The sequence below is a fragment of the Chaetodon auriga genome, chromosome 13 (genome assembly GCF_051107435.1).
Source record: "Chaetodon auriga isolate fChaAug3 chromosome 13, fChaAug3.hap1, whole genome shotgun sequence".
Lineage (NCBI taxonomy): Eukaryota > Metazoa > Chordata > Actinopteri > Chaetodontiformes > Chaetodontidae > Chaetodon > Chaetodon auriga.
This window is the reverse complement of record NC_135086.1, coordinates 19,612,786-19,756,964: the sequence shown is the minus strand read 5'-3', so window position 1 is coordinate 19,756,964 and position 144,179 is coordinate 19,612,786. Positions and strand designations below refer to the sequence as shown.

At 41.9% G+C, this 144,179-nt stretch overlaps 1 protein-coding gene across 1 annotated transcript; it reads left to right on the top strand.

Annotated features, from left to right (window-relative positions):
- Positions 1–53,229: 53,229 nt before the first annotated feature.
- Positions 53,230–117,896, top strand: klf7b (Kruppel like factor 7b). The gene is made up of 4 exons (XM_076747581.1): positions 53,230–53,706; positions 92,279–92,930; positions 102,809–102,932; positions 108,414–117,896. Exons 1-4 carry the CDS (start codon positions 53,605–53,607, stop codon positions 108,463–108,465), a joined length of 930 nt encoding a protein of 309 aa, XP_076603696.1. The 5' UTR covers positions 53,230–53,604; the 3' UTR covers positions 108,466–117,896.
- Positions 117,897–144,179: the final 26,283 nt, after the last annotated feature.

Below are 144,179 nucleotides of genomic sequence, written 5' to 3'. Positions count from 1 at the left end.
CGCAAACTTCTGCATTGAGCACCTTAACTGGTTGATCCAACTCCTTTGTGTTGGTGTTCACACAAGTTTAAAAACTGAGCACAAACATCTCTTGCATTTTTGTTCAGACTGAACATGAGGTAAATGTTCATGGTGGTGCAATTGCATGCTACACAGAGAGAATTGGAAATTTGGACATGAACACATGCAGACTCAGTCCAGGTTGCACAAATGAATGTAAAGACACGTCCATACAAATGAAAGCTTGAGTGACAAATCTGTGATTATACCAAAGCTATTTGGAGGAATAAAACGCACAGAATCAATCCCCAGCATCTTTCAAGTCACTTACCAAAAACTTTGCATGGACTCTGAGAACCTGTGATGGACATTACATACACTAAATGATTAATCCATTAACAAAGAAAACAAATACAGACAATGGATGAGTGATGATAGTAATCATTAGTTAACAGTAAATGGTAACCATTAGTTCCATATATGCACATTTCCATATATTCACCGTCAAAATTCATTTCACATTCTGTCTGCGCACAGTTTCAATAGCAAAACTGTCCTTTTATGTTTGGGCTGTGCTACACTTTCAAACTGTGGGATGTGATGAACATTAAAGCCTCTGAAAGGTTCTGGCAGGACTTTTAGTCTTGTTTAATTTATAAAACATGAACTGATCACAGTGCTGTCCTCCAGCATCACCATAGTTTACAGCGGTAAACTCGTCCACATTCACAATGGAAGCTTCTTAGCAAAACCACAACCTTTCACTGTCGGTGCAGCTTCCCTGTCAACCACAGTGCTGTAATGTGGTCTGTGTGAGCCGCCGTGGAGCCAAAGCAGTTTGGATCAAGTGCCTTGCTCAAACTGACTTACTCATTCACATTAGACACACACACATTCTCCCAAATGTTCGGGGGATTTAGACTCAAGCTGTGTAATTTCACCTCACCCTCCACTCCCCACCCTCTTCTTTCTTTCTTTATCCAGCCCCCCGCCCACTCTCCTTGGCCTTGATATCAAATAAAGATGAAGGTGTCGCTCTAATCGACATTGTTGCCAATGAATCATTTAGCAGTGTTAGTCTAACATCCCAGATTCCAGGTCAGTGCGTCTCACTACACATCCCGCTGCCAGCAGGGTTTAGCCTGGTTCGGCCTGCCTACTGCAGACTGGCATCGCTGTGTCTCTGCTGCTGCTGTTGCCAACCAGCAAACACTTGTTCTGCCCCAGCCATCCCTCAGGCCCTGAGCCCCGATGTGTGGAGACACATCCCCGCTGGACCGGAGGAGGGCTGAGGGGGATGGGGGTGCACACATTTACCCATTAGCTTGTTTAATGCTTTTGTACAAATGTGATCTCCAGTTATTTGACTTCACACACTGGATGACTTACATTAGAATCTGTTCCTGTGAGTCCGGTTTTTATTTTCATGGAATGTGTTGAACTTAATGTCTGTGTTTTTTTGGAGTAATTGTCATTTTCTGTGTCTGTTTTTTTTTGTTTCTCCATCCAAAGTTGTTGTAGTTGCAATTATTTATTCAATTACAATTTTATGATCTGATGAATTTGCTTTGAAGGTAGGAAGACAACACCTGTTTAGGGCTTTAGGTGTGTATACTGCTATACATTGTACCTGTGTTATTACAACAAACGACCATAATGGCTGAAAAGACAGGAGTCTAATCTCTGGATAGACATATTACATGCTCATATTCATGTAACTTTGCATACAACATAAGAGGTCTGCATAGTCCTAGTTTCCTAAACTAAACTATTCCCTGCATACTCATAAATGTATTTTGTCCATATCCGCATAAGGTTCATTTGCATGCATAATTTAAAGTATACAAGCATTGCTTGTTGTTAACAGACATATAAGGGACATTCACAAGACTGCGAGTTTGAATGAAAACACAATTTGTGTACAACCACCAACCTGAAGCAACCAGCTCATGAAATTAGGTTTTTATTAGAGCTTCATAAACTGGTCTCTTATTGCATCAGTGTGTGTGAAAGTTTCTGTTTGTGTGTCTGTGTGAGAGGGAAAAAATGTGAGTCTTCATGTGGATACATTTACAAGTTTCAGAGCATGGCTGGTGTGAGATTGTGGAATCTTTTTTTACTGTTATGGATATAATTACTTTGTACATTTGAGTCTGTGTGTTTGTGTTCATGGTTCTGTGCGAGTCTATCTGCATGTGTGTGTGTGTGTGTGTGTGTGTGTGTGTGTGTGTGTGTGTGTGTGTTTGTAAGTGTGCTGCAGTGTAGCAGCCAGTAAAAGTAGGTCAGGAGAGAAGGGCTCCCTAGAAGACGATGTGAACTCGTCACCTTGAATCGCGTTACAGGCTGCTGAGGGAAGAGAGAGGGAGAGACAGATGAGAGGGAGAGGGGGAGGAGGAAGAAGAGAAAAGGGAAAAAGAGAGAGAGAGGGAGAGACACTGAGGAGGAGGTGCAGAATGCAGAGGAATGAAGAGGACAAATGACAAAAAAAAAATGAATGGGAGGTGAAAAAGAAGTAATAATAAGTCCTCCTGACTGTCACGTGTCCCCAGTGCTACTCTGGACACGCCATCATGTTCAATGATTCCTGCACTGCTACTTAAAAACCTTTAAAGTACAACTGCAAACTATTATTCTTGAACATCTGAAAAAATGTCTTTAATGAAGCAACATTTTTTGGGATTTTTCATGAGTTATTGTTGGAAGGTCTGCTGCACATAAGAGTTAAGACCGGATGAACATTCTTGAAAAGCATCCCGTGAAGTGTTAAGTTTACACTAAACACATGGTGCGTTTTCTTGACTCCTAATTAATGTGTTAACTGCATCTCCTTGCATATAAAATATTTGCAAACCTGTGTTTTTCATTTAATCATGTGCTGTTTACAGCCATGTTTTCTGGCTAGCAGTGGTCATAAGTGCTAAATTCACTGAGGATTATCACCATTTCTGCAGTTTTTAACCTCTTCTAGCTCATTGTTTGGTTCTCCAGCATTTAGGCTGCATGGCTGAATCTGCATGGCTCTCAATAAAGTACACAGATTTTAAGTCAGACAGCTGAATTTGAGCTAGTTTTAGTCTTTGGCACAACATGTTAAATTATTTGTATGTCATTTTTACTTGATTTGGTGATTTTTGCAATTTTCCTTCGGCTTGTTTTAGTTGAAAATACTACTGTACGCACTGTTTCGTGTAATGATTGACATTACATTCATTCAACTGCCTAAACATGACTGGGAGGGAAAAACAGTTCCTGAAAATTTAGTATTACAGCTGAGAGAAACAGAAACTATCCATCTCTTTTCATCTTCTTTCCGTGACACCATTGACTTCCTTTCACCCTCTCCTTCAGTCTTTTGCGCTCTTGAAACATTCCTGGTGAAGGAGTCAGAGCACAACAAATGATGTAAGATTGGACAGTAATAGCATGATCATAACTGACATCTTTAAAACCACTGATACACCATGACAGTGCTGAGGACACATGTACGAGGAGAACGAGGGTACAGATGGAGGGATGAAGGGAGGATGAGTGAGAAGATGAGGAGCTCATCTGATCTTAAACAAAACCTCACTGAGGGATATGTCTGAACTTTTCAAATGTTCCATGTAAATAGAATTTAACAGGAGTCACTCAGTCTCTGTGCACAGATGTCTTGTGTTTTTTTTTTGTTTTTTTTTGGTTATGAACATGGTAAATCAATTAGCATGAAGGTCACTGAGCAACGGACATGACGTACGGGAGAGCTCAGACACTGTGGCTGTCCTTGGTGGACAGAGTTAGGGGAAAAAAAACACTTTCAAGATCCTTTGTTTTTCAGCTGGAGACCAACAGAGCCATGCCACCTCATATATATAGCTAAAGAATAAAAATCCACAACATCAACGTTTATCCCAAAAGTAAATGAACATGACTCAAAATGTTGCGTCAGTAGTACATTAGTAACAGCAGCTAGTATAATGGCAAGCTTGATTAGCAATAAACTTTGCAATAAAGCAAAATTGAGAAACAACAAATCAACAATCACAGCTGTGATATAAAAGTACAGACAGATATGAGAATTTGAGGAACAGATAAAAGATGCTGGTCTGCGATTGCTTTTGACAGATTGCAAACAAAACGATGAAGGTAATGTTTGTCAAACTGCTGTTTGTGTCAGTCGCAAAATAGGCTGCAATGATCCCTTCAGGTGTTTGCGCACCGCCAATGTATGTCCACGAAAGGTGTTTGTTTTTGACATTGAGAGGCTCAGATTTTTATTCTGCGTCTGAAGACGTTCTGGAAAGGATCCCAACAGAGTAAGATCCTTTTTGTTGTACCACAAACGACTGCTATGTCATTCTCACCAAAGCCACCAGACTCCATTTACAGAAACACTAATTTCATTATTGTGAAACACACTTCATTCAAACTTGACAGTAACAAAATCTCCTTGGTGATTGTGTGTGTGTGTGTGTGTGTGTGTGGACGAACGGCACCAACATTAACTTGACTGTGACGACCTGTGTGTGCGCAGGTGTTGGTCGGTGTTGCGAGTGTCAGTTGTACACCAGGGGATGCCGTCATCAAAGTGTGGCGGGGTGAATGCTGCACGTTTATTTAAAGCAGCAGTAGGAGCTTCATGGATTTCTTTGACACTTAGACTGACTTTATGTCAACTAAAACTTAAAAATAAAAACTACCAAGGACATTACACAGGACTAAGATTAAACAAAAAAAGAAGAAAAAAGAAAGCTGGTTCAGTCAGAGGAAACAAGTGCACCAGCACAGGACACATCTACTGTCTCCTGTTAACATGGAGATCAGTTTGTGTTTAGACTGTGCGGCTCAGACGTAGAAGTCATCACAGTTGTAAGGCTTCGCTGAATGAAGCAACTCTGAACATGGAGGGCGAGCAGGAGGGCTTCTCCCCTCTGGGGTTTAGAAATCCTGGATTAGAGAGGCTGATGAGGAGAGAGCTAAACCCATTCAACCTGCTCAGTCTTGAAACATGATCAAGTCAAATTTAGCGAAGTTAGAGCAAAAGAAAGCTGGGAATGAGGAGAGAAAGAGGACAGAGGAGGGACGGTTTAGATAGAGGGGAAGAGTGAATGCTTCCTGTGTAGTCGTTGAGTACACACTCCTGTCACAACACATCACAACTCCAAACACACAAGAGGTACAAACCTGAGCGTAAAGGCTTGGACGGAGGGAAATATTAGAGCATCACTTGTTTTCCACATTATGGACAATACATTTCTGAAATAGCTAATTAACTAAATAATATCATAATGAGACATGAAGTTAACTTGTAAACAGTTGGCGTGTTGCGTCCAATACATAAACATGAACAATAGGCTTTGTGAATGCCAAAAATACATCCAGCAAGTCGATGGAAACAAATCCAATTTCCATTTGTGGCATTTCAAAATTGGCTTGACATTTAGAAGAACTGTGTTAATTAAAACATTTTATCCTTAATAAATAAACTGAACTCAATAGGGGCTAATGTCTTGTCTGTGGACAGGCTGGGCAACAAAATCCATCCAACCACCAAATTTACCTCTTTAGTACATTGGGGCTGATGTGTTGCCCCTGTGGCAATTACGTACATGATTTACACCCAGTTTTTGGTCACATAGAGGTAAATAGAGAGAACTATAATGCACATATTAAGACCTTACAGCATGTTTTCGGTGGCTGCCATGGTAAAGGTGGAAAAACGTGGGTACACAATATATGTAGTAAGCAAAAGTAACATTTCACACGTCACCAGAGATCACAAACAAGATGAAAACAAAAGATAAAACACAAACCATGGTAAATAAGACTTGTATGCATGCATGTATCCATCAGTGGAAACACAGAGACGAGCTCTTATGCTGCTTTGTCTCTCAGCCCTACATGCAATCATTATGTTGTGGCAAGCTGGAACAGAAAATGACAGTAATTCTGGTAATGAGAGTGAAATAGCAAGGATGGGAGACAGAGGCTTAGCTGTTTGAAAACTCAGCCTGCACAAACCTAATAATCAGGGTGAAAGAGGAAGGCAGGAAGTCAAGAAAGACAGGAAGACAAGATATGTCCAGCGCTGTTGAGAAGTTGTCAAACAAGATCTGAAATGATTTCTCTTTTCCTGAGCAGGACGTTTCAGGTCTGGCTGCTCTGAGCAGACATGAAAGATGGTCAAACTGCTGTCAGGACGCTTTTATCAAGTCATGTGACAAGAATGAACAGATGAAGCAACCGAGAAGATCAAGCAGGGGAAGCTGTTGGAGACAAATTCCACCTTAAATCTTACATTTTAATGTGAGTGTATACAGTGCAACCTGGAACCCATCCCATGCTGTGACAAAATCATTTTAATAGTGACAGTCGTGAGAACACTGACCATCATTTCCAAGCAGCAACAATAGATGTAGATTCATGTTGTTACACAGCCAGAGAACCTCTTTGTCACCAGGAACCTTGGTTTGCCTCTCGTTCACTACAACATTCAGCGTTAGTTGTTTCTTCTTAATGAGGCTGATCGGGGCCTAATCATTATAGACTAGTTTCAGGTGGCTGAAGTTAACAAGACAGTCATGCAACAAGTCTTACAAATTAAATGGCAAAATGTTGTTGTAACTGCTCTTCAGAACGACACACTGCTCTGTGACGCGATGCCTCTGTCAGTGTATCGGCATTGTCCTTTATCTGCGCCTTCATAAACTGTCACAACTGAAAAATAAACTGAAAAACAGCTCAGTGGTTAAGGTTTGTTTGGCTTCGGCACAAACACGACTTGGTTTGGTTGATGACAAACTCATGGTTTTGGTTTAAATAAGAGCTTAGTGAAGGTTCGAAAAACATTGTGGTTTGCTCAATATCAGATTAAGTCAGGGTTAATGTGAGTGAAATTAATGTCAACCTCCTTCCTCTGCAGACTTTATTGCTCTATAATGACATCACCTTGCGTCCTGCTTTGCTCCTGTTACAATGACTACAGAAACTAGAGGATTTTGTCACTTGACTGTAAACAGATGTTGATTTGGGCTCATGGCTGAAACAGCTGAGGCCGTCGTTCTTGAGAGGACAGTCTCCATTAACCACAGCGGTGGCAGGTCAAAGTTGGAAGGAGCCATTTTTGGAAACAACCAACCTGTTTTTAAGCTTTGAGGACTTGTTGATGAAACAGGATTGTTACAAGTTTCTGGTGACTAAAACCTGGAAATCCCTACAATTTGGAACGTGGGGTGAAGCAAGAACATACAATAAACACCATAAATATACATTCCAGGTTTTACACAGTGCAGCTATCTAGTTAATTTGTTAGACCTGTTCTGTGATGTAGGCTGCTGCTCTGAAGCCCTCATTGAAGTCAAAGACTAAAAGTGCTGCTGATGTTTGTTTAAACATTGATAACATTCAGGTAAAACTCCTTCATGCTTCACACAATGGCTTGAAAAAGCAAAAAGGCCTCGAAGGAACATGTTAATGTGCTGTTTACTTGCAGAAAACATCCACACATCCGGGTTCCATGTGTCTGAGCACACCTTGGCGGACACAGTTCAGGAATTCGGAGTTCATTTTTTACCTCCGGTCCAGGAAGCACTGAAGAGGCATCCGAATGAAGAGGACAGATTCTGTTACTCCCCATTAACGATACTGTGTATGTGTGAGCACTAATTAGCCTCCATTACTTTGGATAAGAGCAGCAGAGAGAGGAGAGCATCAAATTTTAATGAGCCTCTTGTAGCCGCTCTGCATATTTGCTGTGTTTTAAGTGCTGTATCAAACCCTCTCTCTCTCTCTCTCTCTCTCTCTCTCTCTCTCTCTCTCTCTCTCTCTCACACACACACACACACACACACACATACTACTAGTGCATTCAGATAAATAGGCAAGTTGGTCGATACGAGTGATCTTAGGTCAAGGGAAAACATCATGTCCACTTAAGAAGGCCTGCTTGTTTCTGGCTGAGAGCCACTTGTAAGATACATTTACTTATAGAAACACTCTCATTGAGTTTGGGGGTGGTGTACATGCTGTCTGGGTGTTGTTAGGTTCAGTGGTGGAGGAAGGGTTCAGGTCCTTTACTTATTGTACAAGTACTAATACAACACTGTGAGAATAAAGAAAAAGTCCTGGAGTCAAAGCTTTACTTCAGGTATCTTACTTACTTACTTCAAGTATAGAATGTGTCAAAAGTAAAAGTACTTATTGTGCAGTAAAATGAGCATTTTGCTAATATATATCATGTTTTTAGATTGATATTAATGCTGCATTAATGTGTATGTTGCATTTTGCTGTTATAGATGTTTAATGTTCCGCTAATCTTAACTATTTTCTGTACTGGGGGGAGTTTTATCTACAGCAATGCATCATATTCTATAAGATCATCGTATGTTTGTAGGTTCGCTGTCCTGTGAGAACCACGTATCTCTTAAAAAGTCATCTTTTCATGAGCTCAGAATAAGAGTCAGCTTTGTGATGATGCATTTTCCGGCTAATCTTGAAAAATGTTCAGCTAGGGTTTTTTTTTTTTTTTTTTTTTTTTAAACAGATTCTTTATTTTAAGAGGTAGGAGGATTTTCTCAACCCATAAAGGAACACTTCATCCTCATGTTTATCACAAACCTTCAAAAACAACACATTTGGAGATACATGCTTTTCACTGGACAGGAAAAGGTATGAAAAATTCATATATAATTGAGTAAAAAGTAGAATATTTTCCTCTGAGATGTAGTGGAGAAGAAGTATAAAGATGCATAAAATGGATAGAATCAAGTAAAGCACAATTACCTTGATTTCATACTAAGGTGCAGTACTTGAGTAATGTACTGTTTTGGAAATCTCCGGGGAAAAATAACTACTTATGTTTGTGGTAGTGACAGCACACTCTATGAAAGTGTATCATTCAGGATCTTTTATCAACATTGGCAAGAGCAGCGGATTCCACTCACTGCTTCATCAGACTCACAGGCCTGAGCGGTTCTCAGCACCTCTTGCTCTACAATGCACACTGAGCAGAAAGCTCTTTCTTTTTCAAAGAAATAATAATCTTTCATGTTGTCAGGTTAGAGATTTTAGCAACAGTGGAAGTCAGACTAAACTGAATTCTCGTCCCTGTAACTTTAGCTGGCTACGATGGACTGAAACAGTCTTACTTTGTTGTTCATACCTGCTGTGCAATGGATTAATAAAAGCATCAATACACTTCTGTTTCAAGTTAAGTGCTGCTAATAAGATCTCATGCTCGTGCAATATCACCAGAAATCAATATCATGCTCATGTTCATTCACATGTGTGTATTGTGTACACTATGGTGGACCCTCATAAAGCTTAGCATAATTGTAACATTTTCCATATGAGGCGTCTGCTGTGTTGGACTCTGCAGTGTGTGATGAGTATCTGATAAACCTTCATACAGACCCACACACACTTCAGACAGACAGAGCGTCTGCCTCCTGGGCCACTAATGGACACAGAGAGCAGCAGAGATCAATACAAGCAGGCACACACACAGAGACACACAGAGACACACACACACACACACACACACACACACACTGCATGAGAGAGAGAGAGAGAGAGAGAGAGAGAGAGAGACAGAGAGAGAGAGAGAGAGAGAGAGAGAGAGGAAGTGGTCTAACTGGAACCGATTAATGGACCTTGCTGGTGGCTTTAGTTTGTATTGCAAGTTGAGTCTTAAGTGACGGAGGGAAATCAGGCGCAGGTGTGTGTGTGTGTGTGTGTGTGTGTGTGTGTGTGTGTGCATGCTGTAAAAACAGCCTACATATTTTCAGTCTTCTTATTCATGCAGGGTGTGTAGTCAAGATAAAAATGTGTCAAGATTAAAAAAAAAAAAAAAACCCAAAAAGTAATTAAAGTTGGGATGTAAGCTCATTCCTTGGCGGCTCTGTGTTTTTAAGGTACAGCACCTTTCATGATGAACATGGAAGGCATCAAGAGAGAGTTTAACAAGGCTGATGGTGTTTAAACTAATCTGTCATAGCATGGAGCGATGGATTTCAGTGACAGACAGGGACTGTATCTTACATCCAGTCTAAAACTCTGAGAGAGAGGCTGCTGAACTGTCACTCCTAACGTAAAGTCTTCTGGCCGGGTGTTTGCAGCTCATGTTGGTGGGAGATGGCAGCAGGGGAGGGTGCATAGTTGCTCTTGCTTTTCAGATAAAACCTGTATTGCCTGGTCGCAAACACTGAATGGACTGTAAATGGGTGGAGGCCCTGTTGTTGTGAGTCACTTTTCAAAGGTAGCGTGTGCATGAAACATCATCAGGAGAGCTGTAGCGATAAATATCCCTCCATCAAAAGACAAGTCAGAAAGATCGTGAAAATACCACGAGAGACCGAGAGACGATAGAACCCGCAGTTTGGATTTTCCCAAAAGGTTTGTTAAGCAATGCCAGCAAATCATGGATTAATGAGTGCTGTCAGGTCATAAATGGGCCTACGTTTAGCCTAGCTTAGCACCAAGAGAAATACTATACTATACTAACTGCTAGCCTATCTCTGGTTAAAGATCTGAAACTTTTAATTTGGAACTGTGTAACTTTATTTACAAACTGTCATTGCTGCACAGTGTGGCTGATTTGATTTTAGGAGCCTGTCTTAAAAAAAGACATTGAGATGATCTATACTGACATACATTTACAGTATATTTGCATTCTGTTGAGGGGTTTTTGACTGGACTTTTAAAAATATGTTGTCTGTATGTTGTAACTATGGCACCTACTGTTATACTAAGAATAACAGTGATAACACACTGCTGCCTTACTTTAAGACTCCCTCCTCAGTACACTTTGTAAGGACATAAAGTTTTTCCTGACTGTTATTCAAAATCAACATATGACAGGAACTCAGTGAAACAGGCATGCTGCACATGTGGTGTTTTTCAGTCACTTGGCATTACTGCTGAACTTTCAGACACCTAAAACTTATTTTGGACATGCAATCCATCTGTGAAGAGAGAAACTCCCAGATTACATTTTTAATGGCTTGCTAACTCCCTAATTTAATTTGTTTGGCGAGGAGACAGAAGCTTGTAGGAGGCAATGACACGTACAGTTCAGCAGGAGTTTTTGACCACTCCACTATTTTCTGAGGGGACATTAATTATCTTCATATGCCAGTGTCCCCTCCTGTTTGTCTTATCTATTACTATCAGTGAAATGGATGAAAGTCATTACACTGAATGATGAGTTTGTGTTCGCCTGGTTTACACAGGAGTTCAATTACACCGTATAGATCTACTTTCAGCTAATGTTTTCTGAAGACAAACAAACCTCCAACTTAATGAGCAGCTCGCTAGAACAAATTTGGACAAAATTGAATTAGACCTCGTGCTGATGCTGCCCATGCTGAGCGTTCCGCAGACTCGGTCATTTGTCAGTGCCACAGAAGTGATGATGTTAACGTGACTTAAAAACAAATCTTGCTGTGTAACGAGCTCAGGACCTGGTTATGAAATGCACGATGTAATTACAAGTCATTTTAAGTCTCGTAGCAGTTATTGTTAGCTATTATCAGCCGCACAAAGCAGCAGCCACTTCACTGATGGACTGGAGACTGCTTCCATTTGTCACTGTCTCTCTCTCCCTCTCTCTCTCTCTCTCTCACACACACACACACAAACACAAAAAAGGAAAATGCATACTAATACAAACACATAGGAGCATACTGTAGATACACACAACTGAGTCACAAACACACAGCAATTTTTATTTTACAATGCACAAGAACAACAGCTCATGCTTTTGTGATGTTACATTTTGGGTAAAAGCTAACATGCTAAACTAAGATGGCAAACATTACATCTGCTACATATCAGTATGTTAACATTGTCATTGTGAGGATGTTATCATGTTGCACTGTTGTGCCTTCAGTCCTCATAGAGCTTCTAGAGCTGTAAACTCTTGCTTTGTTCCTCTTGTTTCAGCAGCATTTAGATATGTCAGTGTGTCAGTATGACCCACCCACAAGTCTCGGACTCTGTTTTTTTGTTGGTGCAGGGGGCATTGGGGGCAAACTGGTATTTTCCTGGAGCACAGAGTGGTTATGCTTATGCAGCTGTGTATTGCAATCCTCATGCCAGGATCTGCTGCATGTGCTCAGAGCAGGGCGACAGCTCAGTGCACTTAATCCATAACATTTTGGTCACTATTTGGTGGAGGCACACCCATATGAAAGCATCTGAAATCACACAAAGATTATTGAGTGATTCTTACTAGCTCCAGAATCCACGACTGCTCGCAGCCTATACTGAAGCACATATCTGCTCCATCTACTGCTTCTAATTAATAATTAGGTTGTACACATGGCGGATCTTCAGTATGTCAGAAAAGTGAATTCAACCCTGTATCCATGTGCACCAGGTGAGCCTGGCCTCGAAAATACCAAAAAACCATTTGGAATGTGGAACACGCTGGACAGGATGCGCTTAAAAGCCACAGGGTCCAAGAAAATAGACCTCTTTAGCATCTGGTCTCTATCTGATAACACTACATCAATCAAAGTATTGTTGCTATGGTTACCAGCAGTTTAATACATGTCCACCTTTGTTCAGCTATTCTCATAGGTCTGCTCATTGGTGATTGTCAATGGCATTCAACCAATCAGAGATGTTTAGGCAGGATCCAGAATGATGACATGATCATCCTACACAGGTGACTGGTTACCTTCCTTTTAAAATAGCCTGAATAATGAAGTGAAACAAAATGGTAATTCAGTCTGGTTATCAGTCCAGCACTCACAGTCCTGCTTCCTGTTGTCTTTCCCACGTCCATGTCATAACATGTGTTACTCTATATAATTTATGCTTTCCGTCACACTCCATGGGCAACTGCAGTGAGGCTACGTCCGCACGAAGCTGACTAAATCTGAAAATGCCATTCACTCGTGAATCCAACAAAAGGAAAGCAGGTGAACCTCTTCATCTTATTTCAGTCAGCAAATTTGGGAGTGGGGCGAGACCTTCTCTCAGTATTAACCTGTGCTGTGTTTTAAGTACAACCAAGCTCACAATTAGTTTGTTTCTACTGTCGGACCACCAGGTGAGCAGAAAACAGTGAAACCTGCCAACTCCTGCATTGGATGTCACATCACTGCCTCCGGTCCACTGTGTCCTCTGTGTCCTCTGTGTCCTCCGTGTCCTCTGTGTCCTCTCAGCCATGATCTCCATCTTCATGAACAAAACGGTGCATTCAGTACAGAACACAGGTAAACATCATTTGTTTCCTGCAGATCTAAAGATGGGCTCGCCTCTTCTTCTTTTTGAGATCACAAAGCACACACACAAAGAGAGAGCCACACAAACATTTGTAACTGCATCCATGGATACTGTTGGCTAGGTAACAGGGAAAATGCTTTATTACATTACTGTATTGTACATTACAGATGAGAGACACACAAACACTGAAAATGAACTGAGGTAATAGCTTTTAAGATGAGCTACACAACAAAAAGCATCTGTCTAAGGTTGTTTAGCCTTACATTCATTATCCAAGACTCATTTTTGTCTAAACAAGAAATAAATTCTGCCAGTTTATGGGGTCATGTCATTTCAGTGTCTTGGAACAAGAAAAAAAAAATTATGCTGAAGATGTTTTTTTAACCAAAAAAACAAAGAGACCATTTTCAGGGTGATCTCTCCATCACTCTGTGGACTTCCTCCTTTGTGTGTGTGCGTGTGTGTGTGTGTGTGTGTGTGTATTTGGTGGGGGGTACGGTCACCTTCACCCATTTCCTTGACCCAGTTTCAATGTTGTGTCTCGCTGCACCTTTTTAAAGCTGAAGGAAAAGAAATCCCATTTAAATCCCCCCAACATGTCTGACCTTCTCGGCTGCCCCTCTCCACACACACACACACACACACACACACACACACACACACACATACACACACATGCACACACAAACACATACACTGCATGTTGTCCTCTTTCCGCCTGGCTTCACCACAGAATTTGGGCAGAACAGTTGAATTATTCAGTATCACCCCACCCGCCAAAACGCACACACACACACACACACAGAGGCACGCACGCACACCCAAGCAAACACACACCCAGACACCCACACACACACATTGACTTCAGTCACTTTGTAGGACATTACATAGACTTACATTCATTTCCAGGAGACTTATCCTGACCATAACCATAACCACCACTTACCTAACCCGAACCTAAACCTAAGATTAAGCACTCAACCAAAAACCTGCTGTTTTCCAATTTGGGACAAGCCATCCACAATTAACCGGTCCTTAGTCTGAAATTTGTCCTCCAAAGTAGCCAGTCAGAAACACACACACGCACGCACGCACGCACGCACGCACGCACGCACGCACGCACGCACGCACAAACACACACACACACACAGAGTTTTAGTCTGTTCACGTCTTCACTAAATTTGACTGTTGTTTTTCTTTCTCTCTTTTGTGACCATGTGTTCATTTTTCAAGCATCACAGCAGCAGGCCTCAGGTTCAGCACCATCCCAGTGTGTCTGCACAGAAATACCATTCATGTGCACTACAGGTAAAAGCAGCCTCTTTCATATTGTGTTCATTCATTACAGATTTTCTTGTGTTTGCTGCTGTGTCAGTGTTAAACAACGCTGAATGACAGTATGTAATGTGAAAGTTGTCAGTCACAGTGAGGAAGCTCATGATTTTGGTTTTACAGCACATTTAATGTTTCAGTGCAGGTCTATAATCCTGTGGTTAAAGTACAACCTTGGAATATCTGCCAAAGTAAAAGATTCATATATTTAAACCGTACCTGCAAATTTAAAGTGTGAGTCTTTCATTAAGTGATACAAAATGATACACGTGGAGACAGCCTGCGTCTCCAGTGAATAGAGCTTAGTTCTGTTTTGTTGCTCGACAGATCTCCATAACCACAACGGTTTCCTTAGAAGAGGATGTTTGGATTTAAGCCAACAGGGTGCAGGGTGTGTGTGCTGCAGTTAGGTAGACTCTTGAAACTGGGCATGTTCCTAATTGAGCACAGTTTAATCTAGAAGATGCTGACATAGTATACTGAGTATAAGACCCATTTTAAACTGTTAATCACATTCTTCAGTCACACATTGTATCTTAAATGCCACTGAAAAGTGTGTCAGTTTTCAACCATGTTTCAGTTTCCCAAGAAATTGGTGCCAGTCCACGTGTCCTGGAAGATTTCAATGTTCTGGACAAATGGAAGAATTTCTGGTAAAATATTATCTGTGTTTATGGACCCTATTTTCCAATGCGTTTGTGTCCAAGTGACTAATGGAGACAACTGTTTTGGGAATTGGTTCAGTATTGAGCGAGAGCAGTGCAGCCGACAACCTCGAAGTGGGCTGCAATGTAATCTCTCCAGGCGTTTTCACACTGTCAGAGTCTGTCCACTGAAAGTGTTTTTGCCACTGACTCAGGCTCAGATTGTTATTGTTAGTGTGTGATCACATTATGGGAAGGATCCCTGAAAAGAACGATCTTTTTGTTGCAGAAACGGTAGTTTTATCATCGTTAAACACGCTTCACACGAACTCAACAGACATAAAATAAACCTCACAAAAACCTTCCTGGTTTGTCTTTCACCGTTCCAACAGTCTCCGTATATGTGACAGTTTACAAAGACAACAGTGAGCCCGTAAAATGCTATTTTTAGCTTGCACTTTTATTCTTGAATGACAAAAGGAAGAAATGATCTGAGCACTTCTGGACTTAACCATACTTGCACTGATGTTGTGTCTTGTCATCTTTGTCCCTCGACATGCTTTTTCTTCCTTGACAGTAAAACTCTCTCCATCTCGGGGTTGTTATTTTGGTTTGGTTTCTCCCCTCAGGCCAAGCTTATCAGACAGACCCTGAAGTATTGACGCCAAAATCCCAGTTTCTATGCGCTGCTCAGCAGGTGGCTGCACACACGCACACACACACACACACACACACACACACACACACAAACATATTTCAATGGTGAAATCCTAAGGGACGACAGTGAAGAAAAAATGAAAAAAATAAAAAAGATAATAATAATACCACTCCTGCCTTGGCTCATATGGAATTAAAGAGCTTTCTGTCTTCTGTTTCAGATTCTTCTTTAACCTCCAGCCATCCTTCCAACAAGACAGATTTTGTAGCCTGTGGTTCATCACAGCAGGCACACACACACATAGACACACACACACACACACACACACACACACACACACATACACACCTAATAAATGAATCCTTGGCTACCAAACACTGCAGATGTCACCGCTGGGCTGATGAATGTTTGGTCTGCCAGTTTATAGCTCAAATATAATTACATTCACTTTAGACATTGGACCAAATACACTGTTAATTCTTCATTTACAACAGTGTTAACAGTGTCAACAGCTTCAAAGTAGCAAGCAAGACTGTAGGCGTGTTGCAGTTCAGGCTCTGACTCCCTCAGATGTCGCCATTGACTGTGTTTGCATGCACGCTAAAATTCCACTATTATTAGGAATATGGCAAAACTCCAAATTTCATACTGTTCATGTAAAAAGCATATTCTGGTCAGATTAGCCAAACCTTATTCTGAATGTAGCATTTTCATATAAAGACATGTGGGATATGTTGGTATTCTTTGGGTTTTAGGAGCATTCAGAATATGGGGTGTTTTACAGCATTTTGTGTTGCCGAGACAACAGTAATGGCAAGGCTTGGGCAGAGATGCATGCATAAAAGAAAAGTCTACCTTTGAGATTGGAAGGAGAAACACACCTACTTTAAAATATTATGAAAGAATTAAATATCGACAGGTTTTTGGATATGTGGAAAAATCAACCAACCTTTTCAAGAAGGTGGTTGAACCAATGAAAAATGGAGGGTTTTTTTTGTTTGTTTGTTTTTTTTTCATTAATTGAATTTTGCTGGACTGCATGTAAACAGGAATTCATTTTCATTGGTCATGTAAACAGTTTAGTAGTAATATTTTTTTATTCTTTTGTGCATGTAAATGTAGTCTTATATAAAGGCAGTGAGGACTTGGATGATGGAAGGATGAACTCCCCTCTGCACCCAGAGTCAGACATCTTAATGACTGTAGGTGCGATAAGGCCCTTTGATCGGTGATCATCGCCAACTTGGACAGTCAGAATTTTCACATTTCCCACTTAACATGAGTGCCAAACAAAGAGATCAAGTCAGGTGCTAAACTTTGGCAATTAGACACATGATTGAGAGGCAGTACAGGTGTTGCAGGTTAATGGTGAATGTAGTTATCTATCTGATTTTCCTCACCCAAAAACAAAACTCCCTGTGAATAAAATTCTCTCAGTCATCCAAAGGCAGTTATGACAGATGTGATACTAACTGGTTAAATCCTGTTATTAGCAATTGCGTCATTGCAAGACAGTAAACCAATGCTGACACCACTGTACATGGGATGTACTGTGTGATGTATGCGTGTTCCTGTGCGTCTGATCGAGAGCAGCAGATGGCCCTTTTATTTTCTGATACGGTCTACCTCAGAATGATCAGACATGAAAGTAAAATCCAAAAGATCCGTGGCCGATTTTCAGGCAGAGAAATAAGAAAATACAAGCTAACTACCTGTGGCATTTATTCAAATGAACAACAGATGGTGCAGAGCAGATAGAGGAGCAGCTGAGAGGAGAGATAAGGAAACTCCATGCAGAGTCTGTTCGGTGTCCTGATCTAAACACCTCAGTGTGCTGCTGGACGGCTCAGAGGACATGAACAACTGTCAGTTTTGTAGAGGACATCCACTACAAATTAATAGTAAATTACATATGCCATGCTTTTTGGCATTGTAACATTTTCATCCTTGATTTGTGGTGAATAATGCAGCTCATACAGCTGAGTGTTAAGCAGATAATTATCTTCCAAGAAAAGACTTCAATTCTGAAGCGAAACTTTACTGATTTTCAATAATGTTGGCTCTGATATTATCATCAGTTTTCAGTCTGTTACTCCACCTTTTCCCATCTCCACCGCTCAGTGCCAACAACCAATTAAGCTGCCAGTAACATTTGGAACTGTTTTGGAGCTCAAAGCCTCAGTATTTTCATCTCACTTTTAAAGTTGAGGGGCTGTGAGCAAATGTGTTTTGGAAGCAGCTGGATCTAAACAAGCATGTAATGAACCGAATAGTTTATTGATCTGACACTGTACAAGGTGATATGCAAAAAGAGGTTTTTGTGATATTTTTGCAGTGGGTAAATGGAGAAGCTAGCAGAGCTCCAGAACAATCAATCTCCAGTATGTGAAGGGACCAAAATGCACCTTTCAATCTGATACAGCTACAGTTTTGATATACATGCTACAGCATCCTCGGCTCATTGGGTATATTGGTTCTCTCAGCTTTTGAACGATTCATGATGGTCCTAAATAAACTGCATTACAAGTGGGAACTACATGACACTCACCTGTTTCCGTCCTCCTTGCCTGCTTTTCTCCAGCTGTGCTTCAGTGGCTTCTTTTGTGTGAGTCACTATAAGTAGAGAGAAGAGACAGTGTACAGGCATTTTGCCTCGAATCCAATGAACTAAGGGCATCCCCTCCTGACGACTCCATCACCTGTCACGCTAAAGCCAGTGTACATTCAGTTTTGTACACTAGTTAATTAATAAATAATAATTCAGTTGGTAATTGAAATTCAGAATGCAATACTTGCAATACATGCAAACCAAACCTTTCATTTTGCATTTACGTTCAACACCCTCAAACACGAGTCTTTCACTTTCAATTTTCCCCTCTCTCCTCTTCTTTCTCCCTCACTCCTTCCATCTCTCCTCCTTCCACATTTACAAAACACAGACACACTAAAAGGCCACAAGTGAGCTTTCCACAAGTTCTATTCCCAGGAGAAGCTCTCGTGCCAGCACCTCCCAAAGTGGAGAAGAGACTATGGCGAAAGAGGAGGACAGATGAGGGATGGGTGGATTGAAAGATGGGAAGATGGAAGGATACATGGAGATGGAGTACAGACAGGAGGTGAGGAGGCGGGGAGCAGTTTGAGAACTTTCAGACTGCACAGCCGAGAGTTTCAGAGGGGTTAACTGGGCATGTGTGTTCACTGCATCGTGTTTATCCATGTGGAAAGCTTATAACTGGTGTTAGTTAGTGTGTGTGTGTGTGTGTGTGTGTGTGTGTGTGTGTGCATGTGTGGGTGGACACAGTGTGTGAGATAAGGTTTGTGGTTCACAGAAGTTTGGAGAAAATCACCAGCAACACAAACTAGAAAACTGCAGTTTAGGGCATTTGAAAATAAAATGTAGCTGCTTTTCACAACCACACACTCTCTGCGCCCAGCCTGGTTTCTGCTTCACATGACCTTCACTGAAGAGGGAAGCACAGTCTTCCAGTAACATGATGTCATCTCTGAATAAAACATGTTGGAGTAGAGCAAGAGTTCTCTGTTGGAGGAATGAGCTCATCGTTTTACAGGAAAAATCTTCTCCTGAGCACAAAAAGATTTAAATGCCAGTGTCATCGCACCATATCACATCAGATCTAAAAATATACCGTGGCTTCATTTAAATGGATGGGTATATGCACACACACACGCACACGCACACACATATAGAATGACTCATAACACATCATCAAATCTTTCCCTGGATGTGTCAGATTGTGTCAGAGTGCTCAATAGCTGCACTGAGTCCTACCACTGCTTCAAAACTGTCTGGGTTATATCCCTGTTTGCTGTCTTTATGCTAAGCTAAGCTAGCCCCCTGGCTCCAGCTTCATATTGAACAGACAGACATGAGAGTGTTATCGATCTTCTCATCTCAGTCTTGGAAAGAAAGTGGATGGGCATATTTCCAAAACTGTTGAATTATTCCTATAAAGCACATTTTCAGCTTGGCTTCCTCTGTTGTCTCCTCCTAAAGCCGCATGAATTGTCTCTCATGGTTTGACTATAGCAACAATGAGCTGGGGAGAAATCTGGAGACTTTTGTAATTGATTGTAATTACATGAAATCTAGTTTATTCCAGATGGACTGTGAATTTAAATACAAAATCTGTGACAGGTTAACTGGTGCTGATAGTGGAATTTGACTCCAATAGTGACCTGTGGCTGTGTAGCTTCCACCAGTCTCACAGGGACATTTGTCATTGTTTTGCACGTAAGTCACTAATATCAGAGCGTAACAGAGATAATTTAGATTGAAACGAAACTTTTTATATCTGGCTTTATTAACACATTAGACTGAAGGTAACTGCTGCTCCGCTGAGAGCATGCTGTCTCTGTTTTGCTCGTGGAACGCTGATCACTCTTTGCGTTAACTATAAACCTGACTACCTACAGTGACACCATTTAAAACTGGAAGAGGCACAACTCTTCAAAGCTCAGAATGGACGTAAGCATTTTAACAGTCTTAGCTTTGGTGAGCTGGGCAAGTCTACTTTGAGGTCATAGCTATGAAAGAAATCTTCCTTGATTGAAGAAGGTTCAGGAGACCTGTGAGAGTATTTTTTGAAGCTTGATTGAGGAGAATGGAGACAGGAGAATCACTCTGTGTATTGCCACCCCAACTCTGAAGGTTATTTAACGCTTTACCAGACCTACTCTTTACCCATTCCCTTATGCATAGACAATCTGTTGGGTATAATATTCTAAACATAAGGAAACAACCACTCAGTTCACCCTTTAAGAGGAGACAGTCTGTCTGTCTCTGAACCAGCCCAGCTCTATCAGAACAGTTGCACTGCGTCAGCCATCCCAAGGAGACTGGGAGCATGAGCTATTGCTCTGAAGGGGATACATTCTGCTCTTTGGTTTGCCAGCGACGAAAAATGTGACCAAGGGAAAGAGTGAGTAATATATGAGGAAAAATTCCCTCACAGGTCCCCTGTTTTTGACTGTCAGATGAACACTGACTACAACAGAAATACCTCCAGAGCTGAAGTTGCACACACTTACAATTATCAAACATAAACACTCAAAAGATCGAGTACCATCTGATCCAAAATCATACAATGATCAATAAAAGCAATAATCAAAATGTTGTCTATTGAAATCAAAAGTTTATGTTCTGAAATCAATCAGGGGCCAAGTTAAATTAAATATGGAAAACATAAATAATAAAATAAATGATAATAAATAATGCATCAATATAAATTATTCCTACTGTGATCAAAACCCATCTTACAAATAGAATCATTATTTCTAATCATTAATGAATGTATCACCCAGTAAAAACACTAATCATTAACGACTCTTTCCTTTTGGCATCGAGGACTAACATGGGTATGAATTTCATAATGCCGTGCACACGAGTCAAAGATACTTTGAAACTTTAATGTAACCCAACACAACACAAATGTAACATAAAATCTATGACAGATCACGCTGTCCAATAAAATGTAATCAGATAAGGCCTAATAGGATTTCTATACTTGTGATACATCAAGCAGCATTCAAAGCGGTTACTGCATTTGTAAAATCACATTAACCATATTCTGTAACTAAGTGGACGAATCAAAGAGGTAGCTTAGGCAGCAGCATGTCGGCAGATAGAAACTGACATATATCTCTTACATGCAGAGTCAAGACATTTCCAGCTCTTTGGTCTGTCAACTAGAACATGATTGACAATCATTTTCATCTCTATTTCAAATATATTCATTTTCAGAGATTTTATCAACCATCTTTCAAACCCTTGGTAGTCATAACACCTCATCTCCACTTCATTACCACAATTATCATTTGAGGTGCTTAAAGAGGGGCTTTTGTGGTCTTAAATAATCAGTTTTAACCACTGTTACCAAACGGGAACCACAAGGAACACTGATACAATAAGAATAGTCAAGAATGTATTCATGTACTGAGTCTACAGACCGAGTACCAAACCATGGCTGAACATGAACCACAGCGCAGTGAGGATGTGAGGTTACGGTACACATACTTTGTCTTGAGGATGATTTTAACAACTGATTTGGACTAGCGTCACTCAGATCCTGTACTCAAATCCTAGTTTTACATACATTTGTGCTGATGTAATTTAGTCCAGTTGACAGATTCTGTTTATTGATTGTGTTTGCAACAAAATCAGCAATGTCTCCATATCATGAGTACTTACCTGAATTCACTGGGTGGACTGGAGAGTAACAATCATCCCTCTTCCATCTTAGAGGGGAGATCATTTCAGCTGCAGTCTACAATCAGCATTGGTGAATGGGTCTGCAGTAAACACTGAAGGGTGCATTGATTTCAACATATTTCAACATAACCAGCAATTACTTGAAATTATGCTGAAATCGTTTTTACCAGTTTACGTTGTGGAGTTGTGTTGTTTCGTTCTGGATTCATGCTTTGGTTTTAGGTGCTATCACTTTTTTAGATAAAAAGGACACAAGATGGAGGAAGTCGTGATTTTCGTGATGCTTTCGCCGCTTGAAAACTTCCCCTGAACCCTTTGATAATTTACAACCCACAGAACACAATCAAGGTAACTTTTCAATTGTTGCTCAGTGAAACATCATAGTTCTGGAGTTCCAGTCAATGGAGTGTGAGGAGTGTACTTCACTGTTAATACACAGTGGATATGCACCAAGGCAGTCATTCATCTGACATCTACCAATAGTATATTAAAAATCAACGGGATCCATCTCCCTTCTTGTCTGAACGAGATCTGGAAGAATATTTGTTTAATGTTCTTTTCATACCTTCTTGGGGCCCCCAAAATATCATTATTATTTTGGCCTTTAAAAATCCACTATCAGTCGACCTCTAGTTTTTACATGGTTTTGGCTGTAGGTTCTTAATATGGATTTTTTTTGGTTTGTTTATATTTGTTATATTTGTTTGTTTGCCCATTCCAAACACACACAGACACAGCAATGCAATAATGACCATGGAAGCATGATGTGCAGCCAGCTCACTAATTTTAGTTTGGCGTAACAATGGCGCCATAAAATTATCCATGTGAAATCATGCTCAAGGCCAAACTGTGCAGGTGCAAAAGGAGCGAAATGCTAACACTGCCTCATCAAAACAAACACAAAGAGTGAAGAAATACTGAAAACAAATAGGAAAAAAAAGCCAAGAAAACCAAGAAAACTGACATCCAAACCCCTTTAATCAATTTCACCGCTGATCATTTTAGTCAAGCAATCAAACTAATGAGAGCAAAGATGTAAAACTGAACAAGCACTAATTACAGGAGAACACCACGACCTCCTGCTTGCACACCCCGGGCACAGGAAGTGACACGTGAGAGCAGGCAGTGGTTAATTACTATTGACACTCCACTGCCGTCCCACCTCAGTCGCTCCCCATCCTAAAATAATTAATGCTGTCGCCGTCATCCCCGGTCCCTGTAGCCATGGCGATGAGAAGATTTTCCCCCGGGTCCCCCCTGGTTGTCAAGCAGCAGTTAGCCAATGAGGAGAGTCAGTGTGTGAGCGTGTGTGTGTGTGTGTGTGTGTGTGTGTGAACATAGTGATTGTTCTGAATGATTAAAGGTATGGCTTTAAGCTGCAGGTACAAGGCTTCACTAAGGTTAGTTATCTATCTTTCAAATGGTGCATTTCAATGTAATCATCAACATCTTGTCAACTAGAAATGAACCCAGTTAAATTAAGTTACATGAAATGAAATCCTGCAGCGTGAAAATCATCTGCAGGCTTGACTTTGAAAAGAGTACAAATGTTATTTATTCCATCTTACCCCCATGTGTTAAGTCAGAGTTAACTCTTCTAGTATTTCAGACTACAGTTTCTCATGATACTCAGCCATTGATTGCTACAGTATGAAAAGAAATGAAATTGTCAGCAAAGGTTATGCAGATCAGCGTGAACATCGATGTTGATAAAAACAAAATCCGGGAGTCAATAAGCTTCTTTCAAGCTGTGTTTGCTGTTGCAGATTAGTAGAACATACATGTAATTTTTTTGGGAGGCAGGGTCGATGGCGAAGTGTGAAAGTTGATGGTAAACTCAGGTGAGGTCCAGAAAACTAGACCCACCTTAAACAGTAGTCTGGGTTTCAGAGTCTGCACCATTGGTTGAATGTGTCACAATCCTGTCATCAGGAGGAGCGAGAGACAGCCACAATCTAACAGTGCTCATAGAGAAAAAGTCTCTCCAAGGTACTGAATAAGGAGATGCATGTATTTGATATCTTTCCTTTCTTCAGCAGGAATAATGGTGCTCTAAACACAACAAAACATGGAAAAACTGAAGGTGCCCCAACTCTGTTTTTGCTCAATAATTGAATTTCTATAACATCCACAAATGTGTTTGTGTACCTTGAACACCTTAAGTGCCTCTAAGCACAATTGGGTTTAAATCCGCTGTATGTGTGTGTGTGTGTGTGTGTGTGTGTGTGTGTGTGTGTGTGTGTGTGTCTTTTCTAAGTGGCTGCTGTCACTGTGAAGGTCCTGAAGCAGCTTTTGTGTCTGGCAGTGCAGAGATGGCAAATCCAAACTGATCTCGCCGTCTCTAAAACCCAGTGAGCAGGTTAGAAATCTCTTCAGAACTCCACTGCACAAACCACATTACAAGCATGAGTAGACAACATTTTGTCACCTAAAATATATTTCCAAAGTTAAATCCATCTTGTCTCGGTCAGACACTGGAAAAGCAGTTCATGCATTCTTCTCCTCTGTGGGACATCCAGTTCATTCAAACTGCTGCAGCTAGAGTCCTCACTGGGACAAGACACAGTGAACGTATTACTCCTGTGCTTACATCACTTCACTGACCTCCTGGAATACAGAATTGATTAAAAAAAAAAAAAAAATGCAAAGGTCTAGCTCTGAAACACAACCCTGCCCTGCTCACTGCTTGCAAACCCTGCAGAACCCTCAGATCTTCAGACACTGGTCTCCTAACTACACCCATGACCAGAGGTAAATGTGGTGAATGTCCATTCAGTTAAGTTCAGTGTGGGTCCACTCTTCAAAGCAAACTGCCTGATGTAAGATGTACCACAACTGTGCAAGCTTAAGACCTACCTGCTCTCTAAGGCCTACAGCCAGCCACCTCCTCCATCTGTCTGTCTGTCTGTCTGTCTGTCTCTCTTTCTGTCTGTCTGTCTGTCTGTCTCTCTGTCTGTCTCTTTCTCTCTCTCTCTCTGGGTCAGGTGGGTAGGTGTGCAGGGGATGAATATTTTTTCTCGTATGCATGTTTAAATATGCATTCTTGCCCTATTTTATTTCGTTCATATTTGTTGTGTGTGAAGCACATTGAGCTTACATTGTATGAAATGTGTGACTTTGTTTTGCTCCCAGTGGCTGATCAATAGTTATAAAATCATCTAAAATTAGAGCCTTTACTTAACTTTCAATTAAACATTGCAGCATTTTGGGAAATTTGGTTACCTAGAGTCTTATCCACTGATGAAAAGATCACTTTAATCCCTACACATTCAGTAGAGAGATGGGTCCTCAATGTTTTTTGGCTAGTTTAACACAAAGAAAAACACAAGGATCATCACTGCAGACTTCACCAGAGAGCTCCTCAGCCACTAAATATAACCCAAAACCTCAGGAGCAGAGACTTTGGGGAGCATGAACAGCAGCCCAGGACCTAAAACCAGAGCTGCACTAGATGAAGGAACATTATTGTACACTCGTATGTACTTGTAGAATATGACCTTCTAAAACCATGTGCATTAATCTGCTCCTATAACAGCCTCCAATCTGCTGTTGCCACAATATTTTGACCCCGGCTGCAGGGATTTGCTCCAATTCAGAAACAAGAGCGTTACTGAAGTCCAACAGTGTTGTTGGGTGATAAGGTCTGGATCATAGTCAGTGTTCCAGTTCGGCCATAAGGTGTTGATGGAGTTCAGGTCAGAGATCTGTGAAGGCCTGTCAGGTTTTTCTGCAAAACAAACTGAGAAAACCATTTTTTTAGAGCTGGCTTTGCACCAGCTGCATTTCAATCAGGAGAGACTTTTAAAGACGGACAAAAGGGAGTGAGAAATTTTAAGTAAGATTAAATATGCTGTGAACAGAAGGAATAGACTTTGGCACTTGGTCCCCGGCAGGAAGTAGAATAAGGGATCTCGCCCCTCAGAGCCTAGACACTGGTGGAGCTCGAGATTGGGACCAGTTCATGAGAGGGAAACTTCTGATCGGAGGCTTTGATTGGAGATAACCAGGCATCCATAGTTGAGATGGTGAAGGGGTGGAGGTCGGTCACAAAATCTCCACAGTGCTGAAACGGGAATGACATCATACAGGTGATCAGCTATTCATGAGACGGAAATAGGCCATGAGCTGACTTTGTGTTTTCCCATCATAAGAGTGATTCCACATTTGAGGAATTTCACTCAAGGCATTTACGCTGTGCGATTGATTTGTACAGAAAGGTATTGTGACAGTTCCACAGCAGAACATCCTTTACTTGCATGAGCCATATTAGTGGCACTTGTTCTGCCTGTGATCATCTTACACCATTTCAGGTCACATTGATTTTTGTTGTTGTGCTCCACAGTAATCTCTCACGCTCTCCCCATGTGTGTTGTCCTCTTCTTCCTCTGCTTTCATATCTGTCAACTACACTGGCTTTTATGGATTGAATCGCAATGAATATGGGGGCAAACAATTTATGACAACGCACTTGAAACGGATTATGGGATACTTGACATTTGTGTGTTTGTGTGTGTGCGAGAGTGTGTGTGTGTGTGTGTGTGTGTGTGTGTGTGTGTGTGTGTGTGTGCCCATGTGGATCAGAAGGTGTCCTGGTGGTCCTCTGTTTTCTGTTGGACCCTCTAATCCTTTTAAATCAGCTTTGTTAATCCCACTTTCTTCTCACAGCTGCTGTGGTTTCATGCAGGCACATACAAGCGTTCTCAGCACTTTGCATATGGGCTGCATTTTCTCCTCACTTCAAAGGAACATTGACATCTTTCAAAATATGTTTGTTTGCTGCCTTGCAAAGACAGACACAGATTAGAAGAGAGATATAAGATTCCTCTGTGTGCACCCAGTTCAGAGATGGCTTTACCAAGTGGGTGAGGTGAACATGGAGGCTTTATTTACCCACTGAATCACAGGTAGAGATTCAGTGAATTCAGTCACTTTTTTATTGTATTTAAAATTAATGTTAATTGTAGTGATTAATTAAGGGGAAACCTGGAAAAACTATTTCTCTGTGTGTGATGTCATCTCACTTTAAAGTCTATGAGAAAGGGCAGTGGGTTCAGGAAAAGAGTTCCCATAGCACATTCTTATGTGTCTCTCTTCTCCTTTTCCATGATGGAACCCGTTTGACATCCCTCCATTTATTTAGACAGCTTTTTGGTCATGATGCAACAAGATCACTGACAACAGTGTAGCCTGCAAAAGGGAACTGTACCAAGCTATACTCTATGAAACTACATTGCACATGGACACAGTGCTTGCAGTAGCAGGAAGATGTTGTCAGGAACAACAATGAAAGAACAGGTTGTGGTCTTGTTTTTCCATTTTTTATGTATATTTAAATGGAAAGTAGCCTGATTTAACTTGGATGTGTGTTTAAAAATGCAGAAGGTATGTTAGATTCATTTACTCCTCTTTCATTCTGATGAAATGGGTTGTTTTTGAGTGTCTAGTAAAATTCTTAAATGCCAAAACAATGATTAGTCAAACTGGTCGAAGTCTAACAGAAACAGAGAGAAAAGGAAGGGTAAGTGGATGTGAGACACAAAAGCAACGCAGCCACTCCCCTGCACCACCGATGGGATTTCTTTTTTGTCTTGCAGCTTTGCCCTTTTTCTCCTTCACCTAATCTCTCTCAAATATGCTCTCCAACACTCTCCCCTTCCCAAAGATCTGTTTATGGAGGCAGAGTCTTTGAACCTCAGCAGTCTTTATAGTTCAGAGGCTGTGAGGCGGCAGCTGCTAATGTCAATACTAATGACACCTCCCCAACCTGGTGAACACTTAAAACACCTCTGCACTGCCAGCTCACAGGCCAAGGTGCCAACAGTCCTTGAATTCTCATTTCAGAGAAGTCAGGTAGGGTGAAGGTTTGGGGGTAGAGGTAAGTTTTCTTTTTTTAAGAAATGAGGGTCTCCATTAATGTATTCAAGGAAAACAAAGATGAATGAGACAAACAGCCGAGAGTTGCTAAGCTTTCGAGTTGTTGAAGAAAGCGACTAGAGAGGCTGCTTCCTTCATCTAGCATGTCAACACCGAAATTAGCATCTGGAAGCCCAAGGGACAGAAACACTGGGAAGCCCCCCTTTACCGCTCTAAACAAAACCCGAGGAGTGACACAACGCTGCAGGGAGAAAGACGGAGAGACAGATCATAATGAGGACTGCTCCAATACAGAGTGTGTGCAGCTGTGTCCTATTTCAGGCTCCTCCTCCTCCTCCTGCAGCCTGTCCTTAAGAAGGCTGAAGGTCAGCAGGCTCAACCTGTACATCCTCCCAAATTAAACAGTCTATATGGATTCATATACATCGTCAGTTGCCTTGGGCCCTTTAGACATAATTAACAGTACGAGCAGAGCTCTCTGCAGGGTGGGGCGCAGAGCACAGAGCAAAGGTAGGTGTAGAGCAGGTTTATGTTTATGCTCTGAGTAGATGGAGAACGCCATTCTGCCTTAGTTTCCAATATCAGGGAACGGACGCAGGCCTCACCTGGACCACTCGTCTTCAGCAGCATCATGGATGCCTCCTGCATCGCCAGCCGTGCTCTGAGCTCAGCCGTGGTGTCAGCTCACTGAGGTTAATGCATAAAATCCATACAAATGTAGATGGAAACTAAGCCAAAATACTTCAGGGAAAGGGTTATCATTCACTGAGTCCCTCACTATCAGCACTAACTCTCCTCTCCTCTGTCTTCTTCTCTTCCTCTCGCCTCGTCTTCATCTACCCTCTCACCCCCTCAGATTAGATTAGGCCCACCACGTGTGACTAACCTCCCACTCATGTCAACATCCAAGTCGAAATTATCACTGGGATACAGATTTTTCTCAAAGCCAAAGTCCGTTGTCCAAGTCTGAGGTCTGCCACTCTGATCTGAAAGTGATATTGATCCTGTAGCCCCCAACGCCCCCCAAATTATTGCTAATATGGTTCTTTAAACATTGGTCAGACATTCGATTTTCTTACAGTTGAGCAAAAATACTGTATCTGTGTTACTACTTGAGAGTTTGTTTTAATATTGCAGCTATACTGTGTAACCTAGTTGTAAACTCATGACATTGTTGAGTGGCTAAAACAGGGCTTATATTAAATCCAGCCATCTCACTGTCATGTTCTCTTCCCTGTAAGCCCTTTTTCATTAGATTCTCCACGCTTTCAAAACCCATGTCTCCTCACAGCTGACAAACGTCTACGTCAGCCACTGAATGTGTGCAGTCTTCATTTGACTCACTCCAACTACTTCAAGTTACTGTTAAATTCAGACAAAACCAAACAGATGCTGTTCACAAAGGCTCCTCATACTGAGTCTCTCAGCATGCATTCATTCAATGACGTAGAGAGAGTGCTTCAGTATAAACACCTTTGTATCTGGCTGGACAACAATCTTAACTTCAAGCACGTTAACACACTGATTGTTAAACTGAACAGAAATATATATATATATATATATATATATATATATATATATATATATATATATATATATATATATATATATATATATATATATATATATATATATATTTATCTGCTTTGGATTATGGGAATGTTACATTATGGAAAAGCTGCTGCCTCAACTTTGAAATCAGTGGATGCTGTCTGCCACTCAGCCCTCAGGTTTATAACTGCTGATCCATACAGAACCCACACTGCCATCTTTACCTGAAGGTCTCTCTTGGTTCTCGCTCACAGAAGAGATTGTTGCTTCAGATTCCATTGATCAGATTCTATTTCATTATTCGATCCATAGCATAGTTATTATCCTGTATTTTCTCTTTTAGCTTTCATTCATTGTGGTTTTTACTGTTAGCTGTGTTTTTTTGTGTGTGTGCAAGCATTGTTTTACATCTGGACCATCTTAAATGAGGATACCGCTTAACGGTACCTCAAGGTAAAATAAAGGTTGATGAAACAGGTACAACACACATTTATCTCTTGCCATGCTTTTCTTTATCACTCTCAAGTATGACTGTTCTGTTCAGGCTCTCTGTTTTATTAAGGGAGTCACTCTTTTTGGCTGATCTACAGTAAGCACGTTCACGCTTTAACATCCAAAGTTTCCCATTTAAACCCTTTTCTTCACTTTCAAATGCCGCTATACGGCTGTTCTCTACTTATTTCAGGTTTCTGACTTCACCTCCACCAACCTGCATGTATTTCTGACTCATATTTATCTTCAGTCAATTTATGCCAGGATTTAACCTAGTTTTCTATTCCCCAGTTAGCTCTGTTCTTCACAATTAGCGTCCAACACTAACTGGCTCTTAGCTAGCAATTAGTGTCCTCTCCCACAATGAAAGACTTCAGTAATAACTGCAGGTCTCTCTCCTTATCTGAAAAACACATAAACACATCAAAGCAATTCAATTAGATGCCACAAAACACTAAACAGAGATTATGATATTAAGCAAATGAGGATACAATGAGCAGCTGAGCTAAGATGAGGTGATTAGAAGCAATCTGGGTTTGCATGATGTGCCAGAAGAGGGCGCTGACTACGAATTATATTATATTGGTTATGTTTAACTAAGAAGCACACCGCTAGTTAAACAGTGTTTTAAAGAAACACAGTGGTTTGATACTGCAAAAGAGTGGACAAAAACTGTAAACTTGTTATCTCAGGAGAAAAACATTTAAAAAGCGCATTTTAAAATATATTGTTTGCATGATTACAGTTTGAGACATGAGAGACAAGATACAGTCTTTCCTTCTTCGTATTCCTCGAATATTTTGAATGGTGTGATTATTTGCTATCGACCAGTCTTCGTCTTCCCTGGCTTGCATTGCTGCACTGCAGCGGGAACTTGTATTCCGTCACTTGCATGCATCCATCCCTGATACACACAGGCAGTTTCAACATGCGACACAGGTTGGAGAGTGAACCTCCTCCATATTTTGAAACTGTGTTTCCTTTTTTATTCTCTATAAAACATTTTACGTTGAACTTTTCTTGTCTCGCCAAATGAATAATAAACTGTAATAGATAGAAACAGATCTGCCTTCATTCAAACGTGGACCAATGAAATATCTATATTTGCCAGTATTTCTTATCACCCGGGCTTCACATTTAATGGATTGTTCCACCTTGACTTTTGACCTTTGCATGCTGTTTTTGCATCAAATCAAACAGCGTAGGAATTTGAGTTACCGTCAGAGACACAGTCGTTACCAATATGGAGCCTCTTCAAAATGGATTTGAGAAGAGACAGAGGAAGACGGAAGAAAGTTTGCCTAAACTGACAAAACTTTTTAATAAAACAGCCAGAGACTCCACAAAGGAGGAGTAACAAGTAGCTGACAATCCAAAAGTGTAATGTCAGTTGAAGAAGATGAGCTAACGTTGGCAGCCCTGCGGCCTCGTACCAACTGCATGCTGGATCTGGCTACATGCTAACATGCTCACAGCAGATCCTCCAGCAGTGACTTCTGTGTGCTCCACTGCTGAGGAACTGACTGGACTACAGAGCCTCAACCAGCTCAAAGCACAGAGGAGTGCAGTGTGACAGAGAGGTGGACTGGTTATAATGGGACAGAGAGGGGGGTAGTGGGTTAAGTGGACTGGTTATATGATGAACTGAGATGGTCAATCAGAGAAGACTGTTGTGGACCTTGTGGTACACAAGGCTCACAGACTGACGCTCAGACAGGTGAGTACAACAACTACAGAGAGGGATGTCAACAACCACTGTTGCCAAGCAACACAGCATTATGTGTGAGCGCTAAGCAGTGTGTAAAAACTGCGCAGCTCTCTTTGCTTTAATATGTGTGCTTGTGTCTTCAGCTGGAGTTTATACTGTTTATACATGTCTCTGTCATCTACTTGTATATGTACAAATGTGCTGAGTCTCACCACTCACCAGTGGACACTTGTGGAGACGGCTCTGTTCTGGCTCCTTTGAGGAGTTAACCTGAAAAGTGAGCTCCCCAGATGCTTTGGCATCAGATGTGACTCCTGCTGTGACTGTGCTTCAGAGACTTTTGACCAAAGACACAGACGAGGACCACGGCATCAAAACAATGAAGGCAACCTCAGGGGCAGCCATCGAGAGACGCTGCACTGACACGAAAAAAAAAAAAAGCACTCTGCTGCATTACAACTGTATTCGATCTGAGATAAAGTGTGTGTGTGTGTGTGTGTGTGTGTGTGTGTGTGTGCTGAGCATGTTAGAACTGTAATGGCATTATTAAGTGCTCGTATTGTTACGCAGAATCTGCAAGTACCCAAATGTGATAACTTGTGCTTTTTCCAGATGTTTGGAAATGTAGACTGCTCTTCAGGAACGATGGTTGTTCCAGGAAAAATGACTGAAACATCAATTTCAGGCTATGTTTTCAAATTCAGATGACAGTCTACAAGAGTAGACACTTGCACATGTACACTGCTCATATATCCCATATACCCTGTTGTTTCCACACAGCACTATCTTCAAGTGCGCTCTACTCATGAGCAGATCTCAGCCATCCAGAGAGACATGGAATTAACACGAAAAAGAAAAGTCATGGGTTAAAACAGGCTGGTTAACTAAGAGGAAAATGTCAACAGACTCACAGCCTCGAGGCAGAAAACCCAAATCAAGAGCCACCATCTTTTTATCCTCCAGTGTGGAACTCAAACACTGAGGCAGTTGGCAGTTGCATAGCAATTAGAGCTTGGATAAATCAATACCTCCCAGGATATGACACAGTGGAAAGGCTTCCTTTCATACAAGCAATGAAGTATTAAGGCTGGTTTTATATATATATTTAAAAAGTGATGAGAGATGGGAAAGAGATGGGAACTCTGGCTTGGTTATCATGCTTTATAGGCAGTCCAGAACCAAGGATCAGTGTCAATGCATCAAGAAGTACCATACTGCTGTAAATATAGGAAGTGGGAATGTAGCGTGTTGGATGCACCAGACCCGTGTTCACATCCTGGGTTAAAGCAATAATTACTGTTGATTTTTAAAAAGTATTTAACCATGAAGGTGTAGTGGTGCAGAGGCGTAGTGCTATTTGTTTTCATACACACTGTAGTTCCTACGGTGGCAAGTTATACTGAACTATAACCAACCACACAATCAAATGTTGGACTGACTTCAGCAAAACCATGGATGTAGTAGCCCAGGTTGTAATGCAGCGTCGTTCCAGTGCACCCCTGCAGCACTACACCTATGATGACGAACTGTGACCAAGTCATCTCAGTTGCCTCACCTTGATCAGACCTTTAACTTTAATGTAGTTGCCATGTGCAGATATTGTAGGACTCGATCAATAGTAAACCTAGTTGTTTTTACTTGGTGTAAATTTGTTTTTGTCTCCATTTTTCACTGTCTGTTTTCCAATAGTAACCAAGGGGATGATGAGGAACATTTCCATTTTGCTTTTGTCTAAATGTTCTGCATCAATGTGACAATCCCTTTGAAAATCGTAGCATTCTGTGTGTTGCTTTCATCTCATTCGCTCTCAGTCCCGTAGCCTCATTATCTGTTTTCTGCTAAGTCTGTGACAGGACCATTTTTTATTGCCACCACTTTGGAGTTGCCAAAGTCAAATTCTACACATGCTGGGGCTTTGACACATACTGTAAGTCAATTTCATTTAAACCTTTGTTGCCTTTTTGGAAATTTCTGATTCTCCTGCACACAACAACAAAACATTTATTGTCAATGAATATGACCCAAAGCTTAGACAATAAATTGGGTGTGACACATCAGTGCTGCAGGACACACACATTTGTGGACAACACTGGGACACAGCAATACAAGTTTTGTTGCCTTTTGTTTAAATTGGTCATTTGTCCCAACAGAAACTCACGGATTAAACCAGCAGCAGCTGTGATATCTGACCTGCAGCCTTTGATGCCATATTGCTTTTTAACACACTTGACCCAAACACACATGCACACAGACGCGGTCATATACACTGCACAGACACTTGCAATACACATACATGCTGTATGTGTATTGTAGGCACTTATAAAAAGCTATAAAACATTTAGAGTAAATACAAAAAAATATTTGATTCATAACATCCAGTGTAGAAGCAGTCGATGAAGACTGACCTTCTCCCCACATTTTAATTAATTCAAATGAAAGAACTCACATTGTTTGTTTGCCCTCCCTTTCCTAATGTGTTGCACATCACATTTCAAAATTTACACAAACACTAATTAACTTTATATATTAGCGTAATTCTCATAATTAGTTTTTACTTGATTGCACAGATTTGTTCATTTTAATTAGCCTGGTATTATGCACAGTGCTGTGTAGATTGAGAGGTTTTACTTCAGGTAACAAGGTTGTTTCCAGTTAACCCACTGAAATCACTGCAGGGCAGGGTGGAAGACAAATGTCAGTCTTGCTGTTTTTGATGAAGACAAACACATTTGCTTACAACAGTCAAATGTCAGTATAACATTTTGACATGTCATACATGCATGGAGTCTTTGGACAGAAGCTCTGTGTCAAGAAATGTTTGATCATATTCGGGCACGTCGTCCATATGTCATCATTTGCAGCAGTATGACTCTTTCATGTGTTTTTTCTACAACCAAAGTCTGTGTCACTGGGAAATAAGCTATATTGAACGTATCAACAGAGCTCACCTCCTGAATGTGCAGCATTAGCTTAGTGCAGAGGTGTGGAGCTCAGTGGACAAAGGCTCGGCCACCAGAGGAGTCCTCAACAGGTTGAGGAATAGTTAAGTAACCTGCATCGAGGGAATGTGATGGACATGATGGAGTATATGGAGAAATAAGGCTGAGGATATATGAGGGAGGCATTTAGGGCCTTATACATAAACAGAAAATATATGTTCACATTCACACTCATACTTAAAATGACACTAGGATGCTCAAATTTTCAAGTCAGAAAATCTGAATGGTCGTTCTTCACTTGCAACGGAGTAACGTTGCTGCTTTTAGTGGCGTGAGGGTGCGAACACTTGTTCAGCAAACAGTTTCTATACACATGTGAGGTGCACAGCAAAGGTCTGAAAATAATGATCAGCCTCTCAATACAGGCTGCATTAGCATCACATTAACCTTTTGGAAGTGTGTGTGTGTGTGTGTGTGTGTGTGTGTGTGTGTGTGTGTGTGTGTGTGTGTGTGTGAGCCAGGGTTAGAGGAGAAAAGGGTCACATTCTTTCTGTCCTCCATCTCTCTCTCTCTTTTCCTGTAATTTCCTCTTCTTCCCCCCTCTCTTTCTTCATCTATCTTCTAGCGTTTATCTGTCTCCTGGAACAAAAAACAAACAAACAAACAAACAAAAAAATGCGACACTAAGAAGCACCCTCTCTACTGTTTTCTGTCCTTTTTCGTCCCTTTTCTTTAATTCTTCCATTTCCTTATAAGGCAAATAGCATATAGCAACAAAAATCAGCTGATTTCAGAAATGCACGTTTTGCTATCACTTATGGTGAAGTATTTTGCTAATTCTAATCAGAAAATTAGGATTTTCTGAAGTGTGTTTGCAATGCTGGTTATACCTAGGGATGAGGAGGAGGCTCTGATCAGCTCATCCTTTGTGTGGGCACTATTGTATATATTCTATCATAACAGAACAGCTGCAACAACCACAGTCTCACACAGCCACCCCTTATATACATACCGTCCCAGTATTTAATTGGAGTGGACTAAACTTTGAGTGTGGGAGTCTACAATACATGTGCATATAAACAGACTTTTAAAATGTGTCCTGTTGTGCTCACAAACAACCGAGCAATTACAGAGCAAAGAATAATCGCCAACTTCAGGAAAAGATATTTTATTAAAAACTGACAAGTATGTCCCTCAACTCTCCTCAAACAAGGTGGAACCAAGAAGTGTAATTACACAAATGCTCTGCAGATCATTTTGCCTCAGGACCAGAAAACAGGTAAATAATGAGGCAAGACAGGAGGATCACAAAGGTGTCGGCAGCCTTGTGTTCGTGTGCAGCTTGTTAGTATGCTGAGCATAGCGTCAGAGAGCAGACGGTCAGTGTGCCTGTTGGTGGTGCCTGGCTGTTCTTTTATGTTTCGTGCTGACTCTGAGCTGTTCACTGATGAATCCTCCAGAGCTGCACAAGAACAAACATGAATCCATACACAACATGAAGTACAACATCATAACACGGAGACTTTTCATCACAGTGAAGTAGGTTTTTTTTCTCTATTTCTTCCTGCATCCCAGTTCTTATCTCAGAAGTTGTCTACCTCATTCGGCTTTTAATGACAAACCAGAAAAATTTACTTTTTCGATTTCTTTTTTATATATATATTTATAAATCTCTGTATTGATCAGGTATAGTATAGAAAATGTGTGTGGAATGTGGAAATTTGTATCTTTTACAACAACAGTCTTATTCTCTAAATACAGTGGAAGCAGTTTCTGATCCTGTTGACTTGAACCAGTCTCCTCTGGCAGCACAATAACCTTGATGCATGGGAACATAAAATCCAGATTAAAAAAAAGACAAACTGAAGATGATCTACTTCTTCAAATGACTCTGGTGAGTCCTTTCAGCTCTTATTAACTGCAGAAAATAAAACTGTAGGAAACTGTTTTCAGAGGCTGCATACACCTGGCCAGCAGGGCTGGGCGGGGGCCGAACCAGAGCTACAGTAAAAAAAGAGTTAATATTGGACTTCAATCAAGTGGATGGAAACACAACTCCAAATGACTGCTAATGTTGCTGGTGTTGTCTGGATGTGCAAGTAGGGGTTTCTTTTGGCAAAAAGATCCGAATGCATTGATATTTCAGCGTGTGTTTTTTGGATAAAACACTGTAGGTTTGAAAGGTTAATGTGACAGCAGCAACAGACAGTTTGGTGTCATTGCAGTTTCAGTGTATTACGATGACATCTCACTTTCATTTATAGAAAACACGGTTAACTATTTTGTCATTCACAGTCACCAACAGCCAATGTATCTGCTTTTCAAGGCCACCTTTAAGCCAAGAGAGGGCGAGTGTTAGCAAGAACACGGGATTTTGGTGGAGCTTTCTTTTAGAATGAATATGAAAGCATTTCAGAAACAAATCACTGTATGTACCCGTTACCCTAACCCTTGAAAAATAATCAAGATTGATTATACATCCCCTCTGTCATCAAGCTCAGACTGAAGTCACACCCCAGTTTTGTATGTATACATACATTCATACACACACACACACTCCCACGCGATGAACTGTCCTTGTGTGTCTGACTGACAGCTTCCTCGCTGTCAGTAAATATGGGATTTATGGCGTGGTAACTAGCCTGAGGCACTGCAGTGCACTCTATATATTTATGTGTGTGTGTTATGTTCTTCACACTCTGGCTGCCTGTATTATGGACTGCTATGGACTGACTGGATTAGCGTACAACCAGCCATGGATGATTAGACAGCAGGGAGAGGCAGTCTGACAGTTGAAGCAGCATTTAAAGGAACAAGCTGACAAATTTGGCAAACAGGCTTGGTTTTGGTCTCACCCAGAGTCAGATGAGAGGATGGATGTTCGTTCAGTGCAGAGAGGTCCACGATGTGTTTAGCTTAGCTTAGCATAAAGAGTGAAGGCAAGGGGTAACATCTGTTAGCTCTGTCAGAGGAAAATACACCTGCCAACTACAACAAACTCTCAGAAACACACGTTGCTCTCATTAAACCAATCCTCCGTTTACATGGCTGCAACTGAAGCATCAGGCTAAATTCAGCTCCTGCTTTGTCCTTTGGCTTTGACTAATTCAACTAACTTGCATTTATATGGACCATTCTGATTGTCTGAACATTTAGCTTCATCATGCATCACTTTTTAGAACATTGTAAATTGAGATAATCCTGTCAAAACTTCAGCTCAGTTGACGTGATTACACAACAGTTTTACTTTACTCGATATTTCAAGAAGATTCAGCTTTCTGGCTGCAGACATGTAACCCGAGCCATATTTGCAGTCTGTTTCCTTTGGGTATCTTAATGTCAGTGCCATATTTCCATTACTTTAGAGTAGCGTTCATGACTCATGGGCTGCCTACAAAAAGGAACAAACCCTACACAAATTGTACTAAATGTCCCAGGTCTGCACTGGTACATACTGGGGGTGGTGGTGTTTGAAGGGGTGTTTCATTGTATTTCATGACAAAGATGGACGGAGGATAATGAGGGAAGAAGGGATGCAGTCACTTCATGTTTTCTGTAAGCTTATGGATTTTACTTTGGTTAATGTCTGAGCCATTGCTTATTGGTTTGTCTGTGGCTACACAGGCTGTAATCCCACCCTGATATAATTATGTCTAAATGTTAACCAATCTGTTCATATTAGGACGCAGTTAATGACATGTGTTGCTCACGATGCATGAGGAATGGTGCATTTGATGAGTCTTTGTTGTCCATCACCTGCAAGCACAGAGAAAAGCTCAACTGCAGTGAGGTCCAATTGCCTCACTGTTATTTTTAAGCTCTATCTAAGTAGAATTTAAAATGTGTGTGTGTGTGTGTGTGTGTGTGTGTGTGTGTGTGTGTGTGTGTGTGTGTGTGCATGCGTGTCTCTCCATTGTGCCTCCTCTCTCCTTCCTCCCAGTTTTAAGCCCAGCGCTGAGCCACTAATGGAGGACAAGCCTGTTAGAGCAACACGCCACGCTTTACTAGCAGCACACCAGGGACACACACAGACTGGAAAACTCACACACAAACACACACGCAGACAGAAACACTCACACACAAACACACACACAGACAGACAGAAAAACACACACGTATTCATGCGAAAAGATAACACGCAGAAATGCACCAAAAGCAGAACACATACACACAGATGAATACTCGGAGAAACAACAAGCATTCAGTTCCATAATAAGCAACTCACGAACACTAAACACACCCTCACACACATCCCAGTAGAGTACACCACCATAGCAACAGCCTGCAAACAGCTAATCTATTCGGCGATGCAGCAGTTGTGTCTCAGCGTGAGCAGAGCCTCCAATTATACCTTCATTTGTTTGTCAGTTGTTTTAAATTCAAAACGAAAAGCAGTCGAACGGTTGCTGAACGCTTTGCAATTTAGAACATCAGTCCTGGGGCGGCGTCGTGTTCTTAGATTCATACCCGAACTTAATCTGAAGATCATTTCTGACAGTGTGCTTATGCTTGATTGGTAGAAGATGCTGAGCATAAAAAAAGAATCCCATTTGTAACTTACACGTCAAATCAGCTTAAACTGATGCACCTGCGTTCATGTAATGGACAGCACGCATGAGGGTTTAGTTTTTGGTCAGGACCTCTTGGTGTCACTTTTTCAGGCACTGGTCACCCACATTTAGGCACCAAAACTACTTGGTTAGGGTTGGGAAAAGATCAGAGTTGGATTACAATAAGTATGTTAGTCATGTAGTCTTGAGTTTTGCTTTAGCGCGGGATGCTAACCCCGCTCTCCTGGGACAAAGTTCTGTGCTCGACCCATTCAACATTCCCATCTTCCTCCAAATGCAGACTTTTCTTGCTCTTTGTACTACTTCATTTGACTCTCACATGCTCAGTCAGTACTTTTCCACTCTCACTGCCCTGCCAGCCACACCCACCTGCACACTCACCTGATCACACACCTGAGATTCATTCCCAGTCGGTCCAGTATTTAAGCTGCTCTCCCACACTCACTGAGTGTCACACTGCTCTCATGCAAGACTCTCAAGCATTTTCTTTTGGACTGATCTCTTGTTGCCAAACCTGCCTGCCTTTGACCGCGTCTGTTCCCCTTTTCCCCAGCAGATGCATCGGCCTTCTGTCCCTGACTGCGAGTTTTGCCTCCACTTCCTGTTTTGTGTCTGCCTGTGCTTGTTCGGTGTGTGCGTCACCAAACTCTGTAAGAGACTCCTGGATCATGTCTGCCTGTGACTGTTTAGTGTTTGGTCCACCAAACATTCAAGAGACTTGGAACTTGTGTTGCTTCTCTGTTTCTGCCAAGTTTAAAATTGAAGTTGGTACAAGCGAAATATGCCGGTTACACAAACGTTCAGAACATGGTGGCATGCCAAACTGCAGTACCTCTACATAACCAGCAGGAAAATCACTTTCATCAAGTACAGACTTTGCTGGCAGATCATGTCCATGTCAAAGTAAGGTTTTAGAAATAAGTGCCTGTACATGGTTTTCTGCTTAAGTCACACTTGGTTGTCAGTCCATTTTCTAAACGAGGCAGCAGGTCTGAATAAAATGCTTCAGACGAGAGGGACAGTATAAATCCTGGTCACAGTCGATGTCAGACTGTGTGATATCCGCTTTAAGGCCGTGCATGCTACATTGCATTTTTATGGTGAATTGCAGAGGGACAGTGGAGGCAGAATAAAAACACACATCATACATCTGCATCGCTCAGGGTTTGAAAATGCATCTAAACAAACCAATCTTTGGCCGTAGTGTACAATTATTTATTCATGTATTTTTATGACGCTGTCTGAATTTTTATGCAGGCTGTTCTTAGGGGCCGTCTGTGAATGTGTCTCATGGTTGGCTTGGCTACTTCCTACTTTCATGTCAATTTATCAGCTTTACCTGTAGCTGGAAATCACATTAGAAGATGCTCGTGATGATGTTACCAACAATAAGCCATGAAAATAACTGAACATCAGACGAGTCCATTAATTAACAAAAATGTGCGTTCTTTACAATATTTTTGATGATAAATTGCTGTTTGTCAGTAAAAGTTCTGCTTTAAATAGAGGATTGGTATTTTGAATTATTTCCTGTTGATTGTAGGGTTAATTAGAGGTAATGTTGAGCCTGGGTTTTCTTTGTTGTGTGTGTACATAGTCTGGTTCTTATCTAAATTTAAGAATAAGCAGAAATGTATCTACATAATTTAATTGAATACAATAATTTGGTAGCATAATCAGAGGCAGTTAATTTGAATGTTGTCTGCCTTCTGTAAGAAATATCACAACAGTCTCAAGGAGGAAAATGTAGGCTGTGTTTGACAGGAGGAACAGAAAAGTACTTCTTTCCATTTTTTCACAAGGCTGGCCAAAATGTATTTCTGTATATGGCACCAGACCCCAGGGTTACACCACTCTTATATCAGTCAGATGACGGAAACTCGATGATGAAAGAGAATAGAGATAGAACAGGCAGCAGGGAAGAAGGAGAGAAGGAACAGGATGTGAGGAAGGAGGGAGGGTTTCAGAGACACAGCAGTGTGTTAACGGGAGCCAAGCATGGCAAATTGGACTGAATTTTCCGCCTGTGCGATTTCAATACACAAACGCAGGCGTACATAACCATGCTTAATAAGTGCCGGGCTAATGCATTGTATAATCTCCTCTAAATTAATATGTTAGACACAATTGCCTGGTAATTAATTCCTGTCACAGCGTATCCAAATGAGAAGATTTATTCAGTTCTGTCAATCATAAAACCCTGGAGCCTGAGGCAGATTATTGCCCAGCATGCCGTGGCCGTGTCAGGATGATGATGAGGTTATGTGTTGTAGTGTATCGCTGGTATGTATAAACATCCATTACCCGGACCTTTAAAGGGCCAGTGAGAGGGCCGGTCATCAAACAAAGGTCATTGTGATGACGGGATGAAGGCAGCAGCCTTTGTTTTACGGCTTCATAAAGAACATAACGTCTCCATGGGCTCTTCAACCGTCCAGCATCCACCCACCATTCAGTTACAGGACTCTTCCTTTCCCACACTTGCCTCTCTCCCTTTTTGTGTCATAGGATTCCTTTTAGGCGAAACTGCAGCTGCGTTACAACCCCGTCAAAGACAAGCATGAAGACCCCCAGATTTTTACTTCTGCAGCTGAAGTCTTAAATGACTGTGAAGTAGCAAGTGTAAACTAGTAATTAATGCCTGGATGAATTGGGTTTCCACATCCAAGGTTGAAATTTGTGAGATTGTGAGACTTGTGAAGTTCACAGACCCTCACATGGACAATTTTTTAATATATTTTTTGCAGATTTCCCAAAATACTGCTCTTAACTTTGCTCTCATTTGGCCGGCATGAATAAAAATGTTTATTCATGATGTTCATTCATTTTTAATGATACATCCTGCTTGTGGACACATGGTTCTGTACTTCCTGGCAATGTGGTCGCATGTATTTAGTGGCTCTTTAGAAAGAAAAAGGTAGAATATCCCACTGTAAACAGTTTCCAAGCACACAAAGAGATGATTAACAGAATCAGATGGGCCATCAATAGACAGGTGGTGGTGGGTCAAAACAGATATTGCTTCATTTTAAGATGTTATGAGCCAAAAGTTTTGGAAACCACCGGACTAGAATACTGCAAGGGCTTGAAGTTTTACCCCGCACCCCATCTAACATGATTAATTCCAGCTCCAAACCACGATTTAATGTTAAAACAATTAGCTGGACCAAAAACATAAAAGTTGAGGATGTCTGGATATTTTTCCATTTTTTTTTTCTGCCCTAACTGATTAACTGAAAAAATAATCAAAGGACAAATTAATGATGAACACATTTGTTTATTGCTGCCCTATTTAACAGTAACTACGGCAGACAATAGAAACAGAGGAAAACAGGCAACTGTTCCCCAGTTACGACAAACTCAGGGACATGACATTGACTTCCATTCATTTTCTGGAGACTTACTGTAGCCAGAAACATAATTACTACTGTCCTAACACTAACCTTCACCTAAACCCAAGTCTTCACCCTAAAATTTAATGATTTACATTATGAGGACTGGCGTGTGTGTCCCCACAATGTGAGTGATACATTTGCACACTCACACACATGCACACCCGGATGCAAGCAGAGTTTCTGCACACACAGAGCCAAAAGACATTTCACTTTGCAACTATTTGCTCATGCCTGGTGCTGGTTTGAAAACACACACACACACACACACACACAGAGGCCTGCAGGCGTATGGTTTTTCTTTATTAAAAACCAGAAAGCGCAATTAGCGGCAGAATACACTTAACCCTGTAGCACTCCCTCAGCTCGAGGATATATTGCTTCTTCCTCTCCATTATTAAAAATATCACAGACATGAGAGGAGGAGGGGAGCAGACAGGAAATATCACAGCTACATGTTTAGCAAGTGGAGGTTGAGAAATGTGTTCTGTTTAGTGACGGGAAGGCAGGTGTCACTTTGTGTGTGTTTAAGTGTGGGACTGGGAGTCAATGTGTCTTTGTCTCTGTGCTTTTGTTCATGGGGATGTTGTGAGTGTTGTGGAGGTGATGTGAACTATGACAGCATCAATCCCTTACTGACTGCCACACATTGTTGAAATATGTGTGTGTGAGTCTGTGTAGCAGCTGTGTTTTTCAAGGACAATTTTTCAACCTACTTGGATGTCCGTGAAACTGGCACCATTAGCATATTGTGATTTCAACTCTGGCTATGAAGGTAGAGGAAGAACCAACACATGTTTGTTTCATTTATAGCAAATTTTATTCTGGTTTTAAATGAAACCACAGCAAATGTAATATTTTAAGTTTCTCACGGTTTCTCAAGTCTCACGGTCAGGACATAATCATTCATTAAAATGAAAAGAAAATGCAGTGTTAGTGTGTGTTGTAATAAACTGTAAAATTTTCCACTCATCTCCAAAGTTGCTCCTTTCTACTCCGCTCTTTCACTGCAGTGAAGTGTCTATAAATCACACTGTGTGAAGTGTTCTGGTACAGACAAAATGACAAAATGTTCTAATGACCTACACAGTGAAGTCTATCCAGTATGTGAAGGTGAAAACAAACTTTTGCCCTTAAAATCAACACCTTGTAAGAACGTGAGGAGAAGGCACAGGGAGGTAATGCACTGTTACAGCAGGCCCACTGAACACTGCTTCTGTTGTTTTCCATTGCTGTTGCTGTGTTGCGTGCGGAGTTGTCCAGTGTTATTTTCAGGCCTTCGGGTCTACCATGTTGCTCATGGTTCACAGCTTGTGGTTTCACCTCTGTTTCTCTCAGTCAGACAGAAATTTTCTGCTGCAACCTGATGTGCAGTTCAGTGATCCAGCGGTGACTCACACAGCAGAACATGGTGTCTGTGTCGCCTCCTTCTGTCAGGGCCACAGACACAGGCGGAGTTTGTGTGTTGTCCACGTTGTCTCCGGGTTACATGCGCTCCCTTTTTTAAACTTTTTGAGTTGAACTATGACCTGCATTTTTTCCTCATTGACTTCATGAGTCATGTTTTGCATGTTTTTATTGTTGAAATGCAGCCAAACTCTATATAAAAACTATAATAAAGAAAATACTGAGATGTGACTTTTATCAGTCAGGTTTCTCAGGTAAATTTCCTACCTCCAACTCTCTCTTTTTCAGCCCTTGGCGCCGATGTGTCTCCATCCGCCATCTCTTCTGAATTTAGCTTATTTCCACTTTTGCTTCCTTAATTAGTGACACCGTTAGCTTTGGATGGATGATTTCCAGGACTCTAACCACACTCTGCATGTCACACACTGTGTTGTCCTAAATCATTCAATATGTGCTCCTTTTGATTGTCCAGACCAAACAAAGAAAATGTGCATGTTGATGGAAATAGTTGTTAAGTATGGGGTGTATATGTTGCAAACCTCTCTAGGTCTGTTCCCAGCTGAAGCACTGTGCTCGCAGCACATAGAAGTTAGAGTAGAGCATGAAGATGTCTTGCATTAAATATCCTCAACCAGCTGCCATCCTGACTACAAAACGCTGTCTCACATCTCTTCAGTCAGCCTCTCACATACTGTATCTAAAGACCCTTTCCTCCAAGTATTGGATTTCTCAAGATAAAAATAATTAAAACGGAGTGTGAGATTTGTAAATGAAACATTCACATAGCCCGGGGCTCTGCAGCAACCTGAGAAACTGAAGAGGGCTCTTGATGTGTGGTGATATGTCTTGAAGATAAAAAAAAACTGATTCTAGTTGGACCTGCACAGATACTACAGCAGACAGTGATAAGAAACCTAGATAAGATGTTTACATGCCACAGTTTCCCTGTTTGCTTCTGAATAACCGAGCCAGCCTATTTCTCATAACCAGGATAAGGATATACTGATTACATCTGATCACATGTGCAAACATCACTGATCTACTATAAAAAGTATTGTAACCAGGAAGTTTATGAGACCAGTAGCAAGTTATTTCCTACTTAACCTTTCATCCTTCCTGCGATTACTTTACATTTATATAGTCCTATCTTTCTTTGTGTATATATGTATAATTTCACTGCCACCAAGGTTATATTTTAGATTAGGTTCTCATATTTAAATGTGGTGTCCTCCATGTTAACCACACAGAAGAGGAGAGGCAGAGGGATTTTTTTTTATTATTTATCTAAAAAAAATACTCGTATTCTTGAATAGAAATAACTAGAAAATGTCATCCTAATTTCCATCTTACCCTCCTGAAGTTCCAGCCCTGATTGAATGATGGAAACACACTGATAAAATTCCTCTCCCATTTCTCCTCCCACTCTCATTCCAATCCTTCTCTGTGCCAAAACAGCACAACACAATAATGAGATTACAACGCTGATTGTGTGTGGAGCTGGACAGCGATGCACAGATTTTAAAAGGTTGTGTGCTAGACACACACACACACACACACACACACACACACACACACACACACACACACACACACAGCATTTATATTTTCTCTTCTGGTGTTCGGTGGTTTTATCCAGAAGCTGAGAACTGGATGGAATGGAATTAAACTTGAGATCATTTCACTGTGAAATCTTTTCTCTGTCTGTCCTTTTCTCGTAGTCCTTTTTGTTTGTTAATAATTAATTATTTCTCCCATTTTCTCTTTTTCTCCATCTTTATTTGCCACAACAAAAGACAAAGAAAGAAAAAACACCAAGCTGAGAGTAAGAGAAAAACAAAGGGTAGGAGTAATAGGATGGGGTGGGGGACGAGTAGTAGACTAGGACTAGTAGTACAAGCACGAGGAGGACAAGCACTAGAATTACAACTAGCAGTAGGAGTTGTAAGATGAGGTGGAGGACGAGTGGTAGGAGTTGGACTGGTAGTAGGACTAAGAGGAGGACTACAAGAAGGAGGAAGACTAGTAGGATGAGTATGAGAAGGAGGAGGGGAAGAGAACAAGGACTAGTATTTAGGACTACTATTACTAGGAGTACCACGAGCAGGAGAGGAATGAGCCGTGGGATTAGTAAAGGAATAGTAAGAGCGGGAGGAGGACTAGAACTAGGACTAGTAGTAGGGGTAGAAGAAGGACTTTGAGGAGAAGCTGGACTACAAGGAGAAGAAGGACTAGGAGGAGCACTAGTAGGAGGAGGACTAGTAATAGTAGGTAGCGGTAGTAGAAGGAGGAGGAGAACTTGTAGGAGGAGGAGGACCATTAGGAGGAGGAGTAGTCATGATTATGGTGGCAGCAGTAGAATAACAATAGAAGCAGTTGTTATAACCTGTTATGTTGAATTCATTTTGGACCCAAAACTCAGACAAACACCTTCTGACATTGATAAGATGTCGAGATGGAGCCTCAGCCTCAGGGGTCCAGGAAAAGAGAATGGAGACAGACCTGAGTCTGGTGAGGGGGGCTGCAACTTTACTGTAGTTTCTAATGAAACAAATCTAAAAGTTAGCAAAGCCTAAGAACCTCTGAACTTGATGATGGGTTTGGGCCACTCAGCCACTTCTCTGATCTTCTCTGGATCTGTCCACACCTGCCTGCTCTCAATGATGTAACCCAGGAACTGACTGACAGTACTGGAGTAAAATTCACACTTCTCTGCCTTCACAAAGAGCTCGCTCTCCAGAAGCCTCTGAGGGACCTGGCAGACATGGGAGATGTGGGCTGACATGTTTTGGGAGAAGATGAGAATTTCATCAAGGTCAACAAACACAAAGCGATTGAGGGGATCTCTCTCCACATGATGTGCATTTCTAACATGCAGCTTTGTGAACACTGTGGGACCATGGGGACACTCAAAAGCAGAGTTGATCAAAGACAGAGGATAATTGTTCTTAACAGTGATGTTATTCAACCCATGGAAAGCAATACAAAGGCACAGAGTGTGGTCTTTCCTAGTGACAAAAAAACCCCAGCACCAATAGGGGAGGAAGATGGTCAAATAATACTTGCAGCCAGTGAGTAGTTTTGTCTATGACCTCTTTCGGGATGAAAAGGATTGTGAAGCCTACTAGTAGTAAGAGAGGCACCAGGGAGGAGATCGATGGCACAGTCACAGGAGCGGTGAGGAGGTGGAGTCTTTACCGAAGCCTTACCTACATCTTGGTATTCAGTGGGGACAGTGGACAAATCTGGAGGCTCAGGACTGGGAGAAGCAGATTGCAGGCAGGACAAACTAAAGTCCAGCTGACTATCTTCCCAATCAATACAGGGATTATGTTGTTTAAACCAAGGGTGACCCAGACCTAGGGGTGTCTGAGGAGCAGAGATAATATTTAGTTGAATAATCTGCCAATGATTGCCAGACAGGACCATGGACACAGGAATGGTTACCTGGGCCAAAAATCTCCCATCTAGAGTACAAGCAATGAGCGGGGATTCAAGCTGGCTGAAGGGCCAAATCACTATCCAAAAGACTGTGTTCTGCACGGCAAGGAGACGCAAGGTGAACAGAAAGTAGCTTGAATTTTCAGTCTGGGTTTTAGAAAAGGCTGACCCGAACCACAGCTACTGGTGAGCGATGTCTTTTGGCCAAACAGGACAGGAAGCAAAACAAAAAACCAAAAAAAATGGCAAAATTGTCCACAGTACAGGCACTCACCCTCCATCATCCTGTGGAGCTGCTCAACAGGAGAAAATTGAGCTCTGTCTAACTGCCTGGGCTCTTCTTCAGAGGAGATGGGTGGAGATAGAGCTCAAGCCAAGAGGAATGAATGAACTCCCGATCATGCGAGAGATGGTGGTGAGGGATGAGGTGAATGGAGGATGGGAACATCCCACCTTTTCCCTGTGCCACACGAAGGCGATTATAAAGCTTGATGACTCAAGAAACAAGAGAGTCAAATTTAGTGGATTCATCATGAGAAAGCAGTTCATCCTGTCATTATTCACTGAGTCCTTTAATAAAAAAAAAAAAAAAAAAAGCACCCTGTAGAGCCTCGTCATTCCACTTTGAGTCTGCTGCCAGCATCCTAACCTAAGAGTGACAAAATACTAGTTTGCATTAACTGCCTCTGGCCAAACCAAAACTCCTCCTCTCATGAGTCCCATAACTGAAGAAGGAAACCCCAACATTGTACCAGATCCCCAGTGAAGGGTGGAGGGGACACAAGTGGTGGAGCTGGAGGAGCACGTTGAACGGCTTGCGCTGCAGAGACTGGTAAGGAGAGTTGAGATGATAACATAACCACTTGATTAGATAACTGAGTGATTTGATTTACTGTAGCCTGGTTGCTGTCAGACAGGGTCAAAGGAGTTGTTTGTGATGTCCTGGTAATTTTCCTTGGCTGGAAACTGCTTTCTGAATGTTTGCTGTTTCCGGGTCTGAGTCTGCTGTCCATGCTGGCCAGATCGCTCTATTAGGTTGAACTAATTTTGGAGCCAAAAGCAGAACTCAGAGACATGGCTTGTGATAGTTTAAATGCAGATTTACTGATAAGATGTTGAAAAGGAAGTCTGAAGAGCTCAGCCAGAGTGAGCTGAGTGGTCGGCTGGAAGGCAGATTGGCAAACGCTGGGCGAAGCAGGCAAAGACCACAGAGAAATAATGAACCTGAGGCACAGAACAAGGATGAAACTAGATTCAAGCAAACACCAGGAAAATGCTTAATTAGGCTTAAACTTGGCCGTAACCTAGCACGACATTGGCAACCTTTTGGATATATATACTGCAGGAGCTTGATGAGTGGATGGGTTGCAGGTGTGCAGGTTGATTGCTAGCGGATGGGAAAACAAAGCACCACGCCTCACCAAACACACACAAACACAGTGAGAGAACAAACAGCAGACCAACAAGAATCACAAGAGAGGAATAAACAACAGTAACACTAGGAATGAGGGAGACGTGCAGCCGGACCATAACACAACTCTGCTATTGGCAACTATTGATAAAAGAAGTGGCGGCAGTAATAAATACAGGTAAAGGCAGAAGTAGTAGAAGGAGTAATGGTAGAGGCAGTACAGTAGATAAACAAGCAGTGGGTGTAATAATGGAGGGCTGTTTGTGGTGGAAGTAATATTAGCAGTGACTGACCAGAATTATATGAACGAAACTTGATATTGATTATTTTATACTATTGTTTGCTATTGAATCTCTCTGATGTTGCATGTCAATGTGTTAAGGGCTTCTTGTAGGCAATCAGTGGTCGTATTGACCCACACTCCTCCAACCCCCTCAACCCCACAACACACACACATACACACACAAAAACACACACTTTCACCATCTCCTCCTTTACTCCAGCTCACTCCTCCTTCCCCTCTTCCCTTCTCTGGTCCTCCAGTGGCAGACTAAGCTGTAAAAATCAATGGGGAAAATGTCCTGGAACAGCCGATCTAGAAGCCATCTGGCCCTTGTTGTCCACAGAGACCGGCAGTATGTCCCCCAGGGACAAGGCACGAGGAGAAGAAGCTGAGACAGAGAGAGAGAAGAAGGCCAAGCACACAACAGCACAAAGGAAGTGTTAACTCAATAACGCACACATTTTCAGTGTGGGCTACACATCATGTGGCTGTTACATAAGAGATAGAGACAGATATGTGGAAGCACACATTAGATAGACAGACTAGTTCTCTCAAAACATAAACAAGCTTGATAAAGCTTTTAAGCTTATTGCATTTGATTGGTCCCTCAGTCATCTGGGTTTGTGGCGTGCGCTGACTTAATACACCAAAAAACAACTTGTTTTTGTTAGACTTCGACTGTTTCTGTATTAATCCCAATTTGGGAAATGATTCTGTTGCAGTAGCAATTTAAACACACAGACAAACACAAAATATAAATAACAACTGTTTAAAAATGTGACAAAGTATATAAAAAAGAATAACAGCAGTTAAAAATATAACTACGTATAATATATGATATAACAGAAATACAGTTAAACTAAGTATATAAACAAGTATTGACAGTAGTTCCAAAAGAAAATTTTGTGCAGTTGTAGATGATAATGTAAACTTTCTGCATGTAGCCAGTCCAGCCTCCTGCTACTTAGTGTCACTTATTCAGATTCAAATAAGTAAAACACTGATCGATTGGCTCTCCGAAAACAAGTTAGCGTAATCCTCCCTCAACTTTGATGGAACATGGATTGGAGCTGGAGACGTTTTATTGTCTCTCAGGTGACATCTTGACCTTTAATAACACTGCATCCATCGGTGATCAAGCTTTCTCTGCAACGCTGAAACAAAGTGCCAGAATGCATTGCTCTCCAGGTTTTGTTAAAATCAGAGCAGCGTTGTCTGAGACGGCACATTTGAGTTTCAAATTCTGACCTTTTAATTATTGCATCCTCATTAATCCAGTTAATGTAATTTGTAAGAGTAGCTGGATGTGTGCGTGTCAGTCACACCAATGCTGTCAGAGGTGGATTTAGGTTTCAGGAACTGAAAGTTACTGATGACTAAAATACAAAATTGTAGTATAACATGAACAGTATGTAGCACAAGTAGCGAGAAACAAAAAGGAAATAAAGGAAATTTGGAGAGAGAAAAGTGAAAACTGAAAGCGAAAGCAGAAGGAACTAAGAAAGGAAACAGCGCGAATGAAAATGGTAAAAGGAGAACAGGAAGAGGGAACATGAAAGAAAAGGGAAAGAAAGGATGAGAAGGAAAAATGAGAATATGGCTTCAGGTGAAGAAGAAAATTAGGTAGAATGAAGGAGGGGACGAAGAAGAAAATGAGGAAAGATAACAAGTAGAGGAAAGGGATGAGAGGAAAGTGAAGTGTGTGTCAGCAGCAGACGAGCTACAGGCCCAATCATCTTGTAAGAATTTAACAATACCAGTTTAATACAACGAGGCAGCCCATCAAACGTTTTGAGAGCCTGTTGGAAATGATTTCTGACATCTGATCATTTAAAAGGCTTTGTGATTGTCTGTAACAAAGCAAACATAGGAGCCATTTTCTCTGTCTGTCTGTCCGTCCTCAGGGCTCAGGCTGGTATTGGATTAAAAACTAAGAGATCGAATGTTGATGTCAGACAGATCACTGACATATTATATCATGTATTAGTGATTAATGAACAGTCAGTACAGACCGACCAACAATTTACCACATTAATGAGGGCTTGTTCTCTTCAAGACACCACATTTACAGAACGTATCTGAACCTCTGAACCATCAGAATTGTAAATCATATATTGAATTTTAAAATTCCCAAAAACCACAAACCAAACATCCTAAAAACAGAATTCTACAAAACAAATATACCAATTTGTTTTGGAAAGAAGTGAAACTCCCACTGACAGACGAGGAAAATGAGACTTTTGTAACTTGTTGTCTGCTAGCAGAACCATGCTAGTTGGGTTAGCTCCTGGATCTACAGCTCATACAGCAAGTACGGTCATCGCAGCCAACACGAAAGCTGAAGAAGCCTCTGGTGTCACTTAGATGCCAGTAAGTCACCAGTGAGGTACACTGGACACTGGACAGAGAGCGGTGGATTGTCGTAAAACTGTGTGCAAACATTATTTAACTAAACAGCATCACTTGTGTGTCTCTATGACAGATGTGGCAAATAACAGCTGTCAGTCAGTTGTAGCTGTCCTGTATAAACAAACACAAGATGCATCACCCGGACATGATCCACTACGCCGACAGTCAGTCTCACCGCTGATGGATGAACCTGCACATCTACAAAGCTGCTTAACTGTGAACTTCAAAGTCAGTCTTGACTGCAAATACATATAATCTATAGAACTGAAAGCTCCAGTGTGTAGGATTTAATGGCATCTAGTGGTGTGGTTGCAGATTGCAACCAGCTGAATACCCCTCACTTCACCCCTCCCTTTCCAATTCACCAATAACCAATGACAGGCCAGTGTTTGGTTTGTCCTTTCTGGGCTACTGTAGAAACATGGCAGTGCAGCAGTTCAATAAAAACTGATGACAATACCACAAAAAAATGTGTATTTGACTATTTTTACCTCTAAGTGTTCTCCAAAAAAAGGGCCATTTCCTGTATTTATCCAAAGAAATATCTCTATTTATATTCAGGTATTCCATATTTAGGCCATCTATGTGTATATTTAAGGTATCTATACATATATTTAGGCTATTCATCTTTATATTGAGTCTATACTAGTGTATATTTCAAACCCTATGTTATTTCCCTATTTGCACTGAATTCCTTCATTTAGCTGCAAGCAGCATATCCTCGTTTTCAGAATTGCATTGGTTAATAATATGCTAACGTAACTCTGCTCTTTGTGACTGAATATTCAAATTTTTGTAGCTCTCACAGTTTGCACAGTTTCACATCTTGAGTCATTTTCCTGCAATAATCAGTGATAACGTTCCTAATATTTTTTGCATAGTACTGTCATTAGCAGTGATGGAAAGTAACTACGTGTATTTACTTATGTGCATTCAAGTAGGAATTTGTTTATTTGTGATGAAGTGTTTTTACAGTGTGGCATGCTGCTTTTTACTATAATAACAGTAACTGGAACTCTTCTTCCACTATTGATTATCAGTATATGTACTTTGTCATTATACACAGTGACATTTGGCAACAGTGAGTATTAAGAGTGGGCACAAAAAAAAAAAAAAAATGCAAATGAATGTGGATTTCCTAGACTCCAAACATGGACAAAAGGGGGATAAACTCTTGCAAAGTGAACAGGTGGGAGGACCGTGCTGAGCTCCTCTCTCCACTGCGTCCCTGCTCTCCGCACAGACATCACCGCATGAAGACCACATGGAGCAGTCTCTCCACCATCACAGCTGCTGCTTCTGGCGCTCAGCTGCCTCTTTCTGCTGATTCTTACAAGTGTTCTGGCTTTTTGGTGACTCTTTCCTCGGCAGTGCTCGTGGTTTCTCTCCTCTCTGCCTGCGCAGCCTGTAATGACTGAGACAGGAATGCTGCTGCTTTTATATAGGCCTCTAAAAATAACTCACCCCTCACTGCCATCTACGGCCGGACTGACAGCCTCCTGCAGCCAATAGCATCTCTGCCTCCCTGCGCGCTCCGCCCCCTCCCTCGGTCTCAGCGCCTCCTTAATTGGACGTCAGTGACATCATCAACCCTATTTACCTTATTAGGTCACGCATGAAATTGATTGACAGGTGGCTCCTCCCCTGCCTCCCTCCCCTCTCGCGCCGGTCGCCTGGATTGCAGCGGGGTCCAGTCTGCTGCTGGAGAAGCAAACCTGGCAACCTGGCAGCTTGTACGGAGACCGACTGGCAATCTGGCAATGCGGAAATAGATCTGGCACCCCCAAGTCCGGACTGAGGAGAGAGGCGTGACATAGCGAGCAGAGAGGAGAGGGGATTGCATTGACAAAAATAAAATAATCAACTCTTTCTTTCCTGTTCGCTTTTTTCTTTTTTCATTAAAGTGCTCAGGTGCGCTCATCTGCACCAGCTGAGATTTTTTTTCCCCAGCATTTCTTCTTTTCTTACTTCAAGTCTGAGAAGAGGAAAGAAGAAGTGCGTTTTACCGTTTGGATCCCGGACTTCTTTACTGAGTTTTCCTGTTTTTTGCATCAAGCATGGATGTGTTGGCGAATTACAGTATTTTCCAGGAACTCCAACTCGTTCATGACACTGGTTATTTCTCTGCGATGCCTTCCCTGGAGGAGAACTGGCAGCAGGTCAGAGATGATGCGTTTTCTCTTCTTTTCCGGGAAACTGAAGGGGTTAGAAACTGGGATGATTTATCATGTGTGCGCTGCTTGCTGTTTTTTCCTCTGTGTTTTTACTGTTTTGCATCTGTAGTGCGCTCAGGAGCGGCAGCAGCAGCCCCGTGCAGTTGCGTCTTTTTTTCTTTTTTTTCTTTTTTTTCGCTCACATGGAGCACGGCGAGGTCCGCTGACAGGAGAAAACACACACACACACACACACACACACACACACACACACGGGGGAGTGGGGTGAGAAGGGGGAGGAGAAGGGAGAGGATACAGACAGAGCTTTACGCACTAATGGCACTAATGGACAAACAGCATTTTAAATACAGTCTGAGCATCTTTACATTTACGCCCCGTGCGCTACTACGAACGGCTGCCCCCTGAAGTGTACCTTAAATATATTTAAGGGTTAATTAAGCCCCTGAATCATTTAGGTAAAATCAGAAGCATGAGGCTGTTGTTCCCCTTCATGATGCTCAGATTTTAACTCCAATCTAAAAAGGCTTTCAAACGCACCTGATAAACAAAACAAAAAAAAAAAACGCGTTTGGTCAAGCAGAAAATGTTGCTTTTCCTGAAAGATTGAGGTTTTGGAGATGAGAGGTTTTCAGCTTCACTTTGGTCTACTAAGCATCAAATTCAGCTGCTCTGCCGTTTGTATTTCTCTTGCACATTGCCCTTATTGTTAATACGACACAGTGTTGGATAGAAGTCAATGTGAAAATGCTGCTTTTCTCATGGCTTTCCTTTAAACTTGACGTTTTGGAGATAAGAGGTTTTTACCAGGCAGCAACGTTTAGGGCTCCACGTTGATCTCATTCAGCTGCTTTATCCCTTTAAGTTGCTTATGTGCTGCTTATGTCACCTGAATGTGCATCTGAAAAGTTTAGCATTTAAAAACAACAGTTTTCCTCCAACTTTCCATCAAGGTGTGACTGTTTGTTGTCCTGTTGTGCTGAATGAAGGAGACTTTCTGCTGTGGCTGCATTTAATTGATACCTGAGAGCTGATCGAAGGTGAACATGGAGTGATTTTGTTTTTCAGTCACTGTACTGATGTTGGAGTTGGTTATAGTGTGACTGATGTGATCGATAGACCAGTCTGTCAGGCTGATATGTTTGGATTGTCACACACACACACACACACACACACACACACACACACACACACACACAGGCAGTGTAAGACGGACACATGCCTAATAGCTAGTGACTTGTCTTTAAATAATATATCTGCATCTGCCACTGTTTGTTTGCAGATAATCCTGCTGAATTATGCATCATCATCCCCCGCTATAGAACATTTACCAGACTCTGCATGAGAGCCAACAGACTGTCTCATAACCTTTAACTGAGATGTAAATCTTTATTGGACTTCTATTAAAATACATTCAAAGTCAATTGCGGTGATTTTTCTGAGTACCAAATACGTCTGGGGTCTGCGGGGAGAAAATCTGAATGAGGACTGAAAACAGTTTTAGACTCAAAATTTGATATATAGCACCTATGTGAGTTTTTGAATGTAATTTAATAAGAGAAAAATCAGGTGACACAAATATTTTCCCTCAAGTTTCCACCCTTGAACTTGAGAAATGGAAGCTGTTAATTGGAAGCCATCTTCAGCCTCATGTCTGAGTGTGTGTGTGTGTGTGTGTGTGTGTGTGTGTGTGTGTGTGTGTGTGTGTGTTGGAGTGTGTTGCCACCTGCTATTTAGTGTTCAGTAAACCAATACACCCTAAGACTCTCCAAGGGTCTGCGCGAGGGACAGCATCTCCTCAGATGGCGCTGGGTCGGTCCATTGTGTGCATTTGAAAGGGCTGGCCCATGTGTGTGTTTATATAGTCCTGAATGAAGCCCGGACTGCATTTCTCCTCCCCGACTGTCTTACTGACACAAATTCACACTGCCTCATCCTATTTTTAGTCCAAACAGCACTTAGTTTCATCCCCTGTAACCTATTTTTTCTGTCTGTAAGCATATTGTTAATTGATTGAGAGTTTTCATGCAGTTCCAGGTTTTGATGTCACGTCTCACTTTCCACAGAATGGCTGCCAAATCTGTTTAAACTGGTGCCTCCAGTCAGGGGTGCACACCTGGGTGATTCCTCACAGTGTATCCGCACATGCAGAAAACATATTTCATGTTAATACAAATACTGTTTAACTAAAATGAGAACACTGTGCGGTGATGTTTGAAATTTGACAGCCATGCTTGCAACCCTTGAACCAAAAGTGAGTGACAGCACTTGTTTTGTGTGTGTCGTTAAAATGACGAGGGCGCTCTCAGAGTTTGTTGTTTATTCAAATCCACATTAGCTGCTACTTCAGCAACAACTAGTGGCAATGAAAGGTAACTGGAGGCAAAGTTGTCTTGAAGGGATGTTTTTGAAATATGGCTGTTTCTGTTCTTATCAGGAATTAGTGGCAAACGTGTTCTAGAAGGGCACCCATAGAGTGCAGACCTCTGCCAAGGCCAATAACTCATGCTTCTATGATATGCAAATCTGCAAGCGCAAGCACATTATATGTGTGGGTATATGTCCAAACTATCAGATGTCATATTTGGATGTGAGTAAGAGGATAATTAGTTGCATCATTTCCAGCAGCAGCTGGCAGCTGTGATAGCCCATTGTACACTACCTGCCCAGCCCCAGACAGCACAGACTCAGTGTGTGGGCCGCTGGTGAAGAAAGTGGAACATCCAGCAGCTAAAGAGACAGATGACTATGTTCGGAGTTGGTGGAGACCAAAACAGAACAATTAACGGAGTGAATATTTACATTCGTCAGGTGGACAGAAACACGACGAGTACTCAATGCCGATGTCGCTTCAGGGCTCCCACACATTAAGAGGGCAAGTGTTTGCCCAGTGTCCCTCAGACAAACTGCAATATGAGCATTCAGACTCTCCAAAGAGAGCATTTTTGATATATTTTTAGTTCTTCAGAGTGCAAAACGTTGGGCTATTGTGGACAAAAGGCCAAAACTGATGGAAAAGATGTGTGTTTTCAAATTTATCTGCACTAGTGGGGACAGTCTCAGGGAGAGCATAGAGACAGACACACACACTGAGACCAGGCACACCCACATTTTTTCCACTCTTGTTCCTTCTGTCTCCCTCTATCCCCTCATTCACTCCATCACACACACACACACACACACACACACACACACACACACACACACACACACACACACACACGCACACATGCTTGGCTGGCATGCACTAATGGAAAGCTATGGTCTGGCAGGACTCATCCCGCCACTTTCGACAGTAATTGGCCGTTTGCTGTCAGACGGACAGAGAAACACACACACACACGCACACACACACACACACACACACACACATACACACACACACACACACATATATACAAACAAACAATCAGATTTGTGTGTGTCATTTATCGTTCCTGTCTGTCCCTGCACCATGCTCCTGGTCTTTGTTTCCTCGTACAGGCTTCTTTTATCAGCTGCTTTGCATCATGGCTAAACATGTGGAAAACACACTCTCTCTCTCTCTCTCTCTCTCTCTCTCTCCCTCTCTCTCTCTCTCTACCCTGTCTGTCAGCCTTGTTGCCTCTGACAGTACGGGCCCATGTTCTGCATATAATTGCTGCATCTTTGCAGGTTTGGAATGATGTGATGGGCTTTAGGGATTTGCGTGTGTGTGTGTGTGTGCAGTGTCCAAGGATAAAATGGCAAACCCAGACTTTCCAATTAGATATAATCCATTTAGTTCAAAGCAGAGCCCTGCCAAAGTGTGATGGGAAAAATAGAGACAGCAAAAACAAAGGGTTGGTGGAGGTGAAAACTGAAGCAGAGGTGGTTCTCATGTGGTTGTTGTGAATAAAGATCGGCATTTACAGTGTAAATGGACACTGCGTGCAGGTAACCAGCCTCATTTAGAGGCCCAACAGTGCTTTTAACAGGCTCATTCTCTCACTGCCTCTTTCTCATCTTGTCTCTTAATTTACATAGTCTCTGTGTCTGTAGTTCTTTTCAAGCTGATTGATTTATTTGCTGCGGTGTCATTACAGCGCTATGCTAGAGCAACCAGGTCTGTGTTACTGATATACAGTGTCTCCATTAGGCCTGGCGAGCCTGCAGCCTACAGCCCTGCAGCTTTCTCCAGAGTGCATTCTGTCAGTATGGTACCTGCAGCAGTTTATCATCACACAGATTCAACCATTGCATGTGCTTCTGTCCAGTCCTTACAGTATTTCTACTCACCAATCACAGCTAGTTTTCACGTTAAATCCTCTAATTCAGCAGTGCTGTGAAAAGCTTTTGGCCCTTGAGAGGCGCATCCTGGGTCTTGTCCCCTGAATTTGTCTTGCCAGGCAGGGTTCACTCTTAGGTTATGTATCGCCACTGCAAGCGCCATCATTTCTCTGTTAACCATTTCTAACATTTCTGTGCCTGAACTGAACCATCAAAAACACAATAACTCAGCTGAAGCTTTTGACTTACGGAGCTTGTTGGTGAGCTACACAGCCTGGGAGGAAATACTGCCACCCAGGTTAAATTCAGTTCAGAATGTTTCCTTGGGCTTTTTTCTATGCACCAACATTTTGAAAGGTCTCACTGGCTCTCACTGGAACCTCTCCTGTATTGTTATTATCACTGAATTCTTTATCAACCCACATTTTCCACTGACAGACTGACAGTTACATGTTACTTGCATTAGTAAGTTTCATTATTTCATCTTTTAATATTTTTAAAGCGGAGTTTTGTTTGGTTTGGTTTTCTTTGGAGCCACTAAAATGAGACCCAGTCTGACTCAAACCAATAGACAAACCAAGTTGTTGACCATAACAGTAATAAGATACTCGTCATGCTGTGAAGCTTCTCTTGTACAGTGTCTGTTGTTTCACCTTCCTCTCTTCCCTTTGGTAACCTGTTAACCTACTACAGCAACCATGGCATGAACCAGGCTCTCTCTCTCTCTCTCTCTCTCTCTCTCTCTCTCTCTCTCTCTCTCTCTCTCTCTCTCTCTCTGTCTCTGTCTCTCCCCCCTGGCTTGAGGCTGGCCCTGGGAACTTTGACAAGATAATGAATTGCCATGCATGCTGCAGTTTTTCACATTTCACAGCCCAGTAACTCTGTATGTAGGGATGGAGGGAAGGGTGGTGGGGATGGGTGGCGGTGGGAGGATAAGTGGAGGAAAGGATGAGAGAGAAATAAGAAAACACCAGTAGACACAATACATGAGGTAAAAAGAATAAATGCAGGTGAAAGTTAGATTCATATTTTTTCACGGCACCTTCTTTTTGTGTCGCTCGCTGTCCTTCCCGTGTTACCGCAGACGTACACACATGCAGGGAGTTATGTAATTGTCTGTGTTGCACAGCTGCTTCCTCATAGTCACAGTGGATGAAAAAAAAAAAAAGCGGAAGACAATGGAAAAAAACAAAGGAACAGAGAGAAAAAGAGGAAAGAGAGGACAGAAAGGAAGGCGCGACAGAGAGAGGGATGAAGAGAAGAGGGGAGGAAGCTGCTGATTGTGTAATAACGAAATGTCAGAAAATCGACTATTTGAAGACCAACTTAACGTTGAATTTAATATATTTCATATTAACATCAACAGGAACTTTTAGTGCTACTTCTGCATGGCTCTATTAACATATTTGTAGTGCTGGCACAAGAAAGACATCAATCAACCAGTTTATTAAAAGAAAATGAATGAAACCTTCATTCAATTAATACTTTGTAGAACTTATTTAGTAAAAAAACGTAATATGCTGGTTCCAGCTTTTAAATTCAATAAATTATCATTTTGTGTAAAGTTTATCTTTTTGGCCTCGTTCATTCTTCCTTCAGTGAACAAAGTGGAAGTCCCATGTTGTCCTCTGCTCATGAGGACTGTGCTGTCTGTCCAGCACTTCACTGAAGGGTGAAATATCTTAAGAACTTTAACGCAGATTGCTGTGATGTTTGATAAAGATCTTCATGTTCCTTAAAGGATGAAACCTAATGACTTTGGTGATTCTCTGACTTTTCATCTGCTGTCTCCAATACGTTCCACTCGTCTAGAACTAAAGACCGATTGCTGCTCTGTTTGCAGACCAGTTATTCCAAGATGGTTACTGAAAATGACGCCCAAAGCAGAGGTTTATTGACAAATGAAACCTGATGCTTTGCTCCATAGCTGAATCAATTCTGTTAGCAATAATATCAGATTTTATTTAGGGGTGCACTGACTGCCAACAATGATGGTTTTGCTGCCAGTTTTCCTCTGGTTTGTTGACACTTTTCTTATACAGCCATCAGAATTGACCCGTATGAACAGCTTGGAGGCTGACATGCTTCTCACCACTCAGCTGCTTGTGATTTGCTTTTGAACTGAACCTGCCAGGCTCAGGTTGATCAGCACAACTCTCGTCAGTCTCTGTGTGTCAGCCCAGTGATGGACCGACAGACTGTCCACGGTGACCTGCCTCTTGCTCACTGCATGCTGGGACTGACTGCAGGCCACCGTGACCCTGAACACGACAAGCTTTATAAAAAAAATGGATGACTGGAAGCAGGGGTGGAATATAGTAAAATCTATTTACTCCAATACTTTTCACCTTACCACTTCTAACAGAGTATTTTTACATTGTGGTATGCCTACTTTGACGGAAGTAAAAGATCTGAGTTCTTCTTCCTCCACTGAACGGGAGTCTACAATGATTTCTCAGCAAACTTTAGACTTTGTCATACCAAAGAGATCCTTGAATTTGCCATTCATAACTGTATGTATATATCATAGTCCAGTGACGACGGGAGAACAGAGAAAGAAGGGAAACATCTGAAGCTGTAAAAACAGAAGGCTTTAGTCACGAACGTGCCTCCTCACTTCTTACAGTGTGGAAGCTGGTGCCAATATTGTCCTCAGTATGAGCTGCTCTAATCACTGCATTCATTCATTTTCTTTTTTATCATTCTCCCAAACACACACAGTTATTGTCTATTCCTCATAATTTGAAATCACTCGAGTCGAACACACACACACACACACACACACACACACACACACACACACACACACTCGCCCGAGAACCCATAATTCAGTAAGTGAATAAGGCATTCAGTCTACGGTGGCAGAGATTAGATAAGAAAGTGAGCAGTCAGACTGCTGCGGCAGGAAAGCAGAACAAATGAACTGCACTCGTGATGGCGAGAGCTTATACTGTGAAAGCCATAGCCCTGATCTTTCAAGATGAGTGGTTTTCTATGGAGGACAACTCTCCAGCACGATTCACTGTGGAGCCTGATTACTCCAGTTTACAAGGAGATTTACCCATTCATCTCTTCACGCTTCAAGCACACCGTGGAAGTCATCTGATCACACATCCTGTGTTACATACTATACACATATTGATTTTTTTGCCCATATTTATGATAGGAAACGCTAGAAATGTGCTTGTTTGCTGAGTTACATGCTCTCAGAAGAGAAAACTGATATCAGTTTCACCTCTGTGGCTTCAGTAAAGGAGGGCGTTTAGCCTTGCTTAGCAAAGAGTGTGAGCAGGGGAAAACCTCTGTCACAGCTTGAACAAAAGCGAAGCTTCCAACAGCTGCAAAGGTGTCGAATTTACATGAGGTACGTTCAGAGTGAGCAGGTTAGCATGTCAGATCATTGATCAGTGACATGCTCGTATTTCCAACAAGTTATCTCCTGAGACTCATCACTCTCTGGTTGCAGCTTCTCTTCTCTTTTCAGCCTTATATAAGCCTTCTCCGTAGGAGTGTTAACTGTCTCACAAGAAACATGCAGCTCGGCCTGCAGTCCTTCTTGGAACAAATAAATTCCCTTGAACTTAGAGCGCCAGCTTTCTGTCTGCTTAGTGACTGAGAGCACCAGTAGTCACTACATCACCGGGTTTCCATCAGCATCCGTTACACGTCGGATGTGCCAAAGCATTGTGCTGCGTCACTTTCTTGTGCGACTGGGCTCTTAGGGAAGTCATCTTTCACCGGCTGCATGTTAATGCACCATTCTGGCACTTTTCCATTTATTTGAAATATCAAGCTACTTATATAGATTCTAGATCAGGGAAGCACTGGACTGAACTGCACCGAACCATAATCATACCTTCAAGGACGTCAGCAAAGTGAAGCATTTTCAACTGAATGAAATTTCTACTACAGGCCCAACGATGCTGTACCTCCACATTATGGACACAGTTTGTAATGAATCTTCAGCAGGTATTTATTTTATTTACTGTTTCTCTATGATCTGATTCGAGACTGGGTTTGCTGATCAAATGCACTTGTATTTGGGAAGTTATTCCAAAATAGAGCAGCAGCGAGTGTTTGACTTGACTGTTTTTTTTATTATGAGAAATCCTCCTGGTGATCACAGGCTGACCTGCGTTGACACACACTCACTCACACACACACATACAGGTATGTGTGTGTGTGTGTGTGTGTTTGTGTGTCTACACCCTGCTGAGGCAGTGTTTGCAGACTGATTGGCTCAGGGATAAAGCCTTGTGACCTGGCATCCATCCAACCCTCCCATTCTGTAGTCGCCTCGCTCGCTCTCTCTCTCTCTCTCTGTCTTTCTTTTCTTCTCTCTCCCTCGTCCTCCCGCCCTCTCTCCCCCTCTCTGCCTCCCGTTCTCTCCCCAACATCCTTTTGTTTACGCACATTTTTAATTTGCACATAAAAAAAAGGAATGGAAATGATAGAAATTTGGGAAAAAAAACAGCTAAAATATAGCAAGAAGTTCCTGCTCTAGTCTGAGGTGGGAAAGTTGACGTGTCAGCACAGTGAAGGTGCAATAAAGGCTGATGGAAACACATTTTCCAAATAAACAATGACATTGTAGGACCTGCTTCCTCTTCTGTTTTTCTTCTTCTCCTTTATCACTGGCAGGGTGGAGAGGACTCGGAAACTCTCCGAAAATAAAGAATGAAAAAGGAAAGCTGAAAGACTCGCGTTGTGTTTGGCCAGAGGAGCCGAAATAATTCATGAAAATAACATAAATACCAGCAGCAGTGAAATGTCACGAAGTACCAGAGGAGTTACTGCGGCTCTTTTTAGAGCGTTGTCTTGTCATGATCTCCTGAGAGTATCCCCACAGCACCAGTTAATGAACACGCTCATTCATATGACGCTTTGCAGACTTTTTGGGAGATTTTTTATTTTTTTCTTTAATATCTGCACACCTGGTCGGAAACACAGCCTCTTCCTGTCTCATTAGTTCTCAGCTCCTGTGCTGAACCAACAGCCACCAGGGCACTCATATGTGCTGTGTGTGTGTTTTGGTAATGACATCATTCATAGTGTGCAGAGGATGTTGACAGTGGCAGAGGAAGTGAGTGTCTGTGTGTGTTCGCTTGCCAAGGCCTACAGTTGGCAGTGCACCATCCAGGATACATGCGAGCGCGCGCACACACATGCACACACGCACACACACACACATCTACTGCTGATTTCACAAAGATCTCGACTCGTGTGCAAGATCTGACCTCGCTCACTCTTGCTGTTAGGCTTGTTTAAAGTAAGTTAGACAGTGTCTATCTCAATAACGACCAACTTCACCTTCTGACCCCCGACAATAAGATGGAACCATGGCTCCAGTTGTGTTTGGTTAACTGTGTTGTGTAGCCAGCAGAGATGAGGAAGAAACAGTGGCCATCTTTGGAAATGTTTATTTTTCGTATTGCTACTGCTTCACTAAATTTTCCCCAGAAAGCGTCCTTGTCACTGACATTGTAATTATGCCAGTCGTTTGCCTTCTGAAATTGTTTCCAAAGGCACCGTTTCTTTCTGCGCTGCAGTAAACAGAGCTGAGCCGCTTCAACCTGCCTTTGAATGGAACATTTCAGTGTGGAAAGTCAAATACGAGCTGCTGTTCATCTGTTTGGAGGGATGGTGAATTATTTTGTGTTCTCTCTTCTCTTCAGTGTGATGGTTAGGAAGGGGAAAGGGACAGAAGGCTGAATCGATGCATCGTGCATCAGCTTCGACACGTGAAACCCCAGATGAATCATAACAAATGTACACAAGATTGGTTACTGTACACATCACTGCTGTACTTTACATCAGACAAAACTTTTCAGATGTGAAAAACAAAAACTTCTCAGTGTTGTTTTGTATTTGGATTGCCGTGTCATCTCAACAGAGACCTTCTAAATGTCAAAATGCGACGATGTTGAACTATTGCCAAGCGCGTCTCAGAGCCACAGTCACAGTGTGTCTGTCTGAAACAAGCACCTGCTAAAGAGTTTCATCAGGATGTCACATTGTTTCAGGGCATTTGAGCATAATATACTGTGTGTGTGTGTGTGTGTGTGTGTGTGTGTGTGTTTGGAGACAGAACAAGAGACAGAGTTGCAGGGAGCACAGAGCGTGCCAAGCGTTCTTGTGTGCCTTTATGCATGCATGGTTGGTGTGTGTGTGTGTGTGTGTGTGTGTGTGTGTGTGTGTGTGTGTGTGTGTGTGTGTGTGTGCAGAGTGGGACACAGTAAATGGGTCATATGCAGTGGAGGAGGATGACCTTGGGAATTTGTCCTGTTTTTCTTCACAAGTCTGCCGACGCAGTTCTTTGTCTGTGAGAGACGGAGAGGTAGAAACACACTGACAGAGAGCTGAGAGGCAACAATTAGCAAAGCCGAAGCTAAACCTGTTGACAGGAAATGAAAAGGCCTTCGCCAAACTGTTGCCACAAAGTTAGAAGCGCACTGCTGTTTAAGATATCAGCGTATGAGGTAGCATTCAGTAGTTTCTTAAAGGTTCCTGGGGGACCTTCAGGCACACTGTGGGACTGTTTGTCTCTGATTGGATCCCTGTCTTGTTTGTGAGGTGCACAGACACACAAAAAAAAAGACTTTTTTTGTCAGTTAACAATGTTGGATTTAAACCACTTTAAAAGTCAGCTTTGCAGATGTTTTATGAGGACTGAAATGCATTTAACACATTTGTTAGAGCTCAAAGATGCGCGCGGTGTGTTTGTGTGAGTAATGCTGAATATAAATAGAACTTTTGCTTGTTTGGAGGAAAACCCCGCTGGGCACCTTTAATTGGAACTGAGGAAAGAATGAAAAATAAACCCAGACCCGAAGTACACTAGTTCACCAGCGTCCACGTCCGATCTCCTCCTTCAGCATCTCCTTTCACCAGCTGTCTTTGATGTCATTGCAGCAGTATGTGTTTGAAATGTTGAACACACGCTCGTTCTCCTTCCACCAGTCTTGCATGCAAATAATGCCTCCTCACATCCTCCATTTAAAAGCAAACTCTGCGTACGTGAGTTCAGAATTCTTTGTATTTTATGGCAAACCTCAGCTTCATTGGCCCCCGCTGGTGTCACGTCTGCCTTTCAGTTTCCTCGAGCTCCCATTGGTTAGATCCACCTGATCTGATCGCTGGATATCAAACAAACACGAAAACAGCTGCGGGGCCAGAGATGTTAAATATCTGAGTCACTAACTGAATCCACATTATGTCATTACCTCTAATGTGTTTCCTGCTGCAGCTGCGAGAGAACTGACTCATTTTTTGGATGAGACTAAAGTTTTGAACTAAAATACACCTGATTGGATAATTCAGTTTTACTTGTGTTACTAAAAAGAACGACTCCTTCCTCAAGTCTTGAACTTTAAGTAACAGCAAACATTGATTCAGGCAATAAAGATGCTGTTAATCGTTAACGTTTGAGTTGTGGCTCATCAGGTCACTATTTTTCACTATTTGTCAGAACTGCATGTTATGCAAGTATTTCTAAATCAGGCCAGCTGTGTGCTGCTGTACTGTGTGTGGACAAATGGTTGTGGTGTCTGGCCCAGCAGTGCCATGCCTGCTATACTGGCATATGTGGGTCGACAGCTATTTTAATCCACAATGTTGCCAGGAATACCTGAGGGAGTAGACCAGTGCTGCTGCTGTGTGTGTGTGTCTATTTATGTGCGTATATAAATGTGCTCCCGGCCCGTATGTACATGTTCACAGACATGAGAGACAAATTCGAGCTAGAAAGTGCGTGTCTGAGAAAAAAGTCAGGGACTCTGAATAATGTGTGTTCATAAACATGTTGTTCACTGGTCGTTTCCCAGAGAAAACCATTCCTTTTCCTCCTTTTTTAAGGCGGTTTAAGCGGCTTAAAACTCCCTTCTGTTGCCTCTGTCTCTTTCATTTTGTGTGCAAGTGCACCTGATCAAACAGTGAAGGTGTTGTTCTTAACTCTTTTATCGCTAGATGACTGCGCAAATGAAAAATAGTGATTAGACTGAGGGGGGGTCAGGAGTGCAACCTGCTAACCAGTTTGTTTGTGGGCTGCTGCTTTGAGACCCTGCAGCGACTCAGAAGTTGTAGGTGGAGTAGCATAAACATAGAAATGATACCAATTACTGTATATCAAAGTCAACACCTCAGCTTAAAACAAGTCTCTGAGCCTCTGAGCCAGCCTCTCAGATGTGAAGATATATTACACAATATCTTTGGATTATGGGCTGTTGGTTGGATAAGGCTGCCTTGAAACTAATAAGAAGAATTTCCCCATTTTATTGACAAAGGGATCAATAGGAGAATCAATAATAATTAAGACAATAATAATGGCAGTTGCGGGATTATTTTAAATCAGTTTCCGACCGGTGTGTCCACAGAGAGTCGCCCAGAGCAGAGACAGAAGGCATGCCTTTTCAGATTTCTGCACATTAGTGTGGACATGGCCTCAGTTTCCAGCTGGATGAAAAGCAAACTCCACTTTGATGCCAGTTGTAGACACAATTTGTGTGTGTGTGTGTGTGTGTGTGTGTGTGTTTTGTGTGTGGGTGGGTGTGTGCTTGTGTGTGTGGGTGGATGCAAGCATATATGTGTGTGTGTGTGTGTGTGTGTGTGTGTGTGTTGTGGAAGAGGGGAGACATCTGAATTATTTAAGGTTGAACTGCAGGACACAGCAAAGTGGAGAAATAGATGGTGTTTCTCTTTTACCCCCAAGACAACTTTCTATGCAGAGAGGGCTTCATCAGGCACACACACACACATACACACACACACACACACACACACACACATACACAGAGGCATGGAGGCATGTATGAGTCATATGTCCACCCACTTTGCTTTCCAGCAAGGCCAATGAGATCAGTGGCTTCCTCAAAATACAAAGACCTCTGGAGGTAAAGGAGAGAGCGAGGGAGGGAAAGGGAGAGACAGCCAGACCCTGGTGGAAAAAAAAAGGTGTGATGACAGTAGAAACCTCCCTGGAGTCATACACACTCTCTCTCCCTCTCTCTCTCTCTCTCTCTCTCTCTCTCACACACACACACACACACACACACACACACACACAATCTTGTTCATCTATCCGTTTGAGGGCTCTCCACTGACTAGACTAAATCTCTCCACATGAACTCACAGTGATCCTTCTCATACTGGAATAATTCTATATTTTCATTTTATTCATTCTCTGTGTTTTGTGTGAGCTGCCGTCCAAGTTCCCTTTATTGTTTTTGGTTTTTCTGAGGATATTTGCATGAGAATAAAAAGCCTTGGAACGTTTTTATCCGTGAGACAAACCTTCGTAGACTTAACGAGCGCATATAGACAAGCAGCACATAAAAGGAAACACCTGAAGACGTGAGTCCACACAGGGCACAAGGGTTCACTGGATGTTTTGATGAGTGTGAGAAAGTCGCCTGATCTCAGAGCAGCTGAACACATGTGGGAGATTTTGGAGAGAATTGTTGGACAGTGCTCTCCATCAGCGTCACACTAAATAAGGGAATACCATTTGGAGGAAGCCCTCACCCTCACAGACTGTATATGTCTGAATGATCAAAGCATGTCCTCTCCATCTCTATGGCCTGTACTGAGCTGTTAAGTTCCATCAAAGACCACTTATACAAAGGAAATCTGGCCAAGAAGGTTACAGACAGAAAGGTTTAAAATCAGCCAGACAGGCAGAGTGAGTAAAGCAAACAATAATCCTGCCTAAAAATACTAAAAACACTTTCAGATTACACACAAACCACTATTATATGTCTTGGTGTGATAGCTGGTGATGCAAAACACGTTTGGCATCAGATGAGTTGAGTGAATTTGTGTGTCCTGATGAAATGCTTCTGTTCAGGATAAACGAGCTTCATGAGGTTATGACAATTGACACATCATAAATGATTCAGTGTGATGAAGGATGTTTGGGTGCATTTAGTCAGATAAGTGTGTGATTTCCTCTCATGAGGACGAGGATTGCATGATTACTGTGCAGAACAGAATATCTCTGTTAATAACTCTGATGTGATTTGGCTCTTTGATACATTTACATTAGTCTGTTACAGGCAGGGAATGAATGAATGAATTTAAACAAGTGGAACATAAAGGAGGGGATCAGCTGCTGTTGAGTCTTAATGGATTGACCCTTTCCGTATATGAGGGTGTGTGTGTGTGTGTGTGTGTGTGTGTGTGTAAGATGGGGTGGAGGAGGGATGATGTGAGGGATGAGGTCATTGTGTAGTGTGAGCATGCGTGACTCTGTGTGTGTGCGAAACAAAGGCGGTTGGGACTCTGTGTGTGTATAAGTGATGACTTCATTCGTTATACATTTATTTATGATCAGAGTTACACCTCAAGCGCTGTGTGTGTGTGTGTGCGTGTGTGTGTGTGTGTGTGTGTGTGTGCGTGTGTGTGCGTGTGTGTGTGTCATAGCCTAAAGGGAAAAGACAGGACAGAGAATTACATTTTCTGATCTATCGCAGTGATTTTGGACGGCTAAGTCATTATCTATACATGAAACTCTCTTTGCCATCAGAGCATCACTTTAACTGAGTGTTAGCGTCTTTGAGTAATGTTTTTGAGATCTCTAATAAAGGAACAGCCCATCATTTTTGGAAATTCTCATATTTTACCCTCTGTTAGATGAGACGATAGATATAGTTTCATCTGTGTGTCCAGGACAGAGACGCAGGACTGTCCAGGACATGTTCAGCCTCACGTGACAAAGGCTGGACGCAGGGGGAAACTGATTCATCACTGTACATCGATACGTATTAACATGTCTTTATTAGCAATGCTGAAAGTTTCTTATGTATTTTTATCAACATGCAGCTGTGTGAAACCTGAGTGGAAAGTCTGTTTTCTCGGTTGTTTAGCATGTAGCAGCAGCATGTGTCTGCCAGGTGATGTTGTGTAATGAAGCCCTGGTCTGAGTCAGGACACAGATGTGTGCACAGATGTGCTTTGCGGAGTGAAAACAAGTGACAGCTTTGCATAAAATTTGCACAAATTGAAATGGGAAGAGGAGAGTGTTTTGTTCTGCACAAACATCTCCATGGCACTTGGTGTGTGACTTTCTTTTTTTTTTTTTCTGTTTTCTTTCTTTAATGATAAACTGCACTGATGCACACTCGCCTGTGTTTGAAGTTCAGTCACTCAAGATTTCCAGCCTAACTTTTCTGCTCGGCGCTGATTTAAAGCTTCTCTGACTGCTTCTCTTTGCTCTGTAAACAATTCACCAAACAGCATCGTGGGCCGGTCAGCGGTGCTGTTGACTCTGCCTCTGATACACATCAGCAGATCCTCTGCACACTCTCCCTGTTTGCTCTGCTTTTTTAAGAGCAGGAAAAGCTCCAGCAAGCGGTCACAGAAAAAAGTACTTTTTTTCGGCCAGACGAGAGGTTCGCATTGGTTCTTTTACTGAGGAAGAGCTTCTACAAAGAACCACAGTGATTCAAAGAACCCTCCCACCCCCCTCAAATGAGTAATGACAGCATCTGGAGGATCTGTTTAGAATTAACTGACAGTACAGGATCAACATTTTTCATTTCTTTATTAAATTTACCTGCTCTTCATCGGAGACAGCCTGATGCGTTACAGTGCATGTCGAGACTCCTGAATATGAAACCTGGTTGCTCATTCTGCGGGCCTTGATGATGATGATGATGACAGTGTTTCTTTATATGCTTCCCAATAGGCGAAAATCAGTTAAAGGTAATATAGTAAACGTTGAGATAAACGCTGAGTGTGCTGCTTGTCTTTGCTCCATCACTGTGAATGCCGTGGGGTGAAGATGTGTGCAGCCTGCACTGAAAACAGCCACACTGTAGGGAAGTCAGGCTTGTTTATTTAAACAGCCCCATTGGAGTCCCACAAAAGAAGCTGCAGGACTTTCTGTTGTGCTTCCTGTCGATTTGTTCAGAGCGCAAACTACAGCGCTGGAGTGCAGCTTGCACCGAGCAGAGGGCACAGCAGTTTGCACCGATCAGCGGTCGAGGACGGCGCACGCTGTCTGCACAGGAGATGGAGCATGGGCAGATGCAATAGGCCAGTAAAATCCTATAGGTACATTTTGTCTTTGTGACCTCCTGCACGTCTCACATCGACGTGAATCCTCCTGAAGTGTTGCTAAGACGTTTGCTTGCCCTCATATTGATATAAAACATTCAGCTGATCAGGAGCTTTGGAGTTTCACTCGGACATCATCCTGATCCCTTATCAGGGCGAGACGCTGCACAGAGTCAGTTTGACATATTTTCTATAGTGTGAGCTGTAAGTCATGATGTGTTACGCTCTGACAGAGGCAGTGCACTGACACACACACACACACACACACACACACACACACACACACACACACACACAGTAACAGACTTGTTGACGTGACCTCAGACGGGAAAGGTGGCGATCCTCCACTTCTACACTGTTATTGCTGGGTGAGTGCATCTAACTCTATAATTTTCTTAGCGTGTGTGTGCGTGCGTGTGTACTGTGTGTGTGTGTGAGTGTGTGTGTCTTTTCCTTTGTTCTGCCCTCTCTCCCATCTTTCATCACGTATTTGTCTCAGTTTTGTTCGGCTGCTTTTCTTTGGCCCTCTCATCGTTCTGAGCAGTGAAGATTAGCTTGGCATGTAGGTCTCACACACACACACACACACACACACACACACACACACACACACACACACACACAATCCAGCGTCTTACAACAAGCTGTTAACCCCCGTTTATAAGTGCCGTCTTTGAATCAGCTCGGTGAAAGGGAGTGTAATCCCTGCCGGACGATTTAATAGTAATCTCCATATCCTGATTAGATTACACACAAACACACATGCACACACACACACACACACACACACACACACACACACACACACACACACACACACGTTGTCTACAACACTTCTGAAGGACGGAATAGAAATGTTTTTCTTAAATCAACAGGAGTCATCTCTTCCTCCTTACATTCACCTCTCTGTATTATATTTAGTTTACTCTCCACGTATCTGTGTTTCTGGGTTACTCACATTTTTCACTGCATCTCTTATTCTTCATGATCACACACAGTCATGATGGTCTACAAAGATTAACACTGATGATGTCTTTTTATAGCCTTTATTTGCTTTCATGTTTTGGTATCTGACAGTGCAGAATGATAGAAAATGTGGAGTCTTTGTTTCCGCCCGTCGTGCGGAGTGCATCAATGCCTTTATATATCTGATGTGTTTATTTTTAGCTTGACAACCTCATATTCACCCAAGGCGAAACAATTTTTAGCTTAAACAGTTCAGACTTTTTGTCTGTCTGAACGACTGAAGCCCAGACGATACTTTCCATGAGGGTCTGCGGCGAGGGTCCACGTGCAGCCAGAACTGTCTGCATTGTAAGTGCAAGTAAATGTATGAACACAACAATGGAAGAAGACACCCAAGTAGAAACAGAACTGTGTGTGTGTCCATGTTCCGCGTCCATTTTTGGACTGTAATGTTACCCAAAAGACCTCTTACGACTCTTCCTCTTTAGGCTGTGTTTAGACTGACAATAGCCTTGCATGCAAACATTAAAAAATAGAATAAAATGCGGCCTGTTGTCCCGAAGCAGACGGCTCCAGCAAAGAAGTAAGAGCTGGCTCAGCTTTCACCACAACATGGCGATCGACAGCTAACACCACAGCATCAATCTCACAATTGTTGAGATGGAGGGTAAAATAATTGCTGCTGTGATCATTTTCCAATTATAAACTCATAATATTATAAACTGCTAGAAACTAGAAAGCTGCACCCTTAGAGACACATGAACATCAACCGCTTGGACTTTCATTTTTATGGCTACTTCCTGTTCATTTTTGCAAAGGACGAAGCCGCCCCGCACACAGCAGTGGCGTTGTTATTATTTTAATATCTTTATTGCTTATCTGCTGTGTTTGATTAAATGTAATCTACTCCATCTGTTCTCGATAAAGTATACGATCAGAAAAGTCTGTCAAATTTTTGTGCAGTGACCTCCACGCCTGCATATACTGACTCCGGTGAGGAGGCTGTTTTTTGCACACTAGCTGGCTGCTGACAGACACACACACACACACACACGCACAAACAGATACACACACACACACAACCCAGCAATCATTAAATGAATGTATTCTTCAGACTGCAGACTGTCAGCAATATACCAGGAATACATCAGGGGGTAAAAGTCAGCATGTGTGCTGTAGTAAGGAGTCTGTCCTTACACACACACACACACACACACACACACACACACAGCATCATGGTGCTGACATCATATATAAACACCATCATTACGCAGAACATCATTTAACAGCTTGTGGTGTCTGCTTGTGTTCAGACTGATGTGTGGGTGATAAAATCAAGCGTGTTCAGAGGAGCAGCCGTTTAAACTAAACGATCGTCACCAACAATAACCTCATTTAACTGGATGAGAAATGGGCAAAGAGCGACAGTTCACCAAATAACTGCCGGGTGAGCTAATGAGCTCTCTTCCAATGTGGGGATGAAAACAATAAGCTGAAGCTGCAACTGGAAAAGAAGGATTAATAATGTGCTTCTGCTTTATTGAACATTACTCAGTGACGGGTTTATATGTCACTAACTACAGTTGAACGCTCTTTCTGTAATTGTGCTGTCCTGCATTTGGTGAGTAAAGGGCTCCATTAATGACTGAATATGGAGTTTGTTTATTTGATTATTTGATCAAATGGGAGCACGATTATTTAACTCTGAAAGGTTCTGTGAATATTCATGGGTCATGATATTCATGGCCTTTATTTAAATTATTTGTAACACACCTATATGAGAATGAGGCCTTTATTTACAATTTCCTCTATTTGATATAAGTATACTTAATTTTGGGAAGAGTTTCTTGGGGAAAAGGTCCTTCATTCTGATCTATCCCGCTTTTATTTGTCTTGATGCAAATTAAAGGATGTCCAGTAATTAAAGCCCTCCAGCGAGCCCTGTAGATGTGACCTCACCTTTAAGTAGGGACCACTCTGTGGAAGCTGGTGGGCATCCGAATAAAGACTAAAGAAATTCAATCAGTCCAGATGGAGGGTGACCAGTCGGCTGGGTACCAGTATGAATAGCTTTAAGCCGGCATCCACAAAGTCAGCAACTCAGGAAGCAGCAGGGTGGCACAGTCACAGAATTATAGTATCAATGTTAGGCTTTGTGATATGTACCTCTGGTTCTGCCCTCTGACAGCATCTGCAGGCCTCAGGTGACAAAGCCTGATGCTTTCACTTCTTTTCCGCGACACCGACACGACATAAAAAATGTCCGTGAACTCGGTCACGCAATGCAGACCGCCCTCCAGGACCCTCCACAGGGGGGCGGGATGGTAAAGGCCACGCTCAACACAGCTTGACTGACCTTAAACAGGCTTGTACTTCATCACACTCCCTCTCTCTCTCTGTGTGTGTCTCTCTCTCTCTGCACACACACACACAGACGCAGTTATAGATGGGTTGTCATATTGTCACACGCTGTAGAAAATGCAGCAGTAATATCAGCATTTTCCAAAGCTGGATTCAAAGCGGGGCTACCTGCTGACAGCAGCTGATACTGAAGTAAAACTCACCTCACTCCACAAAGCACACGTATAAAAGTAATCAAATGTAAATTTGCATACTTATCATGATTGGACCAGCTGCCATGCACACACCACGGTATGTCTTTCATATAGCTAAATAAAGCCAGAAGCCCCCTGTGGATTTGAATGGGAGATATAATGTGTGACTGTGTGTGTGTGGAAGTGTGAAAGCGTGTGCACGTACATTCACATGCATGCTATCTCCTCTCTGGGTAGTTGGCAGGAATGCAGTCTCATATCTCAGCATTAACATAATGTTCTACCTCACTGGGTTCATTGGGTTCAGTGCGGTGTTGTTCAGTGAGGCTGGTGGATACAGAGATGATCTCTGTAGGACTCTGTATTTTCTCTGTGTTCATGACATTTGTTTGTTTGATCCAATTTACATACAGTATGCAGTGTAATGATGATCAGTTCCTTTGAAAATGTTTTTACAATATACAAGTACGCGTGCGCATTAATGAAAAGACCGCAGCACTGCAGCAGCTCTTTATTCTCTCAGCTTTGAGTTTTTATATCCAAAGAGATTTCATGAGGGAGTCGTATCAGTAATGCAGTTCTTACACAGGTACAGGCAGGGACAAGGACCTTCAGGTTATGAAGGTCCCTGTACAAACGTCATTATTAATACATTTTTCTGATTGCATAGTGTGGAGGATAGTGTGCAGGAGTTTTTGTTGCCATGCTCTTCTCCGTCTATAGGTGTGCCAAAGTCATTCTGCTCTGAGCTTTAACAAATTTAAAATGCTAGCCTTGATACTTGCCTTGGGTAGAATAAGCAGTCCTGGATTATTACCAGTTATTTTTCTATGGTTTTAGCAGCTCAAACCGCGATGGTCCCTTAGATTCCCACTGTAGTTTGCTGTGTATATACTGTATATGCTATGTATTTATATAGAAACAGTGAAGTATATATGTATTGATATGCTGTGCATAGACAATGCAGTACACATACAAGGAGGGTCAAGAAGAGTATGTTTTTTATGTGCTTGATCAATACTTCATTGAAACGATGAGCCCGTTGTACTGAATAGAATATTAAACCCAGGAGGGCCGAGTGTTATGCCTGCAGCATTCCATCACATGGAAAAACTCCGGCTGTCCTGTGCATCCATTTAGACAGTTTTCCCCAAAATTCACCCTGACAGTTTTGGAAAACCCAGGATTTCTTGTTGGATATAAAATAAAGTGGATTGAATAATTCTTACATTAAGAACAGCAAAATTAGTTTGTAGATTTGTCAGATCTGACTTCAGGTCATTTTCAGTTTGAGATGAGAACACCAGCATAACGAGGTGTGACTGTCAGCTTCCACATTTCTATCTGATTTCTCCAATTCTGAATGGAAATCTGGTGTTTGAAATTGTTTTAGAAGGATTTGCTGTTTTGATAGTCAGTGATTGTGAATAACGGTGCTGTGTTCAACCACACTTCAGCTTTGGGTTTTTCTTTAGATACTTTCGAGTTCCTAGGGGTTAACTTTTGAATGGAACAATTGATTTCTAAGACAATTTAGGGGACTTAAAATCGCAACATGAGTATGAATTAAGCTTTATGGGCAACAGGTTTTTGTAATTATACGATTAAACTGCATGGAACTGTGCAAAGTAGCCGAGCTGCTACATATAAAACATGACTGGTTTTCATTTGGTTCCTCACCATTATTCGACTTCAAGACATTTCCCAAAGCGATATTGTTGAAGCAGTTAGCAAACGGTGAAACGGCACCGATTGATCCACACCAAAGCAGAGCCAGAGGGCAGATTTCAGACCTGGTCCCAAAGTGTCTCGGCCCTGACAGACAGGGGAGGGGACAAATGAGACAGTGTCAATATTGAAACAGGCTAATGGGCTAATGAATGTGGAGAGTTCTGCCTAATGTTCCCAACAGAGCTCCTAGCAAAACCATTAAAGCACTTTTATATGACTAGACAGGCACAATGCAGTAACTCGATTTATGGGGTACTTTCATGGTCAATTAGGAAGAGAGAGAGAGGACAGAGGCCTCATATGGGAGGTTAGTGTGAGCGTGAGTGTGTGTGTGTGTGTGTGTGTGTGTGTGTGTGTGTGTGTGATATGAGCTTATTAGCTTTAGACAGGGTTACGCCTGTTTTTGTCAATACTGTCCTGAGTGACAATACTTGTGGTTGTGTCATTCTGATCAGCGTGGAAACAGACTGAACAACTACGCAATAAATTGGCTGTCAATCAAAAATCATCATACCCGCCGTATGCAAGGTGGACAGAAGTGACTGAGTGGACGTTTTGAGTAAAAGACTAATATCAGTTCAAATAGTCACCTGGGATCCCGCAGACCTCAGTATGTCAGCCTGAATAATGAAGTCTGACATTATTTTTATGAAAGCAGACGCTCCCAGTGGAACCATCCTATTACCTTCTTGATTACCTTTCACACAGCCGACTGCAGGTGTGACCGAATGTCCTTTCATTGTCCAATATTTCTGTATGACTCCACCCTTGAGGGTGTGATATTAAATGACAAAGATCAGACCTGCAGAGATAAAGTTGGCCACTTCAGTCTAAACACAAGTAAAACCAAGGATTCAGTTATTGACCTGAGAGGAAATAGATGTGTGTTCCTGTTGACGTGGCCAGAAAATGTTCATGTTGTGTTTGAAAAGACGAAGTCAAGGTGGTCATGGTTTCTGTTTTAGAAACTGTTGTAAACCAGGCGTTTTACAACCTCTGTTCTTTAGTCCGGCTGAATTGGACTCTGGTTTGTTTTCCCCTTTGGTACCATTTATTCAGGCAGTCTGAACATCTCTATCACACTCAGGTGCAGACCAAATCAACCACACTGAGACCCCTGAGAAGAAGTGGTTTTGTTACAAATGAATTCTGGAGCGGCAGGTTTGTGGTTGGAACGTGAGTCCACCTTTGATGTGACCCAACTACAAGGTATACTGTCCAAGTTTGAGATAAGCTGCTCCCATAGCCGGTGAGTGCTGCATAGATGAGCGAAATTTACCTGCTGCTAGCCAGAGAATGAGTTAAGCTCTGACCTGGGCCAACAACAAAGCATGTTGGGCAGACTGGGTTTTTCACCAAGACCTTCATCCCCTCCCGTATTTATGATGTCACTCCAGACACATTTAACCAGTGAGCAGACCGTTCATACTTTTTATTCTCAAGTGGCTTTTAGTGATGCATTATGGAAACAGAACCATGGGGAAACAGGGGAAAATGGCAGGGCATGGCGGGGTTAAACAAAACTGGATGTTGAGATATGGTTAATGCAGCATCTTTCATCATTTCTGAATCTCTGAATTTCCATTCTCTCAAAGGTCACTGCGGTTGAACTCAACTGCCGGCAAATTGACCAATCCAATCAATTTTGGGGCAAAATTTCGCTTTTACACATAAATGCTGGCGGTAGCGGGGCGTTACGCTGTGGTCTCTCAGTAACAGGGTTTCAGACAGATTGGTTCTATAATTGGCATGACTCCTGATCTAATGGAAATTGTTTTGGAGGAGGAGGTACAAGAAGGAGGGCAGACTTCAGCATGACAGGCCTGTTGTCTGGAAAAAAACAAAAAACAAAAAACAGTTTACTGACTGCCTAGATGACCACATGCTGTACACAAAGCTTCAGACAGACCTTTGTTCCCTCAGTTGTGACACATGAAATATGATGTTGGATGAGTTTTGACATTTGGAACTGAGGTGTTTTCTGGGATGCAGACATTTATTGTATATGGGCTGGGCTGGCCTTATCTATCCATCCAGTTGTTCTGGACACACAGATTTATGGTTTGTAAGTCCAGAAGATCTTAAATCATTCAGAATGCCTGTATTTTTATTGTAGGAAGTTGAAAATACCCATAAACGCCGATGTTGCACAGCTCTCTCACACAGTCATACATACATGCTGCTCTGTTTCACACACAGACGCTCCACCTCTCCACTCTCTCTGTTGCATTACTGTAGGTTCCCTCAGAGAGTTGTCGCAACAGTCGGTAGAGTATATTTTTAGTTTGCACAAAACAAATCAGGTAGTACAGTTTCTCTCCTCTCCTTCTCATGATGCATTCAGAGAAAGAAAGGGGCTTGAATGAAATGGTTGAGTGGTTAGAGCAGCAGTTTCAATGTGTAGCTCTAATGGCTCAGTGGACCCTGAGGTGCTACGCAGGTAGCACACATTTAGCTTGTGCTGTTGTGCTAAGAGCATATGCCTGTTTTTCACTGCGAGAAGCAGCATTGCTTTGGTTTTGTTGAACACTGTGCAGAGATGCTTGGTGTGTTGACTCTCAGTGGTAATAGGGGCACTGGTAATTATTTCACATATCCTGGAGTGATTTGATTTAATGTGGATGAGAGTTTAATGCTTCTTTACCAAACCTTGAAGCAGAACCATATTTGTTAAATCTTTTTCAAAAGCCAGCGAAGAAAAACGTCTCTTCTTTAAGCACGTTTCAATGTTTGCTTGCTACATAAATTATGAAAACATAAAGTATTTACAATATCAAACCGCGAGTTGTTACAGCTGAAAATATGACTTTCCCCAAGATGCTAATAGCAACAAGCACACTTCTCCTACCAGTGTGTTAACGGTGTGACTGCCTGTGTGCGCCATCCGAAGGCTAAGTTTCATTTATTCATAAGATCACATTTAGAGTCAAGCGTGTCCTTTTTTTGTTGAATGGCTGAGATTTGCCTGTGTGAGTTCATGGTTTCGTCTTTATGTTTTTGGTTTTATTTGCTATTATTTTTCAGGATATGTGATTAAGCATGTATGTTAGGCTTCTAACCTGAGTAGTCAGACAGCCACTTTTGAAAAAATACTTAGCAGGTCTTTGCTAACCTGATTAGGAGATACCTGTGTTGTTTTCAGATGAACAGTTGCGCTGTCATCACACCTAAACCACACGTGTAGCCGCTAGTAGGTTTGATGGTTTGATGCTGTGGTTCGTCAGCCGACAGCTTTACTTTCCTTGCCTGTAGATAGCGACGTGTTTCACAACTGATTAACTTTCTTGTTGGTGGTGCATGTTTGTTTATGATGAACAGCTTCCCCTCCTGGAGAATCCACAGCATGCAAGTTTGTGAATTACACTTTGCACAAGTGTCTCTTTACCTCTCACATTTACTCTGCCTGAAGTTTCCGAGTCAATGGTTTTCCTACAGTCAAGTGTTTAAAGTTCGCGTTTTGTCTGGGGCTGTGAAACTGCCATGTGAATAGAAGTGATCAAAAGCACTCAGAGTGAAAACCACTCAGCGCTTCAAGTATCTCAGCCACACTGTGTCAGATAAAAACTGTGTTTACAGGACAAGAAAAACATTGATAAGAAGGATTCAAACACTTCCTCAAATCAGACCTTTAACGACCCCTGTGGGAAACAGAGGCATAGTAGCAGAATACTGAAATCAGATACAGCAAAAACTACAAATAATAAGTAGATAAGAGTCCAGCTGGCGGGAGAAGTAATTAGTTCACATTAAGCTATTTAAATACTGGAACCTGTTCAATTGAACAATCAACAATCATTGTAGTGGCTAGCTGAATTATTATAAATGGTTAAGTTAAGAAAATAAACCCAACATTTCAAGAGCAACAGTCGCACAAGAACGTTGCCTAATGCAGTCGGCAGTGAATCCGACCTTTTGTCAAGGTTGTAACTTTCAAACTGTGCTCAAGTTCAAGCGCTGAGAGTCAATATGCAGCAGTAATGGATACAGGAGAAAACTGGAAAACAATATTTTGGACATGTTGCACACACTCTCAGACTGAAAATGATTTTCAGCTGATTCTTTAATTATTAATATTTGCAAAACTGCGGCAACTGCTGTTATTTTTCATATTGTAACGTAACGTAATGTAGGTGATACGCTGCACCTGCATCTGTCCTTTAGATTAAAATGACAGAAGTTCAAAGAGCAAGTGACACTAAAAGCATTTATAGAAAGACTCATTCATGTACAAGCTGGCTTAAAGGTTAGAGCGTGTGTGTGTGTGTGTGTGTGTGTGTGTGTGTGTGTGTTTGTGTTCACTGTCTGGATGTGATGAGTGAATAGCTAGCCCATCATTTTTCCTGGCTGGACAAATGCCTCACGGTGGAGGACAGGCCGTCCGACATGACAAATGACCTACAGAGAGAGAGAGAGCTGCACGGAGAGAGTAGCTTCATTAACAGAAAGCACAACAGACAGAGGAACAGATGATTCTGCCACAGATTTCAATCCCTCCATCTCAGCCAGTTAATGAAATAGCAAGGACACACACACACACACACACACACACACACACACACACACACAGGGAGAGAGAATGGCCATAAGCCTGGTTAAGCACTATTAAATTATTCTTCAAATTAAAAGGCCGTACCTGCCTTGTCCTTTTAGAGCTCTCTCGCTCTGTGAGTGTGTGTGTGTGTGTGTGTGTGTGTGTGTGTGTGTGTATGCATGTGAGTGATTAAGCTGTTAATTAATTTTATGTCCTTGTATTTAATAACCGTGGACAGTGAAAATGATGTGTGTGCATCTGTGGTGTGTGTGTGTGTGTGTGTGTGTGTGTGTGTGTGTGTGTGTGTGAAAGAGAGAGAGCGAGGGTGAGTGAGTGTGTTCTGGATAATGTGTTGTCACAGCTTTGTCTGAGGAGGAGGCGGAAATGAAGAGTGAATGAGTGAAATCCACACAGACACATTTTCTGCAGCTTTTTCCAAAATGTTTTTTCAATCATTCGTCTCTAAAAAAAGTTTAATTCACGTTTCCACAAATGCTTCAACTCCACCATTAACATGTGGAGGTCTCAGTAAAGAAGAAGCGTCTCAGCTCAGCTGCTGCTCAAACACTCACTTATTAATTGAATACTGGCTGCACAATGCTTCAACATCACTGCTTACTGACTGTGAAATCATATCAGGATGATGTGTTGAGATGTGTTAAGTGTGTGAGGTTGATGATTTTCATACGTTTTCCACAATGTGATATATTACAAGCCAAAACAGTTTGGATGCTTTGTAAAACATAAATAAACACCGACTGTAAGAATATATTTCATCCAATCATGTGCTCACAAAGTGGTGAACCTCTCTCCATCCTTGCTTGTGAACCATTGAGCCTTTCCAGGATGCCCCTTTCATACCCAATCATGATACTATCAGCTGTTACCAATCAACCTGTTTACCTGTGGAATGTTCCAAACAGGTGTTTTTGGAGCATTCCACATCTTTCCCAGTCTTCAGATATTAACGAAAATCAATGAAGCTGAAGAGGTCAAACATTAAATATATGACTTTGTGCTGTTTTCAGTTGAGTACATGTCAACAAGGATTAGCAGATGATCATAATCTGACATGTTTATGTTTTACACAGTGTCCCAACTAAATGAACAATATGCAGACTGTAAAGTAAGAGAAAGCAGTCATCTGGGTAGAGTAGACGGACAGTTGGTGGTTGAATATTTACGGTGAATCAGGGTCAGTCAGCTGGACTTGAATGTTTATCTTTAAGAACAACTTTTCTGTTAGGCAGTAAAATGGTTTCTACAGTTTACCATGCCACAGTGACGTAATGCTTCATCTGTTTCACTAAGAAACCACAAGGAGGAGGAGGAGAAGGAGGGAAAGAGGAAGGCAAGAAAGTGAATAAGAAAGAGAAGGAGAAAGAGGAGCAGGTGACCTTTGCTTTGTGAACGAGGATGGAGGAAGCGAAATGTGTGTGATGAAGAGAAAAGAGAAGAGGGAGGAGGAGGTGTTTATAGAGGTGAGAGGGAGGAGGAGGAGGAGGAGGAGGAGGAGGGGGCATGCTCAAAGGAAGGAAAGACCAGAAAGAAGATGGAGAGAGAGGGAGAGAGAGCAGTTACACAGCAGGAGAGTCTGAGTGCTCTCCTCCATCAGAGACTGTTGATTAAAATTTCATTGGCTGAGGCTGGAGGTCGGAGGTGATGCTCTGTGTGTGTGTGTGTGTGCGTGTGTGTGTGTTCAGAGCCTCCTCTCCTCGTGCATTCAGTGGCTCCTGTACTCTCGCTCTCATTGGCTGATTATCTTTCTTTGTCTCTCGTTCTCTGGAGCTCACTGCTTTCTAATAGGCTCTTGGCTGTTAAACTGGTGTCTCTCTCGCTCTAGCTGTCTTATTTTAAGATGAAAAGCTCTGATTTATGTACTCCTCACCAGATTAGTTAGCACACGCATGATGGCTACCTCAGTCCTGCTTTAGCTCACAGGGTTGGTTGTACATGTGCTCAGAAATGAAGGACGTCGAGTGTCTGAGGAGTCGCAGGTTCAGTCAGGGCTCTTGGACTGTTGTAAGAACTGTTCATTAGGACTGCTCATATCAAAATGTTCAAGAGCTTCCTAAAATTCACTGTCCTTTGAATTTCCATCCTGTCAAAGTAAAAGAGCCTGAAGAAAAAAACATTAAAAATTAACGTATTCTGGCACTGGTGTTATTAATGATAATAGAAGTCTAATATATTTCTGGATATTTCTCAGCCTTAAAACGTATGTGAATTCAGGTTAATTCTGATTGAACTCTTACTCACACTATTAGCTGAATGATAGTTTATTAAAATAAATCAACGGCACATAAATAAACAATTCCTAAATTAATCGGAAAAAAAAAATCACTGATAGATCCACAATTGATGAAAACATACATGTGCTGCAGCTCCAGTCTGAGCCGCGTTCAGTTTTTCCAGACTGATCCCCCGTCAGATCTGTGGTGTTGCCTCGTTCTTCCGTCGGGTCTCGTCTCCATTAACCTCTTTTATTGAAACCTCGTCCTGCTTTTCACATCAGACCCCACAGGACTCTCCTCTGTTTGCGGTGCTGCTTTTTCAATTAAGGGCAGAGTGAGAGGATACCTGAACACACAGACGGCGCACGCAGACGCTGTCGGCCCCGTCACTGCAGCGGGGTTTGTGTTGTCTCAGCGTCTGTGTCACTGAGCGCCATACAAAGCCGGCAGATTGCGTTTTTTTTGTCTATCAGGCAAACCTGCGGCGTGCTTCGGCCTTATCGCCAGTGTTCAGGAGTTTTTGATCGTGTGAGAGAAAATTGGAATCTGGAAATTCCAACTATCAAACAGAATATTCATTAATAAGCACAATAATAGAAATCGCCACATGTGACAAGTGGTGTTTAATGTTGAGTGTCAAGCATACTGTGTACTCCACTTCCCCTCACAAGTTCAATTTGAAGTCAGCACATGACAAAACGCTCCGATTCTGTATAAGCTTATCAAAGCTTTAGCATTTACATGTTTCTTTCCAAAAGCAGTGCAGCGAAAGGGATTTTCCTCCGAATCACTGTACAAACAGATGAAACAGTGATGCATTAAAGCTGAACGGTTAAGAGACTGAGCTGTCTGCGTGCCGTTTGGGTATGATGAGCTCTGCTGTTCCCTTAACTCTGCATCCCTCTGTTTCTTTGTAACTCCACCTAAACAGCTGATCAGCAGCTGGTTTTATTGAGTTCAACCAGAGAAGGGAGCCAATCATTGATGAGATTAGCTGCTGTAGTCTGTCTGCAAAGCTGGCTTTCTCTCCATCCATGCACCAAACAGCAGCTTTTGTTAGTGGTTTGTACCTTTATAACCAGGGTGAAGGGAGAACATTGTGCATCTTCAGTTTGCATGAAACAGAATGATGGCAGGTAGCAAATCTATAATTAACCACATAGAATATAGCAATGAAAATATACTTCAGCTTTGAATCAAACCACACTACTTACTCAGTTCATTTTTAAGGATATTTAAACTGTCAACTCAAATTCAGATAATTTAAGACCCTCTAAGACTTGTTAGGACCTGCGTGAGGAACCCTGATGTTTGAAGCTGCTATTTGCTAATTGGATGGGATATAAAATCTCCGATTCTTGCACCTCGGTGACACATTTGAGAAACGCTGATGATGATCATACCCACATCAGAGCAATGTTAAGAGGGATTTTAGTGGAATTGGAAGCGGTAGCAGTGGCAGCGCTGGAAGGCAGAGGCAGGTCGAGATTGTCGGCACCCCGCAGGATGATTCTGGCTCATTACTGCAGCTGCCTCTGGAACCAGTGCAGCGGAGGCATGAGGAAACTGGTGTCTCCAAAATGGCAGCAGTCCATAAGCAAGCTGAGGTTCAGGCTGCATGAGACAGTGTGCTGCTGTGCTACACTGCATGGTCAAATGTGTTTGGAAATCCCTGTCCTTGTGTACAGCTGGTCTAGGGCAGTTTCACCACACAGGGCTGTGTCCTGATTCAACATGGCAGTGTCCCCAAACAGGTCCATAAATGCTTTTCCCAGTTTGGTGGTGCACAGAGCCCCATCCAACACCTCTGGAACACCGACTGTGAGCGAGACCTCACCTCCCAGCATCAGTGTCACTGATGCTCCTGTGTCTGGATGGGAGCAAATCCCTGCAGCCGGCTTCAAAATCTGCCCGACACAAGATTTTACATTTACGTCAGTGGAGAGGTCAGGCGTCCACATACATTTAGACATGCAGTGTGTTTCATGGAGTGTTATGAATGAAGACACTGATGCTGTTTGTGTTGCTCTGGCTCTGATCCAACTGCATTATGGACAAAATAAAGACGAACAGATGAGTCAACGCTCACCTTAAGTATAGAAAGCTACAGCTGGGTACTTCAGCTCTTTTTCCAGATGTTCTTCTAAGGCATTGACTTCCTCATTAAACTGGCAATAGATTAGTTTTTTGGCTTTAACGTATTTCTATCTGCTTCCATGTCTCTATTATAGGTTAAATGAATGAATGAACTTGTGTTCTTCCTCCTAATGTTTTCTTCTACTCCCCCTCCACCCTGATGGCAACCTCTGCTGTAGTTACTTTCACTTCACCTCCTCAGTGAACAGGCTTCTTTCCTCTCTCTTATTTCCAAAGTGGTGATGATCATTTTGTCACTGAAATTCGGAAACAAAAGCAGCGTTTCCTGTGTTTCATTAATACCACAACACTAGGGAGGATGAAAAGTTGTCTGTTTCCACTTATAAATAAAGGTCAAGAGAAAGGTCACTGCTTCAAGCATTTTTAAATTCCATGAGCTCTTTCAACCAGTAGCGGCAACAACATTTCTCCTGACTTTTAATGTGTATAAGTTAGACAATTCACACTTTAAATGTGAGCTAAAAATGATTAGGTGAATCTGACACCACGTAGATAAGGAGAAGATGATGTTAGTACAACCTGAGGTGCTGAAGCCGAGTGTTAATGCATCCGGCTTCATGTTATTTTGATCCGATTGCAGGGTATGTAGTTATAAGTAAGACTCCACAGAGACGCCGCTGCAGTAACTCAAACAGTTCCAGCATCTTCACAGAAAGCTTCACACAAACTGCACTTCAGTTTGTAACAAAGCACCAAACGCACTCTGCCGCACTGATGCTTGCTCAGACATAAAGGAAGCAGCTCGCTGCCAATAGCACCCGTTTGATATTGTACACACTCCCGAGCATGAGGCATTACATATTCACACACATCAGTTAAAAGTCATTATGCTCTTCTCACTCTTACAAACACACACATCCGCCATGTACACAGTCACATCAGCAAATTAGCTGAATAAAGAGCCTCTTTTTGCCTTTTCTTTTGAGTGGCTAATTAGCCATCAGAGCCCGCTGTGTGGAGAGAGCGAGATCCATCAAGAGGTAGAGCTTCAAAGAGCAGTTTATGGAAGCCAAAGCACTTTAATTAGGACCTATTTGTACGAGAAAGCAAAGAGAAAAACATAATTTGAAGCCAAAAGCTGTATAATGTGGGGGAAAATAAACACACTCTAATGCACACACAGATAAAGAGAGACAGGAACAAACTAAAAGGATTAGACTCGAGGAGATGAGATCCTCACAAGGAGGCTTTCTACGGCAGTTTGAGGGGAAACTGACTCTAAATACTGGAACATCAGTTTTCTGTTGCATTCAGTGAGGGGGGTCACATGAATATGGCACAGCTATGGTGACGATGAATGGAGAAAATGTGAGGAAATGCAGAACCCACACTGAAGTGTTCGTTTGTGTGGTTGTGATACCTGCCATGCCGTGTCCACACGTAGTTTCTTTAAAGGAATATAACACTGTTTTTACCTCTTTTTCGCAACAAAGTGCAAATTCCAGAAACTTTAAACTGATTACCATCATTTTGAACTGTAGAGGCACAAAATGTGGCCATTTCCATTCAAGTCCACCATACAGGGTTTGTTCTAGGACGCAGATGTTGAAGAAATTTAAAGGAAAACTCAGGCTTGTTAATTTTCTTTTTAATAATTATTAAACCTCATTACCCAGAACTGTTGGTTTTAAAGCTCCATTAGATTTTATGATGCGATTGGTTCCAGTTGAGCATGCTGTTTTATAACAGTGCACACTGGTGAGGGATCTGATGGCTGATGGAGTGCTTCCTATAAGTGTGTTCAAACTGAGGATTTTTTTTTCCCAAAATGACAAGTTGTCTCTCATCATGTAACTGACTGTGGCTGCTGATGTCAGAGTGGATCTCAGCATTTAAAAGCAGTGAGCGAAAAACAAAACTCTGCGTCCGTGACGTGTAGCTGTACAGCATCGCTGTTCAGTTTGTCACAAGCAAAAATCCCATTCTTTGACATAAAGGCATATTTTAGTTTCTCTAAGTGTGTACCTGACATTTACATCACACAGTTCCCACCATGTATCTTCTTCAGGCTGAGCTGCTGCTGCTCTGTCTGACGTTACACAGATGTCTTAATCTTAAGAGTAGGACGAGTCGCTCGTCTCTATATGGAAACTCATGAATAAGCATGGAATTATTTTAAAGTGGCCGACAGCACGGGAGGTAAGCTGGTGTTGCTGTAAGTCACTGTCGGCAGAGCTCTGTGTTTGCGGAGCTTTGTGTAGAAGTGTAAGGAGTTGTAATGAGAGTTGTGCCGAGCTTTGTGTGTTTTGAATGTCACGTGAGTAGAGAATCGTTCTGGGGTGAGTTCTGTGACCTGTCCTCCAGTCCACACCACAGCAGACTTAAATCTCTCCCGGTTGTGTCTTAGTTCAGCAAAGCTGTTCAGCGTCACAGCCCGTCATTAGACGACCGCTTCCATCAGTCTTCTCATCACTTGTGGAAATATCAAATTTGTCTTCAGCGATATAGCAAATTCAGCTTTTCAATTAAACTGAGATGAAAAATAAACAATGCAGAATCAAGAAGTTGCAAAAAAAAAAACCTTTGGTGAGCAGTGGAGGACATATTCAGACAGGCCGAATCAGTTCTTGACTGAAGGTTTTAAAGGTTTTGTAGAATCTAAATATTTGTAGATGGAAAGCTGTTGATGTTCGTGTTTTTCAGTCAGTCCTTTATGTGGTAATAACATGTGAAGCAGATCATTATAGGACGCGTCACTTTACAGAACTACGTAAATGGCTTAATTTCACCATTGTCCTAATGGAAATGTTGGTAATAATAGTCACATAACTGTGTGCATCCAAACACAGACGGAGCTTCTCCTGCTGAACCCACTTCAGTCTGTTTGCTGAGCGTCGTCCTCGATGATCTTTTGTCTGTCAAAAGCTCTTAGCGTTTCCATCCAGGGCCCTCTGCTCTCTGCATTCATTATTAATGGACCTCAGCAGGCTGAGAACACACACACACACACACAGAGGCAGGACTGGCACGTCACTGGCAGCTATTTTAGCTGAGATATTAAATCAAACACTCAAAATAAAAAGGGAAAAAACATTCATTGAGGGAACAGGGGATGTTAGAAGACAAGCCAGACTTTTTCCATTATTTTTATCTTCAGCTATGTCTATGAAATATATCCACAAACCGATCACACGCAAACATAGTTGGTTTTACAAGTAAACAAAATATATAGTTTGCATATAGACATTTAGAACTTCTGAATTTCAGCAGTGCCGCTTTGACGCTGTTTGACCTTGACCACCAGTGCAAATACACAATTAAATTAAGGAACCTGAAAACCACGAAATCAATCATAGTCTGTATTGACGACTGATTTCTTACACAGATTAAACAGTAGAGACTGAGTTTTGTATATTAAATGCTAGAGGTAGTATCAGTGGTCACTCATCCTCATAGTTGTATTGTGAGTCAGTGAAATTGGAATTTCTGGTGGCTAAAGTATGTAGGACAGAGGTGATAACAAACTGCTGGCCAAATGGCTGAAAAATGAAATGCAGACAGTTACTGACAGATGAAATCCCAAACTAACACCAACATAGTCGATTCAGCTGATTAAAACAGAGCTCTCCACTATTTCTCTGTGGCTTTGCTTGTTAATGAACAAAGGTAACTTGATGAAACAAAGCGCTGAAAGCCTGTTCATCTGATGTGACAGCAGATCGACAGTAGCAACTATCTTGGAATAAAACACAAACGCTCGCAATTCGGAATAACAGAAGGTTTTCCCGTTCATCCCGTTCTGCCAAAGTGACGCGAATGCATCGTGTCTTTTTTATTTTTATGTTATTAACCTCTAACTTCAGCCCGCCATCAGCTGCCAGCAACAGAATCTGAAGCTCACTGATTGGATGTTTCTTACTGCAGTGGTCTTGCTGGCAGCGGTCCTAAAGCGGTTACGTTCCCGCTGCCTCGTACCTTTGACTTTTTGTCAGTGAAGCCGATTCTCTTCAGCTCAGCGTCTCATTGTTTGTACCGATGATTCAACCGAGATAGTTTTATGTTGAAATGTTCCAACAGTCACTCAAAAACAGCCACAAAAGAAGTGTTACTGGCTGCCCGTGTGTGTGTGTGTGTGTGTGTGTGTGTGTGTGTGTGCGTGCGTGTGTGCGTGGGTGTGTGTATGTGTGTGTTTTTCGATGTGACCTTTCTCCATATGGTGTGGGACTGAGCAGGGGGACAGGAGGTGAGCCCTACACATGCTATCAGTCTGAGCTGTTATCCAGCAGCCACTGACACACACACACACACACACACACACACACACACACACACACACACACACACAGCAGGCCATACATGTCATTGTTACCTGATATTCATGATGTGTAGGAGAAACAGACAAAGGAGAAGGTCATATGTGTGATGTCAGAGGCGGTGCGTTCACTGCCAGCCGTGGGTTTGATCGCCGCTCGCTCCTCTTCCACAGCCTCGGGCTCTCTCTACCCTCTGTCCTTCTCGCCCACCTCCCACAATCCTCAGCATCAGTCCAGCCCCCGCCAGGAGACACACAGACCTTTCTATTTTTGTTTTCTAGTCCAAGAGAAACAATGATACAGTATGCTGTCAGAAATCACTAATAAGCTGTATTTACTGTATCAAAGAGGAGTAATATTCATGGTGCTGTTGTTGTCTAAGGATTATGAATAATGTATATAACACATACAGTACAGTGGCAAACTGTAATCCTTTGGAGCCCTGGGAAGCATAACAAATATTTTAGATAGAAGGAAAAAAAAAACCTCTTATATGTGTTTCCCTTTATCTTGAGAAACACTTCGCTTAATCTCCAGAAACATGGCCTACACATCAGAGTACTCCTCTCTGTGACCTTTACATCCTCATGGTATCTTCAGTCTGTAGCAGTGCAAAACAAGATACAAATCAAATAAAGAATAATAGCGTGAATAATATTTCCCAGATGTACACGGACTTCGTGTTTAGATTTTTGAGAAGAAATGCAAAAGTTTTGTGAAAGACTGAGAAAAGTGGCTCCTTTTTGCTCCCAACAAAAACATTTTCCTCTTGGGCTCCGTAGAAATCAGTGGCACAAAAGAATGGAACATTCCAAGTTTTGGTTGTATTAGTGTAGTTATGGTCATTATTCCCACCACTGAAGATGAAACAATTCCAAAAAAAAAAAAAGCTCCAGACAAAGCTTCGAAGTGAACCTTGAGACTCGATTGTTTTATCACTTGTGTGTTTCCAATACACGTGTCTCAATGCTCAACTGTTGCTGTAATGGTTACATGCAGATTTTTATATCTCACACAGGGATTTACAACAGGAGACACTTCCTATGAACATGATATCCTCTCTGATATAATGAGGTGGATATTGGAACAATACCTCTCATTGTATTAACTTCAGGATTGTTATTTGCATGAACCATGTTTGTTGGTTGGACGTGCGATATCTTTCAGACGCTGTTAGTAAGCCGATTGTGTTGTAAACCCCAGATCTCAGCAACTGAACTGAAAAGCCTGGTTTCTAGATGCATTAGCAATGACTGATCTAATTAAAACAGAGATCTAATAGCCTCCGATAGCATGCTTGACCAGATAATGTGTTACACACAGCAATTACTGAAAGGAATACTCGTGCTAACAAATCAGAGCAACAATCTGGACAAAGGGTGAACCAGAAGTTTTTCTTCACAGCAGTAGTATCGGCTTTGCAGTACATATTGTCACTGGGCACATCTGTGCAATCTCTACATACAGTACATGCTTCTCTTTTTCAAGTTTCCTTATGAAGCAGTGTAACCCCCTGAAGAGATATCTTTGATTTATATTCATATGCAAATGAGCATCCTTAGGAAGAAAGACATTCTTTTAAAGGGAAGAAGAAAGGCAAAAAAGGAGAGAGAGGGAAGTTCAGCTTATCACCACTCAACAGATGTTCAGACTAAATGTGTTGGTTTGTGTGTCTCGTCACTGAGGCCGAGCAGAGCAAAGCTCCGGCGCTGGCCTGTCTGAATGGACCAAGTCAACCAGCTGCAGCTAAGAAAAAACATTTCTATGATGGCTGTAATTTGCTCTGATGGCAGAGGTGGAAAGAGCCAGAGGATCGGGACGAGAAGCTTCAGCTGCCAAAGGCCTTTGGCCAAACAGAGGACATTCACTTTCCAAGCAGATACAGTAAAGGCACTATGCTGCAGGATAGTGCTGGAGCCAGGTAGCTTGCAAAGAAAGTGCTGAGTGGACAGTTACAGTGGTGTGGACTGGCCTGCTGTCTTTTCCTTCTTCCTCTCTCTAAAAAAAAATAAAATAAAACAAAATTACAAACACATTATGAACACAGGATTTGTTCACTCCAGTGTAGGTTTTAAGGATTTCCCTTCATTTTAAAATCTGTAACTTTTAAAAGGTATAACAGCTGTATGTGCCTTATTTGCCCTGTGGGATGAGGCAGAATGTCGATAAAAACTAGCGGTGCAGGTGTGAGAGATCAAAGCAGGAGCTGGATCGACTAAACAGTCCCATGTAGACCTCAAAAGTGCAGTTGGTAGTTCTAGGTGAGGGGTGGCAGGAATTACAGAAAACATGAACTCTTGGAGAGGAGAGCTATAGCCTCTAGGTTAGAAAACTGGGTCAATGACTGCAAGGTTTCTGGCTCCAACCCCTTGAGGTAGCGTGGCAGGTGCCCTTGACCAAGGCACTGAAGGCCTGCAGACCAAACGCTGTGGTGATGCTGCTCTGCTGCCAAAAGCTGGAAGCGTATAGATGTTGAAGAAATGCACAGATGTCTGTGTTAACTCTATAAAAAGACTGAATAAACAATTACAGAGAGCCTTGCTTCCCTGTTTCTCTCTCCTTATCTACCTTCCCTCTCCTTTGTTTTTGTTTTTTTTTTTGTTTGACTTTCCCTCCATCATCTTGCTCGCCCTCCTTCCTCTGTCTTGCGAAATAACTTCCATGGCTGGTTGATTTGGGTGAGCAGAGGGAAACAGGCAAGGCTTCCACAGTTCAGGGCTCCTGAGAGCTTGGCCAGGCAGCAACTATCAATCACAGACTAAATCCCTCTTCTCTCAGGACTGCTGTGTGCCAGGTGACATGGACAGCAGCTGCAGAAATATAAGGTCTTCAGTGGGTGTTGGAATTTATATAGACTAGGAAACAGAGTTTGTGAAAAGCCTACAATGGGGAGCAAACATGGATGGTTGTGCATACAACATACATGCTGTTCCTACCCAATAAACAGTCCAAATTTGACTCTTAAAACCACCACCATGGTCTTTCTCTGTCCTTATTGTGGGCATTTCTGCCAGTGGTGTCACACTGATATACCGCTGATCTACAGGTGATGGTAACATGCCAAGATATGCAGCAATGTGCCAAGAAAGACAGAAAAAGGAAGACTGCTCGCTCATAAACATGAATGTAGACAACACAGGTTTCAAGCTTTTAAGAAAAATCAGTTTTGCAGATGTTTCATGAGGCAGGAAAAGCATTCATCACATTTGTTAGACCTCAAGGTATACGGTGCGTTTTGGTGAGAAATGCTGAATTAGTTTTTTGTTTGATCAAAGCAAAACTCCATTGGGAGGGTTTAACTAATTAGCTTTAGTTCCCTTTACGAGACCTTAACAATAGAGGAGGTAGATCAGAAAAAAAGGAGTGTTACCGGCAGCCTATTTGTGTGAGTGGTTTTTTTTTTAATTGTCACATGAGTCATATTAGAAGGCACCATTAGTAACATGTTTTGTCATTTAAGTGAAATGAATTTTTTGAGAGGCAAGCTTTAAACCAACACCTCCATGTGGTTATCAGAAACCCTGGAAAGTCATGCAAAGTCAACAAGAGAAGAATGATAATGCTGTTCCTGCCATTACAGAGGCCGGACTTTTATCACTGGGCCATGAAACGCTCATAACCAATCAATGGATGGTTTCAATGGTGGTTTCAGTGTTCTACCTCAGATAATATACTGCATGTGAGAGTTGTGTTAAACCCTGGAGTTATACAGCGTCTTGTATATATATATATATACATATATAACTGGATTTAAGTAAGAAACACTGAACTAACATGTATAGCGTGGATTTATAGTATGTCTGACTCGTGTCCATTTGCTTCCTTTTCTTGCAGACATGCCTAGAGCTGGAGCGGTATCTACAGACAGAGCCCAAGCGACTCTCAGAGCTCTTTGATGAGGAGCTGGACTGTCTCTTAACACCGGCCTTCATGCATGGTGGTGACAGTGATGAGGACCTGATGGACCCCCTCCTCCCCAGCCTCCCTGACCAACCCAGCCCTCCCCCACTACTGGTAGCTCTCCCCAAGGTCCAGACCAAAATCCTCCAGGTGCCGAACCCCAGCAAGTCCCAAGCAGAAGCAGGGACTGAAACCCTCACACCAAAGGACCAAGTCCTTGCAGGAGTCAGTGCTGCACAGCTTAGCGCCGCTGTCACATCCCTAACACCGCCATCATCACCAGAGCTTGGCCGCCACCTCGTCAAACCCACACAAACACTGACTGCGACGGCAGATGGTACACTAACGCTCAAACTTGTGGCAAAGAAGGTGGGGATAGGGGCAGCTAAGCTGGTGGCAGCACGGGCGTTACCCTCACCGCCAAGCCGAGGAGGAGCCCTCAGTGACAGTGAGCAGGGAGGAGGAGGAAGTCTGGGAGGAGACGTACCAGAGAACAAAAAGAGAGTCCATCGATGCCAGTTTAATGGCTGCAGAAAGGTTTACACCAAGAGCTCCCATCTGAAGGCACATCAGAGGACTCATACAGGTAAGACCTTCATTACATTTCTATATTAAGAGGGTAACATTTTAGATTATTTCAGCTCTGCACTCAAGCACTTCAAATTTGAAATGACACAGTGATTATGAGGTGACGGCGTTGACTTCCAGCTATCATTGGAGGGTACTCCCATCGACACTGTGGGATGGGACTTGTAGCCCTTTACACATGGGGCCCTTTTGACCAAATTTGGAGCATGACACCTGCTTTTGCTGATCAAAAAAAAAAACTAAAAAATAATTTCTCTGTGATCCATGCATGATCATGCAAGAAACCTGCTAGGGCTTTCAAATTTGTCTGCAGTTTGTGAGCAGAAGTCACCTCTGAAACATTACACCACCACCATTTGTGATCTGTGTTTAGGCAGGGTCACAAATTGCTTGTGTCAAATGGGCCCCAGGTCCCCAAGATTCAGAACAATACAGAAGAACAACATGCAGACATGGAAACCAAGAGAGCTTTCTTGGTTGTCCAGTTGACTCACCAAGAAGCGTTACCTCAATCCAAATGATTCTGTGTTTCACTGCTGAAGACCAGACCACAGGCAAAAGAGCCCTGAAACAAGCTGTGGTTCGGACCTTACAGAGCATCTGAAGGGAAGATACCAAGCCTCTGATGATGTCCGTGAGACTTCAGATATTGAAAATGATTACTTTATTCAGGTTTATACAGCTTTTCAACTTCTCCAGTTACTTTCTATCACCTAAAATTAGGGACCTATATATAGAAGTGACCACAGTCCTGGACTGTTAACACACTTAAACTGAAGCTGAGAGTCAGCATTTTTGCTCGTAGTCTGTGTTCCATTTCAAACCTGAAATGCTGGGTTTCAGAAACAACATAAAGAAAAATGGGTCAATGTCCATATACATTGTCAGCACATTTGTTAAACAAGATGTAGTAACTTCTATAATATGCTTAAACCTGGAGCTTTGAGTGAGGCTAATCCAGCACATGCTGTACATAACACAAAAGATACTTCACTTCATGAGTGGGTTGTGTTTCTGGAGAAAACTGCAAAAAAAAAAAAAAAAAAAAAAAAAAACATCAGATTTTTCCTTATAAGAGACTGAGTCCTCTCTTTTTCCTCTTTTACTTCTTAAATGATCCTCTAGATTTATTAATTTCCTCATGACTCTTGGTACCAGTACAGTGCCAAAAAGCCCTGCCTCAGTAATTGCCTGATGATTGATAGGCTGGTCGTAAATGACATTGCGAATTCAGCCGTGTCCAACTGGGTCTGACATGCAGCTTTAGCTGCTAACTACAGCTGCCCTCTCAGTGACCCTCAGACAGAACACACACCAAGCTAATGTGTCCAGGGGCTGTTTGCTGTGAGCTTTCCAAAGTGATAGCATGTGGAGGCTGGCTTTGGGTTGATGAAGTAGACACATGAGAAGATGAAGAAGGATTTGACTTATGCAGACTATGACAAATTTGTGAGTTTTAACAGAATTGAAAAACCTGAACTCAGCCAGAAAGTTTACATCCACTGTGCTAAGAAGTTTACTCAATAAGGAACCGCCTATTCCATTTTTCTGAGCATGTTATCGCTCATAACACATGGAACCAAGACCTTTTAATCAATTCTACAATTAAATCTGTACAGCAAGCTGTAGATCTTGTTAAGTCAAACTATTCATAATTTTCTTGTTTGACATACAAAGGAACTGAAAAGAAAGTGTTGTTGACTTTTTAGCAGATTTCACCAGTAAACCAATCAAAGAAGCGTTAAGTCCAAAGAAAAATGAAAAGAAAGATTTTCCCTGTGTTCAGACCAAAAACAGGCCTGCATTCAGAAAAAAACGCGAAGGACTGCGGTAGTAAGGCCCTTAGTGGTGAGGTGTTGAAGGCTAATCAATACGCTGCACAGGGGTTCACAGTACTGTGAGGAAGGATTTTATAATTCTGGGAAGTCATCATAAAGACAATCCCTTGATCATTGGTCGCAACATTTGGCAGGTAAATGATAGCGATATGGCATTCATTTAGTTAAGTAATCTATGTGCTGGTACATATTTTACAGTGCGAGGCACCTTCAGTTCAACTTCATTGCCAAGTGCATTTTTCGCTGCAGCCTGCTTTGTGCACACCCTCAGTTGTGATTGGAATCAATGAAGGGGCTATGTTTTTTCAGGCAGTGCTGTCCACCGTCTGAGCAGGGCCAAAAGAATGATTTCGTGCTTTTAGGTGGTAACCAAGGTCCACATTCATTGGCAAGCAAAATCACACACACACAAAAGGAAAGTATTTATTCATACTGGATGTTATTTTGATTGTTGCTTAGAGCTACTTCAGTACAGTGACCAGAACCAGTCTACCACAGGTTTGTACATTCATAGGAATCCATTCATCTGTTTTCAAGTCAAAATGTCTACCCTGACTACCTGAGGCTGAATCCATCACTTATCTACAGCATGAGGCCTGTGCAGACTGGTGCCACCTGAAGCTAGCATTATTCAACTTTAGCTTTAACCATAGCATCATTTACAGTATCTTGAGTGGTTCATGGCCCCTGGTTGTCATCATCATCCACTGTTGGCAGTTTCCTTGGTGTTCACCAGGATTACAGTACATAGCCTGCAGACCTCCACTGTATTAATACTAGCAACCTTGGCATCATTAATCCAGCGTGTTACAGGCTTATATGATCCCAGCGACCATCGCATGGCTTTAAGTATAGCATTACATTCCAGGGCAGCACCTAGCATAGCCGGGGGAACCCACAACTGTACCTTTATTATAGCTAATCCAGAATGGAGCAGCTAGCTTTCTGATAGCCTGGCCGCTAGCTGCGGTATCTCTAATCTTCTGATGATTCTAAAGTCGAGTCATGTTAACCAGCGATGAGCTTTTAAAGGCAGAAACATTCACTGAAAAATAAAGATACCCTGAAGACACTGCAGCTTCCTCTGTGTGTGTGTGTGTGTGTGTGTGTGTGTGTGTGTGTGTGTGTGTGTGTGTGTGTGTGTGGTATAAATGTGGGGGCGGAGTATTCCCTCCCGATGTGTTCACTACAAGCGCAGCACTGTGGTTTAATTAGCTTAATCCTCTTTTTGGGTTATTATGACCATAAATCATTGAACATACATGTAGGGAGGGATTAACGTTGCAGAGACTACAGGGAGGAGCAACTGCAGAAAGCCTGCACAGCATCAATACACTTACTGTCACATTGTGCACACAGAGGCCATTAGAAACATCATTATAGCGAGTTCTGTCAGGAGCATGTGCTGCAATTCCATATATTGTTGGCAATAATATTCCTCTGTTTGCATCCAAACCAATTCCTCTGAATTGCAGTGATGATGTGAAGTCAGGTTCATTTTCTCAAATGAAAATGTTCAATTAGGGATGAGTTGTAACATTAATAGATGTACAGATTAATTCAGTAAATCTCTGAAGTACCCAGTCAGAGCTGTTTTGAGTCAGAGCCAGGGTTTTCTGGTTTTATGCGTGTTTTTTTTTTTTTATCTGCTCGGATCTCTAAAAACTGTAGATGGCTAATAATTATATCCTCCTTGTTATTCAAGCAGCGGTCCAACACAATATACTTAACTACATACTTGGCACCTAAGATAGCAGAATAGATGAGCTGTTTTGGAAGGAGTGTAGGAGGGTTTGTCTTTGAAAGGGCTTAGCTGTACTTAATAAGGAAGGGAGCATCAACTAAGTGTGCAGGCAGCTTTTCCTACAGTTGCTAAATGGACCTAAAACAATATTTGGATGTGCATACAAAACACTGCAGCTCATAGGAATACTCAGGACATGTTGGGAAATACACTTAGAGAAGATTTTTGTTCTTTACCCTTCTTTTGTAAAATACTTTTTTAATAGGCTAAAACATGTCCAGGGAAGAAGATGCTGATAAAGATGCAGATTATTAGAATATTTGAACTTGATAGGAGTAATATTCTCCAAACCCCTCAGCTGGCCGCACATCCAAATTTAAACCATCGTCACACAAACTGATTTTAGGTTTTTGTAGTGGGGCATTTTTTTTAACACCATAAGCCATAAACAGCCATAAATCAGCAGTGCAAACCTCTGACAGTTCACAGTGTTGGATGACATTTAGCTGCACCCTCTGACATTTAATGTTTGCAAATGAACATTCGTACCTTTTGAAAGTCATGACTGATTTAGATGGCCAACCATTTTATATTATCCATTTTACTTCATTCGGCCATCAAATAATGCTACATCCTCACTAACGGTGCTCTCTGATAATTAGCAGTTCCTTGACTGCAAATCATGTGTAGTTAATGTTTTATACAGTTTTTAGATTAATTAAAAATGAATGCAGGCCTCATGTCCACTGTGATGGTTTATGTAACTGAGGCAAGTTTCATGAGATAATTGATTTTGGAAACCAATAGATGCCTCCAAAACAAAAAAAAAAATCATTGTCATACATTTAAGTGTATTTATGCAGTATTCCACACATGCGATGCCTGACATGTAAAGTATAATTATGTGATCAGTAGTTCATAGGTTAAAACATGAAAAACCACTGGCATGACCACTCCAGCTTGAGTCTGACTTTCCAAGGCTTCAACCCCCCGCCCCACCCCCACTCTCAGTAGGTGCCACCACAGCCTCATGTGGATTCAGGAAAAACCCTGCTGTAACCCCAGACCTCTGCACACACATGTATACCTCTGTACTCCCGTACACCCACCGAATCCAACCTCCAACCTGCTCTCTCTCTCTCTCTCTCTCTCTCTCTCTCCCTCTATCTCTCTCTCTTCCACTTGCTCATTCAGTTTGGGTTGCCAAGCAACTGCATCACACTCTTCCATAATTGGTTGGTGGCTGGTTGATTGTCCATGCCTGTTAATCTCTCTCTCTCTCTCTCTCTCTCTCTCTCTCTCTCTCTCACCCACCCCCCTTTCTCTCTTTCTCTCAGTTGCTAGGTGACTTTATCACGCATCCTTGCCTTGCTGTGCTATAATTGGCTGGCGTCATGGTTGCTGTGGCGTCAGGCCCAAGCTGGCCTTGCTTCATTCCTCCGACAGAGTATGTGTGTGTGTGTGTGTGTGTGTGTGTGTGTGTGTGTGTGTTAGGGGGGTCCTATTGAAGGAAGATGGGGTGCTCTGGCCAATTACAGAAGACGGGTGTGAAACGGCCGCCTGTCTGGCACCTGCGGCCCCCACTCAAACCCCATATCACACACACAGACACACACACACACACACACGCAGGTTGAGAGTGTAGCATTTCTCCAGCAGGATAAGCTGCCAAGTGGTTTGCTATTGTATGTTGAAAATATTGGTCCTGTAAGGAGTCCTGAGAGTGAGAGACTCTGTGGAGTGAGTAGGAGGATTCACACATACAGATACTACAGCTTAAGATTCAACATGGGTGATTTTTCCTTCTTTACTGAACTACACGTAATCTGTTGTAGAGTCACATTTTTCACAGCTGTACTACAGGATTGTGGGCTTTTACAAAAATTGAGAACTTCCTGTTGTAAAGTGTCTTCAGAGTAGGGTAAATCTGTGTAGTTCTCTCTATTTGGATAAAAGAAATTTAACAGGGAAATTCTTCCATTTGTTGTGACTGTTGTGGTCTCTCCCAGCTTAATCCAGCTCTTAATATTTAAGATGAATTAGAAGTAAGAAGAATAAAGAAAAAAGCAACTCAATCATGAGTCTTTACCATTACAGCCCAACCAGCCTACCTGGAGCTCAGTATGATCAGTTGATACTGATTTATCATAGTTATGCTGGTGTCTGCATGTACTGTGGGTTATGGAAAACAAAACTGCAACAGCAAACAGCAATTTAGATTTGACTTGAATCTTTCTCAAGTTCAGTAGAATTTAGTTTTGTTTATTTATTTGTTTTGTTTTGTTTTGTTTTTTTTATATTATGTGTAACGGTATTGTAATCGACTATAAAGAAGAAGAGGAGATTTAATTTTTTTCAAGTTTTTCTCAAGTATTGGCCCTGGCCTCAAACACCAAGTTGAACTCTACTGAGCTCGTCCATCCGTCCATGTTCGAGTCACTTGTCCTGTCATGGTCACAGGGACAGTATGGTTTGTGACACATGCTGGAAGGTGAAGTCTCTCCAGCTTGTTCTCCCTCAGGGTTTCCAACAGGTTTGTCTTTCTCCTCCTAAGGGAGGCGGTCGCACTTGGTGTCTGAACCACTTCAACTGGTTCCTCTTAATTGGAAGGAGCAGTAACTTAATAACCAGGACTTCCTGAGCGCAGAGCTGCCCTGCAGAGAAACCCCATCTGACTCACGTGGATCTGCTTTCTCTTACTTTTCGGTCATCACACAAACCTTGTGGCCACATGCGTCACGCTTTCTTCCCTCATTATCATGGCCTGATACAAAGCCTTCATTACAGCAGCTGAGGCACCTCATAGTCTAGCATGAGCCTTTGACAGCATGTCTAAAGAGCAGGCCACAGATTTAACATTGGGCTTAATAAACATATTGATATTAATGCGACAAAGCCAGAGATAAATCATCTTTTATTTCACGTATTCTTCATCACTGTGGAAACCTACATCACCCACAATGCAGCTTGACTACTGACAACTCTGCTTGAATGTCAGGTGTGCTATGCTAGTACAGCTGTGGCTCGCGTAGCCTAGAGCTGTTAGCCTCAAGCAGATATGAGGAGCAGGTCTGGCAAGATCACTAGAGCAAATTTTCATCAAATTTAAAAAAAAAAAAAACTTTGAAAAGAAAGTGTGAAGACTAAATTATTGAGTGTTTCCTTCAGCTAGTGCATATGACTACATTCAAGAGGGTGTAATAAGATCACACAATTTGAAAAGCACCAGCAACTCTTCTGTTAATCTAGTTCATTGTTTCATTGCATTGCTCCCTTCCAACTGCAATGCACAGCGGTGGGAAAGCCACAAAACCCAAATCCCTGTTTTGGAAATCAGCAAACGACTGCACGAGATTTGACTGCAGAATTTGAATATGCAAATCCGGGAGAGCACAGCTCATGAGCCGGAATTCATTTAGTGCGAGAACAACTGCGTCACCTTGCAGTCACGTTGTGTCTGTGGATGAAAGACGACTCCGATCAAAGAGACACAGGAACCGGGGGGAAATAAAGGGGAACGGGGCATCATTCACAGTTGGATGTTCCTGTAGCACATCATCTTTTACTTGTCGTTGCATCACCTTGCTCTCAGAGCTGCTCTGCTCTCAGATATTAGTCCATGTGAAGGTGTACTTTCTGCAGCTTCTGTTATTCTGCCGTGATGATTCAAGATGGAGACTTGAGGCAGCTACAGTTGAGAAAAGCAATCTCACATTTAGCACACCTGTTGGAATACGATGGAGAAGTTATGGTTTGGGACTAAAGCTAAACCAAACTGGGAAGCTGCACCTGCAGATATGCCTGCATTGAAATTTTGTGCATGTATCTTCAAATGTCAAAACATAAGGGTGTGTTTCCATCAACTGCTGCATTTGAATATGTTCTCGAAGATGTAATAAGATAATTTAAAAAAAAAAGCAGTAATTATTTCTTTCCCCCTAAAGTAGCACTTAATACTCAAATTGAATTGCCATTTTGTTTTTGACATCATGTCCGTTTTTGCTGCTTTTCTTAATTTCCCTAACCAGTCACAAGCCAGAGACCTAACTGTCCCACCAACATCATTCAGGTTGCTCGGAGCAGTTCATGTTTTTTCTCAATCTTTGCCAAGTTTGTCATAACTGTTGTGGCTCTGGCACAGGAAGATGACGACTAAATCATTGTTCCTGGCTGTTCTCCAGCATCACTGAGCACCAGGCCAGACCTGTTTGAATCACTGAAAAAAAAAACAAAATGTGGGTGACAAACAGAGGTCTGGAAGCAGGTCATTCTTTATAATAATGGTTTCTATGTCGTTGGCCCAGCCGCACTTCACATCCTATTCTATTGCATCCAATTATGTTTCCACCGTATTGTGAAATGCTTCAGTTTTCAAATTGTTTTGGATTGGTGTGCATTCATGTTTGTCTCCTTAAGAAGATTGGTGTGTGCTGTGACAGGAGTGGAGGGGCTGCGGGGACATCTGGCTAACTGACTGTAAGCTGCTGTATTACTCCCCATTAGGAGTCATTAAGACCCCAATTATAGTTACCACCCCCCAGTTCTCTCTCACTCTCTCCCACACACGCACACAAACACACTACACAACAAACGACACAGAGTTACACTCATTAGGTCTGCAGTTAGGTTTGGCCATGTTTTTTCAACTATGTGCAGGGGAGAAAGGCCCGTGTTTTGAAGTGTTTCCTCTAAATCAATATTTGAAAGTTCTAAATTAAATTGATTAAAGTAACAGTCTGGCTGGTGTTTGATCCGTGTCTGTTCATTTAAATGAGGCGAATGCATCAACAGCAAAACTGTCAAACCTGGCTCAACGTTTACTGCAAAGCAATCCAACAAAGCCAATCCAGTGCCCCCCCACCCCCACCCCCCCACCCCCTTTCAACTCAAATCCACTCCACATAGTGGAAAAATAAAATGAACCACACCAACTACACACACAAACAAGGCCATTCCAAAAATGACACATTGCAAGGTTTCCTTTGAAAGACTAGCAGGGTGTTGAATTCAGTGAAAAATGAAAAGTGGAGTCTGCCTAAAACACAGAACAGAGACACAGAATTATACCTGTGCATGGAAAAAAGAATCCATTGCAGTGTGAACTATAAGTGTTTTGCTACTTTTCTCTATATATGGAGGCATAATTAGACTTAATTGAAGTGCATATTCAGTATTCTGACATATTAAAAAGCTTTGTGCAGAATTATGCCAAGAATGAATTTATGTGGATTATTTCGGAGGACAAATGAAGGCCGCTTTTACTTGGAATTCAATTTATTATTTAGTTATTGCTTTATATGCATATAGTTATACAAGAGTGAAATTATGAACCTCCATTTAATACAAGAAAATGCATCATTCTTGTTGTTCTTGCTGGTATTTTAAGTTGAGGTGTTACTTTTTGGGGTATAATTTTGGCGGAAGACCAGATTTACTGCTTTATCTGCTGATCCCACACACACACACACACACACACACACACACACACACACACACACACACTCACTCACTCACACTCGCACCCATAGAGAGAAACACACTCTCATACAGGCATTTACACAGTCAGACATCATCACGTCCCATCTGAAGACAGTCTGCTTCTGCACACTACACACACACACACACACACTCACACACACACACACACACACACACACACCTCTAGCCAAAAGATACACACACGCACACACACACACAGCTGGAAGGCTTTCTATCATGGAGAGATAACTACAGGCTGAGAACAATAGACCATCTCTTCTCCCATCTGGTGAAGTGGGGGATGAAACTTCATTTACATTTCAGATCCCACCACCTCAGGGTGTGTGTGTGTGTGTGAGTGTGTGTGTGTGTGCGGGCAGGGGGGGGTAGGGGGCGGAGGTATGGTGATAGAGGGAACAAAACGAGATTCATTTCAGGGTGAATTTGGGATTATGAATTAACACGCCGCGTGCTGAAAGACTTCATTTACAGCTAATTGAGTGTATTGGCTCATTGAAATGGCTGTTGTGTTAAAACTGGTCTGCCTGCCTGGCCCCTGGGCTGTGTGTGTGTGTGTGTGTGTGTGTGTGTGTGTGTGTGTGTGTGTGTGTGTGTGTGTGTCTGTCTGGGTATGGAAAAAGCCAGGGGTGGTAACCTGTATATTAGTGAACAGCTGTAGTTTAGACGTGTGAAATTAGATGTAGAAATTATAATAAAACGTGACACCTCCTCTCTCTCTCTCTCTCTCTCTCTCTCTCTCTCTCTCTCTCTCTCTCTCTCTTGCTCTTTCCGTCTCTCTCTCTCTCTCTCTTTTAGGTGAGAAGCCCTATAAGTGCTCATGGGAGGGCTGTGAATGGCGTTTTGCCCGCAGTGACGAGTTGACACGACACTACCGCAAACACACCGGAGCGAAGCCATTCAAGTGCAACCACTGCGACAGGTAAACATTCAGTGTGCTTTACACTTGCAGGACATTGGTGCCCCTCACCTCTCAAGGACCTGGGTTCAACCTGTGTTTCCCAACAAGTATATGTTTTGTTCAGAGTGATAAAAGTGGACAAAGCTGGCAACATCATAGAGCTATGCCTGTACTGAACTCACAGAAAATGATTTTCATTTGTTAACTCGTCCATTCTTTTTATTTAAATCAATGGAGTGATGGAAATGCTACAGTACCACGGCATAGCTAAGTTTTATTTCCACAGCAATTGGGCTCCAACGCATCCAAAACAATAGTAAATGATAAATGAAACAACATTTTTTTCATTCAGGCTCACGCTTTCACAGACCAATCTCCAACAAATGTGACATTTAGAAAATAAAATCCCTTAAAGAAACACTTAAAAGAAAAAAAAAATAGTGCAACTGAGTCAGTTTGAAGTTCAGACGCAATGTGATCATTTTCTCCTTTAGCAGCTGTGTACAGGTGGAGCTCAGGTGAGTTCCTATCTGGACTCCTGATGATGAAGACTGTAGCTTATAGTGCAGTCGATTCAATGATAAGGAATCTTGCTATCTGAAATTAAGTTAGTTCCTCATGGAATCACATGATGTGTCGAATGCATGTAAGACAAACGTTATTTTGTTTCTGTCCAGAAAAAGATTGGAAAATGATCCACTTCTAAGTCATGTTATCTGGCCAGTGAAGGAAGATTTTAGCCATTGATACTGCATCAATTCATTTTTTCACCAGCCCGAGCTCAGTGGAAAAGGTAGGAAGACGATGACAGGGTGTGTGTTTCACAATAAAAGCAGAGTAAGTCTCCGTGTGGACAAAAGCCAAAGACGTAACATTGTGCACGGCTGTGGATCAGGAGGTCGAGCAGGTTGTCCACTGATCATAGGGTTGCCGGTTTGATCGCCATCTCCTCCTGTGCACAAGTCAAAGGGTCTCTGGGCATGAATGAGAGGTAAAACAGTAAAGTGCTTTGGATAAAAGTGCAGCATAAACACAGTCATTTACATCATCTCTGCTTGGTGTTTGGTCCTCAAGGTAGAGTGTGTGGTCGTGTGTGTGTGTGTGTGTGTGTGTGTGTGTGTGTGTGTGTGTGTGCCCCTGTGCTGGCACTTAAATGGATTCTGGCTATTGGCAGACTGGTCCCAGCTAATTGAGTGGCACCAGATGCCAGCTCCACTTTAACATACACTCTCTCTGTATGTGTGTGTGCCTGCACTACCTTTCTGATGAACAACACACATGCACACACACTTTTGCCCTAGAGACAGTGTAATTGGCTGTTGTGGGTTCCCTCTAGTTTAGGTTTTAGACATAAAACCCTCCAGAAACCTGCTGGAAGCTTCTAATCCTGGCTAAGAGCTGGGACTGTATTAGCTCCTTTTTGGCACAGACAGACAGACACACACACACACACACACACACACACACACATACACACACAGGCATACAGAACACAAAGGCGTTTAGATGCAAAGTCATATCGACACACACGAACATTTAAAGGCCCAGACATAACAATGACACACTTGAACACACAGTGACACAGCCACAAGATGAGTCACAATCAGGGCCGTGCCCACTTCAGAGTCTCCACAGAGTGCTGAAGTGGGAGACGTTGTTTTGGGTGTCCAGTGCTCCTGAGGTAAAACTCCTGCTCATTTTCTGCATTGACGACATTGTTGGTGAGCAATTGGAGCTCTTCAAGGCTCAGATGAGCGTTAAACTGATCGACTCGTCACTGCAAAGGATGAACATCTGCGCACATCTAAGCCAGAGTGTATTAAAATGTGCAGAGAGAAAGCAGTCATTTCAGGAAGAAACATCCAATCACAGAGAGTAGATTCTGTCACATGTCCTGGAAAAAAACAATCTAAAGCTAAAGATTGTGCTATATTGCTACCAACTGTAACAGTGAAGTCTTCTGAATCCGCTACAGCAAGCGTCCAAGCTAGCGTAATGGCTGTGGGAATTCCAGTGTTGGTCAGTCAGTCGGTCCACCACAGTCCTCACAGTCAGCCTCACCCTGACTGTAGACTCTTAAGGTGCTTTCAGACATTGTTTTCAGTGTACACACAGCTCACGGCTCTTTGTTGCTCTATTTAGAGTTCACGATGATTCACCTTTTCCATCGACGCATCTCTCCACGTGACCATGACAGCCACAGAAACTACAGTGACGGAAACGATAAGGGAGCTGATTTTACAGGCCTTAACAGCTCCCTGAATTATTCACCTCTTCATCAGCGGAGAACAGACAGATCAATGACCAGAACGGGCATCATCTCCAGAGTTTATCCGGTCTGGGACAATAAACAGTGTTTATGTTACCACTTAGGAAAACTTGCTGTATTAATCGTTTCACATTGCAAACCATTTCCTCTATTTTAAGCTACAATCTGCTCTATTTAGCTGCATAATGAGATTACAGAAGGTGGATAGCAGCAGCCTGTGGTGTACAGACGGCAGACGGACATAGACGGCGGTGGCGGAGCGCCCTGTTGCCACTGATGCAAAGTACAGACCACCAATGTTGCTGCGGCAACCATTCAGTGTTTGAAAGCACCTTTAATCTTGTTTTCACGTTTCCAGTATTTCCCTTTAGGCTTCTTGATGCTCAGATTACAAGGGGGGTGGAAATATGCTTAACATAGCCAGGATGAACCTCAGTGCTTACAGTAGTCTACACACACACACACACACACACACACACACACATGAAGACACACATCTGTGGTGGGTGGAGCCCACCAAATATTACCATGAGAATGGCAAAAAATGGCAGCCATGGAGAGGTTAACATTAGATAGAATGTTCAATCTGACACAATTTCTCCTGGGGAAGCACACACACACACACACACACACACACACACACACACACACACACACACACACACACATATGAGGCAGTCTGTCATTAATCCTGCCTAATCAAGTGGGGACCCCCTGATGTTTCCATGGAGCTGGTAGGAGGAGGAGTGATGAGGAGGAGGACAAAAAGAAGTGAGGAGGAGAAGGGAGAGTTTAGAGGAGGAGAAGAGGAGGATAAGAAGGAGGGGTGGAGGGGATGGGGTGTTACCAGCTGGTGTGGCTGCTCCACACCCCCAACAGTGACACAGTAACTGGCATGGCCATCTGTCCAGCCACGCACGCACGCTCACACACACACACACACACACACACACTCACACACACACACACACACACACACACACACACACAGATTGGTGAAGGTGTACAGTAGGTACCACATGGCCGGCTAAAGGTTGAGGGGAAACACTAGAGCGCAGACAACAGAGATGAGAGCAAAGTTCAGCTGTGCACTGACACCGTGTTCACAGTAATGCTTTGAAATCCGAAAACTTGGGTGAATTAACATGTCAAAGGGGTCCTGACCACGCTGTGATTTCAGCTAATGTTCTAGAAACTCACTGAAACACAAACGGCAGAAAACGACAGCTGAGTATCTGAGTGGCGTCAGTAAGGCGCTGACAGCAGAGACCTGAGCAGCTGAACATCGACGCAGACGAGTCAGCACTCACGGGTTTATGTGCACTTTATTCTTGTTTTTTATTTTCTCATTTCATTTTTCAAATTTGCAGGTTCTGCTTTGAGTGGATTGGCTTTCAGTTGAATTTGTGAGGATAATGTCGTGCTCATGTTGATCATTTTCAGGGGGTTTGCCAGGCTCAGTGTGTGGCTGCACCCTAATTACTGTACTCTGAGGTTTCCTGCAGGAGCTGATCACTGACATTAACAGAATGGCTCATAGGAGACAGCAGACTTTTACTGCAGCGTGACAAACTTTCTATTGTACTTTGGAGCATTCAGCTCTGTCTACTTGTATCTGGATAGAACAACAGCCTGCCTAAACACACACACTCACACACACACGTAGAATGGCTTGGACTAATTAATAATGAATAAAGCCTGTGGCAAATTGAATTTTTAATTTCTCATTTTATTCTCGCCCACATTTTGTTTTGGTTCTCCTTTAGTCATATCATTTGTGAGTCATTTTATTGTGGATGTTCAGCTTTCATGTCCTCGCAATGGTGTAATAAAATGAAAATACTCGTGACATTGAGACTCGTATATTGAACATCAGCAGCACCTGGTTTCATGTCTTTCTCACACCAGGTGCAGTCACTGCTGAGTTAAATGACCCAGCATCAGGAAGTACCGCCAGCCTGTGTGCATCAATGTCCACGTTCACGAGGCATATCTAATTAGTTTCTACAATAGTATTCTACTCAGAGCGCAGTGGAGGTCTGGCTGTGATTTATGGTCGTGTTTGAGTTGTATTTAAGGAAATCACTGAGCTTGAATTCAAAGTCTTCATGTCTGGGTTTCACTGGTGTGACATTCTCAAGTAAGGCTGCTGAAATTCACAGTACCGTAGTGCTCTGCATTACTACATTTGTGTGTTAAGCTGTCAGCTCTGTCTTCCTCCTCCAATCTCTCTGACTGGCTTCATGTTGAAATAATACTCTTACCTTTAGCTTTTCCACGAGGCTTTATTCATCCATTGAAAGTATGACTCCTCTGTGGCTGCCATAGAAACTACTTTCTATTCTATTGGAATATGACTTATTACCGCATGTTAGATAACTCAGAGGTCATTTTTGAGGGGGAATATCAACATCCATGTCTCCCTCAGCAGACACTGACTCAGGTGAAGCTGGTGAAGTTAGCACGTCTAATATTCATGTGTTTCATTGCTATTTAATCCAAAAGGCTGGCAAAACACTGCAAAGAGTGTACTGTTGGATGTACAATCATGTGAGACACTGTGGCTGTCTTCAACAAATATTAGCTCATTAGCCTAAGTGGGTAATGTTAGCTATTGTGAATCACATGCCTCGTACAATAAACAGAATGTCATGAATTCTCAAGTTCCCATCTTCAAATTTTATAATCAATGAAGTTTTAATGCTGAACTGAATCAGAGCACTTGATGGAGAGTTCAGTGGGCTTTAGACTAACAAGAATTCCCAGCAAATACACAGAGCCAGTGTGGAGTGTAAGGGGGGGCTGGAAGTGTGGAACGTTTCCAGCAAATACACATTGCCAGTGGGAAGTTCAAGGGGCCTGAAATTATGGAGACTTCCCAAGAAATATACAGTGCCAGTGGGTATTTCAGGGGGCCTGGGAATGTGGCCCATTGACAACTAATATACAGAGCCAGCGGCACTGATCAGCAACAGTTGCTTGATATATTATGTTTATTTTGTGTAAACCTCCACTTAGCTGCACTTTTGCAGGTCATGACAATTTCAGTTATATAGATTTATGTAAGATGTTTTCTTCTTTTACTCATTTAATTGAAATGTGCTTGAATAAAATTTCATTTTAACATTCTCTCTCTTGTAATCGCTTTTCCTGTATCATTTGCAGATATTTCCTGCATCCCTGGGGTGTTATTTGGGATATTTCTGACACAGTTTCTCTGTTTCTCCCTGCAGGTGTTTCTCTCGGTCAGACCACCTGGCCCTGCACATGAAGAGGCACATCTGAGGGCAAAAAGAGCAGGAGTGGGAGAGGGGAAGAAGCAAGAGGAGGAAGAGGAGGAGAGATAGGAGGAGAGAGGGATAGGCAGTCAAGCTACCAACCGCCCGCCTCGTTCACCCCGTCTGTAAACCAGTCCACGGCCGTGACGCCGCGCATCCACCCGAGAGGGCCGTCAGTCCGTTCGATCTTGGAGATGGGGATTGGAGGAAAAGGAGGAGTAGCTAGATTGTTGTTTTTCTTTAAAATTACACACTCACACACTTGCAATAGTAAACACTCCACACACCCGTCTTTGAATGCATCATCCCGGTGAACCCCGGCCACTCTCACGTGGCTCTGGGGGCTTGGACACTGCCAAACCAACATACACTTAACTCGCTGATTAAACATTACGCCGCCTTTTTTTCTTTGTCTATATTCAGTGTGTTTAAACCATACAGCAACCGGGTTAGGAGATAGTTCATTGGAAAACTTTAAATATCCATGTAGACAGTTGTTAGTGCTTTACTGGCTTTTGAGATCAAATACTCAACTTTTTTCGTTGTTTTTTAATGTTTCTCATATTCGGAACATCAAAAACCATCATCTGCCGCGGTCAGCTTCAGTAATCTATGTGAAGAAAACAACAATGCCAAATCTGCAGGAGAGAGACTGTATGGATTGACTTCTAGCATAGCTGACAATCGCATCCAGGGCTCAGACACTGGGTGTTTCCGTGCACCCATGGGACCTCGGTCAGCGAGGTGCTGCTGCAGCTCTCAGGCTCTCCTCCAGTGGGTGTTTGCATCTCTCACCTTCACTGAGACGCCTGCTGCCTCCGCAGGCCATCTGACAGAAATGCGCAGCGACACTTTCTTCCCTTTTTTTCTACTTAGAGGACAATAATTCTTCTTATTGTTGTTATTACAAAGAATGACACTTTGTTCTTTTCTCGCTCGGAGAAAATGTCTTAAAACTCACTGAATTGTGTTTGGAGAAAAAAAAAACTGAAAATCTGAGATGACTTCAACAGAATGTGTGGGATGAGAAGGAGAGCGTTGTTGGTCTTTTAATCCCCATGTGCGCTGGCTGTGCTTCTGCAATCTGTAAGCAACCGATGGATGAACAAGAAACAGAATCACACCAACTCTCAGAGAAGGGATGTGTATTTTCTTTTTTGGACTATAATAAAGCCAGAAAGCAGAGAGGTCTTCAGTTTTTGTGCTGCTCTTTCTGCCCTGCGATTCACTCCAGCTGAACAACAAAACCCTTGCATGACCCTCCGTGGTCTCGCACTCTACCAGAGTCAAGGCGGAGGACTCGCTAAGAACTGGAAACCTGTTTTTCTTCTTTTTGTTGCTTTTCGTTGATTCTGAACGTCATCTTGGAGCGTTTTCACAGACTCTTAGATCCCATCTCCCTGGCAGCACTGCAGGGCAAGAACAGAGGCTGAAGAGCTGCTTTTTATTTATTCACGTGGGACTTATGACGCCAACCGACCTTTGTGTGGTGGTGCCGAACAGACGCGGTCGCATCGGCCCGGTCAAATTTGCCTGTTTCGTATCCATTGACTGCACTGACTTTTTTTCAATGTTATCTGTGCTTTTTTTTTTCTACAGCGAAAAAAAGAACACAAAGAAAAAAAATCATAAAAAGACTCAAAAAAAAAATGCAACACAAAAACAATTCTGTCTCGCTCTACACATTGTATACAGAACAAGCACACATACTCCGTCCACACACACGCACACACGCAGACTTACACTGCAGTTTCTTTGCTCGCAGCTCCTCTTGAGATAAGACTAATAAGATTTAGAAAAATAATTATTAAACTAATGAACAGAGTTGGAAAACAAAACACTGCATGGCAGGCTTTATTGCAAACACACACACACACACACAGCAGCTCATGTACACACACACGCACACGCACACTGTTCCTGGAATTATATGTTCTGCTCCCAGATCTTTTTTCACAGTAGGAATTTAGCAACTGTTGTTTAGTAGAAGAGTGTCTTAGCTCTCGGCTGGAGGTAACAAACGATTCCAAATCCTTTGAAGTGAGAAATCAGCTTGTTCTCAGTTCCAGCAATCACCCACATATCCCTCGCTACAGTTTGTGCCTCTCATTTAATCAGCGTTTTCACTTCAGATACTTGGGTTACATTGTTGGGTACAATTGATGGTATAAGCCATGGTTTTCATCAAAAATAAATGAAAGTAAAACAATTGCAGCAGCTCTTTTATGGAAACTCACAACATTGTCGAAAACATGACAATAATCCACACTTTTATCCCGCTTCTCGTGTACAGTCAATTTTAATCCTCAAGATGATTCCCCGTCTCCTGACCCAAACAAAGAAAACAGCCACGGTAAATATGCTTTCCAGTCATGAAAAGTGCTGAAAAATTGACTGGAACATTGGAGGATACAGTTCTTTAACACAGGAAACAGGTTGTTCGGCAAACTGTCAACTCTTTAAACTTACAGCCGGCTGCTGACATTCCAGTTTCATCTTTGTTCTCACAAATAAGATGAAGCAAAAAATGTAAAGGTACCTTGTGAGATTTTCAAGTAGTGCTATTGTATCGTTTTTACAATTTGATTAAATGGTGAACAAACACATTCTTATGTGTAGGAACACAGGAATTCCTGCTGATTGACAGTTGGCAGAAGTAATGTGCAAAGAAACAAAACAGTGCCCCAAGAAAAGCAAGAAAGACGAAGACTGCTAGCTAGCTATCATGTCAGTAAACAATGCAGGATTTAATGTATTTCAAAAATTGGCTCTTGTAAATGTTCCATGAGAGTTTGACCCCAAAAATACACAATGTATTTTGGTGAGAAACATGAAAAGTAAACATTACATTGTTTAAAAGAAAATTCTTCGGGGTATCTTTAAAATCAGTTTAACCTGAGGGATGATGAAAAATGTGTTCAGGATATCTTGAGCCACTTTAAAAACTGCTCACAAACCAACATAACCAGCATTAATGTTGTTGATATTTTGTGCAGAATTCAGTTTGAACAAAACCAAAAAGAAAATTCAGTTGTGGTAAGTAAATCAAATTTAATTTTGACCTACTAATTAGCAACATAAAGAAGTAAATTGATTTATTTTAATGCCAAAAACCTGTGGGCTGGTTTCCTTACAGTTGTTTGCTAACTTGCTAGCTAGCAAGGCAGCTAGCCAACTAGCTACCTTGTGACGATGTGTACAAGACGACTGACGACTGAAGGAATGTCGTTTTGCCTTGCTGTTTAGAGGTCTGTGGGAATGTCTTCAAAACCAGTAAGTTTTGTTAATCTGGCTGCTGGGTTTTCAAAGCTAAAGGCTTCTTAATGTTTGATGAAAACTGTGACTTTTATCTTTGACCTGAATGTAATCGCTGATACTAAAATCTCTAATGTATAAAATGATACATGAGAGGTGAAAATGCAGCTTCCTTTGTTCAATGGTTGCAGAAAAAATAAACTCGCCTTGCAATCAGAGCATTACTGATACCGCCAACACCAACACTGACACCGCTGCTCCATCCGCCCACCACCACCTATATGCCCTGTAGCACATGCAAACAGTCTAATACTCACTGCTGCTGACTGGTGCGGCTGGGTGAGGGTGCAGGGTTCCTGAAGCTGGCGGGGGATTTCACATCCCAGGATGCCCAGTCATCGTGCCAGTTGGCCTTGCCAGCCTTCATTAGGTGAAACAGTGAAAACATTCCCCTTCAAGGGGGTTTATGGTGCAGCTTCGAACAATCGATACCAAAAACCTCCAGCGTGGAACTGCCCTTTAGCCACGGGCAGAGTCTCCCCGGTCAGGAGAGATCAGCAGGAGACCGTCTCCATATGAGGCCTCTGTATCCAGCGGCAGCTTTCTCTACTAACTCTCTCTTTCTGCTAGATGCGACGTAAAGCAACCCACGTTTGGGATGAATCCAGTGTTTCACTTTTGATTTCATTTCATTGTTAGGTTTCTGTTACAAAAGCTGTATTGATGGTTGTTTTCTTCAGCTTGGGTGATGCAAAGTCATGCCAAAATGTTGAGACATGCAATGGGATGTAGAAAGAGCCCTCCAATATAGGACGTACAATCATAGAGGGATGGGGATCGTAGCACTTTTGTGAGGCTTTTGATGGCATGAATGTGTATATGTGTGTATGTGTGTGTCCCCGTTAGGCATACTGTGAGGGAGGCAGTGATTCAGCAAAGTGGTTGTTAACTGCTGAACGTGTGTGCAACCATGTGGGACAAATGTTGGTTGATACATTTGCTGATGAAAATGCTTTGAATCTAAGCAATGGCTGATAATGTGTTAAGCTTTTTGTTGAGACCCTCGATTCATTCACACGTTCATTCAATCATACAAGTCATGGAGCTTGATGAGTTGAGTCAAAGGAATGCAGAGCTTGCATTTTGTATTAGAGCGCACTAAAATCAGACTCCTCTCTCTTTACATTTCTGAAGGACATTTAGGGCCCTTTATTTTCTATTTTCTTTTCCCCTCCCCAGTCATCTCAGAATTTGTTCATATTTCTTCTGATAATGAAAAAAAAAAAAAAAAAAAAAAAAAAAACGGGTAAAAAAAAAAAAAGAATACAAATATCTGGATGTAAATCAGATCTTTAAATACCATTTGCGGCACAGACAGTGTAGTTTAATAATTTTATTGCCAGATGCATAATCAGCAGCTCATTTGCATTCCGTCCCCATTTGTCTTGTCACTCTTTTACCTTATGTTCCCGCTAACACCACGAGAGGAGCTCATTGACGGAAAACCGACAGGATCAGTGTCTTCTTGTGAAGAAAGCAACTGTTGCATGTATGGTGACTTCAAACTGAAACTGAATCACTTTAAAAATTAAAACTCATCTGGTTCTTTCAAACCATCCTGGCATTTTGGGGAAAAAAATCAATAAACAACAAAAACGATGAGCCTTAAGTACACTCAAAAGCGAATGTGTCACTTTCAGAGCATTTTTGTGTTGCTTTTTACGGATGACTCATTGGACAACGTGCCCCGAACCACAGAGACATACTGAGGTGTTGAAGATTTCATGTACCAGATTTCATGAAGTGCTGGCCTGCGTGCAACAAATAGAACTCGCAGTTCTTGTCCTCTTTAATTAAAATCCCTCTTGACATCAAACATCTCAAAGTCGCTTGAGATACACTTTCACATTTCTTTTCCTCTCAGCCTGTTGCAGTAGGTTTTCTGTCACATTGTTACTCTTGGTCTCCGTCCTCTCCCATCTCTCAGGCTCCTCCAGGCCAGCTAGCTGCCGTCCCACAGCTCTGATTAGCATTAGTACTCCTCTCGTTGCAGTTCAGTTAATGAGATAGCTCTGAGTCACAGGGAAACTGAGCGGTCTGGAGAAAAAAATACAACAGGGTCCTTGAGCCGGACCGATTCCAGCGCTCTGTACCCTGTGGACAGATTTGATGTAGAACAAACAAAAGCTCCTGTTAGCATAGAGAAATGCCAGGAGACAGTGAGATATTTGTCAAAGAGACTAAACTGTGATGAAAAAAGGATTTAAAAAAATCATTTACCCACATGAATATCCAAATCATTAAATCAGCCCTTGCATTTTATCTCATGGATTACAGATAAAATAAATTAGCATTTATCTGCAAAGTCCCAACAGATTTTTAATCCATTGTGTGTCCCCCAACCCTCCCTTCTCCTTCACAATTGAAGTGCCATTCTTGTTTCCTTCCACCCCTCCATCCTCACCCCATCTCTCCCTGTCTGTCCACAGCAGTTGTCCATGCACTATCAGCTGCAGGAATGCTGAATGCACACTTTACACACTTTGCCCAAAGATTTGCATATTTGCAAGTTAACTGCTGTGAATGTAGTAGACGTAGAGGAAAGAGCAGAGAGGCAGACATGCAGAAAAGGAGTACTGGATGGAAGGTGGAAGGAGAGGGACTGTTTTTCTTACATGGTTGTCCCATTAAATCTTAATTACCAGTATGCTCCGACTCTTCATGCTTCATAACATTCTCAGTCTCTTGTCTACTGTCAGCTGGAGCCGAGCTCATTGTTCACAAATGTAAAATAATGTTCTCATGGTCTTATAGGGTGCCCGGTATAGTGGCGCTAGCAGCTTAAGCAGGAGTGAAGAAGCTTTAGTTTAAGTTAGCTTCTTAGCACACTGAGAATAGCATCATTAAGTGTCATATTTAAAAGTCATAGATGGGCTGAAGTCTTTGGAAATGTTAAACAGCCGACTGTGGAAACCAACGTCACATCACCAACTTCAAACAAGTTCGCCAAATATCAAATGGTTAGAGTTCAGAAGAAATCCAGATGAGGAGTTACTAAAGGCATTTTCACACTGGCAGGTTAGTCCAAATCTAGCAATGGTTTGCCTGAAAACTTGCTAATATGAAGGGTTTTTTTTTTTTGTTTCCCAAACTCAGGTGCAGAAATAGAAACTGCTCTTAAATCCACTTGAATGATGTTCATCTGAAATCAGTACCAGGTGAACTGCAGTACGGTTCATTACTATGACATTATCACTGGCATTCTTGCCTTGTTTGCAGGAAATAATGTGAGGTCAAAATGGCTTTTGATTGTGTATTTCAAAAGCTGCACCAACATCATATCTCGACAACAGGTACAAAGTCACACCTTGGTCAGGGACACAATAGTTCCACAGATCATTGGCTTGTTGCACAAAATTTGCAACATCCATGCTGCAGGTTGAGCTAATTTCCTCTAGTGTTTATTTTGACATGTTACACTCATGAAAACAACACTATAGAACTTGCACATGTATCTACAATTTGCAATTGACCATCATTTGTGAGACAGAAGACTGTAAACTGTATGTAAGCAGTGATTGCTGATTGCTTCTGTAACTCATGCCCCAGTGAACAAATGTGAAAGCAAACCAGGGTTCGGAGATGGAAGGCAAACAAACTCAGGTCCTGAATCAAACCAACAAACCCAGTGTGAAAACCGCCTTTAGACATCACCTTTGACCACAGGCAGTTGTTTGGACACAGTCCTTTGAAGAACCAGGCTTCAGTTTCCATAGTTTTCCACCTTATCACCCTGAAGAAGGATTGTCACTTTAGGCAGCTTTTGTAAATAGCGTGAGATCTTACATACAGACCGCTCTGTGTGAAATTAACTGTACATGGCGACAGCACCGTCTCAGACATTTCAGCGTTTCTATAGATCTGCTTTAGTTCTTGCAAACATTGCACTACATGATCATACTTAGCTATTGCACTCTCCATGTGCACGCACTGCTAGCGTAGTCTGTTGGAGCACTCTGTCAAATATCCACTTAACATTTGTTACACATCCAGGATGCACCTTCCACCAAGAACCATTTCCTACAGGTCCAGTCGCGATAGATCAGAGTGACATATCAACTTAAACCTCCAGTGAAAAGCCTTTTTCATCACCATTAATCTGGGGGATTTTGTTGTACCGTACAAACATTCAGTCCTGCCGTGACTTGGTTAAACTTGGTTTCAGTGGCATCCCGGAGTGACTCTGTCTGTCTGTAACTACTGTGTTTGTCCATGCTTGATGTGTCAGTATATAAGAGATTCACAGGTCTTTACCCCTCTCCTTGTGTCTGTATATTTCACCTCACCCACACCAAACCCTCTCCACCAAAACCACAACCATCAGAGTCCTCTGGGGCAGAACATGCTGATAGTCTTCAGATATCCAGCTGTTTTAGGAAGTATTCTCAAGAGCTATGCAGCTTGGGAGCTCCAAGCAGTTCATTGGTGAGACTGCAATAACTTTTCCACCTTGCCAGCTAAATGTCCTCAGTCAGCCCAGCCTTGTAGGTGCTTGTCCATCTCTGTCACTTTATCTGCTTAGTTAGACCCTAATGTCTGATACATATTTGTGGGCTAGTTTAAGAACTTCTTTTTTGGCCAGTTGGTCCCCCTCTCAGTGCATGCAAAAAGGATTGGTATCCAAAATATTCTGCTTGTGTGTGGTGCAAAGCTCAGGCCAGTATTATATTGAAGGAAATCGGCAAACTTAGTAATGGATTTTTTTTGCTGATAAACTTGAGCTCTCACAGGACCACAGATCTTCTGCCTTGCAAAATGTGTTGTTTCAAATTTTACAATCCTCAACAAGTCTGGAAAATATTCAGACGTGTGGATAACTAACCATCTGCCCGCTCTGCTACAAGATTTTTCTTTTTTCAGGGGTGAAACAAGAGAAGTAATCTCCTGCACACTGTAACCCCTTGCAGGCTATTTATTGGAAGCTACAATTTCTGTCCACCTACACGCCTGCATCTTAAATAGAGCTGTAGAAAAAAGTGTTTTTGTTTTACTGCGACTTATTGATGGGATAGATAATAACCCCACCATTGGGTAATGATTACAACAGTTCTCGCATACCCATAGTCTTAACAGGTGTGACCAAAGAAACCCTCAACAGCGTTTCAGATGTCCATTAGTGATTCACTGTGTGGGGGGTTCTTTAGTTCTGCTTCCTAAATTGTTACTTAAAATTTAAATTCTGTTCTTTCCTCTGCATAGTGTTCTTATTGGTTATGACAACATGTTGCTGCCAATCAGCTGCTTTTCAGAGATCCAAAAAGTTTCCGTCAGGTTCAAGTGCCAAACAAAAGTTTCAGGTCATTTTGGTTAAATTTGAAGTTTTAGAAATGCACATGATGCTCATCTCGCTTGCTAGATGTTGTTGTGAAGCTGTATTAATTGGAGACCCCATTTCCAAAACCTCTGCAATGCATCTGGTGAGTGACATATTATCATAATCAATGGGAATGATGGTAAAATAAGACTCACGTAAATGCAGAAAAACGGCGTTCCCCTTTAAAATAGTAAGCATTTGCACCCAAACTAACTACTGTGACAGAGACAGGATTTTGGTGCCAATCCTCATGCTGCACAATGGGAAAAGTAACCAATTCAGCGTCATCATTTAACAAGAGCTGTATTTTAGCACCTTTATATCATCCAGTGTGTGTACACAGTGAACTCAAACCATAACAGTTATGGAATCACAATGACATATTTCCTGGGATGATTTGTCACGTAGGGAAAAGAGAAGACAGCAGATGTGTTTTTACCTCTCACCTGTCCGACAGGGGCTCTGTTACTCGATACCTTTCATATCAACCTTCAATCCATGAACCTTCACTCCACACCTGCCGTCCTCTCCTCTGTCACCGTCACTTCTGTTGAGTTTTTTGATTTTTTATTTTGAGTTCTCTTGTTTGACTTACAATTTTTTGCTGTACAAAGTGTTTAAAATATTATTTGTATTATATGATGTTAGTATGGTAATGTTCTTTATTAAGGAAGAAGAAAATTTATTTTTGTTACTGGTCTGTTTCATAATTCTTTTCTAAATTGGTATTGTAAGATATCTATGCAAGAACTGTTAAGTGGAGCATTTTTATTTAAGAATGTAATATGTGTAATAAATGGTAGAATCTGGTCACGGCTCTCTTGTATTTTGTTCCGTCGAAGGTTTTTTAGAATAACTTTGGTGAACCTTTCAACATGCTTAAAAAATGTTGCTCTTTTACTGAGCTACGCTAACGTAACACTTAGCTTGTCCAAGCCAGTCCATAGTCCTTCTTTGTTCAAATGCATTCTAAAATTCAAGTGAAGTTAATCTGAGGCTTCAGTCTGAGTTACATCCTGTTTATTAAGGCTTGTTACCAGGACAAAACACTTGCAATAAACCTACACAAGACCGCCAGGATGAAGATTCAGTTTGGCTGACTCAGACCAAAGCCTCATGTAAGCTTAAGCTGAACTTTGGTGAAGCTCTCCAAGATAAAGGACAAAAGCCGTTGTTTGTCTGTTCCCTCTAGAACGACCCACAGAAACATTTACTGATCTGACACCACGATGTCTGATCTGACACCACTATGTCCTCCAAAGCTGCTACAAATCACTGTTGGAAAGTAGATCTGTTGTACGATGTGACATGGCCATGGTTAAGGTTCACGGTTGTGATAAAAAGAATCAACATTGATTTGTGGTTTGAAACACGAACACCAGTCTCATGTGCTTAAGTCTGACGTTTTGCTGACTTTATTCCGACCTGCTCCCTACATGGATTGTGTGGCTCCATAATAACATCACCTGACATCATAATCCTACAGCTGCCAGAGGGCTTTGTCACTTCAATATCAACAGATGTCGTTTTGGGGTGCTTGCAACTGGGGTTGTCATTCTTAGGAGGTCAATCCCACTCTGGAATTCATTTTCACACAGGACTATGGATTTTGTCCTCTCGTTTACAGACATGTGATTGTTGTATTCATTTGACTTATTACAAAATATTGGAACTGGTTCTTTAAATCCTTACTTCCCCACACATCACTGTCTTGTTTCCCAGTGTTAACATTATCAACTCCCACCAAAAAATGAAATTTTCTCAATGCAGCTGACGTGAACCATTGAGCTCATCAGGGTGGTTGCGAGGTACCCACAGCAGCTGAATGAATGAATGAAAAAAAAACATGTATCTTTTCCATCTATTTCATTTCTGATTTCATCACAATACTTGATTAATGTGTTCAAATTGTAAAGATTTTTCTAAAATTTCTGAGCTGAACTTCGAAATCTGGTTTTAAACATGAAAAAATAAAGTTCTGCAAACTATCAACGCTCACAATCCAATTTATTCTAAGTATACCGGTGGGATTAACAGTCACTTACAGGAAAACTCTATCCAAACAGCATCTGTCTTTTCTATTTTCATCTCAAGTGCTTCATTTGCGTGTTGTAAATGGTTTGCCTTTAGAGTTGTCACCCATTTCATCCACTACAGTTTGCATGCCTTCACTTTCGACAAGGCTGGCAGAAAACAGAATATAACCTTCTAGAAAATGACTTGAATCACCCCTCTACGGACACCCAGATGACTTTAATTACGAGTAACATGGTAGCACATTATTCTTTCATAATGGCCATTTAAGGCAGATGGACACATCGTGTCCAGCCGCTGGCAATAGCACAGACGTACGGAGAACCAGCATCACATTACTACAACAGAAAGGCTCATATTCTCAACACTGCTGGTAATTTAGGTCTTTATTACAGATTAAAACAATCTCATGAATATCTATCGCTCTCCCCTGCCTGTAAATGGCTTCTCCTTGGTTGCTTATAGTGTCCTGGTCTTTAATTAGAGCTAGCTTGTCACTGACTGAGCTGACATACAAACCAATGACATGCAGGCTAAATGAGGTAATTAAATAATTAATGGCTAATTGGGGATCAATTAAGCAGACGTAAGTGAGCTCCTATTCAACATATCTGCTCTGTGAGTTTGTCCTCTTACATAAAATTGTTAATTAAGTAATTAAAAGGGAGCAAATTATGATTGTATTTCAGTGGAAGGACAAACTTGATATTCATTCCTCTGATTTAAATCATCTTAAATGGCCACTTGGCTTTTCTGTGAATACAAACTTTGCATTTCCACACATGCTTACATTTGCTTTGCTTACAGCGTGTTTAAGAAGCTGGATGAAGACATTTCAGCAAAGCCAACGCAGAGGATTATTATCATTTCTCAGCAGTGGGCTGTGTTGGCTAGAAAATGGGAAGTCACAATGATGATGAGCGTGGGCATTTTGAAGTTTTGCAAGCTTATTCAGTACTTGTCAGGGGTACAGAAGGAAGGCGAGCGAGCTGTTTATAATCTTATTCAGCAGCATTAGTCTGTGTAGTGTCGGTAAGTGTTTACAGAAACAGCAGCCATCAGCTTTCCTTAACAGCAGAAATAAACAGAAATGTGGTGAATTGCCCCATGGCATATTCTATACTTATCTCCCAGAAGGACCATGTCAGCTCATTTGGGTGACTCTTAGACCGCACTGTCCACCACCAACTATCCATACATTGCTGTTTTGTTCTAATAGAGGAAAAGCATGACGACAGCTGTGCAAGAACAAAAGCAGCTCTAAAATTATTCAGGATGGTGGAAAAAAATGTGAACCCAGCGAACTTAATGCAACAGCTGCCACATGTTTCCATATGTTTCCAGTGCCACTTCATAGGACTGATTTTATTTCTATTTTATGAACCCTAACGCAACACAAGACCATCTCTATTATATAGTCTGCAAAACGGTGGTTTAACTTCTATGTTCGGTGGTAACATTTCTCAAATTCTTCCTTTCTACACATGGCAACTACTGCAACAACAGATTTTTTTTTGCTACTGCATTGACATATCCTGGCCTTTTAGTCACCTGTTTCCACAGCCAATAGTTATAGATAGTAGTATCGTTCATTTAGAGTTGTGTTTGTGGCCACCTGGTGAATGGAAGTGTTCAATAGTCACTCTGTTCACTCTATTTTTGGTCTCTTGATTAAAACATTTGTCTCCGTGGCTGCGTTCACCAGCTAGTCCTCATGTGCCTGCTATTTGGTGCTGGGCAGGTAGTGTGCACTGGGTTTGGAGAGCTTATTCACTGAAAACAACTGTCTGCTGTGGCCAAAAATGATGCTATGAGAGCAGTGAGAGTGAACCAAACAGTAAAGTTGTGGCCCAACAGCTAAACGTGTCTGAAGCTTGCTTTAAAGCTCTGTAAAGTTAATTGTAGCAGAGGCCTCCTGTCACATATTGTAGATTATTTTCCCATTGTAATTTGATATATTAATTTTGGTTATGGTATAGTTATGAGTAGTGAATTTCCCTTGGGAATGAATTAAGTATCTATCTATCTATCTATCTTTCTATAGTTAGGCAAGTAAAGCACTTGGTTTTGGTTAAGGACCGATCATAGATGATAAAAACATGAATGCTACTTGCAGGTCTGTGACAGGAGGTGAACTTCATTCTCCTACATGAAAGTCAGATATGCTGCACCATCCACCACACCGAACTAAACACCCTTACTTTCCACTTCACTTCATAAAGGGCGTACTACTTCCTCCATTGGCACTGGACATAAATCATAAGCGGCAAAATCCTCCCATTCCAAGGGATACTGGGCTGGTTTTGCTGCAGCGCAGAAGGAGAAGTGCACATCACTGTTGAGTTAACCATTAGAGGTCAGTGAAACAATGCTTTTAAGCCTTGTGTTCCAGGAAGTTATCCTCACAGGTTATTAGCCAACAAACAGCCAAAGAGGAGGAAGACTTCTCTGAGATTCACGGCTTATCAGATGGCTGCACGTGCTTGACCTCTAACATGACCAGATGCATTTCAGACATCTGGATTTTAGGGTGGCCAATCAGACCTTAAGGATGAGTCTGGCTACCCTTGACCACACTCCCCAGACACACCTTGCTGGTTTGACTTCCATGCAAATCCCATGTCCTCTGTCTATTGCTACTGGTTCATTCAGCTCAGGTGGACAACCTCAAACTGCGTCACTTCTAATAGATTTGAAAAGAGCGTCACTGAATGTGCATTACTTTTGTTTGATTTACATGTAAAACAAACTAGGTGAAACCATTTTAACATATTGAATCAGCTAGCTGCTGCCTTCAATTGTCCTTTCTGAACAAATCATGTAAAAGATAAATGAGGTCTAGGTTGAATTGCAAACAGTGTTGGTGGAGATATTCTGCTTGCAAATTTGGTTCATTATAAACTGTGAAAGCTGTGTAGTCATTTTTATTTTTCTTTTGTAGAGACTTAGCAACGTATCTCATCAATCTGAGCTGTGTGAGTGCACCGCAGTCTGCCTCTAGAGTTTCTACCAAACACACTGATCTAAAAATATAAAACTACTTGCACAATCTCTCTCTCTCTCTTCATCTCACACACATCTAATCCACTTCCCGCTCGCCTTCGTACATATTATTTTAGCAGTGAAGCTTCACAGCTTCCTTGTTTCAAAATTTGAGTCACAATAAGAAAGAATCAGACTTTACCAGAGTTGGCATGGAGGTGGATATTGTGGGAGATAAGAGGCACAACATCAGTTTTCATTTTTTCATACAGGAACCAGCTTTGTTGACACAGGAAGGTGATAGACATGGTTTCATTGTGTTCTAGCTTTAGGAAGTGTACTTCTTTGCCATCTGGCCCAGAGATTGGTGAGAAGATGTCAATCAAATCTCATTTCTGTGTGCTCAGTTCAGAGGTCCATAATGTGTTTAGCTTGGCTTAGCTTTAGAACTGAGAGTTTGGGCAAACTGCTAGTCCACTGAGGAAGTCCACCTTCCAGCAACTCTTATTTACATGATGTGCAAGCTAGTCAGCAGCCAGACTTTGTTCAGAATGTGGGCTTTGTTCAGGGTAAGTAGAGAGGAAACCCCACTGTAAGGGCAGAGCCTTGAGATGTTACCGCAGCGACTGCGTCCAGCAGCTACTGGTCAACAAATAGCTCTAATGCTATAGCTGATTTAGGTTAGCAAAGTTGTGCTTTAATTCCCTGTGACTGATGATCACAGCAAGTTTTGGAAAGGCTTCGTTCAGTGTGTGTTACTGAAAAGGAGAAGATAGCTGAGTGTTTCATCAAATTGCTTCATGTCTTTTCTTCACTCTCGACAGTCTCTTCCAGCATCAGAAACTTGTTGGAGAAAACACAAGCAGCCCAAGCTGAGCAGTCACACTTTTTGCGGTCTCCATGTGGTATCTCTGTAGCTACTGTAGCCTCAATGTGTTGAGGAGGCACATGTCAGCCACAGGGTGTCCATCAGTGGCTACTGTGAAGGCCTCAAAGCTACGTCATAATCCCTTAAAATACGTTACTGCTCTTACAATTAGAATGTCTTCTTCTCTCTCTCTGCTAAAGTTGAATATGCTAGATGTTACAAGTAAATCAGACAAGACTTGAATCGCAAGACTAAAAACACCCTAGTCGAGATGAAACTGGTATCCATCTTCACATCTGATTCTGGAGAAGACTGAACACAAGTGCTCAGAAAAATGTTTGAGTTTTCCTTCAAGCCTTGGTGTATGCATGTAATGTATCAGTGTTTTAAAGTGACTCAGAAAGGTTGCTGTCTGAAAGTTTTCATGTTTCATTGCTTATACCCTAAATAATGATAAACATTTACCCTCAACACAGTTTTGTTTATTTGCCCATAAGAGTCAATGTGGCAGAAATTATTCTACCTTTTGATAAGATTTTGCTTTCTATGGGCTATAATGGTAGCTACATGGTGGGCCCACATAAAACTTTTGGGATTTTACAGTTATTTTTCATTGAAGCATTACTCTATCTGTAGTTATAAAAGTTAGTTAATAATGACATGTTAATGTAAAATATTAACAACTGTCTTTTGACCAGATGCTCTGCAGCCAGAAGCTTATTAAGCCTTTACAAATATACCTCCTTGTGTGTTTTGATGCACTTGTGATGTGTTTGTGGTGAATAAAGGAGCCCTGAGCTCCCACTGTGAGGCTCTTGCACAGGTGTGTTTCTCTGCACTTGGTTTCCTGGTGTTCTGGGTCGTTTCAGGCTGCCAAACTCAATACAGCTCCCGCCAGCTTCTGGAGGTGGGAACCCTGATTAGTTGTGACTCTGTCTTCCTGAGTTTCAAAATTCAGCTTTGTGATGGAGTCAGTGTTGATAGTGTTTGCCTGCTTGTCTCCTGAGCCAGGCTCCTACAGCGTTCTTTAGGTTTGTGTGACATTTTTTCTCTCTATGTACAGCTGCTGTATAGCAATGTTACCAGAGGGGGAAAAGGTACAAGAACTTCATCGAGACCTCAGCAGCTTAGTCTACAGAGGTCAAAGGTCAAGAGTCTGCACTCCGGTGGGGTCACCAGAGCAGAGGGAAGTGGTCTGTGTAAATTCTGTCTTTACATGTTCAGATAGATGAACTAATTACAGAGAGTGTCTGCAGAGGTCCACAGACAATGAAGTCTTTAGCTTATCTGCTGCTTACAGCCACTCAGGAGGTCAAACGCACATTAGCCTGCTATCACGACTAATCTCTGTCTCCCTGTCAGTCTCTGCTTTCTCCTCACTCCACTTCAACAGCACTCTCTCACACACATATGCATTGCATGTGCATGTACTTATGGGTGGCTTTCAGCAGTAAACTGATTTCGTAGACATCACGCACACCAGAAAACTTCTTCTCTTCAGTCATGTTTAGAGGTTAAGAAACTCTGTTAATGCAGGTATTTCTGCCTGATTTTTTTGGCCAAGAAGACACATAGCCAGGTTTTTTAATGTGCACTCTTGCATAGCAAGACTCACAAAAATACCTCTGTGGTAGCATTTAAGGAATTGAATGGAATGAATGTTACTCATATTCAAAAGAGGGTTAGGGTTAACTGGAAAGAGAAGATCTCTACAATCACCATAGTTTCAAGATGGACACCCAAGATTAGTGTCACCATTTCAGTATCTGAGCAAATCTGAAATATGGTCACAAACTCCCCTTCTGTTCCTGAGCCATTGTGCTGAATAAGACAGCAAAGTGTTATTGCTGAACATTATGATGTCACAGTGAAGATCACCTTCACTTAAACTTGAACCCATAAATAAGTTCAAATCTCCCTAAAACCCCCAATGCTCGCTGTAAGTTACACTGTAAGTGTAGTGTAGGGGTGCAGGAGAAATTTCCTTATTAACCAACTGCATGTAAACGCAGGTTTGTTGTTTCAATCTAACACAAAACCTTCCTCTACCGCCATTCCTGAAAATCATTCCACTGCAGAGGCACGCTCTTGAAATGTCAATGTACAGTCACATACTACACAGTCTCTTTCTGACCAGGCCCTCCCCCATTATGTTCCGACGGACTCTATTACCAACGTCACATACAATCAGCCTTCGCTAAAATACAAATGGGTATTTTACGTGCAGTGTTAAGAACAGCTCAAATGATCCAAAGCATCAGCCTTCCCTGAATGACAATGTATAAATGAGATGTAATCAGATAACATTACAGCTTTATCTGCAACACTAATCTATGAAATCATCCTCTTTGTGTAGACAATGAGCACTGCATGTTCTGCTTATCACAGAGAGTCAAATATCGAGCAGTGATGTTTCTGCCTTCGTCTCCCTCTGTCTCAGTCAGAGCTTCTGCCGTTTGGTTGACTTTATCACCGGCTGTACTGTAAAGCTTTAAATTATTCAGTGCATGCACAGATTGAGAGAAAGAGAGAGGGTAAGGGGGGAGAGACATTATCTTTGACAGCAGCCTCTATTTCCCTCCTCTTCCATCTCACTGCACATCAGTTCAGACAGTGTTTACCAGAATAAACCCTGTCCTCCTTCCTCCTCTTTGCCTTCCTCTGGATGCTCTCTCTTTCCCTTGTTTGCTCTGCAGTTACATTACTGGACAGAAGTGCTTAGGTTTACTCTGCAACTGCAGATGAGCAAGTCTCATACGATGATCCTGAGTATGAAACATTCATAATCATAATGTTTTAGCACTGATACAACCAAAGACAGTGGTACACACCTTTGCCTGTCACTCACCTAAAATATGGTGTCCCGCAGTGGGGTACTGATTATCCTTTTCAACGCCTGGTTCACTGAACTGTTTTTAGCTCACAATTTTGAGAGACAGTCTCCAAACTGTACAGTGCCGCCACAGAATTTGGAGACACCACTCTGCCTTGCTTGAAAATACTGTGTGTGGTTCTACTAATTGGGTGTGGCCAGAAAACCTCCAAAGGAAGGCACCCTGATGCCTGATCCACCTGAACTGGCTTCTTTTGACATAAAGAAGCAGTGGCTCTAATCCGAGCTCCCTGTGTTCTATTGCAGTTATTTTTTTTGATCCATAATTTGGTACTTCTACAGGAAAAAAGGGGACACTTTAATTGGTATATATTTAACTAATTATTTCTAATTGCACTGTAATGAAACATCTTCTGATGCTGTGCATGGAAACATCATCAGTGACGTATTGTGACGTCATCAGGTGTTTTGGATCTGTCAATCTTTAGACATCCTTCACTCAAGGAACCCAGCTGAGGTTGAGCGAGCCTAGGCTCTCCCACAGATCTACTCTCTTGTTCCAGAGAGATATTTTTTTTTAATATTTCACTTTCCTACAAAATGTATGTTATTTTCATTATTTTTTCTTATCATTGTGAACAGACTCCTAACATACATGGAAATTCCATATTGATAAGTAATGAGGAAATGGTCTTAGACCTCCACCAAGGAGGTAGTCAGTGCGTCAGTGCAGGAAGTAAACAAAAATATTCAGTTTGGGACCAACAAAAATCTAAGTGATGCCAACTAATAGACAAGGTGAGTGGTTGTCAACTACTCCAGAGTTACATCCAAAAGGCCAGCCAGTGTTCTGCTCTCAGCTCCAGGGTCCACTGAGCCGAGAGGTTGGAGTTGGAGAATCATACATTTCTGTTGAGCAGGTGAACTATGAATAACAGACTTTTTGCCAGGCCAGGGGTTTAAGCTACTCTATGATCACTTTCAAGCAACATTGGATGTGCACGTTGTCTGAATTTGTTAATATTCTGCAGGCTGGATGTGAAGCTTTGCCTGAACGGATGTGGCCTGTGGCCAACCAGTTGACTCCATCAATGCTCTACACCCTACCTCCACAGGGAAGCACCTTGCCTTCCAGCCTTGTCTGTGGCAGTTGCTGACTAGACCCTTGTATTCCACCCTCTTCTGCTCAAATACCTCTTCCATACAGTCCTCCCATGGCACACTGATCTCCAGTATAACAATGTTCTTCGTTGCGTCTGACATCAGAATGATGTCAGGTCTGATGGCGGTCTTGGCAACATGCTGAGGGAATTTTATTGCCTATTAATGTCCACTGTCAGCTGCCAGTCCTGCGCAGTGTTGAGAAGCCCTGATGTTGCCTTAGGTGTTGTTCTTAGCTGCTGTCTGGCTCTGATGAAGCTGGTAGTTTGCTTTGAGGGTTTTGACCTCTGGCAGCTGGTGATGGTGCTGCTGATCATCTCTGCGATCTTGAGCACCTGGTCGTGCTGCCAGGGATATCCCCGTGAGCCTAACAGTTAACCTAACCTCGAGAGTCAGTGGACAGAAAGTCAACTTGAACATGTAAAATACAAAATTTGCCTTCAGGCAAGCATAATGAATGAATATTTATTTGGGTTAAATGTGAGCTTTTCTTGCAAGTAAATTCCAGTTTTCTTTTGGAGAAAGAAATTCCTGTGAAATTCTTGAGAATGTTATTTGTAAAATTACAGACTTATGAAATAAAATGCTCTGTAGCATCGTTTATGTAACACGTCTAGTGTCCTACAGAATATAGTATAGTGCCCTATAGAACTTTCTATTGTATCAAAAACTGAACTCTAGATGAATCATCAGCTGAGGACAAAATGCAGGCAGATTAGATGATTTTTGACTCAGATGCCTGTAGTTTCTCAATGATGGTACAGCAGTGGGAGCTGGTTTGACATCTGTAAAGTTTCTGTTCATGACGGGAATTATCAGCTTCCAAAAACGGCTATTGAACAGAAATGTGAGTCGGAACTCTCCATCATAAGTTTAAAGTCATTGTCTCATCATAATAAGGATTAGGACAACAACAACAACAGAAGTTAGTTAGCTAGTTAGCAAAACATTATCTTAACTCAAAGGAATAACGGCCACACCAAAAGAATATCTGACCCAGGCTGTAAGAGCAACCATCAATTTTCCTTTAATCAAAAAACCATCGACTCTCCTCAGATATAAGTTCGTACTGGTACTCTTGCCTTTGATAAGAGACCTGAAAGAGTATCATGGATCCCTGCTGTCCATGCAGCTAAAAGCCTCAAGCTCTTTGTGTCCCTTCTGTCAGTCTGTAATCATCAAACATGAAACAGTATAAAAAGAGTGAACGACAGAGCTGCTGAAGGGCCCGTTTCTCCTGACAGGAAGATGGTTGAGCCGGAGCAGTGATGGAGTGTTTAGAGGAGAGCAATAAATCCCTGTCCTTGTCTCGATCAATAGAGATCCACAACACCCACTTTAAATATGTTTAGAGAGACTGATTTCATATTTCTGGATGAGGATGAGATCATTTTTAAAAGAAATCAACCTGCTGCAGACGACACCTTTGACAGTTAGCAGTGTTGACAGCGTCATTTAATTGCACCCTGCTGCATTTCATATGCATTTGAACAAGTATCCTTTGGGGAGCATCATTTATAAGAGCCAGTTAGTAATTTTCAGCTCAGTGATTAATGATGCATATTGTGCTGTAATATATGGTCACAATCCTTACATGCACAGATACACACAAGGAAAACTAGTCAATATGGAAAAGTTTAGAAACAGAAAAAGTGGAAGTCAGTGGAAGTGGAAGAGTGACACAGGTGTAGGGAGGCAGTGGAACAGTCAGAAAGTCTGATAGGTCACTCAGTCATTCAGTCTGCTCTTGTGTATATCCCTCAGTTCTTTGTGTGTGTTTGGGCAGAGTTCGTTTGTGTGTGTTTTCTGCACCTGGTGCATCCTGCAGCAGCCCACAGTGGAAGAGAAAAAGGAAGAGGAAGCCTGAGCTAACACGCATGCACAGACACACACACACACACACACATACATACACACACACACGGGCACACACACACACACGGGCACACACACACACACGGGCACACACACACACACGGGCACACACAGTCTATTCACACATGTACACAATCAGTTTCCTCTGAGTCAAGGTCTCAGGTCATCGTTGGAGGATCTGCTGTGATAGAACTGGAACAGAGAGCACAACAACAACAACGACAACAACAACAACAACAACAGAAGACTCAACAACACAACACTGTGCCACATTTAGCAGAGTGTGTGTGATGACTCTGTCCTCCCACAGGATGCATTCACAACCAGAGCAAACTCAGCATGCTCCATGTGAAAATGTGAACGTACATTAATTGTAAAATTTGCTCCAATATTCAAAATAAAAGCAGTACTGGTGAAGAATATTCTGTCGACTTGAGTGAGACTAAAAACACGACCATGAGGACTCATCTTGAATTTGACTCCTCTTACATTTGACAGGCAATAAATAATTAACAAAAGGAAGAACACTGTGACACACAGGCCTCACATAGCCACACATTAACACAGCTTTAAAGAGGAAATGTTTAAATACCGCGTCATTTTAAAGGTCGGGATTACTTGACAGTTTCCTTCTGAAGACCAGACTTGGACTTGGCCCTAACGACTTAAACGCAGCTCAGCAGCAACCCTATCACGCTACACAGCGTCATTCGATTCAGTGATTGTCAAAAAAAAATCACTTAATGGAGCCTCAGCGTGCAGAATAATAACTCCGATAAGTTAGTATGTGTGATGTAGGTGCATGTGTGTGTGCTGTCAGCCTGTCCTTGCTGTGTCCAGCGGTGACAGCAGAAGCTTTGGTCCTGTCACTGCTCATCGCTGCTTCACATCCACAGCGCTCACAACGTGTCAGTGTTTCTGTTCCACATGGGGGCCTGTGGGGCATCATTACCATCTGGCTATAAGGCTATACTGATGTCAAATATAGGCCAGTGAACACACACACACACAGACACACGCACAAACTTACACACTGATCATACACACACACTGTGCTGTTAGCACTTGGAGAGCAACAGGGGGAAGGAGGCGACGTGGACATGAGGCGAGCCGCTGTGACAGTCCGTCCAAATTGACCGCCAGCGCTCTGGTGGCAGTTGGCCTGGTTCCTTCTCATTGCTCTGTGACATTCCCTCAATCAGCACTGTAACACACACACACACACACACACACACACACACACACACACACTCTCACACTGCACAGAGCGATATCCTCCAGCGGCCCTCATTGTCTCACTAGACTATCCATATGAGTCATTCTTCCCCTGACTACAGCGTCCAGTAAAAACACACACACACACACACACACACACACACACACACACACACACACACAATTTCTCCCTTTTATTCAACAACAATAAATCAACAAATGTGGCCTGTTGGGACAAAAAAAAAAAGGTCAACCATTCAGGTAAAGGGTTTCTTCATTTTTAAGAATCGATCCCTTTGTAGAACAAATGACTCCTGATTCGAGTCCAACCTTCAGGTAAATAATGTTATATGCAGTTGTATTATCTGATTATAAATGCAATAACAGTGTTTGGTTTTGTTTTGTTTTTCCCAATTTCCAATTTTACAACATTCACCAACTCTGGTTTGGTTCTCTGAGTTAGATGCAAATATATTCCAGCTCTAGACGTTGCTTTTCCTGGTGAACTGAGACTCACTGTGCAGCTCCGTAAAGCCGAGAGAGAGAAGAACAAGAAATAACTACATGAAGCCAGCTATAGCGCGCGCCCTATGGCAGTGGCATCAGCTGCAGCATCTGTCAGTGTAATGACATGAAGAAACATCTCGGGGTTGCAATGACCATTAATAGCATATGTTGAAAGCAACAACACTTACAGATTATAGTATCATTCACTACATAGAAATTCACTAACTCACTCCCAGGCTTTTTTGGCTGTGTGCCTTTTGCCTGTAAACAGGTGATCATTTTCAGCCCTCAGCCAGATCACTCCCTGTAAGGAAAGACAAAGTGATATTGATCTCAAATGTAGCTCACAGGACTACACTTTTGCAATAGCATTTGCTTAATGCATAGGATTATATGATGACATGAGACATAGCAAATAAATGCTGAATGCAAGTGTTCTTGTTGATCTGATAATTTGATGTTAGCAGCTGTTTGGACCTGCAAACAACATGCCATGATTATAGCAGGTGAACTGAGAGTAGCCTGCATTCAATGATAAAGACAGAAGTTATATCAGGGTGAAATGTCATTAAGGAATGCGGTTAGAAAAAATAAACCGTGACAGGCAGAAAGTTTGATCACACATTTGACCATCCTAAATACCTGAATACAAAAAAAAACCTGCCTCTGCTCCTCTGGCTTATATATGCTACCTGTGTGTTCTCATAGACGCTCTGGCAAGCCTCCTCTCTGCTTAAGATGCATTTTAATCAGTAAAACTACATTTGTGTGTTGATGAAAGGTCAAAACACAGAGAAACTATAAATACCCATGTACGTGTGGATGAGCCATGGGCACGTCATTTTCCTGTGTCAGTGGCATAAAAATGGTGACAAGCGTGGATGAAATCAACACAGCTGTAGAGCTTGTTGTAAACTGACAGTGAGAAAATTGTTCACTGCTCATAGACACTGACACAAAGACACACAACACCCGTCTGCTGCAAAACAAAACCACTCAGAAACATGAACATGACGTCAGACTGAATAATTCAGTGACAACAAAATGACATTTCAGTCTAATTATGAGGCCTCGCACATAAAACAGGAGAAAGTAGCCTTGGTAGCGTAAAAGTGAAACAATGCTCTGGAAGCTCCGTAGTTGTCTTATTGACATGTTTCATATTTTGTGCCTTTCACACGTGCAACTTAAAGATGGATTAATCCATTTTTGTGGCCCCTCAGCGACAGAGGACTTTATGGCTAACATGTTAGTAAACCATGTGCACAGAGCTCGATTGTCATTCATTCAGAGTTTTGTTTGCTTTCAGATTAGACATGCTGCTTTAGGTCCTGACAATTACAAGTTATTGTTGGTTGAAAAGAAATGCAGCAATATAACAAATTATCAGTGCTGCTTGGAGGCATACTCAGAGAAGCTAAGTTGGGTTAATTAGTTTTTATCCTTCATCACAACTGCTGTTAACTCCAACTCCTTTCAACACGCCACCTCATCCCAGTTTGAAAGGCAAGTTTACTGCTTCTAACTCTCCCCACATCATGTTAATTTCACAGACTTGGCACTAGTAAAGCTGGCATAAAAGCTTCATCAATTGATTTGTAGGCCACTTGGGGGCAGACAAACTCTGTAATAACCTGAAACACATACAACTCACATTACATATTATGGTCTCCCAGTTGTTTTGGCTAATGTCTAGCAGACAATTGCCAACATCCAGGAGACGCAGAGCAACACTAGCATTCATTTGGTGTCATATTTGCGTCTATCTGATGAATGTAAGTCCAATGTTCCCTCTCCTTTGAGCTCTGGTTTAGTGTCATGAGGAAAATGTCTGGCATTTACTCCAGAGGCTAACTGTGTCTGTCTGCACTTTAGTGCCTGATGCTGCTGGACACAGGGTCAGTCCTGCCAACACGAAGACTGAACCAAACAGTAAATGTGCCGTAAAACCAAAACTGTGGGCTAAAAGAGGCTAAAAAAGCTCCAAATAGAAGCAGGATTATCTCATTCTATATGCGGTCATTGGATTCACTTAAAGATATTGATTGGCAGAGCTTTCAAGGAAGAGTTCATTTGCATACACTGTACTTCTTACACAATTTAAATATACCAGTCATCCATCTATTGAAGCTCAGTGTATTTTATAGCCACACTGAGACCAAACCAGGCTGAATGATGAAAGATCACCTAGATATTTAGCAGGATATCGACTGAACTCTAAAAACAAACAATATATAGATTGTTTATGCATAACTGGTAGAAAACATATGAATCTACAGCACTTATCCCCGGTGAGTTTCACCTTGCCCAGCAGTCTTCAGAGAGTTGTTGGTCTCATTAATCTCTTGTTTTCTCTCCCCTGCCTGCTTTCCTCCCTTTTTTTCTTCCCTCATCCCTCGCTCCTCCTCTCTCCTTTCCAGACAATGATCCAATTAGCTGCTAGCTGCCGTGGCACCAGTTGCCTACAGATGACAGATGCCTGTGTGTGTGTGTGTGTGTGTGTGTGTGTGTGTGTGTGTGTGTGTGTGTGTGTGTGTGAGTGAGTGTGTTTGTGTAACTGCCTCAGTAATTACCAGTCTGATACTCCTGCAGCTCGGTAACCTTGTTCTGAGTTCTGACTCCATGCCTCACACTGCTGGTGTGCACCACTGTTTAAAGGGTACATAAAGCTGTGAACAAGTTCTATCTTTAATCAGCTGCACCGCCGTAGAAGTCATGGATGAACCCGCGTTCAAGTCCAGAGCAGAACAACCACAATGAAGTCACAGTCAAATACCAAGTCAATACTAATGTGGTGACATTTGAAAGGACAGTCTATGTGTTCATACATTCTCACGTTTGAGTTTCTTAAAGCTCGCCGTCCACCTGAAATTAAATACACAAACACTATGTTGATTCATCCTCCAAGTCCTAAAAGAGCTCTTGGTGCTTGTATTTCAAAACATAAAACATTGGACTGAACAATGCAATGGTCAGGTATCAGCTAAAGGTCAGACGTGGTCCACCTCCCTGTGTTTCACTGGCAATGAAACACTTTCATCAGAGGCAAAGAATGAAAGGTTTGCGACTGACCGGCTGAGAGCTACAGTACACTAAAGCCTTAGTGACATTTTCAGTTATAGGTTATTATTATTATCACAATTACAATTTTGACTGAATCTCCATTAATGTCATTATTTGCTATTGCATTCTGGTTGTCTTCACTGGATTGTGCATTGCTGGCTCTGCTGTGCAGCCAACCTTACCTATTAATTGCATTTATGTACTGGTAATTTACAACAGGAAATACATTTTGGGAGGAATGTGATGGGGCCTTAATTACATTTTTTAGCTACATGAGGAAATGTTTTAATAGACAAAAACTAGTTTCCAAGACTTACTTTATCTTATTTTATCTAATCTTTTTTTATTTTATCTTGTCTGAATTATATTTTCCCCAAAAAGTTTTTTTGCAAAACATGCATATAAATCTAATTCCTAGGAGACAGATGGTGCAGTTGAACCATCTGCTGTCGATGCAGTGATCTTTGTCCTTTCTTGGCCTTTGTGGTAATCTGAGAGTTTGATCCTCTGTTCCAGTGTGGCCTTCTGTACACCTGTGTGGGATTTGGGTATTCTCTTGAATGACTTGTATTTAAATAGCCTGCTTGTCTTACATTTTTTTCCCCTTCAGTCTCATTAATACAGTATAATCCCGGAGCTCCTGCATTGTTCCAGGCCAAAATGTCCTCATACCTAAAGGACTGAATAGATTGATTGCCAATGACTCCACAAAATGACATATATGACCATCGGAGAGTACCAGTGATAGGCGTACCACACCTTCATCATCACTTGGTTAACACTGTGAATCAGTCACTGCTTGCTTTGGTTTAGGTCGAACTGAACCTTTGTTATTGTAGAACAGTCACAGTTTCCTCAGGTTTATGCACCAAAACTACTTGATGAGGTTTAAGAAAAGATCATGGTTTGGGTTAAAAATGTTAGTGTTATGTAACTTAATTATGGGTCATAAAAACCTATGTTATTCTGGTGAAGGCAGGCTGTTCCAGACATCCTCATTCCTCACCAGTTCACCAGAGGCCCTCAGTATATTCCCGCCTTCCCTGGATGATAAGGTGCAGCGCCACAACCACCTGCACACCTGCTCCTTAGTAGCTCATTAGCTCCTCTTGTATAACCTGCTCCTTTTCCCCTGAACCTTATTGCTTGGTGCCTCTGTTCTTGTTTTGCTACCAATCCATGACCTGCTTCTTGCCTTAACCTTGGTAGGTTTTTGCCTGTTTGGCTATTCATTGACCACTGCTTCTTGTAAAGTCCATTTAAACTTGCAATAGCTGATTTGCTTTTGTCTCTACAGTTGAGGGGATCTGCAGGCAAAAACTCCTCGTGGGATCGTCACTAGGAGCGAGCCCTTACAAACACAAGTAATCAAGTGATCAGTTGTTCAAATTAAAATAACTTTTGCTTTGCCAGCATCTTTCTGCATTAGTTTCCTCTTTGCTGTTGCCTGCACCTGAAATATGACACAGTGATACTTTTGTGCAGATGCTAATATGCTACATATATACATCATGTGAGTTTACATTAAGATGTGCCAAGCTATCCTGCAACAACCAAACAACCATGGCTTAAAACCCCCTTCAGTCTGCTGTTGCTTAAGAAATCCCAAACTGCTGCAATGAAAAAAATAAAAATGTACTCTCGATGATGGAACTGCTATTTTCTGTATGTTTACGTTTGACGATTCTGCATCAGCGGTTTACTTACAGTGTCGATATGGTAAAAGAAGTGTGGAGTTTTTTTGTTTGTTAGTTTGGGTTTGCTATGATTTAACCATGAGTGTGTTGCTCTGAAGGCTCACAGCTTTTTAAAAAGCTCTGTTCTCGTGTCCACATTAAAAAGCAAGGCCATCGTTTTCAATGTATTCACTGTGAAGAAAAGCAGAAAAGCTTGGGGGTGGAATCTGCTGGCTGAGTGTGGACTGAAGGCCAAATCACAGAGAAAAGGGATCTTTTTAAATGTATCTGCTTTATTATGTACATGGTCATAATGTGTGCACAGGGACAGACAGGTGTACTGCATTTTTGTGTGTTTGAAGGTGCATTACTGATCTCCTTCCTTTGTCCTCCTTCTTTTCTGTCCATCCTCTGAGCCCCTCTCATCAAGGTCCTCAGGTCAGAGGGAGCAGCAGCTGCTCCTGAGGGTTTGACCTCCGGCCTTTATGTTAAAGCATGCCATTATGTTACAATGCCATTCATTTATAAACAATTTAACACAGCAATATGAGTCAAGACAGAGCAGAGCAGGCAGGATCAATGAGGGAGCATGCCAGGAATTCAGCAGTGAGGCTTCATCTTTGTACAAAGAGGAGGGGTTAGGTTGATGTGAGCTTTTAGAGTCCCATACCAATTTTGTGTTTTGGGATGGAAGCTCTCAATATCAATAGATATTATTCAATGTTTTATTCAGTGTTTTTATCAAGTCATGTGCCTCAGAGAGACACCAAACCACAAGACGATAACGTTGGATGAGTAATACTGTTGTGTGGAATTATTTCAAAATCTAATCTAATAAGATCCCACGTTGACAATCAGTGTAGTATGAAGCAGTGTAGTATGAAGCAGGGACACAATCAGTTTATTCATTGATTATTTGATGGATAGGAAATTAATCAGCACGAATTGTGATGATTGATGGATCATTTGTTATTTATTAAGCTAAAATGCTCAACATTGTGTGGTTCCACCTTCTCAAACAAGTGTAAACTGAATATCTTTGGGTTTTGGGGTCTAAGGTTGGAAAAATAGTGATTTGAAGACTTTTTTTTCCCATTTTTCCCTTGTTTTCTGGCATTTTATACATCGAAAGATTAATCAATAATGAAAAGTAAAACAAGAGTCTACTGCCATACTAGCAGCTCTGTCTGGCTGTACTTACAAACACGCTAACATGTGTACAATGAGCACATGTAATATTTAGAGAGGTAAGACTAAACACAATGTGGAGCTGAGACAGATGGCAGTGTCATTAGTTCTGTAGGTCATAACCCAAAGTATTGGACAAACTCATTTTTTTTTACCTAATAATGGCGCTTGATGAAAAGTCAAGGGATCAACCCTGAGAGGAGCATGAATGTCCAATAATTCTTAAGTCATTTCACTCAAAACCACAAAGGTTAACCTCATGGCGGCACGAGATGAAAAGTCAGGGGATCACTAAAGTCATCCACTATGTCTGGACATGTGACTCTATTATAATCAAGTACTGCTTACCCACAACCCCCCTCACAGTTTGTCTCTATCTACAAACTGTGAGCAGGCCAATCAAAGATGACTGTTCTCCTCTCAGATTGATTCATTTGTTTTAAGAGTCCAAGAGGTAAAACTCTTTTTCCCCCTCCAACCCATCACATTTATCTGTGAAGGCCTCAGGGGGTCCTGACCTCTGCATTGGGACCCATCGCCTTAAATAAACATGCCTTGGGCTGTAGTTTATATCTGGTGACATTACACCCCTTATCAGGGCACAGACTTCCCTCATTTATTGATTTATTTCAAAATAAGTCTGTCTGCATTGCCGTGACACGTCAATATTAAGGCAGCTGCTTGAGAAATATATTCATAGGAGAATCGAGGACCTCAAGACAAATCTGGATACATAAAAATCACATTTGCCAGATTTAATATACAAACAAGGCCATACTTTGGAAAAGGTGGAAATTTAAGGTGGTGTTTTTGTCAAGCCCACATTGGTTTTTGGCATTTGACAAAGTTGCCTGTGCTGAAATGGGAGGAGAACTGTATGAGTCACTGAAGATCTGCTGGGGCAGATTCTGTTTGAAATAATAAGTTTATTCATGTAGTCTGAAAGCAGTTTGACCTTTTTCCAGCAACACTGCAGGACAATTAGACCGTTTCTTTTGATCAGTTGTCATTTTTGGACCATGAAAATGGACTTTGAGCACAGGCGGAAAATATCATCTTAAAACTTAAAGCATTACAATTATAATCTAAGATATTAGTGTTGGTCGGCATGTTTTTGTCTTTTCTATTTGTGTGTGGGTGTGTATGCGTGGGTGGATGGTTGGTTACCAGTTGTGGATCATGCAGGGACACAAGAAACATGCACAGATGGCCAAAATCTCCAGAGTCTTTCATATGCACATGTGTAAATGGATAACACCATGCACCTGGGGGGGGGGGGGGGGGGGGGGGGGGGGGGGTTATAGTTGGTTCTGTCTCAGTTGTGAGGGTCTTGAAGGTTGGGATCATTTTGGACAACAATTGTATGTATATATATATACTGTCATCTCCTTCAGCTTCCTGCATAGTAGATGATGAAGATGCACCTTCCAGTCCCTGGCTGAGCCTCTGACTGGCTGTCTGCATCCACAGGTCAGCAGCTGGGTTTGGGTCAAATGTCCCTATGGACATCTTTGACAGGTAAATGTGCACCAGGGCTGAGAGACAAGATCTGTGCTTGGTTTTTATTATCTTGAGATGTGAGAATCCCCTCTCACATGCTGCACTGCTCAGAGGCAGTGAAGAGACAGTGTAACCACCTTGTTAATGTTGGAGTAGAAATCTGGATTGCTTGTATTTACTGTTTGGACCAAATCATACATGGAGAATGCTGCCAAGTGTTTTCTGACCGCATTAAGTGCATCTATTCTGTCATAGTGGAGTTTCTGCTAAGTTGCAAGGTAATTTTCGTGATGTCCTCTGATCCATCAAAGACCCCCAGACGTCAGTGGTCTGCTACTGAAACTCCCTGACTGTGCAGTGCTCAGTATTATCCATGTTCCCCTGTCAAGTGAATCCAACATTCACTAATAGCAACTTCATTCAAGCAAAAGCATCAGCATGGGAAGAAAGAATGTGCGTGTTTAGCCTAATGAAATGACAACAGAGCTCACCATTGCTCTTCATTCAAGCTGTTTCGCAGGACGGTGACTAGACTTTTCTGCTTGACTAGCTTGTTTATTAGCAATAGCTTGTGCCACTTTGATGTGCTCCTTACACTTTTTGTGTTAATCAAATTATGGAGGACTTAATTTCTTCGAGCCTGTATGAAATGCACTTGTTTTGTCTGCTGGATGTGGACATAGACATATGTTGCACCACATTTTGGTATCAGTCGTAGGCTTTAATCCACAGCACATCTCGTTTGACGTTTCTTTGTAGGTGGCACATCATCAAAGTAGCTGCTTAATGTCTGTTTTTTTTTTTACATGTCTCACAGTGGGTTGAGTTAAATGTGCTGACAAGAAACGCGTGAGACAACAAATGTGCATTGATGACCGATGACAGTGGCTGCCTTCTTCTTCTGTTGAGTTTTATGGCAGTTGGCATCTGTAAGTGTTGCATTATTGCCATCTGCTGGGTTGTAGGGTTTGGGTTAGAACTAGCCCCAAACTATTCAACTATACTAAACATGGAAGCTTACAATGCAGAAAGCAAAAGGCAAAAAGTCAATTATTTTCCATAAATGCATGGGTTGAAGTGGATTATTCTGCTCATACTATGGCCACCAGTAAGCAATATTTATGTGTTTATTGATATATAAACATTATCTTTGTCAGCCTTGAAATTATTATTACTCCTCAAATAAGTGGAAGCTGTTGCCTAGTAACAGCTAAAAATGCCTTTCGAGCGAGGAAAATGAATTTAGAGCAACGATACAGAAGCTCCGGCAGAATCAGCCGTCCTCTTGTCCCTTCACACCGTGTGCCATAGAAAACATTCATGTCTGATCACTTGGTAGCTGTCAAGGGTATGAAGATACTACAGCAGCGTCACAGTGGACAGTTACACCAGCGTCCTGTGCGAGGTATATGAACAGCAGGTAACCACAACAACGGCAGTGATGCCCATTGCTTTGTTAGCAGTTAACTAATGAAACTAACCTAAACATGGGCTGAACTGACCACAGGAAAACGTTATGATAAGGGTGTGAACACAGTCTGTTTGGCTGTGGTAATCAGCCATGTATAACTGTGACGATAAGTCTAGTCTGAGGCGCCGTGATATAGAAACTCAGTGCAACCTAAAAACAAAACTGTTAACCTTAACTCTGAATTTGTAGAACTTGTGGTTTTCACTGATGCCATTTCAGCTTAATATATTTCATTAGTTTAATATATTATTTACAAGTTATCAAGACTCACTTGTTGGCACAGCATTAATTTTTCCTTTATGCTGATTAAAAAAAAAAACCTTGTGCTTATTATTCATTTAATGAGTTGCCATTTCAGAGCAATCTGCCCTGTACAAATCAAATAATGCATAAGTTATTAAAAAAAAAAAAATGCACAATGTAGAAGCTGGCAGAGAAAGCACTCTTGCTCTTGCTTGTCGTGGAGGCAGTCTTCACCCCCACCTCATCTGCTGTCGCCTCGTCCATGCTCGGACACCCTGTCCTGTATTATGGCTTTCATACTCTATTCACATGTATAATTCAGAATACTGCACATGTGACTGGACACAGTGCTTTTGTAATGGAGAGTTTGCTGTGAAACAGTCGCAGCAGATCAACAGTCAGACTCAACTTTACCGCCGATCAGCAGTTCATCATAAACATTCCTGTAACCCTCGACGATGAGCTCTGATTGGTTCCCACTCATGTGGCCTAAAGTCTTTAATTAACATGTCTGTGGACGGTGGAGCATGTGTGTGTGTGTGTGTGTGTGTGTGTGTGTGTGTGTGTGTGTGTGTGTGTGTGCCTGGAGTGTGAAATTGGCTAATTAACGTGACCTCCCTTTGATCCGGGGAAAATACACATATGACATCTGAATTGGGGTGAGCCGGAGGGATGGGAGGGTTTCTGGAAATTTGTAAGTGTGTGTGCATGTGTGTGCGCGTGTGTGTGTGTGTGTGTGTTCACCAGCTTGCTGCAGCTTTGAAAACTCAAATTAACTCCCTCAAGCTGCAAAACACCAGAAACAACAGCAACACAGGCTCCGTTTTTGCTGCACACGAGTTCAAGGTTCATTCTCACTCTTGTAAGTTGTTATGTAAACCTAAAGCTGAAGCAAAATAAAAAGGAAACTTTAAATTTTGATGACTTTGATGACCTTTAAGTTTGATTGTAATTATGATGGCCACGATCTTTCCTCCACTGCCATGTTCTCTTATGACACATTGATAGATGTTAAAAATATCAATGACCTTGATTATTTAAAGGAACTCTTGCTATAATAGTATTCTATAAAATATAAAATGTTTTTCATGGTACATGGATGAATGAATTCTTTAGCAATTAAAACCTAAAACAATCAGGATCATATCTGCAGTCACAGCCAAACCTCCACAGTCATTTCTGTGGTCAAAGTCCAACTAAGAATTGATGAACATTCTTGCTGTTGTTTAGCTATAAAATGGCATTAACATGATTTAGGAAGATCTAGGAGCGAAGCAACATTGACTAATAGAAAACAACAAATTAGCTGTTCTGTAAGCGTATAGCTGCACCAGATGGAGGGAGTTAAACACAAAACAGATGGACAATGAACTGCTTCATCACACCAATATGTAAGAACCATATTCATATCTGCAATGTGTTCCTGCCGCAGAGGCCGAAAACAGTAATATCCAGAGAAAACATTATCGCCTCGCTCCTGTTAGAGATAGTGTATTTGATAAAACCTACCGTGGTCAGTTAAGCAGGCATTAAGGGACTGAATATGTTGCTCATGTCAGGGAGAAAAATGACAGCAGCAGCCTGTAGCTCAGATTATGAAAATGGCATCAGATGGCGGGAGACTGTAAAAGAAGATATCGTTTGCTTTTGTTGTGTTCTCTGGTTCTTCCCAACCCTCCTGTGATTAATGACCTGTTGGGCAAAGGTGCTGAACATCTCAAAAACAAATAAAAAGTCATTGATATATGGTGAAGTTGTGTGTGCAGCTTCTTGAGATAAAGAGACATACACATACATATGACCATGGTTACTGCTCATTACTTAGAAATTCAATTTAACAGTCTGTCGGGCGTCTTCAGCTGTTTTTGAACAGCTCACCTTTCATTCCCCTTCTCATTTTTCACCTTTCCTCATCACTCCTTGTTAATCTGTCCTTTCTCACCGTCCACATTCAGTCTGTCCATCCTTATCCTGTCTCTCTGTCTCTGTCACATCCGGTCTTTTTTGTTGTCTCTCAATGTCCCTTTCTGCTTTCTTCACCTGCAACTATGTCACACTGAGGCCTCTGCTCGTTCTGTCTCTTTTCTTTTTCTGTTTGTCTCTCCCGTTTTCTCCCTTCCTCCTTTCCCCCCTCCTCTTCCTCCTCCCTCATCTCTCTCTCTCTGTTCCCCTCCATCACCTCCTGGGTAATGACAGGGGGGACAGGTGGAGACCAGACCATCACTACCACCAGTCTGTGTGTGTGTGTGTGTGTGTGTGTGTGTGTGTGTGTGTGTGTGTGTGTGTGTGTTTCTGTGTATTTTTTGTCTGTGCATTTACACACACACACACACACACACACACACACACACACATACACACACACACACACACAGATGGTGGACAGGGGTCCCTGCCGGCCAGGCTGCCTGTCTGGTGATGGGGTGTTGTTGTTGAGTGCACTCAGCCACACATGATTAGCTAGACAAACACACACACACACACACACACACACACACACACACATATGTATTCCCTTCTACGTAGCACATATGGGGCTCAGCACCAAAACAAGTCACCTGCTATTCCAGTCACACACACACACACACACACACACACACACACACACACACACAGGACAGAAAAAGGATCAGAGGGCTGTGGGACTGTCAGAACTGGTTATGCATCATTTTGTGTGCTTTATGTAACATTATAAGCACTCTGTTACATGTGTATTATACTCTAAACGTTCACAGTGATATTTTCTAACATGTGACCCTCAGACAAACATCAGAAAATGATACACACTGTAGTCTAATCCTAATTGTTCTATAGACTAGTGACTTATGTTTTGTGCTCTCTTGTGAAGTTGCCATTACTGTGGAGCATATTGTAAGTGGACACAGTTTCATGGACTGTGAAAGTGTGAGTGTTGATGGGTCCTAAGCAGGTTGATTAGCGAACTTGTATGAATGAGAGTGCTTACATGTACCTAGGTACACACCCAATCTCAAGTTTTGCAACTGTAGAAATGTTTTGTGCATGTGTGAAAAAGTTTTATGGACAGAGATACGATTTGCACCTTTTGTAGTTACGAGTTACAAGCGACAAGCACAGATTTTTACCCTGTTTTTACACCCATTTTACACCTACACCTTTTTACACTTATCAGCATGTTGCCCACTGACCATCCAATCAGGGGTCAAGTCAAGCTGTCCACTTCCAAATGATGAAAGCCTCACCAGCATGTGACAGCTACAGTAGCTTGGAAAATAATGAGGAGCTGATCTTGATAAAGTTACTGATTATCAGACCACAAATGAGACAAGTATAAGGCTGTAAAAACGAGACACCCCCAGAGTGGAGTATTCCTGATGGCCGGGACTTTCTGATTACTGTATAAAAAACACAACTTTATAACTTTATTCACTGATTTTGAAACTGAATCATATTTTAAGGATAGAATATTTTCATCCTCGCTGCTCTGCCTCAACTCTTACAAAGTTTCTTGATGGACAGATAGCTTCACTTGTTACTAACAAGTTGCTAACTAGATGGCATTCGCTAGTTAGCTTAGTTGGCTGTGCAGCTAGCCATGCTGCTATTAGCTGACTCTGGGGGGGTCAGCGGAGTGGTACTGAAACACAAAATCTGTGCTTGTAACTCGTAGCTTGTAACTTCAGTTCACTTCTAAACTTTTCACACATACAGAATATTTCTATACCTGAAAAACTAAATTAAACCTAAATTAAACCAAACCTAAATTAGAAAGATTTTTTTTTTTTTAATTCACACATTCAGATAAGTGCATGCATTTTCACATTTACACAAAAGGATATATACAACTGCAGGCTTTGAAATTATTTCTGAACTTCTCATATTACAAGCCCAAATATTAGTAACCTTATTTGCTCCCATACTTTTGAGGGAGAAAAGGGAGATGAGGAATAGTGGGTGTTCAGTTTGTCACCTTCATACAACAGTGGTGATACATGAGAAAACTGGCCTAACAGGAATATGAGGAGAAACTGATGAAGATACATTTCTATATGTCTCCTCTCCGCTCTGATCATCTGCTTCATTGCATTTTTCCAAGCATCAGTGATGACAACACACTCATCAGTGAGCAGGTGCAGAGCAGGTGCATGACACCCAACAATCTGTCACCTCCATGTTAAAACTGTTTTCACATGTCAAACCACATGTTTCTCACAAAGCAGGAGGCATGATGTTCCAAAGGTTGGACAAGGGAAAGACTGTTTCAGCAATGCACTTAATTCCCAAACTGCTCAGTGATCAGAAGCTCAACAGATCAGACTGTGGTTAGTTTGAAATCTGACTTGGACTAAAAAGAGAAGTCAAACGTAAATTATTCTTCATAGTGTTTTTATTAGAATTTGCCTCCTGGGCATCACTTCTAGAACAGTGTCACCAAACACCCTCCCCCTCCAACACTGTTCCAGGAAGACTATTCCCACATGTGTGCGTGTGTGTGTG

Coding starts and splice junctions, on each gene's coding strand:
- klf7b (XM_076747581.1), top strand. CDS start 53,605: ATGGATGTGTTGGCGAATTACAGTATTTTCCAGGAACTCCAACTCGTT. Junction 53,707..92,278: donor TGGAGGAGAACTGGCAGCAG/GTCAGAGATGAT, acceptor CTTTTCTTGCAG/ACATGCCTAGAGCTGGAGCG. Junction 102,933..108,413: donor AAGTGCAACCACTGCGACAG/GTAAACATTCAG, acceptor TTCTCCCTGCAG/GTGTTTCTCTCGGTCAGACC.